This window comes from Panthera onca, chromosome E2 (genome assembly GCF_046562875.1).
Source record: "Panthera onca isolate mPanOnc1 chromosome E2, mPanOnc1 haplotype 2, whole genome shotgun sequence".
Taxonomy (NCBI): domain Eukaryota; kingdom Metazoa; phylum Chordata; class Mammalia; order Carnivora; family Felidae; genus Panthera; species Panthera onca.
The window spans coordinates 16,747,156-16,869,051 of record NC_138353.1 but is presented as its reverse complement, the minus strand read 5'-3'; the positions used below and the strand labels follow the sequence as shown (position 1 = coordinate 16,869,051).

General features: G+C 38.3%; 2 protein-coding genes, 1 long non-coding RNA gene and 2 pseudogenes across 7 annotated transcripts; 2 read left to right on the top strand and 3 right to left on the bottom strand.

Moving 5' to 3' along the window:
* Positions 1-1,815: 1,815 nt before the first annotated feature.
* On the bottom strand, positions 1,816-91,473 carry LOC132690955 (uncharacterized). The gene is made up of 12 exons (XM_081791435.1): positions 91,366-91,473; positions 87,266-87,446; positions 84,793-84,851; positions 59,332-59,458; positions 58,987-59,082; positions 52,921-54,503; positions 29,898-29,998; positions 29,261-29,429; positions 28,406-28,456; positions 15,523-15,646; positions 15,102-15,197; positions 1,816-9,914 (listed from the first exon to the last, which is right to left on the bottom strand). The coding sequence occupies exons 1-12, from the start codon at positions 91,468-91,470 to the stop codon at positions 8,473-8,475; spliced, it is 4,134 nt and encodes a 1,377-aa protein (XP_081647561.1). The 5' UTR covers positions 91,471-91,473; the 3' UTR covers positions 1,816-8,472.
* LOC132691044 (uncharacterized) lies at positions 31,777-33,575 on the bottom strand. The gene is made up of 3 exons (XR_009615569.3): positions 33,207-33,575; positions 32,658-32,803; positions 31,777-32,146 (listed from the first exon to the last, which is right to left on the bottom strand). It is a non-coding gene; the product is annotated as an uncharacterized LOC132691044 (long non-coding RNA).
* LOC132691023 (3-oxo-5-alpha-steroid 4-dehydrogenase 1 pseudogene) lies at positions 33,582-34,163 on the bottom strand (annotated as a pseudogene).
* Positions 70,644-71,675, top strand: LOC132691014 (14-3-3 protein theta pseudogene; annotated as a pseudogene).
* A 47-nt stretch (positions 91,474-91,520) lies between the features above and the next one.
* Positions 91,521-120,110, top strand: ZNF829 (zinc finger protein 829). 5 transcript variants are annotated; one of them, XM_060652161.3, is made up of 5 exons: positions 91,521-91,839; positions 92,517-92,585; positions 102,347-102,473; positions 102,772-102,867; positions 115,017-120,110. In XM_060652161.3, exons 2-5 carry the CDS (start codon positions 92,553-92,555, stop codon positions 115,994-115,996), a joined length of 1,236 nt encoding a protein of 411 aa, XP_060508144.1. In that variant the 5' UTR covers positions 91,521-91,839; positions 92,517-92,552; the 3' UTR covers positions 115,997-120,110. The 5 variants fall into 5 exon arrangements, with proteins under 5 accessions (XP_060508144.1, XP_060508146.1, XP_060508143.1 ...); XM_060652163.3 differs by having other exon boundaries at positions 91,521-91,933; positions 92,533-92,585; XM_060652160.3 differs by having other exon boundaries at positions 91,521-91,933.
* Positions 120,111-121,896: the final 1,786 nt, after the last annotated feature.

The window sequence follows — 121,896 nt, the reverse complement described above, 5'->3', positions numbered from 1 at the left end:
CAGACAAAAAATATTTCCTCTTTGGATTTCCTTCCTTACAGGAGACTATGCCTGAAAGCAAAGAGTCAATTCCACAATAGAATGTTGTTGCAATTGTATTAATATACAATAATAGGGGGTGACTGTGTGGCTTGGTTGGTTGAATGTCTGACATCAGTTCAGGTCATGTTCTCACAGTCTGAGTGTGAGTCCCCCTACCCCCTACCCCAGGCTTGCTGCTGTCAGTGCAAAGCCCACTTTAGATCTTCTGTTCCCCCCTCTTTCTCTGTCTCTCCCTAGCTCCCACCCATGCTCTCACTCTCAAAAATAAAGATTAAAAAATTTTTTTGAAGAAAAAAAATTACAAGAATGGAAAATTCATGACTCTAGATGAAAGTAGTAATAAAAACAGCAGCTTTTTTTTTTTTTTTTTTTTTTTTTTTTTTTTTACATAAGAGTATGTGTATTACCATCCTCATCAACAGTTTACAGGTCATTCAGGATCTATGCTGAACATTTTATACATATTAATTTATCAAATTGATGATTATTTGCACAACATTTTGAAGTAGTCCTATGAGGGGGGCACCTGGATGGTTCAGTCAGTTAAGTATCCGACTTTTGAGTTTTGGCTCAGGTCATGATCTTATGGTTTGTGAATTTGAGCCCTGAGTCAGGCTCTGTACTGACAGCATGGAGCCTACTTGGGATTCTCTGTCTATTCTTCCCCTGCTCACTCTCTCTCTCTCAAAAATAAACTTTAAAGAAAAAGCAGCCTCACGAGTAGTTTGTTGATGGGTAGGCATTAAAAACTTTTTTTTTTTTCATTTTATTTTAGAGAGAGAGCATGAACAGGGAGGAGGGGCAGAGGAAGAGAGAGAGAATCAGTAAGCTCCATGCTGAGCAAGATCCCATGACCCTGGGTTCATGACCTGAGCTGAAATCAAGTCAGATGCTCAATGGACCGAGCCAGATGGGTGGGCATTTTTCAAACACACATAAGTTTTATATAAATTGAGAATATGCTGAGCCATGAAACACATTCCAAAAGGACTAGAATCATATAGGGTATGACCATCATAGTAACAATTGATTCAATGAAAAATCATCAATGGATTTAAAAAGAAATTTTATTTATTTTGAAAGAGCATGCAAGCACATGAGGACAGGAGGGGCAGAGAGGGAATCCCCAGCAGGCTCTGTGCTGACAATATGGGGCTGGATCCCATAAACCACGAGATCATGGCCTGAGCTGAAATCAAGAGTTGGATGCTCAACCGAGCCACCCAGGTGCCCCTCATCAATGGATTTTAAACATATAATGGAGAATGGGATAGCTATCTTAATTTAAAAGCACCTTCCTGCATACTACTTACTACAAAGAAAAAAATATTCTTTCCAGTGGAGAAACCTGGAAAGCACAATCTTAGGTAGTTGAAGTTACCATCACTAATAAGACAGTCACATCATATACTCCCTGACATAATGCCTGGAAGAGATGCAGTATTTGTCGAAAATTCATAAATGCAGATATACATATTCTGAACCTAATCATGAGGAAACATTTAACTCAAATTGATGTAATTCATCACAATAAGAAAATCTTTTTTAAAGATAAGTTAAAAAAAAGAATACTAGGGGCGCCTGGGTGGCTCAGTCGGTTAAGCGTCCGACTTCGGCTCAGGTCACGATCTCGCGGTCCGTGGGTTCGAGACCCGCGTCGGGCTCTGGGCTGATGGCTCGGAGCCTGGAGCCTGCTTCCGATTCTGTGTCTCCCTCTCTCTCTGCCCCTCCCCCGTTCATGCTCTGTCTCTGTCTCAAAAATAAATAAACGTTAAAAAAAATTAAAAAAAAAGAATACTAAAGTAGAACAAATCAGAAAAGGAGTGTGAGATTGTTGAACAGATCATCTCTTTTATATATCAAGGGGTTCCAAAGAAATTTACAAAAGTACTCCAGCAGAGAACAGCCAAGGGTGGAGAGCAGTGTGACAGGATCATTATGACTTATGCAAGGAGGATCTAGACCTCTTTCTAATACTCAAGTTCCATCCAAGCAATCAGAAACTAGGGACAGCAAGTTGGGAGATGAGAAAGAGGACCAGAAAGGCAGAAGCCATGTCTTCTTTCCTCATCTGGCATCTCACCCACCCTGCAACATGCCTGAGCTAAAGGAGGGAAGTCCCCCATCCATAATGCTTACAGTTTTGATTTATATGGTGGACTCAGGGTATGGTCTGTCCATGATTTCATCCAGGGTCAGCAAATGTACTTGTTCCATCAGATTCAGTGGGATGATGGCAGACAAGAATGAATCTGTCATATCATCCCCAATTGTGATTTCTCATTACAATCCACATACTTCACCTGGACTCCACTGCAGGTGGGAGTCAGCATGTAATCTAGGTTCCACCAGGCACTACCTGAACCTTGGAGGTGGAGGAAGTGAGCATAATGGGGTGGTGGTGGCATAGGGATAGGATTCACAGTGGCAGGAGTGACTGGTTCCCCTTAAGCAGCTGTTGAAGTTTCTACCTTCCAGTCCTTAGAACATTAGGTGATGAGCATAAAGTGGCAGTAGCAGATTTTCTTGAACAGTACTACATTCAAGTACTGTTCAAGAAACCATGTATCTGAGCTTTTGTATTTGTGGTATATCTGGGCCTTTATCCTGTTATTTTCTGGATCGTACAGCCCTGAAATCTAATTCCTTGGCCTTCTGAAAATTCTTCAAATTACAAAATATCCTTTATTCAATTCCTTGCTAAAACATATAGAAATGATCTTATCTGCAATTGTTTTCTAGTTCATGAATGGACTTCAATGAATAAACTGTATAAAAACACAACACAGCATATAAAAATTAGGTATTTTTCAAGTTTTAGATCTCACATATTGTCAATAAGAAAAATTACAGAAATACGTATCATTTGTTTCCTAGAAACCCATATTATGTGCCATTTGTGTGTACACCTAAGTATTGGTTTTACAGATAGTACGTGCACCAAGTTATTGCCTCTTCAGACACAGGGAGAAGAGCAGGACTGAAGGGAAAAGAGAAGACTTATTTATGAAATGATTTACTTCTTTTATAAAATTTTAATAAAAAACAATTAGATGTCTAGTTAGTAGGCACCAGTCACACAGGTGCTACTGTTTTTCTGAATTATTTTAGTCAAGAAAATTTAACATAAACAAGAAAGTTTGGAAAAATTAGGAGAATTCTGGAACAATATCAGAAAAGTAGATATCATACATCAAAAAGGATACCTAAATGTGGCCTGTTGCTTGTTGTGTAAAGTTTTATTGGAACACAGCCATGCCCATTTTCTTACATTCAGGATTTCTCAACTTCAGCACTGATATTTTGGACTAGATAATTCTAAAATTTTTTTTTCCAATGTTTATTTATGAGAGAGAGCACAAGTGGGGAAGGAGCAGAGAGAGAGGGAGACACAGAATCTGAAGCAGGCTCCGGGCTCTGAGCTGTCAGCACAGTGCCCGACACGGGGCTTGAACCCACCAACCATGAGATCATGACCTGAGCTGAAGTCAGACGCTTAACCTACTGAGCCACCCAGGCACCCCCAGATCTGTTGTAAGGGACTGTACTATGCATTACAGGATATTCAGAGCATCCCTAGCCGTTACCCACTAGATGCCAGCAGCCCTTCCCCTCAAACTGACAAACAAACATCTCTCTGGACACTGCCCAGTGTCTCCTGGGATTAAGAGTAGGACAGGTAAAAACTACCCCTGGTTAAGAACCACTGGTTTATGTATGTTTTCACACTACAAAGGCAGAGTAGATTCTGTATGACCACAAAGCCTGAAATATTTACTATCTGGTCCTTCACAGAAAAAGTCTGTTGATTTCTTTTGCCATTAAAAAAGGTAAAAAATACATGCTAGACTAAGAAAACCAACTGCAAAGTATGTAACAAAACAAGGTTTCTACAAACTCCTTCAAAAACTACTCCAATTTAAAAAATGGAATACATAAAAACAAGGAATTCACAGCAATATTAGGCATGATGTTTTAGACATGATAAACGCTCAACCTCACCGACAGTTAAGAAAATGCAAATTAAACGCACTTTTTTTTCTTCACTCAATTTAACAAAAGATTCATTCGTCATTGAAGTTGTTGGGAATGGGTATATATTTCTAGATTAATGGCGAATTTCAGAAAATAAGGCATTAACTACTACATTTAAAATACACTATGTTGTAAAGCAAGGAATCCAACTGGTGGGAATCCATCCACTCAACAGAAGCACCAACAGGAAATAATACATGTGTAATAAAATTGTACAATTATTTGTAAAATAACAAATCTGAACTGGTGGAAGATTGGGCTGCATATTATTATGCTTTGTCTTTATGATGTAGGAGTCTAAAAGCTAAAAAGTTACACTTGTAGGCACTGACTGGAAGGAAGCCCAGTCATGGTAAGTTACCAAGTGAGAAAAGGGGATTGCACCTTAATGTGTAAGCATGATCCCGTTTAAACTATGCTACACTACACACACACACCACCACCACCACTACCAAAGCAAACTTCTTCGATGTGGGCATGCTTCTTGAGTATGGCAAAAAGCATGGAAGGCTTTTGTAATGGCAATTAAGAGAACGTGGGGTTTTTGTTTTTAAGATTTATCCATTTTTGAGAGGGCAAGCAGGGGAAAGGCAGAGAGGGAGACCGAGAATCCCAAGCAGGTACCATGCTGAAAGTCACCTGACATGTGGCTTGCTCGAAACTACAAACCATGAGATCATGACCCAAGCCGAAATCAAAAGATGCTCAGATGCTCAACTGAGCTACCCAGGCGCTCCTAGTTTTTTTTTTTTTTTTTTTTTAGGTTGATTTATTTATAATCTCTACATCCAATGTGGGGCTCAAACTCATGACTGCAAGATCAAGAGTCGCATATCCTTCAGACTGAGCCAGCCAGGCACCCTGATAGTTTGTTATATAAAATTAGAATACAATTTTCAAGTGTTGAAAAAAGGAAAATGTATACATGGGCAAAAAAAGAAAGAGAATCGTCTCTTAATATGTCAAAAAATATTAGAAATTATAATGAAACCAGTACCATGATCATGCCTGGTTTTGCCTATCTTTATTAATTCAATTCCTCCTAAGGGCAGAGCTTGTCCTCTTAGAACAGTACGTACAACTTTCAAGAAGAGACTTACGGAATAATTATGCCAGTACAGATAAAATTTAGCAATAACTTCCCCTTTAAAAAATGCTTGGGCGCACCTGGCTGGCTCAGTCAGTGGAGCATGTGACTCTTGATCTTAGGGTCTGGAATTCAAGCCTACATTGGGCATAGAGCATACTCAAAAAAATAAAAAATGCTTGGATTTTTATTATAAATTCTCCTCCAATGGGCTGACATTTAGCTATAATTGATTTACCATATAATACATGTTTGCATTAAACTTATTTGAAGTATTATTTTCTAAAGTGCAAGACGTAAGTGGAATCCACTAGGGATTATTCCAAATGTGTCTACAGCCCATGAGGTCTGATTAAGTGGATAACTGCAGCGACTTCACAGCAGCTGAATATGCATATGCTCTAATAGTTTCTCAGTTACTACTTTGGGAAAAAGTTATTTTAGGGTCTAGTTTTCAACGTGTAAACACTACATTGATACATTACTTAAAAATTAACTGGACAGATCAAGTCATGAATCATATTCTGGACAAAAAAACTCCCCAACAACCCTATTTTCTTTAATAGGCTGCTAGATTTAACTTATTTTAATATTCACATACCATAAGTACAATGGATTTTTTTTTGGGTGATTTGATTTGAATGTTATCCTTTTCCAAAAAAAAATTTTTTTTAATGTTTATTTATTTTTGAGAGACAGAGTGTGATCAGGGGAGGGACAGAGAGAGACACAGAATCTGAAGCAGGTCCCAGGCTCCGAGCTGTCAGCACAGAGCCCAACTCGGGGCTTGAACTCCAAACCATGAGATCATGACCTGACCCGAAGCTGGATGCCTAACCAACTGAGCAACCCAGGCACCCCTCCAAATTTCTTAAAAGCGTTATGCTAGCCTCACAGCTGTGACTCTTTGTACCTTGAACACTTAGAAGATTTTATCTGTTAGATATTCTGATATGAGAGGAATCAGTTTATTGATTCTTTATTCAGGAAAATATCTTTCAGGATTTCAGACATGCTTTAAAAAGATGAACATAAACACACACTATAAAATGCTGAATGTAAAAAAAAAAATTTCCCATGTCTTACTAATTCAAAGTAGAATATATGTATATACATGTCTAAAAAATATTTAAGAAAATAATGCTTTACTACAATTTCAGATATACCATAAAAAGAAGCCGAATATAAACATTTCCCCAATTTACTAAATTAAAGGTGAATAAATATGTGTATATACATACGAAAATATTTTTTTCTAGGACTCTGATAGATCATAAAAAAGTGAGTATAAACTTAAAACTGATATGCATGAAGTTTCTCATTTTACTCAAAGTCCAGGAACAGGGCAGTTCCACATTGTTTCATCAGCTCAACAATGTCAAGGATGCAGGTAATTCCAATCTATCCCCTGTGCCAATCTCGGCCTCTTACTCATGTGGTAGCAAAATGGCCACAGTTCCAGGTATTACACATATAGACATGCATCCTGGGTATAAGAGGACCATTTCCTCCTACTTTGTTAGGAAAGAAAATTTAACATAAAGGCTACGTATAACTTTTGCTCAGATCTTCTATGGCCAGGACTGTTATATATATGTCCAATTATTAAGCAAACTAGGACAGCAAGAGCTAGACTTCAGATGGGCAGTCCTGGCAAAGGGAAAATGGCTAACACCAATGGGTAGGTAACCAACAGTGTCTGCCACAACTGTATTGCCTTATTTCTTTATAATTCCATTTTTGTAGTTACATATCCTCTCATTCATGATGCTTGAGGGTTTTTTACTTTACCATTTCAAAAGTTTTCAAGGTTTTTGGTTTGTTTTGCTTTGCACTTACTTTGTTAGAGCTTTTCTACACACCAGAGATGAATATTTATTCACTCCCTCATTCCTCTGATTTCTACATGTGTTTACAGGGGACCTATTAGAACAGGCAGTGCACCAAGTACTGACAATGAATCCTGGCCATTAATCATCTCCCATTTTCTACCCATATTGAAAGAAGTTATTTTCCTGGGTATAGCTTTGTTTCATCCTACAAATGTTAATGCGTAGTTGTCCCTCTGTCATTCATTTCTTTTTTTTTTTTTATTTTTTTTAACGTTTATTTACTTTTGAGACAGAGAGAGACAGAGCATGAACGGGGGAGGGTCAGAGAGAGAGGGAGACACAGAATCGGAAACAGGCTCCAGGCTCTGAGCTGTCAGCACAGAGCCCGACGCGGGGCTCGAACCCACAGACCGTGAGATCATGACCTGAGCCGAAGTCGGACGCTCAACCGACTGAGCCACCCAGGCGCCCCACTCTGTCATTCATTTCTAATTGTAATTTGCCTTGATTTCCTTTCCCCTAGTGAAGCAAGAAGGCAAGGAGAATGAAAACTTCAGTTTTTAATTTTTCTCCAGAAGGAATTACCTGACATTCAATAAAAAGATGACGTTAGATGTTCCTATATTCACTGCACACATAAGGCCTTCCTCTCATACGATCTCCATCCACAAGTATAAAAATAAAGTAATAAAAGCAGCTCTTATTTAACACACTTTCGATATGAGCCACACAGTATTCTAAGGGATATCATGTAATTATTTAATCTTGACAATGCTAACAAGATGGTGCTAATATTGCTAATTTTTAAGTGAGAAAATTTAGACCTAGTTAAGTCATTTGCCCATAAGAAATGAGTTAAAATGGTGAAGGCAAGTAAAGACTGAGCACTGGTTAAGTCCTGTCCCACTATGATTCAGTTCAGGTTATTTTTAGAGGTTAAGCTTGCAAATATTTAACAAGATTTGAGTGGGATAGAATAACCTGCTGCATTTTTAACATTATTATAGCCTTTCCCAAGCATGAATTACCAGATGAGTAACTTAAGCTAAAGCAAATTTGTCTCCTATATATATGACATTTATATTAAGAATCCTCTGATTTCCCACAGGGTAAAAATGATCCTGATGCTGAGAAATGTCTGTGAGACTGTCACTGACACATTAACTGCCTTCCAAAGCCTTCCCACTTTCCTCACATCCATGAAGTTTTATCACTTTTACATTAATTGAACACTGATGGTCCAATAAATTTTGAAACATAAATAGAACCCTCCCAACCACTAACATTTATCAAATAGCAGTAACATGTCAAATAAATTCTGGCCCTCAAAAAAAGGCCTTGTATCCACAGTATGAACTCTGATATTAAGTTATCCTCAAATGCTTTCCCACATCCCTTAAAATCAGGCGGTAGGTTTGTGTTTAACTAGTAGGACTTTGCAGATATCAATAAAATTTTGAGCCTTCCCACATGTCTTCATTCACTCCTCTGTCCTGTATGAATTCTTTGATGTTTACTAAGGTGTGAGCCACGAATAAAGGCCTTCCCACATTGCTTACATTTGTAAGGTTTCTCACCAGTATGAATTTTCTGGTGTCGATTAAGTTCTGAGCCACGACCAAAGGCCTTCCCGCATTCCTTACACTTATAGGGCTTTTCACCACTATGACTTCTCTCGTGATGAGTAAGTTCTGACTTTCGAATAAAAGCCTTCCCACATTCCTTACATTTATGGGGTCTCTCACCCGTGTGAACTTTCTGATGTCGAATAAGTTCTGTGCTACAAGTAAAGGCCATTTTACATTCCTTACATTTATAAGGTTTCTCACCAGTGTGAGCTCGCTGATGTCGAGTAAGTTCTGAGCCACGACGAAAGGCTTTCCCACACTGCTTACATTTATACGGTTTCTCACCAGTATGAACACTCTGATGTCGAAGAAGATGTGAATCAGAGATAAAAGCTTTCCCACATTCCTTACATTTATGAGGTTTCTCACCAGTATGAATTCTTTGATGTAGACTCAGTTGTGAGGCACAACTATATACCTTCCCACATTCCTTACATTCATAGCGTCTTTCACCAGTATGAGTTATCTGATGAAGACTAAGTTGCGTGTCATAACGAAAAGCTTTCCCACATTCCTTACATTTGTGGGGTTTCTCACCAGTATGGATTCTCTGATGTCGAAGGAGGTGTGAGGGTCGGGTAAAGGCTTTCCCACATTCTTTACATTCATAGTATTTCTCATCTGTATGAATTCTCTGATGTAAATTAAGTTGTGAAGTAGATGGAAAGGCCTTCCTACACTCCTTACATTTATAGGGTTTCTCACCTATGTGGATCTTTTGATGTTTACGAAGTTGTGAGCCAGAATGAAAGGCTTTCCCACATTCTTTACATTTATGAGATTTCTCACCAGTATTAATTCTCTGAGGTTTAGTAACTTCAGAGCCATGGATGTAGGCACATTTCTTACTTTCTTTACTTTTTTTGCTTTCATGAATTCTCTGATGCTTCATTAAGTCTGACCTACTATTAAAGGCTTTTCCACATTCTCCACATTTAGAGTCTTTTTCCTTATTAGGACTTCTTTCATGTTGACTATGGTGTGACTGGCACCTGACAGCTTCCTTACATCCCTTGCCTTCATTGGTTTTTGCTCTAGTATAAATTGTCTGTAGTACTCCATGAACTGTGCACTGAACAGAAGCAGACTCTTCTCCAGAGGTTATTATGGCTTGTCTGAAATGTCCCTCCTGTTGTTTCTCCACGTGGCATTTCATTTCTCTGTCATCTCTGACCCTAGTGCACTCAAGGTGAGAGCTTTCAACTCTTTTTATCTTCAGTTGCAATGATTTAATTTCATAACTGTCTGTCTTTGGAAATAAATTATTGGTTTCTCCTCTGGACTCCCAATCTGTAAGATAACAAGAAAGAAAATAGGATGTATTTTCATGTGGCAGGAGACATGGAAGTTCTAAGGTAGAAATGACAAACTAAAAATAGTGAATAATTTAAATAGTGAAACACAGCAGTGAAACTAAAAAAACAAAACAAAACAAAACACCCCAGATTGGGGGGAGGGGATGAGAATAGAGAAAATGAGGGGAATTTGTGAAGAAGTAGTTCTTCACCCCTGGCGAAAATCAGAATTAGCAACGGATCATTACAAATATGACATTCAGGAATTGCCTAAGACCAACTAAATGAGAAATCTAAAGGCATAGGACATTATATCTAACAGCAAGTCCTCTCATCTCTAGCTTCAAAATATATCCAGGTTTTGACTCCTTCTATCAGCATCTCTACCACCTTGTCCAAAGCCATCTTCTCACCAAAGCTAATACACTTCTCTAAGTGTAGGTCTCCCTACTTCCACTGTTGCTGTCCTATATCCCATACAGTAGCCAAAGTGTTCTTGTTAAGTAAGTTAGATCAGGCCTTTCTTCTGCCTAAAATTCTCCACTGGATTTCCCTGTTGAGCAGAGCAAAAGTCAAAGTTCTTATGAGGTCTACAAAACCTTCCCTGAACCTGTCTTGCACTACCTCTGTCTGACCTCATTGCTGATCTCCTCTCTTTAGCACACTTTGCTCTACTCCCTGACCAACGGGATGGTCTTCAAACCTGTGAAGCACACCCCTCCTTCAGAATCTCTGTCTGCAAATATTTTCCCTAAGATATTAATATGGCTTGTTCAATTACTCCATTTTGACCTCTACTCAAACTTGAGACCACTCTTTACAAATCAGGTCCCTCATCACTCTACTTATTTTTTGCAATGTACTTATCATCACATGCCATTTTATCTATTTCTCCAACATTATCATGAGAACTTTCAAATATAAAGAAAAATTAAAAGAATTGGGACAGTGAACTCCCATATCCCCAAAACTTGGATTCTACAATAAATATCTGGCTCTACTTGCCTTATCACATATCCTTCTATCTCTCCATCCATCCACCTTGCAGACATCAGTATATATACCTCTAAACTCCACAGATATTATACTTTGTTTACTTCTGTACTGTCTGTCTGCCCTTCACTGTATCTGCACAGAGTAAATACTCTTTGATGAATGAAAGACCACTGGCATTTTTATTAATCTCTCTCAGTGATTCAGAGGCAACTCAAAGTGTGTTTGTATACAGTACAGTTTAAATACAGTACACCCCATCTGTGCTTACAATAAAATACAAAATTCCTTACCAGACCCACAGAACTCTGCATTATCTGGACCCTACTTCCCTATTCACTGTCATTTTAAGATGCTCTCCCGTTCACTCACCAGTACCTACTCTACTGGCCTCCACTGGACCCCTATATCATACCAATTACATTCTCATCTTAGACTTTTAGGAAATGCTCATCTCCAATGAATGCTCTGCTCCAGATTTCCTTCATGGCCAGTTTCTTTCATTGTAAATATCTTTATTTTCTGTCAAGTACCCTGTTCTTTGCCTTCATAATCTTTTCCTCAATTCTGGAATTGCACATTAGTTCATCGGTTTATCTACCGGGATAATTTCTCCCAAGGTGGCCTAGAACCAGCATAATACATATTTCACTCACCATTATATAATCAATCCCTAGCACATAGTTCAATTAATGTTAACTAAATACTAAAGGATACTCCAGTGGAAATAAAGGGAAACATGCTGCAGATAATGACATTAGAAGAGTGAGAATGAGAGTAATCACTTCATGTTTTATTTAACAGATGCGGGGAATGTCTTCTGGCCTCTGCTCCTTCCCAGCTTCACTGCCTTCTCTACAGCACTTCCCAAGTACATGGCGGTAAGGCACAAACAAGCCAGCATCATTAGTGTATCTGTACATGTCTTATATCAGTACCCTACAAGACTGATAGCTTTACACAACAATGAAAATCTTTCATGTAATTCTGAAAAAATTCTAATGGAAACTGAGGATACTATGGCAACCATTTATATGAAGTCGTAATGTGTTGTGACAAAGAACACAGAGTCAGACTGCCTGGTTGTGAATGCTAGTCCCACAATTTGCTAGTTGTATGACACTGGACCGTTACTTAGCTACTTGGAAACCAAGGAGGCTGAGACAAAGGGAGATGCTCGGGTAAGTTGTCAGAGCTGTGTACAGGCACCCTGTTGCTTGGGATAGTCCCTTTGCTCTTGCTAAGGTCCAGGGTAGTTGGACCAGCCAAAAGCAAGTTGCAGAAAAGACAAACAGTTGGGAAATCTAGAGAGATAAACCTAGAACAACTGGTAAGAAAAAATTGTTCTGTGATTAATGTATGGTCTATATCTGCAATCGAATGAAAATACCACTTACACTGGGGAATGCTATAAGGCTGTCCTTCAGAGAAGGGCACTAAAACTAAGGTCTATATAGACTGGTAAAATAATGTTGGCATTTTATGCTGTATGGAAAGTTCCAGACATCAGGTGTCAGAAGATGCTGTTATTTTAAATATTTTATAAAAACAATCTGGTAGAAAGGGAAAACTGTAAAAAGCATGGGTTGGAATAAAAAATTTGGACCTTAAAGGAACGTTCAAATCAAAAAGTAATATCCATCAAGGATGCTCCCATTGTTCCTACCCTGCACAATCACTCTTCATACTACAGAATCATTCCCCTACATTGATCTTTAATCTCTCCATTTTCCCTACTCCATGGTCTCATCCTAGCACAATGCAAAATCATCTTGACTTCCCAACAGCCTCCTAGCAAGTTTTACCATTTTTACTCACGAACCCTCTGATTCAATCCCTAAAGGACATCCAGTCCAATCATGTCCCTATCTTGTTTACAACCTCCAATGGCTGCCAAGTGTCCTCAAGGAAAAAACTCTAAACTCCTAGACTTGGTGAGAAAGCCCTGCATGACGTAGACCTCCATTCAGGTCTTCCAGGACACCCACCCAAGGCTTTCTCTCCTTGGTGCCTTCAATGAAGAGATTCCTCTACCTGGTATAGCATTCCCACCACACCTCCTGGATTCTACTACTCATCCTTCCAGCTTCATATCATGTGTCACAATCTGAAAAGTCTTACCAGTCTGATAATATTGCCCCAAATCTTCTCTCACAGCAGTGCCTTACCTATAACCATCTCCCCTAAAAAGACATTCATTTCTCTGGCCATTGCACAGGCCAAGTTTCTAAAAAAGAAAACTTATAGCGTTATCAGTGATTAAGAATTTAAATCAGCCCTTAAGTCCAGGCTCCTGGTAAGACTGGCTCTTCCTTGTCTGAACACTGCCCATTAATTCAAGGTTTATGATTCAAGGAAATGCCCAGAAAGAGCCCCAAGTGTTAAACTATAATCACACTTGGCCCCTCTCTACCAAACACACTATTTCCAGAAGGGGCCTATTAATAAGACAATCCCTTATTTTGCCCTACAAGGTCATTCTCATGCCCTGTGAGAATAATTCCAGCAGGCCTAGCATCCTTCCTAACCCTAGCTACTTCCTAGGTTATTCATTGTTATCTTTTAGTTCCTTCCATTGTTTTCTAGAATCCTTTTTATACAACCGAAATAGCACTGACTCTAAAAGTTAGGTACCACGCTTTTTTCACCTAAACATTATAGCATTGCTTCAAAATGTTTTATAAAAAATATTTAGGGGTGCCTGGGTGGCTCAGTTGGTTGAGCATCTGACTTCAGCCTAGGACATGATCTCTTCGTTCCTGAGTTCGAGCCCCATGTTGGGTTCTGTGCTCACAGCTCAGAGCCTGGAGCCTGTTTCAGATTCTGTGTCTCCCTCTCTCTCTCTGCCCCTCCCCCGCTCATGCTGTCTCTCTCTCTCTCTCTCTCTCAAAAATAAATAAACATTAAAAAATGTTTTTAAAAATATTTAAAATGCTGAGGTTTCTGTATCCCAATTGTGGTAGTGGTTATATAAATATACACATCAAAAAATCACAGTAACCTAAAAGAATAATAAAAATTAAAATTAAAAAATGAGTGTATGTGAACATCAGTGAATTCTGAATTAGGTCTATCTATAGTTTTGTTACTACTATTGTGCCAACATCAATTTCCTGGTTTTGACAGTGTACTAAGATTAGGTAAGATGTTATCATTAGGGAAAGCTGGGTGAAGGGTACAAGGGAACTCTCTGTGGTATTTTTGTAATTCCTTCTGAGTCTTAAATTATTTTGAAATAAAAAGCTAAAAAGAAATGGTAACAGTTATAAGTATGTATGTCTAATAACAGAGGCCCAAAATACATGAAGCAAAAACAGAACTGAAGAAAAAAACAGACAATTCAACAAATTGAGGACTTCAGTGCTCTACTTTCAATAATGGATAGCTCAACTAGCCAGAAGATCAACAAGGAAACAGAAAACACACTTTTAAATAACCAAAGGGTCAAAGAAGAAATCACAAGAGAAATTAGAAAATACTTTCAAGTTGGGTGAAAGGAAAACTTAATATACCAAAACTTATGGGATACAGTTAAAACAGATCCTAAAGGGAAATTTGCAGCTTATATGCCTATATTAAAAAAACAAAAAACAAGAAATATCTCAAATCAGATTTTGGAACTAGACAGAGTCAAGTAAACCCAAAGATACCAGAAGGAAGATAATAATAATGATTAGAATGGAAATGAACAAAACAAAAGAAGAAAAATAGGGAAATCAACATAACTTTAAGCTGGTTCTTTGAAAAAGATCAACAAAACTGGCAAACTTTTAGCTAGAAAAAAAGAAAGACTAATACTGATATCAGGAATAAAAGAGGGATATCACAACCAACCTTACAGAAATAAAGGGTGAGGGCTGGGTGTGGGGATTGATTGCTTATGGGTATGGGGTTTCATTTTGGGGTGATGAAAGGTTCTAAAATTAGACTGTTGTCACAGATGCAAACTCTGAATATACTAAAAAACCACTGAACAGTACACTTTAATCAGAGGCAAATATGAGGAAGGGTAGCAACAGTGATAACTGGAGTGAAAATTTGAGGCTTTGTGCTGAAACATCCTTCCTTCTCCAGATCTCAGGCCTTTTCAGTGAGCTTTCCTACTAATAACTGAGATGTGATGCCTTCTCATAGGCTCCCTAGGTGACCACCTGCCACAGTCTTCCCAATAGGAGTCACTATTACTCACCTGGGCACCATTCTTTTGTTTCCTTACTGTTAACCATCCAGGGCTCCTTCCCCTGCTCCAATAAGGAGATCACATTTGGCTTAGAATCAGAAAGTCCTGCTCAAAAAAAAAAGGTCGGGGCGGGGTGGGGGGACGACAAAGTTATGTTAGGCGTGTACCGGAATTAAAATCAGTCCATGATTTTCAAGGAAGAGTAAATAGGTTAAGAGTCAACAAAAGGGGTATAAGTCACAGGTACAAAAAAGATAAAAGTTGTCCAACGGAGCAGCCAATTTCTAACTTCATATGGGATAATCCTTTCCTTGTGAAGCAAGAAACATCAATTCAGCCAGGCAATGTGAAAAGCACTCATGAGAAATTCTTAAGAGAACATAAAATTCCAGAAGTCCAATTCTGAATTTTAGGGGGCTCAAAAACTTACCCAGTGAGATCAGGTTGTTATAATTCTCCAACATTACATCTCGGTACAAACCCTTCTGAGAAGGGTGCAAGCATTCCCACTCCTTTTGAGAGAAGTAAATGGCCACATCTTTAAACTTGAAGCCCTAAAACCACAGATAAATACACTATTTGTGAAAATAATGGACAAAATATTTACAATGGAATTAAAAAAATGGAAAAAGAAATTTAGTAAGGTGACAACATTAGTAAGGTAACAGGCTGTGCTGGGCTCTTTAATACAGGTGGTTCAGTGTGGAAACAAGAGTGATCAGAGCATACAGCATTCTTGGTGCACACATCATGCTTGACCATGACTGTAACTACATAAGTAACCTCTTGACACTATCTCCTTCCATTATCTCCCCAGGTTTGGGAATAACCAAAGTTCATATGACTGGTGTTTCCCAATTAAACTATATACACGTACAAATACACGGCACACTGTGTTCACCACACGACACTTGTGACTATCTCCTTCCCCAGTATTCTCCTTCTCCCAATAAAGAAATACTTCTTAAAAGTCTGAATCATTCAAAAATATTTTATAAAATTTCTATTTCCTGGAGCACCTGGTTAAGCACTCAATTTAGGTCAGTTAAGTGTCCAACTCTTGATTTTGGCTCAGGTCATGATCTCATGATTCGTGAGTTCCAATCCCACGTGGGGCTCTGCACTGACAGCGTGAAGCCTGCTTGGGATTCTTTCTTTCCCTCTTTCTCTACCCCTCCCCTGCACTCTCTCAAAATAAATAAAATTTTAAAAATGTATATTTCTGAAAGTAGGATTTGAATATAACTTGGTGATTTAATAATTTCTTAAAAACTCACGTTCATAAAAATGCCAGAATATTAAAACCTAATCACTTTTCCATGTCATGAAAAATTCTAAAATAGACATCATTTTTACTGGCTATATGACAACCCATCTTATACATTCAATGTTCTCACTCTGGGGTACTAGGCTGCATAAGTTCTCTAAAGTTCTTTTGCAGTATGAGTCTTTACTTCTCAATAATCTATACATCTGGTTGTACTGTTCCTATACTTTCCTTGTTCCTGATCTGCCAGAACTAATGGAGGAAGATCCAGACTCAGAATGAAACAACCCAAGATAAGCATACGCTACGTAAGTTCAAAATGGACTGACTTATTGGTGTCTACATGGCACAGACTTCTTGGAATATCACGTAACTCCATATACTCAATCTATCATATCTCTATCATAACCCCAGTCTTAAAATTAAATCTCAGAGAGTTACAGATTTGGGAAAATACTGTAACAAATCAACATCAATTACCTTCTTGTCTAATTAGAAAATCGAGTTTGCAACATGGGTTCCTACTTAACCACTTCATGAAAAGCCCACTTTAACAAGGAAGGTATAATATTTTCAGCAAGGATTTCTACTCCATCAGTATTCCTGGTGAAAGGATATGCACATAAGGAATGCTAAGTGGTTTGCTGAATGAATATTGAAACACCTGTAAAACAGAGGAACACTTATGGGACAGCAGCCTTTGGTAGCATCACTCACTGGAATGGATAACAAGTAAGTTCTTTGGAGGGGCTCAGGAAAGCACTAAGTTTCAGGAAAAAGAAATCCACTGCTCAAATCTTTTAAAATGAAAATGCATTCAATGAAGGAGGGGAGAAACAGCAATTCACATAAATAATAGCTTTAGGGTTGTAAAAACAGATCATTTGTTTCTCAGGTTGATCCTACAGAAATGCATAACTTAAGAATGCAACGGAGGAAGAAGCAAAAGCAGTCTTGAGTCACGGGACTGACTTCAGAGTCCTCAAAGACAGAGAATAAATTTTCCTCCCCTCTCCTGTTCTAATCTTCCTGCTAGTGACAGCTCTTCTCTCTTTCTCTCTCTCTCTCACACACACATACAAAGTCTGCCTTTCTTGATTTGAGGAAGAATAACAAAACCTTGCCTTCCAGAACCCCAGAGAATCCAACTGTACATAATGTGTTTAGAGGAAACAGCTTTCCCAGCAGATATGAACTCAGAAGGGCCTGTTCTGACATGCCCCAGGCAGATCTTTGTTCTACAACCTGGAAGACACTGAGCTCCTCAATCATGGGTGCATCCCAAAGACAGGATGGAGCCCCCAGGCCCAGGAGCACTGAATACTTGGACAGTCCCAACCCTGGATAACAGTTTCTGCAACAGAAATCTCCAGCCTCTCCCTGGCCTAACAGGCTCAGTGTATTAGGTACCTCTTTAGCTTTGTTCCCACATCCCAGAACTAGGGCTCTTAGAACCCCAACTGAAACTTCTTTTCACAAAGACCTTGCCCAGAATCACCAATACTGAGTCAGACAACCCACCAGGATCAGCAGGTCCTTAGTAGTCTTGGCAGAGCTCAACCACCTGGATGCAAGTTGCAATGGCTTTACAAGAAACCACAATTCTCAGAATCTTTGTGGCCAACACATTCTGGTTCCCAACCAAGATCACCATGGCGTTCCTGCCTGACATTACCCTTTCTCACTGCTACCCCTAGCCTTATTGCTGATAGTGTTCCCATCATCTCAAGTACAATTACTGCATATTAAGCACTTTAAGTTTATGGTGCTTATATGTATGAATCCTTACGAGAGGCCCACAAATCCTAATTCAAAGGAAACTTTAGCTCAGAGAAGTAAAGTCATTTACTCAAATTTGCAGTTAGTGGTAGCATCGCTGGCTTTTGAATCTAGATTTAGATTTCTCCAACTCTGAAACTGATGGTCTTCCACTTCTGACTGTTACAGATGCAGCCAGGGATTTCTGAAGATCCTTTAAAAAAAATCCTGAACTGGGCTCTCCACTCTGGGGAGCAGAAAATGCTTAGTCTGCTCTGTTTGTCACTACAAAGCACAACACTCTGTGAAGGGAAATCAGAGGTAGAAGGGAAAGGGAGGAAAGCAGCAGTTCTATAAACAAGACTCCATTATCCAAAAATGTCAAAATCCTCCATGACTCTGGCTCAGTGGGGGCACTTGGGGACATGATGATTTAGACCCAGCACCTGCCTTTAAAAAGCTCAGAATCAGGGAGGAAAAACAGAAAAAAGGAGACAATCACAGGACATCAAGCTCTGTGGAAGACTGGTTATCATGATCAAATTACCAGGTGAAAAATAATGTTCTGAATATTGAAAACATTTTGGGATGCAGTGATGATCTGGTAAAGAAGGAAAGTAATCTTCAGAAGCTAAAATCAAGTCAAACTGGGAACCAAGAGGAGTGTGCTGAGCCACTGACACTTATTTTACCAGAGAACCTCTGCTGAGCCCAGATGACCATGAGCTTTGACACTCAAAGAATGGGGGGAGACGAGACCAAGCCTATCGCTGGTCAAGATGGAAGTCTAAAAGGTTCTGCACTGCAAAGTCCTGGGAACTCTAGGACCATGCCCTCAAAATAAGAAAAAGTAGAAGCAACACTCCCATTCTTGAGTACTGCAAAGAAAATGGCCTGACTTGGATCCTGACCTAGAAAAGAAAGGAAAAGAAAGAAAAGAAAAGAAAAGAAAAGAAAAGAAAAGAAAAGAAAAGAAAAGAAAACAGAAGAAAAGGAAAGGAAAGGAAAGGAAAGAAAAGAAAAGAAGAGAAAAGAAAAGAAAAAACATTTTCCCGAGGAACTATAACCACAAGTCAGCCTTCCCACAGCTGTGTGGCTCACATGCACATTACTAAGGTGACTCTATAAAACATACCATCTATAAACCTACTTTAAGGTGGCTTTGGTTTGGCAGTGCTCTTGGCAGAAGCAAACACAGACCTGGCCTAGAGAACAATCTTCAACCAGGCCTTCAGAATCCCTAAGTAGAATTCCAAGGAAAATGACCCAAATGTCAAAAATAATAAAACAGCATAACACTGTGAATACACTAAGTACCACTAAACTGTATACTATAAAATGGATAATTGTATGTTATGTGAATTTCACCTAAATACAAAACTAAATAAAAAGAAAACATGTAAAGAGGGCTATTTCCAGGATCAGAGAGTCAGGAAAATCAGTCATGCAATTGTTGTAAATTTCCATTACAAACATAAAAATGTTAGGGGGAAAATATCACACCTGCAAAGATTCATATATTACATAGATGACAGGTATATTACAGAAAGGAGGTAAGATAGTGAGAAACAAAACCACAAAATGACAGGTAGATTTAAAAGGAAAAAGTACTTCTGGAACAAAAAAAAAACCCTAATATTTAAAATTAAGTCATATTATGGCTAGAATAAATATCTCTGAAAAGAAAATTACTGGACTAAAAGATATGAAAAGAGATTGTGGAGAATGCTATCAAGAAAGACAACGTGGGAAAGTATAAGATATGCCAAGAAGGTGAGTGAGAGGTTTAATAGGTATCTAACCAGAGTTGTAGAAGGAAAAAGTAGAAAGTACTGAGAAAAGGCAGTAATTGAAGACCTAAAGGGGGCACCTGGGTGGCTTAGTTGGTAGAGAATGCAACCCTTGATCTCGGGGTTGTAAATTCAAGCCTCACGTTGGGCATAGAGCTTACTTAAAACAACAACAACAAATTTCTTAAGGCTAAGAAATTTTCAAAACTGGCAAGCATTATTCAGAAGCCCAAAGAGTCTCAAGGAGAATAAAAAGAAACCCCAGACAATTATATCAAAACTGCAGAGCATTAAAAACAAAGAGAATATGTAAGAAACAATTTGAGATAAAAGATTATCTACCAAGAACAGCAGTCTTATTACCAAATGATTATTCAATAGCAACAATATAAACCAGAAGACAGCAGACTATCTCACCTGAAAGAAAATTATCTTTCACAATGGGAGCAAATCAAAACATTTTCAAAAAACCAAAAACCAAACCTTCCAGAAATTCATTAAAATATGTACTTCCATCTGAAGGAAAGTGATTCCAAGGTAGAAGTTTTAAGACATAAAAACAGTGAACAAACAAAGTGGCAAACATGTGGACAACCTAAACTAACATTCAAATATAGAAAATAAGAAAAACGTTGTAGGGGTTAAACAAAGGGTAGGGGTGCCTGGGTGGTTCAGTCGGTTGAGCATTTGACTCTTGATTTCGGCTCAGGTCATGATCCCAGCATCATGGGATCAAGCCCTATGTCTGGCTCCACACTGAGCTGCTTAGGATTCTTTCTCTCTCCCTCTGCCTCCCTCTACCCTTCTCCCTTGCATGCTTGCTCACTCAAAAAAAATAAAAAATTTAAAAAAGGGGGGATAGAATTAAAACATTTGACAATATAAATAATTTAATCAGTTGAAAGAGCCTAGTTCCTTATACTATTCAGCATCTTTATGTCAGATGCTTAACCAACTAAGCCACCCAAGCACCCCAATATGTTAAAATTTCTATGGTAATCACTAAAGAAAACTAGGGGCGCCTGGGTGACTCAGTAGGTTAAGATCCCGACTTCAGCTCAGGTCATGATCTCACAGCTCGTGGGTTGCAGCCCCGAGTCGGGCTCTGTGCTGACAGCTCAGAGCCTGGAGCCTGCTTTGGATTCTGTGTCTCCCTCTCTCTCTGCCCCTCCCCCGCTTGTTCTCTGTCTCTCTCAAATGAACATTAAAAAAATTTTTTTAATAAAAAAATAAAAAAGAAATTAAAAAATAATAAATTTTAACATATCTTAACTTACCAGTGTCTAAAGAACATCTTGTGGTACCTGACTGGCTTAGTTGGTAGAGCTTGTTGACTCTTGATCTCAGGGCCCTGAGTTCAAGACCCATGTTGGGTGTGGGCCTACTTAAAATTTAAAAAATAAGGGGCATCTGAGTGGCTCAGTTGCATAAGTGTCCAATTCTTAATCTGCAGCTCAGGCCATGATCTCACAATTTGTGAGATTGAGCCCTGCTTGGGATTCTCTGCCTCTTTCTCTGCCCCTCGCCCACATACTCATGCTCGTTCTCTAAATAAAAAACTTTAGGGAAAAAGTTAAAAAAAAAAAAAAAAAAAACAACTAAAGAACATCTTTATGTCAGATGATTTCCTAAGTCACCCAGGCACCCCAATATGTGCCCAAAATTCCTAAGTTAACCACTAAACAAAACTAGGGGCATTTGGGTGGCTCAGTCAGTTAAGCTTCCAACTTCAGCTCAGGTCATGATCTCATAGCTCGTGGGTTCCAGCCCTGTGTCGGGCTCTGTGCTGTCAGCTCAAAGCCTGGAGCCTGCTTTGGATTCTGTATCTCCCTCTCTCTCTCTGGCCCTCCGCCACTCACACTGTTTCTCTCTTTCTCCCTCAAAACAAAAACATTAAAAAAAGTTAAACAGCAATCTTCCCCAAACTGATCAGAGTCAATGCAGTACAAATTGATATCCCAACTGGAATTTTTTTTTTAGGTTTATTTATTTATTTTGAGTGAGAGGGGTGGGGCAGAGAGAGAAGGAGAGAGAGAATCCCAAACAGGCTCTGTACTGGCAGTACGGAGCCCAATGCAGGGCTCGAACTCATGAACTGTGAGATCATGACCTGAGCCAAAACCAAGAGTCGGACACTTAACCAACTGAGTTATCAAGGTACCCCTATCACAACTGGATTTCTATAAAACTTAATCAGCCAATTCTAAAATTTATATGAAGAAGCCAAAGGCCAAAAAATCGCTTAGACTCCCAGCAAACAAAACTACTGTAGAGGAACATGACTTAATAAATATCAAACATTACTATAAAGCTGTCTTAATTAAGACAATATGGTTTTGGTGCAGAGAAAGAAAACACTAGGGAAAGACAAACAGAGCAGTGGGCCAGAAAGGACAGAACAGCCAATTCATATACATGGAAACTCAATTTTGACAGAACTGCCAATGAAGTACAGAGGGGAAAGGATGACTATAGTAAATTTGGCCTCCAGGGGCACCCGAGTAGTTCAGTCAGTTAAGCAGCATGTGACCCTTGATTTTGGCTCAGGTCATGATCTCCTCATGATCAGTGGTTAGATGTGGTCCCCTATCAGCTCTACACTCCCTTTCTCTCTGCCTTTCCCCCACTTGTGCATGAGTTCTCTCTCAAATAAATAAATAAATAAATAAATAAATAAATAAATAAAATTTAAAAAGAAAGAAAGAAATTTGGCCTCCAAAGAGAGGTGTTTCCTTTGGCTCATGGGATATAACTTCTAAACACTTGGAATTTGCCAAGTGACAAGGGTGTCTTTGTTATTTATGGTGGGCCCCTTAGACCACAGTGTAAGATTATGCTGATGAGATGGCTCAGGGTGGGGCTGGCCATGCCTTAAAGACCAACCATGTATTCAGAGCTTGGGCCATGTGGTATTAGCTCAATCTCTAGGCAAATAAAAACTCTGGATACTGAAGCTTGGGTGAACTTTCCTGGTTGGCCATACTCTGCATATTGCCACATACTGATACTGGGAAGGTAAACTTCAAGTCTGGAACCCTCCCAGATTCTACCCTATTCATCTTATCCCTTGGGCTGATTTTAACGTATTCTTTCCCTGTAATAAATGTGCCTATGAATATGGTAACTTTCAGGGAGTTCTAGGAATCTTTCTAGTGAATTATTGAACCTGAGGATGGTTGTGAGAAACCCTGAATTTACAGCCAGCTGGTCTGAAATGAGGGTGGTCCTAGGGACTCTCAACCTTAGAGCTAAGGTCTGAAGTGAGGGCAACCTTGTAGGGCCTGTTCCCTGAGACTGTGCAGTTTGCCTAATCCTCTGTGATGGCCTTTCAAATAAATGATGTTGGGATGTTAGTTATCCAAATGGAAAAAGTGAAACTGGACCCCTACCATATACCATATCCTAAAATCAATCCCAATTGAATTAAAGACTGAAACACAAAAGGCAAAACAATATCATTCATAGAAAACATGGGAGAGTACCTTTACTCACAGAAGAAAAGAGATTTCTTTCTTTTTTTGTTAATTTTTTAATGTTTATTTTTGAAAGAGAGACAAGAGAGCAAGTGGCAGAGGGACAGAGAGAGAGGGAGACACAGAATCTGAAACTGGCTCCAGGCTCTGAGATGTCAACACAGAGCCCTATGTGGGGCTCAAACTCATGAACCGTGAGATCATGACCTTAGCTGAAGTCGGACGCTTAACCAACTGAGCCACCCAGGCGCCCCAAGGAAAAGAGATTTCATAAACAAGACATAAATAAGTAAACGAAAGGAAAACAGTGTTAAATATGATGGCATTACAATTGAGAATTTCTACTGCCACTTAATGTTAGAAGCCACATATTGAAAGTATGTATAGCACACATAACTGACAAAGGATGACAATGTCAATCTACAATATTTAAGAAATAACCTACAATGCACCAAAAGGAACAAAAAACTGGAAACACAAAACTGAATGGAAGCATTAGAAAACGACGCAAAATAAAACTTCAGAAAAGAGAAACCATAAAAGGGCCGGGGGCAAGGGGGAGGGGGTTCAACCTTATTTAGTGCCCAAATATGCAAGTTTAAAATCAGAATAATGTATCAATTCATACCCACCAAATAGGTAAAAACTTAAAAGCCTAACAATATCAAGTAGTGGTGAGAATATGAGGTAACAGGGTTTAAAAACAGGTATAAACACTGAAAAACAATTGAGAAGGGTCTACTAAGAGTTCTACTCTTAGTTATATGCCCAGAGAAATTCTTGCACATGACACAAGAGACAAGTTCAAAAACGTTCACAGGAGTAATGTTTGTAATATAAAAGAAAAAAATGTATTTATACAATGGATGGCTACACAGTAAATTCACAACATAAATGAATCTCCTGAATATACACTAAGAGACAGGTAATGAAATCACATAAGATTCCAAACTGTATAATTTTATTTATATCAAATTTAAAATAAAAACAAACACATATGTTTAATTGTAAAGAAAAGTAAGGGAATGAAAAACAAAATTCAGAAGTTACCTATAGAGACTGGACTGGGATGACTCATGGGGGTTTTTAATAATTAACATTCTACTTTTTAAATATGGGTGTTCAGATATTTGTCATACATTATACAATTTCTACACTCAATATTTAATAAAATCAGTTTTAAAATGTCAATTACAATACAGTATGGAAAGAACTACAACAGACGCAGCATAGGGGAATGTCAGCACAGTCACTCAGTTACCAAGCATAATCAAGAGACTGAAGCAGGCTTCACAGAATCCAGAGAAAGTGGTGATATGGGATATGTCCCCTCTTGTGTTTCTTGTGCCATAGAGGCAAGAGATAGCACTGTGCATTATGGGAATAGCTAGAGTCGAGTGACAAAGGGAACAGACTAACGAAGTTAAGAAGGATCAGATCATGAGACATTTTGACTTGTTCTCATAGCTGAGGGGGTTCTAAGCAGGATAAATTACATCTAATTACAAGTAGATGAATCTTGCTATGGAAAATGAAATAGTGACTTACTTAGGTTAAAGGGTATGTGAAAGTTTCATGTAACATATAGAAGATTAATTGGGGCCCGGGGCGGGGCGGGGGTGGTGGTGGAAACAGAGGATTCCAACAAGCAAAAACAAACTGAACAGCATTCCTTTTCTTTTCTTTTTTTCTCGGGGAGAGAGCAAGAGAAAGAGTGAACAAGTGAGCAGGGGAGGTGGGGGTAGGGAGAATCTTAAGCATCTTAAGCAGGCTCCACTCCCAGCTGCAGAGCCCAAAGTGCAGCTTGAGCTCATGACTGTGAGATATGACTGGAGCCAAAATCAAGAGTTGGACACTTAACAACTGAGTCACCCAGGCACCCCTGAACAGCATTCCAAGTAGAGTGAACAGGGTAAGCTGTAGAGAAAGGAATATAGCCTGTATGTCTGAAGAGAAGACAGTTCACTGGGATAACTGGTGAGGTATTCTGGGAAAGGGGTAGACAGAAGTGATACTGGAGAAATCCAAAGGGCCCACGACAGAAAGGTCTTAGATGACAGATCATCCCTGCCAAGATTAAACCGCCTTCTCCAATACTAGGATTGGTGCTCCAATAAACATAGAATGTGCTTTACAGTAAATGTGTAATGAAATGTATAAAAGTATAGCTTTGTCCTGAAAGCAATAGGGATTTACTGAATAAAGGAAATGACATGCCTGGACTATTTTATTGGCAAGGAGTAAAAGTAGAGCCACGTGGTCCAATTAGGAGGACAATGCACTATTCCCCCTACACAAAAGTCTGATCTGGGATGCAGACAGTGGTGTGAGGTTATAAGGCATGACAACAAGAAACAGGAAACAGAAGCAATGGGATTTGGGACCAGGAGGTAGGAGTTGGGAGAACTCCAGGTTGCCAGTTTCAGTGCAAATTCAGTTGAATTTCCATTACTATCACATTCTCCAAACCTTATATAATGACCACTTTATATACAGGATGTTATGAGGAAGCCCATGGTCACAAAGCTAGTAAAGTGCAAAAACAGGATAAGACTCTACTCTTTTTAACAGTGCATAGCTTCTCATTAATACAGAGAAAGGACAATCTACCACTCTGAGGAGGAAATGAAGGGAGAAATGGACAGATGTCCAGGGTTGTAACGCAAGGGGAGCTGGAGTTCCTTCCTTACCAAAATGTGCTAAGAATGGATAGGGAGGATGTAGTTTCTCCTCTGAGAATCTGAGGAGGGTTCTGGCCAGGATGAAAAGGGGAAGACAAACTCACCAAATTCTCACAGAATTCAGAAGAAAAGTCAGAGAAAGGAAGAAACAGATTAATCCAGAAGAGAAAGAGTATTTAAGGGCACCTGGATGGCTCAGTGAGTTAAGTGTCGGACTCTTAATATCAGCTCAGGTCATGATCTCAGGGTTCGTGGGATTAAGCCCCATGTCGGGCTCTCGCTGGCAGTGCAGAGCCTGCTTGGGATTCTTTCTCTCCCTCTCTCTGCCGCTCCCCCACTTACACGGTCTCTCTCTAAATAATATTTAAAAACATTAAAAAAAAAAAAAAGCGTATCTTATTAGTCTCTCAAGAGAAAGGAATCCTTGAGAACTGATTGGCCAGAATGAAAAGCCACACTCAGACACATCCAAAGAAAAAACCTGAATATACTACAAATACTGCCATTCTTTAAAACTGACTACTCCAAAGCCACAGAAAGAGAGGAATTAGGTTATTAGGTTATTTCTAGACAAAATTTAAATAAACACTCCATATTAGAAATTTTACAACCAACATTTGCTGGTCATATCTCACACCAGATGCTTATACATTAAATAGTTTGGGGGGTGGTGGTGCCTGGATGGTCAGTCAGTTAAGTGTCCAACTCCTGATTTTGGCTCAGGTCATGATCTCACAATTTGTGAGTTTGAGCCCTCCGTTGGGCTCTGTGCTAACAGCACAGAGCCTACTTGGGATTCCCTCTCCCTCTCTCTCTCTCTCTGCCCCTCCCCTGCTCAAGCTCTCAAAATAAATAAATAAACTTAAAAAAAAAGATTAAATTGGGCAAAAGACGAAGTACTTTAGAAAAATATGAATGACTTTTCTATATTTGTATTAGGGAAGGCCATGACATAAAAGAAGAAAACATTTTTTGAAAACTCTGAATCTAAAACACATACAGAATAGATTAACTATGAAAAAACTTCTAAAACAACTTATAAATGACAGAGAATATACTCAACATATATTCAACATAAACCAAAGAAGATAATTACCTTTGACAAGTGGGTAAAAGTAGAGGGATCCCAGTTGAATAATTTATTAAATGTGTAATTTGAAGTGACTTAATAGAATCTATTTCCTCATCTGTCAACTTAGAGTAATTCCATATTTCATCAATTCTGAGATGCCACTGGTTGTAAAGCCACCATTATTTTATACACCAGGAAAGAAAAAAAATTCCACCAGTGAAACTATGACTGGCCAGGAATTGTGAAACCAGTCCAAATTCAGAGAATTTAAAATGTGAAGGGGGAAAAAAAATGCATTACAGAATATCTCATGGAGTTGTTAATGTGGATTCAACAAGACAACACATGTAAAAAACTTCAAACTATAAATGGCTTAACAATCAGTTAAGTTAGTTGCTTTTGTCACTAGCATGATCCCATTCTGAAAACAAAATTACAAACCTACACTTTTGTACAGACAAAATTTGAAAATTTAAAAAAAAAATTTTTTTTTTTTAAACGTTTATTTATTTTTGAGACAGAGAGAGACAGAGCATGAATGGGGGAGGGTCAGAGAGAGGGACACACAGAATCTGAAACAGGCTCCAGGCTCTGAGCTGTCAGCACAGAGCCCGACGCGGGGCTTGAACTCACAGACCACGAGATCATGACCTGAGCCGAAGTCGGCCGCTTAACCGACTGAGACACCCAGGCGCCCCCAAAATTTGAAAATATTAATCCTATCTCTACATGGTGGGACCATGGTTGACAAACTTTCTGAAATGTTCTCAAGTTTTGAAATGTTTTTAAGAACCCTATTTTACTTTAATCATTAGAAAGAGAGCAATTAGGTTATTTCTATCTTGGAGAAAAAAGTACATACAGCTGATGCAGGCAGGCAGGACTTCAGGCTGTTAGAAATTTGGAAGCATGTGACCCTGAAGCGGACAACAAAGAAATTAGTGAGACTGAAGTGAGTAACCTCATTCTGTTCTTTAACTTCTCTGCCAAAGCAGAGAGGCACATCTGTCACAACTATTCTGTGAATGGATAAAATCCAGGGAAATGGAAATTCTAGATGGATGAGACAATGTATGCAAAACAGACAGTCCTGGGTTAGACTCTTACCTGGTTTAGGAAAACTGCTCCATAAATTTGGTTTCCTTCTTGCTTACCCTTTTTTTTTTCAAATCACTACTGTAAATCCTGAATAGGATTTTGAATCCTGAAATAGGATATTGTTCTGTAAACCAAGAAGCCCTTTCCAAGAAGAGAGTGCCAAATACAACTTACCTCTGCCATGCCTTGTGATGTACAGTGGCTTTTCTCTCCTCTTCTGGACTCCTAGAAAATGAAAAAGATGGACAGTGGTTAATAAACTATGAGACAACAGACCCTTTCTGGAGCCCAGACGAGGCCAAATCAGAGCAAACCCTGGCCCCACTCCAGGCACGGAGAGTGAGCCCAAAGCCAAAGAAGGCTGTAACCCCATCACCACTCTTATCATCACAGAAAGCAGGCGACCTTAGGGGCCCAGACGGGAGTCCTGGGAGAGAACCCCAGACTGTGGCCTCCTTCCTCCACAGGAGACTGAGCTCTTCCAGACTCCATAGACAGAGTCCGAGAGGCAGCCGGCCCCGTGGGGCTCTCCCACTGGGCCTTAGAAAGCCTCGCTTAATGTACTAACCACTGCTCCACGGGCACTGGTCGCCGAGCAAAGGAGGTCGGGCTCACAAACCACTTCGGGAGAATATCGCACAGACTTTCCGTCCAGGCAGAAGGTCACACAGCAGCGACACCTCTGACCTCGAGAAACCGCCAGCCAGCTTCAGAGCCAGCATGATACCACTCCCACACCCCGTGCCGATGCGCTGCTGATACCTCCCTCCCCCGAGTGAAGACTAGAGGCCTCGACATTCCCCAACCTCCGCTACGTCTTTACTTTTCAAGCGGGAGGACACAGCCTAGAAATGCCCAACGGCCACCCGTTTGTTAGACTCCAGACACACCCTGGCCCCGCCCCGGAGCCCCTCAGCATCCACTTTTCCGGGGTCCTCACATTCCAGTCTGGTAGAATCCGCCCCAAACTGGTGACACAGCCGGCCCGCAACGCCCCGACCCTTTACACCCGAACTCCCGCCAACTCACCACCGGCCAAGCCAACTTCGGCCGGAAGTGGAATATGCCGCGGAGCCCCCAGGAAAATTGTAGTCCAGGAGAGGAAAAATTCAGCTGGAGCCTGGCCGGCACAACAGTCTTCGCCCAGTGTCGCGTCGTGTTCCTAGCCTTCAGTGAAGGCCAGTACTGACAGTCCAGCCTCGCCTAGCATCTTCTAAGGACCTCGGCGCACCGACAGGTCCAAGCAGCAATAAGGTGGCTGCTGTTGGGTGGGGGAAGGGCTGTGGACCGAGGAGGCTTCTGGGAAATGTAGCCCCCCAGCCAGGGGAAGGGTCAGTCCCCAAAGTTAACCCGTCTGCAGCACTCCTCGCTCCAAACTGGGAAATGACCAGAGGTCTCTTAAGAACTGTAGTTAAAAGCCGGGAAGCAGACAGTCCAGAGTACTCTCCACAAGGAGCCGTGCTCTGAGAGCGGGATCCTGAGTGGACGACTCCCCGACACGCCACTAACTAGGAATCCTCCCGGATGTGGGTTCAGCCCGTCCCACGATCCCTCCTGGTAGAGTGCTCAGGTGCGTTTAAGTGCTCAAGTTTCGGCTGAGAATTCATTCCCCCGTCCCGGGCACCACCAGAAAGCGCACTCCTCCCTCCGTCAGTACGGCCGTTACCCAGAAGCCAGGTGTCCGGGCTCTTCAACCCAATTCCGGCGGGGCCTCAGGGGCACCGGGAGCTGCGGATCCTCGGGACGTCTGGGAAATGTAGTCCCGGCCTAACGGGTTTGGGAATGTGGCGGAGGAGACCTTGAATGAAAGGTGGCAGTCTTGAACTCAGGACGGGGCGGGTGGGGGCAGAGAAGGGCCACCAGGAGGTTGAAGGAGGATAAGCGTAAGTCCGGAGTAGAAATCATGGAATACTAGTACTGAACTCTATATGCCATATATTAGTGTTTTCAAACTTGTTATAAGTACATAAATACAGGTAGAAATGCACTTGGGTCCTAAGTCTTTGGAAAGTTACACTAACATTTGTTAACAGTAGTTAATTGTTAGGATGTGTAATTGTAATTTTTTTCTTTTAAAAGTATCCCCTTATGGGGCGCCTGGGTGGCTCAAATGGTGAGGCGTCTGACTTCCGCTCAGGTCATAAGCTCGCTGTTCATGGGTTCCGCCCTGCATCGGGATCTCTGCTGACAGCTGTCAGCACAGAGCCTGGAGCCTGCTTCGGATTCTATGTCTCCCTCTCTCTCTCGCTCGCTCTCAAACAAACATTAAAAGTATTCCCTTATATTTTCGCCATTATCTTGTCCTTATGAAACATTACTTATTCAATTTTGTTAAATATAAAATGAGTAAGTATAGATTCTGAAATTGATGAACTAGAAAACAAAAAAGTTGGTCAGATTTTTAAAATGTAGAGTTTGGTTCTAAAAGATACACGAGACACAATATTGATAAATGATAACAAAATGAAACAAATTAGAAGAAGAACATTAGAAAGGAGAAAGGTTAAACCATAGATATAGAATTTAAAAGAATCTTGAGGCTGTTATGAGCAACTCCATAACCACAGTAGAGGTCATTGTAGATTTTGCAGTGAAATTGAAATTACTAATTTCTGCTAAGAAGTAGAAAGCCTGAACAGAATAGCCATATTAAATGTAAATATGTCTCCAAAACTGTACTGTTAAAAGGTTCCAGATGGCTATAGCTGAGTTTTAACTACTTTTTGAATAATGATTTTTCACTTTATTCAGATGCCAGAAAAAGATCGAATACTCTCTAATTAGTTTTAGAGAATACTCTCTAATTAGACAGGCCAAAAGAAAAGTATTGATTAGTTTCACTTGGGTTAAAAGATAAACTGAGGCACTAAATTTTCAAGAGTTTGAGTGTACGTGAGTTTCCATTAGGCAGCATCAGACTGAAAGTGTTAGGAGTACTCTACCAACAGGAGCTAGTGGAGAGGTCTTTTTATAGAAAAGACACTGAGGAGCGCCTGGGTGGCTCAGTTGGTTAAACGTCCAACTTCGGCTCAGGTCATGATCTCACAGTTCATGGGTTCAAACCCTGAATCGGGCTCTGTGCTAACAGCTCAGAGCCTGGAGCCTGCTTCAGATTCTATGTCTCCCTCTCTCTCTGCTGCTTCCCCACTCATGCTCTGTCTCTCTCTCTCAAAATTAAATAAACATTAAAAAGAAAAAAGAGAAGACACTGAAACACAGCAAGGAAATTATCTGGTTAGACATAGCATAAGCAGTTGCCTTGTTTGGTAAAACTAACGTGGCTGTTTGTTATAGGTTGTTCTTAAATTTTATTTTCTCTGATAGGGGTGCATTGATTTTGGGTTAGGTTTTGATTTGCTTTGGTAAGCTACCAAGGCATTAGAACTATCTCAGTCTGATGGCATCCTTGTTTAATTATTTTAACATTTGTGATCATAGATGCGAAAATTCCAAATAAAAGGCTGATATCTTGGAGCTTGTGTTTTGTATGTCTTTTTTCCTTTTTCAAGCAATTTATATTTATTATATTTTCCAAAAGTCTGGGTTCGTAACAGATTGCAGATTTTATTTTTTGGACTTGAAGTAAATTTATTAATCTCATTATGATTAACACAGTAATTGATGACAATTTGCTAAGTGACAGTTTTTAGGAAATAGAGGGAGGGCAGGGAGACAAGATAGAAGAGGATTTGTTCCTATTAACCGTCCACCCACTGTGGGTGGGTGAAAGCAGTAACCACACATCAAAGCCTGAGTTAACCCAAGCGTTCCTTCATGCAGGCGGTTCATATAAAGGAGTAAAAATCACAGTGAGCTTCTCCAGCTCTCAGACTGGCATCCTTCTCCCAGCTGGGTGCTCTTTCCAGAACACAGCAGCCCAAATCCATCGTGACTTGTTCAGACTTTTGAGTTTTCCTGAGGAGATCCAAAATATTTATTGCTTCGTGTTTTCAAGTAATTGGAAAAGGGTCAGAAAAAGGAATGAAGTTCATTGAATAACAAAATTTCTTTTCAAAAACGTTCTGTTCCCAGTTAAAATGAAGCATAGCTGCATCGGGAGCGTTTGCTGTGCAATTCTGAAACCAAACGAGACTCTACAAATCACTAACAATGAGCACATGGCTTCTACATAAAACCGCGTGAGAGAGGGACACCGTGGCTAGGAAGGTCAGCCAGGAAGGGGCTGCGCAGAGCCCACAGGGAGCCAGGGGCTGCTCGTGCTCTGGACCTACAGGTCAGCAGATCAGAGTGAACAGTCTCCTCCTTTCTTCCCCTGCTCCTGCAGTTTCTGGCTCTGCAGTTGTGGTGGCCACCGAGGCAGTGCTGTCCCTGGCCAGGAGGGGACCTCCACCACGTGTCCCATCAGAGCTTCACAGAGCAGCCCAGAGATTTAACAGCCTTCTAGTTGGAGATTTCTTTTACATACCTGGCAATACGTGGTGAATTTTATTCCTGTGATTTATCTCCGTGGACCTCTCAAGTGCATCTAGAGTAAGACATTCTGTTTCCAGATATTGTTTTGGAATACTGAGGGTACTGAGAAAAAAGTGCCTTACAACTTGCTAGTTCTACCTGGAAGGAAGAAAAATCATCTTAACCACAGACTACTGATGCCTTGTGGTGATCAGCATAAGGGGCTCCCTGCTCCCACCAGGGCCTCCAAGAAGTCCTCTCAGTGGAGGACAGAGCACCTTACCCCTTACATGAAGGCACCCAGCACCCTGCTCTGAGTGGAGTCACCTGGGGAGCCAGGCTGCCACAGGTGCCAGAGGCCTCTTGTCTGGGCCTCAGCTGGGCCCCTTGTGTCTCCTTTCTCCGCCCCCAAGTTCTCCGCTGCACAGCACCCACAGTGAGAGCCTGGGCATTTCCCTGGGGCTGTGACCACCCTGCAGGTGCCCCTGGCCTCATTGACCCAGTGGGGTGAGAGGGACAACGGAGACAGCCCTGCCTTTATCAGGGGAGGGGGCAACATCACCTTTGGCCTTGAACTGATGGTTGGAATGGGTAGTACAAGGGGCGGTGACACGTTTCAGTCCACAGAGGCCATCAGAAATGGCTTGTAATCCTGATCTTGTGCACACTTAGCTGTACACAGCCAAAAGAGGAGACTCCAAAATCAGAGAAATGGTCACCTGTAATGACCCAGAGTTGCAGATTCTCGACCCGGTGTGCAGCCCGTTATTAGCTTGGTATTAGGCAGCTTACATATTTATCAGGAAAACACTCCTAGAGCAAATCTTGAAAAAGATGAAGTAGCAGGAAAATGACAGAAGAGTAATTCATTTATGTAGTCCCTAGAGACACATCACTAAAATGCTTCAAGTCAAAGACCATCCCGCTGACAATAAACTTACAATAAAAATGGGATTATAATTTTCCTGAATTTTGGATAATCTTCAAATTTTCAAGGAACCACTGGTGATACTGCTGTGCTCGGCAGAGTAAAAGGTAAAGAGAGTGCCTCCCCTTGGTATTTTATATTGTCTCCCCTGGTTTCCGGAGATTCCTCAGGATATGGTCTGAATGGATGTTTAACAGCATGCCTATTAACCACAAGCAGAAACCTACTAGAAATCGGGGATCAGTGACCCATTCATCAGCATACACCGCATACTGACTCAAGGATCTGCTTTGCAAATAGCCGTTATAGATACACAACACGAACGCCAGCGTACATGCGTATAGGAGCATCGGCTTTTCTCCTCAGATCGGAAACGGGAAAAAACAAGCACCGTTGCGCGTAGTGGAGGAGTAACGTGGCCAGGAGGCTGCGGTTGGGCGCGTGGCGCAGGCGCTGCGGCAGCTGGTAGGTGGGGCGCGGGGACGCACAGCGCCCGTACGCCCAGCGCATCAGCTGCACCGAGCCCAGCAAGCCCAGCGCGCACTCCAGGTAGGCGAACGCGTCCAGGTGGCACCCCTCGGCCGGCTCCATCGCGGGGGACAGCGGGCGCGCCCATGGCCCAGTGTCCGCGGCGGGCCACTTATAGAGCGGGGCGAGGGGCCGGGGGTGGGGGCTGCGGTTACCTGAGGCCAGTGCAGGCAGCAGACGCCAGGCATCGAGCCCCACCTCCGCCCCTTGCGGTCCGGAGGGCAGGCCAGATTGCAGATTTTAAAAAAGAAAGAAAGAAAAAAACCTTTGTATTTAACCACAATTTGAGAAATACTACTCTAAAAAACAAATGATGTGATGGGATATTTACCTGGTCTTTGAAGAAATAGCTATGTGGCTTTCAGTATTGTAATTAATATGACCAAAGACTCCCAAGAAAATAAGATCGTATTTACATCCTTAATGAAAATTTCAAGGCTGGGGCACCTGGGTGGCTCAGTGGGTTGAACATCCGACTTGGGGTCAGGTCACGTCTCACAGTTTGTGAGTTCAAGCCCCACATCAGGCTCACTGCTGTCAGCATGGACCCTACTTTGGATCCTCTGCCCCCGCCCCCCCCCCCCCCCCCCCCAGTCTCTCAAAATAAATCATTTAAAAAAAATTCGAAGCTGGCTGTAATCTCCCTCCTGTAGCACTTGTTTGTCCCATCTTGGCCATATAGTAAAGATCAGACCAGTGTCTAAGAAACTGCAAAAGATAATATCTTTTATTCAGAGGTGCCCCTCTTCCACCTCTAACATGAGGGCATTAGTCATCCTGTGGGACATGCCTTACTGGCTGCAAACTCCTCTATCATTTGTAACTACCTTCACTTTATCATTTTGATTTAACGATCAGATCAGTTCCAGGGTGCCTGTGTGGCTCAGTGGGTTAAGCACTGGAGTTCAGCTCAGGTCATGATCTTGCGGTTTGTGAATTCAAGTCCCATGTAAGGCTCAGTGCTGACAGCTCAGAGGCTGGAGCCTGCCTCAGATTCTGTGACTCCCTCTCTCTCTGCCCCTCCCCTGCTCATGTTCTGTCTTTTGAAAAATAAATAAATGTAAAAAAAAATTAAATATAAAGATCAGGTCAGTTCCAGTGCCCCACATTTTAGATAACACTTACGGTTTACTCTCTACCCTCTCAATATTTGTCCCTTCAAGCAACTCCCAGACGTAGCAGAGATCACACTTGCACATTAGACCACCACATCTTAGAAAGTTATTATCCAACATGCAACAAGAAAGTAAAATTTCACAATGGTTGAGGCTAATACCACAAATTTGTATGTTACTTAAGCCTCTCTAATACATGCAGAGGGATCATCAATGGTAAGAAACAACTTTGGAGTGGGCACCAGTCATAGCATAGCTCTCTACCAAGCTCATTTAACAGAGACTATATTGGGAGCATTACATAAAATGGTTGCTCATGATGCTTTCAGTTGTTAAATTTAGTTAGAGGAGATATAGCAGCTGGTTATTTGGGAACACTAAAACAGTCATTAGTTATGCTCCAGAAACAGCTGCTGAAGCTTTGCCTTGGCTTTGATGCTGGCACTCTGACCCAAGCAGCTGCCAGTGCAGCTGATGTTAATCTGTATGTGTTGGTATACAAAGTTATCGGTACACATCAGTGGCTAACTTTCCATGGCTTGCCAAGCTAAGAAAAATGAAACTACTGACACTGAATTAACAGTGGCAAAAATTAAGAACTTTCATAAACATATACATTCTATAGGATCCACCCAATCCACTGCTAGGTATGTATCCAAGACAAATGAAAACGTAGATCTATAGAAAGACTTGTATACAAATGTTCATGGCAGCTTTATTTGTAATAGTCCCAAACCTGAAACAACCCAATTATTCATCAACAGGTGATTGGATAAACAAATTATGGTATGCTTACTCAGCAATAAAAAGAAACTGCTGCCACATGGATGGAGTCATGGATGGATTTATCCATGAATTCACAGATTCATGGATGGATTGATCACACAGTTGGTTAAGCAATTAAGTCTGTTAAGTATCTAAGCAAATGAAGCCAGATACCAAAGACAATGTCTAATTCCACTTATATAAAGTTTAGAAATAAGCAAAACTAATCTATGGAAATGGAAGTCAGAAGAATGATTATCTCAGAAGAGGATGGTTATTGTCTGGGAAGAATCCCTGGGAACTTTCTGAGGGGATGGAAATATTCTATTTCTTGATCTGGATAGTAAATACACAATTATATCCATGTGATGTATACTTAAGATTTTTATATTTTACCATATGTAAATTATACTCTAATTTTTAAAAAGGGAAAGAGAGGGGCGCCTGGGTGGCTCAGTCGGTTAAGTGTCCAACTTCAGCACAGGTCATGATCTCACAGTTCGTGGGTTCGAGCCCCGTGTTGGGCTCTGCGTTGACAGCTCAGAGCCTGGAGCCTGCTTCAGGTTCTGTGTCTTCCTCTCTCTCTGCCCCTCCCCCACTCACACTCTGTCTCTCTCAAAAATGAATAAACATTAAAATAAATTAAAAATAAATAAAAATAAAAAAGAGAAAGAAAAAACCCTTCAGTCATTAAATAAATGGGTGGGAAAGTTTTAGAGACATGAGTCAGGGTAGAGAAAAGGGAAAAAGTAATGATGGGCAAACAGCCTGACACCTGTGGACTAATCAAGGGCCTACAAATATTTCAGACCTACGTATAGGCTTTAAGATATGAGAACTACAATAGGAAAATTAACATTTATAATCCAGTGTCTCTAAAATTCAATTTGGCCAGTTTAATTCTCAATAGTGTTTTATGTAGATATATAAAAATAATTTTGATGTAGGCTGCGCTTTTTATTGCATTTGATTTTAAGTGTGCTGAAGGCTTCATAAGTCCTGAAAGTTTATTTTGGTCTTAAAATAGCACTGCCCCTTCCTTCATTTCCTCTCTTCCTTCTGTTTTGTCTTCTTCATTCTCACACGTCTGAACTGGAAATAGTCTTCTACACCAAGGATCTTGGACTCTGCCCTCCACATTTTAACGTGGTTCAGCATACTCAGTCCTCATTTAACTCCTCGTGAAAGGACTTTTCACTAGGCCCAGTGGCAATTTTTAGGAAAGACATGGGATTCTTTCTGATTAGAGATCTGGCCCATTTCCCCTGGTCTACAGGCCTCAAAATAATCAAATTTTCTCACAAGCCAACCAAAATCTAGGTTGCTTTTAGGCAACCTTTGAGACCCAATACATTCGATGCAAAGGGAAAGTTTGATATAACATGATTAAATAAAGCATGTACCCATTCTTCTTACTTTAGCAAAACCCTGCAAACCCTTCCTAGTAATTCTTGGGGTATAGTCCATATAGAAATGGAGACTTCCAATTTATCCTTTGAAAATCATAGGACAACTAACAGTACTCTTGCATCAGAATTTCATCTGAAACTTCTGACTTTACAGATATTATATCTTAATCATAGGCTTAGGAAGTATGTGATTATGCTTTTTTTTTTTTTTTTTTTTCAGAGCTGCTTCTTTTTGAGATCATTACGTCAAGTTTTAGGACATCATTTGGACTTGAGAATTATATGTAATGCAATTCTATTGAAAAGAAATATAGATACCTGATCCATGCCTCCTAACTTTATCTTTGGTTTTGCTGGGTTTTGTTTGATTCTTTTACCTCAGGTGCACATAGGGTTTTGGCTTTTTTTTTTTTTTAAAGATTTTATTTTAAGTAATCTCTGCACCCAACGTGGGGCTTGAACTCACAAAGCCAAGATCAGGAGTTGGATACTCCACTGACTGAGCCAGCCAGGTGCCCCAGAGGTGCATATAAGTTATATAAATAACAGCACTTCTACTTTAGGTTACTTAGCTGGTTAGTGTACTAGATTTTGATATTATAAAATAATATCAAGATTATATTTCCTATCCATTGATATCAGGCATGGCAATGTATAAAAGTGACATAGCCAGTTCAAAGCAGAAGCTTTAAGAGCTGTTGAATGGTTTCACCATCTCTTTTTTCCCTCTGCCACAAGACTTTTATGTTCTATCTAAGTGCTGCTTCTTCAACCTAGGTCCTGGAATAAAGGTGGTATGGAACAGAACAGCTGCCAACTTATAATGGACATGGATATGAGAAATAATTCCTTGTTGTTGTAAGTCCCTAGGCTTTTGGAGTCATTTGTCATAACATCATAATTTGTCCTAAACTGATCAACAAAGTTATTTATTTTAAATAATGTTATAGTACTCATGAACCCACCACCCAGCATATTATCTTTAACTTTGATAATAACCTATACGTTATTATATATAACCTCACCCTTACCCCTTCCTCTCCAAATGGAGCAAATATCATCCTGAATCCTGTGTTCATTAGTCCCTTGCTTTGCTTCTATGTAGTTTTACTGCATTTATATGTTTTGCTAAAAAGTAGATTTTTATCAAATTATTTTTTACTTTATAAAAAGGTCAATTATATGTAATCTTTGGAATCTTTTCTAACATTATCATAAGATTTTCTGTACTGTTGTGTGACATTGCCATTCATTTTGACTGCTATATAATTAATTCCATTGTGAGAACAAAGCACTTTCTCCAGTTGATGGACATCTGGGTTATTTCTGTGTTTTGGCTGTTGAGAGCAGTGCAACAATGTACATTCTTGTATATGTCTCCTGGTGTTCATGTGTAAGAGCTTATCTTGGGTGTATTCCTAGGAATGGAGTTCCTGGGCATGTAAATGTTCAACCACAGAAGATACAACGAAATATTTTACAAGATGGCCTACTCATTCCTACAAGTAATTAACAACTGAACTTGGGAACACGCATCCTCTCTAACACTTGGTATTTGTATTGAATAACTTCTATTTGCCCCTCCCCATCAATTCTGTACCCTTTTCACCCTATTCTATGCCCCAGAGGCTGACCTGTATGGATTTCATCAATGTCAGGTATATATAACAAATATACTTTCCTAATTTGTACCTTGTTTTTTGTAGTTTCTAGTTGCATCCATCTGCCTACCAGGAGATCAGAGAGAGAGAGAGAGAGGAGAGTGAATGAGGCATTTATCTCCCCACCTCCTTTTTGTCCTTGTAGAAGTGTGGTATTGACTATGTCCCTCAGCTAAAAGTCTCAGCTCCTGACAAGCATCCCTTCCACATAGCCCTCTCTATTTTGGGGTTCTGGTAGTCTCTTCCCCTGACTCCTCTCACGCTTAGGGTAATAATGGATCTCTGTCTCAGGATATTGTGGTTTCTCTATTACTGTCCACATTTTTATAAATAGTTCCTTTAATAATCACTACTCAACTTACCCAATTTGAGTGATATCTATTTCTTGAAAGGCCTTGACTGATACATTATTGTTAGACTCTAAATTTCCTAATTGGGAGGATGTAAAATGATATTTTGCTGTGCTTTTGAACTTGCATTTCTCCTATCCTTAATTACATTGAATCTCTCTTCATATATTTATTGATCTCATACTTTCTTTTTTGAAATGCTTGTTTATGTTTCCTGTCAATATTCCTATTGGGTTGTTTTACTTTTAGTACTGATTTTATTTTTATTTATATATTTTTTAAAGTTTATGTATTTATTTTGAAAGAGAGTGCATGTGAGTGGGGAAGGGGCAGAGAGAGAGGGAGAGAGAAAACGCCAAGCAGGCTCTGTGCTATCAGTACAGAGTCTGACGAGGGACTTGATCCCATGAACCATGACATCATGACCTCAGCCAAAATCAAGAGTCAGATGCTCAACTGACTGAGCCACTCAGTGGCTCCTTGCTTTTCTTACTGATTTTAGAAATGTTTGAAATATATATACTCTTTTTTTTTATTTTTAATGTTTATTTTTTGAGAGAGAAAGAGAGTGCAAATGGGGAAGGGGCAGAGAGAGAAGGAAATACAGAATCCGAAGCAGGCTCCAGGCTCCACGCCATCAGCACAGAGCCAGATGCAGGGCCTGAAGTCACAAACCATGAGATCATGACCTGAGCCAAAGTCGGACACCCAACTGACTGAGCCACCCAGGATCCCCCAAAGTATATATATTCTTGATATCAATTCTTTATTAGTTATGTGTATGGCATATGTCTTTTCCTAATTTATAACTTTTTTTTGTTTTAAAATTTCATTTGATGGTGACTGAACACTTACAATGGCCAAATATATAAATTGTTTAATTTTTAATCAACAATTTGTGTTTTATTTTAAGAAATATTTTCTTACCTCAATGTCTAAAAGGTATTCAACTATATATATGTTTTTTTACCAGTGTTTTAAGTTTTAACATTAAAATCCTTCATCTATATGGCTTTATCTTTGAGTATTGTTGAAGGTTAGATCTCATCTTTTTGCCAAATAAAAAAAACAAATTTTCCAGCTCCCGATTAAACTGTTCCTTCTTTCCTCACTGGCCTGTTGTCTCCAAGTGTACTGGAATGAATGGCGGCCTAGATTTACCATATTCATGGATTCTAAGATTTACCATATTCATGGATTCTAAGATTAAGATTCTAAGATTCTAAGATTGTTCAGTTTTCATGTAAATTAATAAATAAATTAAATGTAATCCCCCCAAAAATTTCAGCACAATTTTTTGTGGAAAATGTCAGGCCAATTCCAAAATATATGCAGAAATGCAAAGGATCTGTATCACTAAGGAAATGTGAAGAAGCTGAAGGATTTACATTTCCAGATATCAAGACTTGTGTTAAAGTCACAGTTGGGGAAGTCTGGGTTGCTCAGTCAGTTAAGTGTCCAACTTCGGCTCAGGTCATGATCTCACAGTTTCCTGAAGTTCAAGCCCTGCATCAGGCCCTGTACTGACAGCTTAGAGTCTGGTGCTTGCTTCAGACTCTATGTCTCTCTCTCTCTGCCCCTCCCCTACTCACTCTGTCTCTCTCTGTCTCTCTCAAACATTAAAAAAAATTTTTTTAATAAAAAAATAAATAAATAATATAAAGTCACAGTAAACAAATCTGTAGTTTGGTGCAAAGATAAGTAAGTAGATAATAGGACAGAATAGAAAGTCCGAAAATAGACTAAACATTTTTAGACACCAGGTTTATGACAAAGAAGCCACTGAATTTCAATAGTTAAATAATGGTCTTTTCATTGCATAGTGCTAAGTCAACTGGATATCTATGTGAGGAAAAAAATGAACCTTGATCCTTAGTTCAAATTATACATAATAATTCAAAACCAATAGCAGACCTATATGTACAAGGTAAAACAAAGTTTCTGGAAGAAAACATAGGGAAGTGTCTTTATGATATTGGTACGGCAAGGATTTTTTTTAAATTTAATGTTTATTTATTTTTGAGAGAGACACAGAGAGTGGGGGGAGAGGGGCAGAGAGACAGGGAGACACAGAATCTGAAGCAGGGCCCAGGCTCTGTGCTGACAGCTCATGTGGGGCTGGAACTCACAGACCACAAGATCATGACCTGAGCCAAAGTTGGATGCTCAACCAACTGAGCCACCCAGGTGCCCCGTGGTATGGCAAGGATTTTTAAAATTGATACAAGAAACACTGACCATAAAAGAAAAAAACACTGATAAATTAGCTGTCCCTAAGATTTAAGAAATTCTATTCATTAAGCGATACCTTTAAAAAAGTAAAAAGTCAAGCTAGTGGGAGAAATAATTCATATCTCTGGCAAAGAATATATATCCAGAACATATATCCACAAATTAATAAAGACATACAAGCCGGTAAATATGTGGACAATATACAATAGGCACTTCACAAATGAAGATACCTAAATGGCCTATAATATACAAAAAGATATTCCACATCATTAGTTATCAGAAAAATGCAGTGTTACAACTACATTCCCAGATGTCTTTTTTGCCATTGTTTTCATCAGAAAAGAATCCAAAGAGGGTCCATGCATTGACTGTTGTCTCTGAAGTCTCTCTTAATCTAGAATATTCCTTTGTTTTCACACCATTGCTTTAATTAATCAAACAGGTTAGTTGTCCTGAAGAAAATGCAACTTGCCTGATTGCTTCTGTTTCACATTACTGATCTTTTCCTCTACATTTTATGTGTATTGTTAGTAAATGAAATTAAACATTTGATTAGATTTTTAAAATTATTGGCTCTGTCTTTATGCTGTATAACATCAATTAGCACATAATATTTAGTTGTCCTACTTTGAGGCTGAGATTGACCAGTGATGAAACTGATCTTTCCACTTAAAATTAAAAAAACTTTTTAATGTTTATTTATTTTTGAGAGATACACACACAGTGCGACTGGGGCAGGGGTAGGGAGAGACAGAGACAGAGAATCCAAAGCAGGCTCCAGGCTCTGAGCTGTCAGCACAGAGCCCAGTGTGGGGCTCCAACCCACAACTGGGGGGATCATGACCTAAGCCGAAGTCTGATGCCTAACCAACTGACCCACCCAGGCGCCCCTGATCTTTCCACTTTAAAGTTATATTTTAGGGGTGCCTGGGTGGCTCAGTCGGTTTAGCGGCCAGCTCTTGATTTCAGCTCAGTTCATGATCTCATGGTTTGTGGAATCAAGCCCCACGTCAGGCTCTGCACTGACAGCATGGAGCCTGCTTGTAATTCTCTGTCTCCCTCTCTCTCTGCTCCTCCCCTGCTCATGCTCTTTCTCTCAAAATAAATAAAGTTTAAAAAAATCATCAGGGTGATATTCTAATAACTTAAAAAAAAAATAAAGTTGTATTTTATATAGGGTGACACGTTAGTATCCTAAAACTACCCATTTCTCAATCACCCTTTATTTAGGGTTTTGGTATTCATTGATACTTACCGCTTGAATCAGTTACTTCATTGAGGTTGTAAAATGTTGATTTTTCTAATTCTAGCATTCTTCTTACAATTGTTAACTAGAACTATTCTGTATAGAACTTTTCTTTATAAATTATTTAGCTATTTTATACCTTTACTAGGACTATTTGGTACTATGAAATACAATTCGTATGGAGAAAGCAAAATAAAATTTTAATTCTCTTTAATTATGTTTTTATTTTTATTTTTTTAAGAGAGAGTACAAGCAGGGGAAAGGGGCAGAGGGAGAGAAAGAGAGAATATGGGGCTAGATCTCATGACCCTGGGATCATGACCTGAGCCAAAATCAAGAGTCAGATGCTCCACCAACTGAGCAACCCAGGCGCCCCTAATTATCATGCTTTTCATATAAGAAGTTGGTACTATATATATATAGTGTGTGTATATATATATATATATATATATATATATATATATATATATATAAAGTTGGTACTATATATATATATATAGTGTATATATATATATAAAGGTTTTTTTAATGTTTATTCCTTTTTGAGAGAGCACAGAAGCAGGGGAGGGTCAGCGAGAGGCAGACATAGGATCTGAAGTGGGCTCCACACTGACAAGTGAGCCTGATGTGGGGCTTGAATTAAAAAATGGTGAGATCATGACCCAAGCTGAAGTCAATGCTCAACCAACTGTGCCACCCACGTGCGCCCCCCCAAAAATGAGTTTTGATTTCTTGCAGACAGTTGATCTTATGGATTTTCACAAATTGCTATATTTCAATCATCTGTAGTTGTTAGTCTTTTTCTTGTTAAAATTGTCTTATCTTTGGGGCCCTGGATAGCTCTGTTGGTTAAGGTTGATCTCAGCTCAGGTTATGATCTCATGGTTCATGGGTTCAAGTCCCACATCGGGCTCTGCGCTGACAGTGCAGAGCCTGCATTGGATCCTCTGTCTTCCTCTCTCCCTGTCTCTGTCTCTTCCTCTCTCAAAAACAAGTAAGTATTAAAAAACACTGTCTTATGTTTGGTCAGTAAGAGTCCTTTGAAGATGATTCCTGTGTCTTTTAAAATGACCCCAGTAGTCTTTGATAACTTTCCTGTTTTCTGATCACTGAGAGTACCTATGCATTTTGTAACTGATGTGTGGTTTAACTGCAATGTGATGAGTGCAGTTTAAGATATCATCTACTGGTATTTGGTTGATACTTGCTTTTTTTTTCATTGAAGTCTAATTAACATACAGTGTTACATTAGTTTCAAGTGTGCAATAAGATTCAACAATTCTATACCTTACTCAGTGCTCATCTGTCGCGACCGGCGCGACAAACACCGAGGTCAGAGTCCTGAGGGTAGGGGAATGCAAGAAAAAAAGAGAGAAGAGAGCAAGTTTGGGAACAGGAGGGTCCCCTGGGCTGATGGCCCAAGTGACGGCTTTATTGTTGCTGTACACAATCTTTTATAATATAAGACTCTTATGGATCAGGTCATTCTAAGAATAAACAGGTTTCACATGATCACTGCCAGCCAAAACATTTAGTTCTGTGTACCTTGTGAACTTTCTGAATGGGTCATAAGACCTTGTTGATAGATTGCTAGCAAAACACAGTTCCCATGTTTGTTTCTATCTGACTCGGGGTAGAAAAAGGGAGGTAGCAATACTGCCAACACCTGCAGACCACAGGCTTCAGGAACTTTCTCAGCCTTGACAAGGCTTTCGTATGCCCTTGAAAGTGGGGGAATGGGAGGGGGAACCACCAGGTTGGCTTGAGTCAACAGGGAACATTGCTCGACCCAGTCTCAGCCTGGCACCGGGGCCTGGCCCCCCACACTCATCGCGATAACTGTACTCTTAATCCCCTTTATTTCACCCCCCCTCCCCCTTTCCTCTGGCAACTACCAGTTTGTTCTCTGTATTTAAGAGTCTGGGTTTTTTTTTTTTTTCCTTTGTTTTGTTTCTTAAATTCTGCATCAATGAAATTGATACTTTATTATCAACTTCCATAAATGCTCCAGGTTTGCTTGGAAAGAATGTATATTTTGAAAGTTGCCAGCTGCATGTGCTAGATATGTCCCAGTAGGTAAAATTCATTAACTGTGCTATTCAAACTATCTATAAGCTTAATAACCTGTCTGCTTGATCAGTCACTTAGAACAATTGTAAAATCTCCCATCACTATAGTCATTTTACCTCTGTTTCCTCTCTTCATTCTCAGAATTTTACTTACTGCCACTTAAACTACTTTTGTCAAGGTCACCAATGACTTTAACACTGCTAAATAACTGAATGATCAGTTTCTCAGTCTTCTTTTTATTTGACCAATTAGCAAAATTTGATAAAGTTCATTACTTCCCCCTTTTTAAAACACTTTTTATTCACTTTGCCTCCAGTATATGACCGTTTTTTGGTTTTCTCCTAATTCCCTAGGTCTACTTTCCTGTCACCTATGCTGCTTCCTCTTTGCTTCTCTGATCTCTAAATGCTGGAATTCTGCCACACACCCGCCCCCTCCCCCCCACCCCGAGGTCAGTCCTTAGATCTCTTCTCATCCAGTCCATTGGCTTTAAGTACAATTAATATCCTAACAACTCATGAAAGTATATCTCTAGTCATCCTTATCTTCTAGATTCCGTATCCATATATCTGTCTAGTAGGATTCTGTGCTTGGAAATCTAGGCATATCCCCTTGTTCATCTAGACCCACAAAACAGCTGGTACGACAGATTTTCCATCTCAACAGATGGACATTACATCTTTCAAGTTGATCAGGCCAAAGATCTTGGCAATAGCTTTGATTCTTCTCTTCGTCTAATGAACCACATCAAACCTATCAGCCAAGTCTTTACAGCTCTACCTTGAAAATGTCTCAAGAAATTTACTACTTCTCAATACATCAACCACTATCACACAGATCTAAGTAACTTTTATCTGAAGCCTCTTGATTTGTATCTCTGGTTCCACACTTGCTCCTTTATTATAATTAGGTCCTATAAGACAATTTTTAAGACAATTCTTTTAAAACTTAAGTCAGATTGTGTTAATCTTTTGCTTAAAGCCTTCCAATGGTCTTACAGTTATTACAAAACAAAACCTAAACTCCTTCCTAGACTCATCTTTAAGGTACTACCTAATCTGGCTCTCAATCTCTTTCTAAATTTTATCAATTACTACTCTCTTCTTAATTTACTCTAACCAAAGTCCTATTCCTTATCAATACTTGAATATATCAGGCATGCTCTCACTGAAGGGTCTTTAAAGATTCTGTTCTTTATAGTTAAGTGTTCTTTATCCAAATTTCCCCATGACTTATTCCCTCACTTCCTTCAGTTCTCTACTCAAATGTCATCTTCTATTTCCACTTTTTGTAGTGACAAATGGCCTTATTTCAGATTAATCCATAAAAGATAATAAACTTTGGTAAAAGATCTGTATGCTAAAAACTAAAGAAAGCTTATGAAAGAAATGGAAGAAGTCACAAAGAAATGGAAAATGCTCATGGACTAGAAGAACAAATATTGTTAAAATGTCAATGCTACCCAAAGCAATCTACACATTCAATGCAATCCCAATCAAAATGGCACCAGCATTCTTCACAGAGCTAGTACAAACAATCCTAAAATTTGTATGGAACCACGAAAGACCCCAAATAACCAAAGTAATGTTGAAAAAGAAAACCAAAGCTGGAGGCATCACAATTCTGGATTTTAGCCTGTATTAACAAAGCTGTAATCATCAAGACAGTATGGTATTGGCACAAAAACAAACACAAAGATCAATGAAATAGAATAGAGAACCCAGAAATGGACCCACAAATTTATGGCCAACTAATCTTCAACAAAGCAGGAAAGAGTATCCAATGGAAAAAAGACAGTCTCTTTAGCAAATGGTGCTCAGAGAACTGGACAGCAACATGCAGAAGAATGAAACTTGACCATTTTTTTACACCATACACAAAAATAAATTCAAAATGGATGAAAGACCTAAATGTGAGACAGGAAACCATCAAAATCCTATAGGAGAAAACAGGTACCAACCTCTTTGACCTCAGCTGCAGCAACTTCTTACTTGACATGGCTCCAATGGCAGGAGAAATAAAAGCAAAAATTAAGTATTGGGATCTCATCAAGGTCAAAAGTTTCAGGGGTGCCTGGGCAGCTCAGTTGGTTAAGCGTCCAACTTTAGCTCAGGCCATGAACTCACGGTTCATGACTTCGAGCCCCACATCGGGGTCTATGCTGACAGTTCGGAGCCTGGAGCCTGCTTCAGATTCTGTGTCTCCCTCTCTCTCTGCCCCTCCCCTGCTCACACTCTGTCTCCCAAAAAATAAGCATGAAAAATTAAAAAAAAAAAATCAAAAGCTTCTGCCCAGCAAAGGAAACAATCAACAAAACTAAAAGGCAACTGACAGAATGGGAGAAGATATTTGCAAATGACATATTGGATAAAGGGTTAGTATCAAAAATCTATAAAGAATTTACCAAACTCAACACCTTAAAAACAAATAATCCAGTGGAGAAATGGGCAGAAGACATGAATAGACACTTTTCCAAAGAACACATCCAAATGGCAAACAGACACAGGAAAAGATACTCAACATCACTCATCTTTAGAGAAATACAGATCAAAACCACACTGAGATACCACCTCACACTGGTCAGAGTTAAAATTAGCAGTTAAAAACTGCTAAAATTACTCTCAACAATAGCCAAATTATGGAAAGAGCCTAAATGTCCATCAACTGATGAATGGATAAAGAAATTGTGGTTTATATACACAATGGAATACTACGTGGCAATGAGAAAGAATGAAATATGGCCTTTTGTAGCAACGTGGATGGAACTGGAGAGTGTGATGCTAAGTGAAATAAGCCATACAGAGAAAGACAGATACCATATGGTTTCACTCTTATGTGGATCCTGAGAAACTTAACAGAAACCCATGGGGGAGGGGAAGGAAAAAAAAAAAAAAGAGGTTAGAGTGGGAGAGAGCCAAAGCATAAGAGACTGTTAAAAACTGAGAACAAACTGAGGGTTGATGGGGGGTGGGAGGGAGGGGAGGGTGGGGGATGGGTATTGAGGAGGGCACCTTTTGGGATGAGCACTGGGTGTTGTATGGAAACCAATTTGACAATAAATTTCGTATATTGGAAAAAAAATAAAATAAAAAAATAAAAACTGCTAAAATTAACGACTCAGGAAACAACAGATGTTGGTGAGCATGTGAAGAAAGGGGAACCCTTTTGTACTGTCGGTGGGAATGCAAACTGGTGCAGCCACTCTGGAAAACAATATGGAGGTTCCTCAAAAAATTAAAAATAGAATCACTCTATGACCCAGCAATTGCACTACTAGGAATTTATCCAAAGGATACAGGAGTGCTGATTTGAAGGGGCACATGCACCCCAATGTTTATAGCAGCGCTATCAACAATAGCCAAATTATGGAAAGAGCCCAAATGACCATCAACTGATGAGTGGAGTAAAAAGATGTGGTATATATATATACAAGAGAATAGTACTCGGTGATGAAAAAGAATGAAATCTTGCCATTTGCAACAATGTGGATGAACTGGAGGGTATTATGCTAAGCGAAATAAGTCAGAAAAAGATATCATATGATTTCACTCATATGTGGAATTTCAGAAACTTAACAGATGATCATAGGGAAGGGTAGGAAAACTAAGATAAAAACAGAGAGGGAGGAAAACCATAAATAGGGAGAACAAACTGAGAGTTGATGGGGGTTTGGGGTGGGAGGGTGGGGAAAATGGGTGATGGACATTAAGGAGGGCACTTGTTGGGATGAGCACTGGGTGTTATATGTTAAGTGATGAATCCCTGGAATCAACTCCTGAAGCTAAGAGTACACTGTATGTTAGCCAACTTGAAGATAAAAATAAATACATAAATATTAATTCAAAATAAAATGTTTCATGGATTGCAAAAAAAGAAGATAATCAACTCTGGACTATATATATTTTATACACACACACGCACACACACAATGTGAAAGCATTGGGGAACAACCAAAAACAGGCAAAAAAATTGAAGGGAAGTTGACCTTTGAAAAAAAGAAAAGTGTACTGTGAGACATTAATTTTTAAACAGGTTATCATGTAATGGAACTTTCCAGCCTCTGTGGTATGGGGTAGCTAAACTCAAATAGAGAGCCACAGTATTATTGTCCTGAGAAGTTGGAGGATGAAGTTTCAGGCTGTTTTAAAAACTCTTTAAAAATAAAGTTAAATTCCAGAAAGGAGGAGCTACAGAGAGGATATTCAACATCTACTTATAAATTCTGTCCAAATCTTTGGCTGATGCCTGAACTTCACAAATTTATGTAAACTCCAAAGAGCCTATAGAAATCAATAGCTAGAAGATGTAAAGAATGAAGCAGATATTTCAGCTATTGCTGGATTTTAAATCCAGCCAATGTAGCTGTTTTTAGGACAAAGACAACATTCTCCAGAAAATTATAACAAAATTCATAATCTCTACAACATATTCACAAGGTTCAGTATACAATCAAAATTAGTAGATAAGCAAAAATATACGAAAGGTAAGAAAGAATCAAGAGAAAAAGTTATCAATAGAGAATGACTCTAAAATAGTTCAGATGTTGGCATTAAAAAAATTGGGTATTTCTAAACTTGTGCATGTGCGTGTGTTAAAACATTAATAACATAAAACTTAACATTTTAACAATTTTACCTGTACAATTAAGTGGCATTAAGTATATTCATAGTGTTTTATAATCCTCACTATTTCCAGAATTTTCTCATCTGAAACAGAACCAATGTACCCATTAAACAATAATTCTCCATTTCTTCCTCCTTTATTCCAGTAATCTCTATCATACTTTCTGTATGAATTTACCTATTCTAGTTACCTTATGTACATGGGAATCATACTTTTCCAAGGTTCAGTTATGTCGTAGTATGTATCCAAATTTCTTTTGCATGGCTGCATAATATTCCACTTTTTGTATATCCCACATTTTGTTTATCTGTTCATCTATTGCTGGACACTTGGATTGTTTCCATTTTTTGGCTATTCTGAATATGCCACTATGAACACTAGTGTACAAGGATCAGTTTGAACCCCTGCTTTCAATTCTTCTGGATATATACTTAGGTAGAGAAATGCAGAATCATATGGTAATTTTTTGAGGAACTGCTAAACTGTTTTCCTCAGCAGCTATACCATTTTACATTCCTGTCAAAAATGCACAAGGGTTCTAATTTCTGCACATACTCATCAAACACAGGTTTTGTTATGTAGATAACACATGAACTTTGAAAACTATTTTTTAAAAAACAAGTCTACAAAAATTAGGTATGCTGGCAAAACTGGACTTAGCATAAAACCTACTAAAGAAGAGACTATGGGAGTGCCTGGGTGGCTCAGTCAGTTAAGCTTAACTTAAGTTTAACTTAAGTTTAAGTTAAACTTAGGTTTAACTTCAGCTCAGGTCATGATCTCATGGTTTGTGTGTTCAAGCCCCGCCTCTGTGCTGACAGCTCAGAGCCTGGAGCTGCTTCGGATTCTGTGTCTCCCTCTCTCTCTGCCCCTCCCCTGCTTGTGCTCCGTCTCTCAAAAATAAACACTTAAAAAAAGAAAAAAAAAAAAAAGGAATGAAGAAGAGACTCTGAAATGACAATACTCCTTTAGATACTTAAATTTTGGTAAATTGTTGTTTTCATGAAAATTGGTCCCTGCAATTTACAAATGTAAGTCAGTGTCAATCTTTAAAAGTAGCTAATAAAAGTCAAAAGTGATACGGTCATGTTTGTATATCACTACTTTAGTTTGAGGTTTTCTTTTGTGAAATCACCCTTGAACAAATATAGTTAATATTCAAGCATTCAATGCTAAAGTTCACTTTTAATAGCTCCTATTCTAATCTCCCTTTTAAAAAGGCACCAATGATTTTCTGTATATTAGTTATATTGTGAGATGGCATAACAAAACATTTACCTTAAGGGGTGGTTCATATATTATTATAGATTATAGAGAATGAAATCCTTTTATAGGAACTATGTTTTTACTGTTCAGGGTCTAGACCGCTACCATTTCCAACCAAAATAAGATAGGTCATATAAATCAAGGGTTATGAAAGGAATAAAATAATCTGTAGGTTAAGAGTGAAGCAATGTTACATAATTGTTTATGGCCATCTCAAGAAAATAAAAGGCTTTCTCATTTCAAAATGTTGTAATGATTACCTATGATATTAATGTTTGTCCTGGTTTTATGGAAACCTACAGGGCAAGAAAACTGGTCACAGAGTCAATTCTCAGGAAAATGTTATTTTCTCCATATTGACTCTAAATATATTACTAATTAGTTAGCTATGAATCCAACAAACCTGTTGCCAAATAATGCAAGATATACTGAGAGAAGGAATCATTAGTAGACCATAGTGCCCTAAAATAGTAAATAAAGTCATACTTGATTTATCATACTCCCATCTGATTTTCAAAATTTTAATAAATAATTAAATCTAAAACATAATTGGTAAAAAAATGAATCACAATTTTAGAAATGTTAAAATGTAAAAAAAAAACATAAGATTGATAAAGTATGCTAATTTCATATTGTATAGTAAATAGGACTATCACTTCCAATTACTAATTTTCTGGAAATATTTTTGATAAAATAGCTCAGTGTCTGATAGGGCATATGGATCTATCCTAACATTTTTTTCTATGGGCACAGGCCTCCCCTAAGCCGTAAGGTCTGAGAAATAACTACAAAAACACCATTAAGACAAGCCATCCATATTGCCACTGCAAATCATTAATTTTTAAGATTTATATGCTCTCAATCTTTATTAAGGCATAAAAATTACAAATAAAGCTAAAAGTCCCCTTTGATCAATACCCTGCCAGAGAAAATACTAATAATAATTTGGTATGTACCCTTCTAGTCCATTTTACATACATACATATTTCAATAATAATAAAAACATAGTTCTGTTCTTTATGATTTAATTCCAATTTATATGAATGTCATTACACAATGTTTCATTTGAGGATTTTGATTTTTTTTCCACTCAACATTGTTTTACATAACTATCCATGTTACAAAATACAGATCTAGTCTATTGCTTTTAACTGCTGTATACTATTCCATTATTTGACTATATCACATTTTATTATCCATTACCTCATCCATAATTTAGTATATATATATGTATATATACACACATATATATGTATACATATATATATATACGTATATATATACATATATATATACATATATATATATATATATATATTTACGCATATTTGTTTCTTTATGATGAATATACAGAAATGGAACTGCAGGGTCCTTTTGCCTTTTAAAAAAATGATTCGCTGCCTCAAAACCATAGACAACATTCTGTATTTCCTCCCAAGAATTTCAGTTTGGCTTTTCACATTCCAGTGTTCAAATCCTTTGGAATTCTGTTTTCTTTATATATTGTAAGATTGCATGTAGTTTTATTTTCCCCAATATGGAGAACCAAATACTCCCAACAAATTTTATTGGCTGTCATTTCTCTATTGATTCATGATGTCATTGTTATGTATAATACACACCAGGTTTGCATATATTCATTGACTTATTCCTAGGCATTCTATTCTGTAAAATCTGCTTATGTATTCATGCTCTGATACCACACACTATTTAGTGACCATAACTTTTGTGTAATATATGGTAGAAGATGGGTCCTTGCTGTTCTTATTCAAAATCATCTCAGCAATCCAGGGACTTCCATTTCACATGAATTTTAGAATCATTTTGTAAAGATCCTAGAAAATTCTTGTTAGATGTTTGGTACTATATTAGGTCAATAGATTCATTTTGGAGAACTGACATTTTTATGATATTGAGTTTTTCCACCTCTATACATGGTATTTCTATTTATTCAAGTCTTATGCCCTCCAATAAAGTTTTAAATTTTTCCATAAAGATCTTGGTTGTTTTGAGTTTACACCAATGTATTTCAAAAGTTAAGTAAAGCATGAGTTGAATTTAAGAAAAGGCCTTCCCTCATTTAGTACACTCGGCGTTTCTCACCTGTATGACCTCTCTTATGTATAGAAAGGGATGCTCTTTGAGAGAATGCTTTCCCACATTCATTACATTCAAAGGGTTTCTCACCAGTATGACTTCTCATATGTATAATAAGTAATGAGCATTGAGAGAAGGCTTTTCCACATTTATTACATTCATAAGGTTTCTCTCCTGTATGACTTCTCACATGAAGAGTAAGGGATGAGATTCGAGAGAAGGCTTTACCACATTCATTACATTTAAATGGTTTCTCTCCAGTGTGAATTTTTTCATGTTCGAGGAGATTTTGTCTCTGACTGAAAGCTTTTCCACATTGATTACAATGATAAGGTTTTTCTCCAGTATGAATTTTCTCATGTTCAGTGAGATTTGATTTCTGACTAAAGGCTTTCCCACATACTGCACATGCATAAGGTTTCTCACCAGTATGAATTCTCTGGTGTCTAATGAGGTTTGACATCTGAATAAAAGCTTTCCCACATTCATTACATTCATACGGTTTCTCTCCAGTGTGAATTTTCTGATGTGTAATGAGATTTTCTTTTCTGCTGAAGGCTTTTCCACACTCGTTACATTCATAGGGTTTCTCAGCTGTATGATTTCTCATATGTACAGTAAGGGATGAACTTTGAGAGAATGCTTTCCCACATTCACTACATACATAGGGTTTCTCACCTGTATGACTTCTCATATGTATAATAAACACTGAACATTGAGAGAAGGCTTTTCCACATTTATTACATTTATAGGGTTTTTCCCCTGTGTGACTTCTCATGTGTAGAGTAACAGATGACATTCGAGAAAAGGCTCTACCACATTCATTACATGCATAAGGTTTCTCCCCAGTATGAATTTTCTCGTGTTCAATAAGATTTTGCTTCTGGCTGAAGGATTTTCCGCATTCTTTACATTCATAGGGCTTTTCTCCAGTATGAATTCTCTCATGTTCAATGAGATTTGATTTCTGACTGAAGGCTTTCCAACAATCCTTACATGCATAAGGTTTCTCCCCTGTATGAATTCTCTGGTGTCTAATAAGGTTTGACATCTGAATGAAAGCTTTTCCACATTCATTACATTTATATGGTTTCTCCCCAGTATGAATTTTTTGATGTGTAATAAGATTTTCCTTCCTGCTGAAGGCTTTTCCACATTCCTTACACTCGTAGGGTTTCTCTCCAGCATGAATTCTCTCATGTCTGATGAGGTCAAATCTATGACTGAAGTCTTGTCCACACTGATTACACTTAAAGGGGGTTAGAACATGGGATGAGCAAGAGTAAAATGGCTTCCTGTATTTATTATATTCATAATTTTCCTCTCTTCTACAGTCCTTATCATAACTAAGTAAGTCTAAATTATGTTCCAAATCTTTATCAAATGAGTCACATTCATAGAAGTTTGGTCTTGAAGTAATAATATCTGAGTTCAAAGGAAATATTTTTGTAACTTTTTTACATTCAATGACATTTTCCTTAATCAGAGTTTTCTTGGAGATGGATGTGACTTTCCTCACAAGTGCTTCCTGTTGCTTCTTGATCTGTTGTTCATCAACTTCCCAAACTTCTAAAATGGAGGACCAAAAATTATTACTTTTGAATTTTTCTGCTTTATACTATTAATAACATTTCAGAAATTTGCTACTACAGAGTTGGTCTTTGATATCAACTCTAATCTCCCAATATGAAAGAAATCCAAAGTACAAATGTCCCTAGTTTTTAAGTTTTAAGGGGTTAACTCCGATAGAAAATATTATGGAGAGAAAACTGACACTGATAGGCCTAAGTAGCTTTGATTGATTTTAAAAGTGTGCTTATATAATGCAGAAATCAGTAACATGAACAGAATAATTAAGATGAAAGGGTGAATATATAAATGACTGGATAGAGAGTCAAAATGACCAGAGGATGAAAGTAAAACTTGTGGTTAAACACAGTGGATTGAATATGTATGTTTATTTCTCCCTTCTCCCTAAAAATCTATCAAAATGACAGTAAAAGAATTAAAGGTCAAACCCACAAGGAAAAAAAAAACGAGTATAAAGAAGGTAAACAAGAGATTTCAACAAAAGAATGGAAATGAAAGGCATATAGGGAACTGACAACTAATAGCAAGTACTACTAAGATGTAAAAGTCAGGTAACAAAGTAATTTGGCCACAAAGCACTGGAAAAGAGAACAAATTAAAGGATTCAGGTACTCATAAAGCAGAGATAAGATGCCTGAAGAGGATTAACTTAAAGTCTTAGGGAGCAATTACACTCCCTGAGGCAAGTATTATGGGTTTACTTAAGTAACATCTTTCCAACCTCGTACTATGTTTCTCTGTCCTGCAGAGGGTGAGTTAGAACTACATTTCCTAGAAACACTTGCATATAGGGTTCTGAATATGATTTAAATTAATTATAAATTTAAATTCAGAAATAAATTAAAAGAGTAATGAAAGTGGGCATTTTACCTATGATATTACAACAGAAGTGGTAGGGTTCTGAAGCTCATAGCTGTCAAGGCATTTTCGTTGTTCAATCAGAAGCAATTTCCTTTTCTTTCTTTCTTTCTTTCCTTCCTTCCTTCCTTCCTTCCTTCCTTCCTTCCTTCCTTCCTTCCTTCCTTCCTTCTTTCTTTCTTTCTTTCTTTCTTTCTTTCTTTCTTTCTTTGTCTTCTTTCTTTCTTCTTTTTTTTTTAAAGTAAGCTTTACTCCTAATATGGAGCTCAAACTCACAACTCTGAGATCAAGAGTCACATGCTCCACTGACCGAACCAGCCAGGTGCCCCATGAAAAGCAATTTCTTGATCAAAGTGGGGAAAGGAACTCACTTAACAGCTGACTTCTCTGATAGGACTTTGAGACTCATTCCTAAAAGCTTATTCTGGGGCACCTGGGTGGCTCAGTCAATTAAGCTTCTGACTTCTGCAAAAGTCATGACCTCACTGTTCATGAGTTTGAGCCCTGCAAGGGGCTCTGTGCTGACAGCTCAGAGCCTGAGTCTGCTTTGGATTCTGTGTCTCCCTCTCTTTCTGCCCCTCCCCCGCTTATACTCTGTCTCTCAAAAATAATAAAAACATTAAAAAAAATTGTTTTTTAAAAAAGCCTATCCTATAGTTGGTCCTTTAATCCTCCTTAAGGTTCTCTAGGACATTTAATACCTTCATGTAAATTCCTTCCTTCTTAAATTAGCTACTAATGAGCTCTTTTCTCTGTAACTGAACTGTGACCAATATCCTCCCACCTCCTACCCACCCCACACAGGAAGTGGTCATGTATCCACCACTTGATCAGGAAAAGGAAGGCTTACTTTTCCTAGAGAAAATGAATTATACAGGCTCTAGACTTAGGAACAAGTAAAGCAGATGCAAAGGAAGCCTCATACTAAAAAACTATGAATAATGTAAACTTGCATATGTTGAATGGTAAGATCTCCAATCCTTTTTCTTAAAAAAAAAATATATATATATATATATTACATATACTTATATATTATATATACAAATATATATAATAAAAATATATATAATACCTATATAATATAAATATAACATATAATAAATATATGATTACATATATAAGTATGTCATATATATGCATATATATATATATATAAAATAAAGTTTATTTATTTTTGAGAGAGCACAAGCAGAGCAGGGTCAGAGAAAGAGGGAGACACAGAATCTGAAGCAAGCTCCAGCCTCTGAGCTGTCAGCACAAAGCCTGACATGGGGCTCAAACCCACGAACCATGAGATCATGACCTGAGCTGAAGTCAGACACTTTAATGACTGAGACACCTAGGCGCCCCTCCAATCCTTTTCTGTTGCTTGTCCCTCATGAATGCTGGCATCTACGTCCAGGTAGCAGATGAGAAGATTAAAAATAAAAGACCCACACAACTGGAATTCTATAATTGCCATTTGGAACTCCACAAAAAACTCCTAGGTTCTAATCCCAACAGTCTCCTACTCAAAAAGCATCAAAAATTTGTTAGCTACAAGAATTTTTGGAATTTCCTTTTTATCCTTTGATGCATCAAAATAAGAAAAACTAATGACACTGATTGATTCCCTACTTAAACAAGGATTTGAGAGTCTCATTAAAATATATATATAATATATAGAAAAAATATATATAGAAAATATATAGAAAACAAAGCAAACAGAAAAATTGGGCAAATAGTAACCCTAGGAATGACAGCAATTTATATAAGGATATGTAATTAATAGTCATTTCTTGGCTCAGTAGTAACAATATATCACCTAAAAGAACAAAGTAAGCAGTGAAAATCAAGTTAGCCAAAAATTGTGATATATCTATATCCAGAGAAAAAGGAAAGGGGAAGTGGTAGTGGTGGTGCAAGAGTACTAAACCTCATCTTTCATTAATATCAAGTTGATAATAATTGGAAATTACCAAATAGCAGCATATTCAGAAAAGACTAGATTCCACCCTATCCCTGAAACACTGATTCCTCCCTTGCCTGACAGGTAAGCATTTTTATTAGTTTTGAGGTTATTCCTATATTCTTTTAATTTATACATATACTAAACATATATGTATATACACATACATACATGTAACACATATCTAACACACGTGCCTCCGCCACTCTTTTTTATAAAAAAAGTAGCATATTCTAAATGCTGTTCTGCACATTGATTTCTTTTCACTTATATATCCTGAATAGAAAGAAGCATGACATCTCTGATTTGTTTTATAGCTTTGACACTGGAATCATGTAAATTTTTACATAATTAAAAAAATTAAAGAAAGAGGAAAAAATAACTCTTAAAAATTGAAAACAAATGGAAACAAGTAAACCTACATACAAGTTAGGGCCACTTAGTCCCTTTAAAGTGACTTTTTAAACACAGTAGTTTGACTATATCATAAACGAGAAAAAAATACAACCAAAGAAGTCTTAAACTACATTTAGTAGTCTTTTAATCATTAGTAATAATGGTATTATTGTTAATATATATTGTATATAATATATATTGTATATAATATTATATACAATATATATAATATGTAATATATGTAATATATGTAATATGAAATATATATATTACATATATATACATACATATATACAATATATATAATATGTAATATATGTAATATATGTAATATGAAATATATATATTACATATATGTATACATATATATATATATATATATATATATATATATATATATATATACACATATATGTAATATGTAATATATATACATATTAGATCAGTTTGGGGCCTCAAGAGACATTTGGCAGTATCTGGAAGGTCTGGAGACATTTTTGGCTGTCATGACTGGGGGAGTGGTGAGAAAGGGGATTGGTGCTCCTAGCACCTAATAAGTAGAGGGCCACAGAGGGTGCTAAACATTCTACACCCTACATAAACATCCTACAATGTATAGGATAGTCCCCTACAGCAAAGAATTATCTAGCCAAAATGTCAGCAGTGCCAAGGTTGAGAAATATATATGGATTAAGCAAATAAATATTTTAATGCAATAAGGAGCCAATATTTTCAGTATAAAAGATACAAAAACAAAACAAAAAAGGTAAGTAACAACCCTATACTCCTTAATTCGAATTGGATGTATCAGTATAAACACATACATTTTTTTCTATCTAAAAAGTGTATTTTTCCTGGCTTTGTCCAGCTCTAGAAGCAATGAGCAAGCACTGTGCCCGGATTTTGGTCTCCAAATCATTTCCCACTAAAGGAAGCAGGCATTTCTAGAGAAATTGCTATTTCAACATCTGGAGCAGGAAATGTATAAAATTAGCCAAAGGGGGGCACCTGGGTGGCTCAGTTGGTTAAATGTCTGACTTCAGGTAAGTCATGATCTCATGATTCATGAGTTAGAGCCCTGCATCAAGCTATGCACTGTCAGTGTGGAGCCTGCTTGGGATTCTCTCACCCTCTCTCTCTCCCCCTCAGAATAAATAAACTTAAAGAAAAAAAAAATCTTGGAAAACGTGAAATGGTGTCAACCCCATGAACAATTGTTGTGTGGCTTTCTCATTCAGAGCTGCTTTTTTACTTACTCACCTGGACAGTGCCTCCCAAGCATTTCTTCCTCTACCACCCATGGATCCTCTTCCTGTTCCAACTTGAAGATCACATCTGGTTTGGTGACTTGATAACCTATTACAGGAAATAGCAAAGGACTTGCATGTTAATGCTGGAGACAACTATCCACACCTTGGGCTGAGTCTTAGGGGCTTGAGGGTCTGTGAAGGATAAGGAGAAAGGAATTTCCACAGTGAGACAAAGTAATTAGGCTTCACCCTGCAGATGAATACATACAATCATGTGAAGAAAAGGCAAGTTAAAATCTTCATACATTTCAAAAATGGGAAGGAATTCTATGTAAAATTGCAAAGCTACCCTTACCTACTGTGACTAGGTTGCTGTAGTTCTCTAGCATCACATCCCGGTACAAGTTCCTCTGAGCAGGTTTCAGCTGCTGCCATTCCTCCTGGGTGAGGTCCACAGCCACATCCTTAAACGTCACTGTTTCCTGTAAACGCACAATCCTAATTAATATGAAGTCATCAAAATTAGATGCAGTGGTCAAAATATGTAAGAACTCATGTAGCTAGTATCCAGGGATCAGAGTTCATTACAACTGTATATTAAGGCTTCATATTTACCTAATTTTGTATTACACTGTGAGGGGGAAAAAACCCACAGTAGAAATATCCTGTAAGGTGTTAATTATTGAGTCAGCAAACTTAAGCATTCATTATCTATTATGCATGAAACTGAAGATGGTGGTCACAGATTTGTACTGAATCTGTGACAGAATTGAAAGAATTACACATGACTTACAGGTAACTATCTTAGAACCTGTCCAAGTGATTGTGTGATCTAGTGAGAAAAGGAACATGGAGAAAGTGGGGACAGAAGAGAAATAAGGCAGGAGGAATGAGCAGAGGTATGAAAATTTGAAAGTGCAAAATTTGAAATGTCTATAGAACTTCCAGATGGAAAGGTCTACTATGCAGTTAGAGGTATGACAAAACATGAGAATTAGCCATCAACCTAAAATTGAGAGCTGAATCCATGGCTGAAGGATAGGAATAGTTGTAGAGAACGTAGAGAACATACATAGTGGGTAAAGGGCCAAGGACAGAATCAACAGTTAAGCATCAAAGGGACTCAGGTTTGTGTTTCTTGTTTTATTGTTTTTAAAAAAAGTGTATTTATGTTTAGAGGAAGAGAGAGAGAGCATGTGCATGAGTGGGGAGGGGCAGAGATAGACGGAGAGTGAGGATCCAAAGTGGGTTCTGTGCTGACAGCAGGGAGCCCAATGTGGGGCCTGAACTCATGAACTGTGAGATCATGACCTGAGCCGAAGTCGGATGCTTAACCAACTGACCCACCAAGGCGACCCTGTTTCTTGTTTGTTTTATTTACAATCAGCGGATGAGAATTAAAACCATGACTGTGATGTAAAAGAAGCCAAGAAACAAATGACAAATTTCTGGAAAAGAATGTTACTTGGTTACATATGTCTAACTCTTCCTCCTTACTTAAAAACTTCAAAATTCAAATAAGGAAATAAGGAAAAATAATTTATCTGCAAAGACTCGGAGAACAAAAAGCACATATATCCCACATTTCAGAAAATTTATTCAAGAAATAGTACAAATGATCGATAGACAAAATGGGAAATAGAAAAGAAAATCACCAAAGGCTAGATTGTGATGTTTCTAAGAAACTGTCTCCATGATCTATGATCATTACTACCATCAACATTATCATCGCTGTCAACTATTGAGTAGTTATTATTTGCCAGGTACTATAATAACTTCTTTAGCTATATTAACTTTTAAATTCCCCTTACAAGACTACCATGTAGTGGGTACTATTATTATCCATTTAAAAAATAAGGAGGGGCGCCTGGCTGGCTCAGTCAGTAGAGCATGCAACTCTTGATCTAAGGGTTGTAAATTCAAGCCCCATGTTAGGTGTAGGGATTAATTAAAAATAAAATCTTTAAAAATATAAAAATAAAAACAAAAAGTAAAGAAACCAGGGTTATGAGTAACTCCCAGGGTCATAAAGCTACTTACATGGGAGAGCTGGGATTTCAGGCCAATAAGTGTGACAGCAAAGCCCATGTTCTTACCCATACACTACATTTTTTCTCCAACTCAGTAGGAGACTCAGAAACCCACAAATATTCCTGATTCAAGACAGACAACTGGACACACAAGAACTCATACACTTGAAACCTCTCTTGCTGAGGTTGAAAGCATATGAAATCACTAGTGATGGGAAGCTACAGGACAAATATCATGACTAAAAAAAAAAAAAATCAGGGGTGCCTGGGTGGCTCAGTCGGTTAAGCATCTGACTTTGGCTGTGGCCACAGTTTGTGGGTTTGAGCCCCGTGTCAAGCTCTGTGTTGACAGCTTGGAGCCTGGAGCCTGCTTCAGATTCTATGTCCCCCTCTCTCTGCCCCTACCCTGCTCACGCTGGGTCTCTCTCTCTCAAAAATAAATATTAAAAAACAAAACAAAACAAACGCCAGGGGTGCCTGGATGGCTCAGTCAGTTGAGCATCTGACTTGATTTCGGCTCAGGTCATGATCTCATGGTTTGTGGGCTCTAGCCCCACATCAGGCTCCACAGTGTTAGCATGGAGCCTGCTTGGGATTCTCTTTCTCCTCTTTTTTTTTTTTTTTTAAGTTTATTTTACTTATTTTGAGAGAGAGAGAAAGAGAGAGAGAGAAAGTACAGGAGGGGCAAAGAGAGAGGGAGAGAGAGAGAATCCCAAGCAGGATCCACACAGTCAGCACAGAGACTGATGTGGGGTTCACACTTGTGAACTGTGAGATCATGACCTGAACCAAAATCAAGAGTTGGTCGCTTAACTGACTGAGCTACCCAGGTGACCTGGGATTCTGCCTCTCCTTTCTCTCTGCCCCTCTTCCCACTCACTTACTCTCGCTTTTTTCAAAATAAGTAAACATGAAAAAAAAAATCAAGGCCAGTGATGAGGGGACATCATCCTGATTTGGAGAAGCAGAGAGGAGTCAGATTGAGCAGTAGAAAAGAAGACTGAAGACAAAATCAGACGTAGAAAACTAGCTTCTGGTGCAATGGTTTCACTAATCAATCTATGAACAAAAGCAGACGTAAAATATTTTTACTGCCACTACCCAATATTTATTAGCCAAACTAGCCAAATGAACTTACAAAAACTAGTATTTAAGATTTTAGGTGAAGACTGAGGGAATAATCATTAAAGTACCTTTGGAGTAAATTATTTGGTATGTTGAGTCAGTAAATGTAAAGACAAATTTACACTTAAAAATTATAATATATATATATATATATAATATATATTACACATTACACATATATACAAATCTGTTCCCTTGCCAAAAACAGATACCTTGATCATTTTAATAAATTAGACAAATACTTGTTAAGCCTAAATCAAGAAAAATAATAAAATACAATAATCTAAACTTGGGATACAAAAAGAACATGTAATAAAAGAGTGCCAAGTTTTGAGAGAAATTCTACTTTAGGATAGCAGTATGAGGTACTCTGTGGATGTTTGCCAGTAAAACAAATGTAACTGGTGAAAAGGTTTTTTGTTTTTGTTTCTAGACTTTAAGTCTCTGTAAATTGTCCTAAGGGCATAAAGCAATGAACCATTATTCAAGAAAATCTACTAAAACTTGTTAAAAACTGCGATAGTGTGTGACATTTAAGCCACATATGCTCCTTCCCTCTCCTCACTCCAGCTCAGCTTGACAGAAGTTCCATCTGGTTGGGTATGGCTAAGAAGATAGGGCTGTTTCTCTCCTCAGCTACCAATCTATGGATATGGTATCTCATTGGGAAGGACAGAAGCTCAGCATCCTCACTCCATTCAACTCCAAGTTGAAGAGGCTAAGTCCTGATGTTTCCGGCCAAGAGGTCAGTGGATCCTTTATCTAAGGAGTGGCAGGCCAGAAATACTGGAATATCAATTGTCTATATCCCAGTTTACTTTTAAGACAGAGCAACTCAAGACAGGCAAGTCAAGAAGACCAGAGGCTGCCATCTCACTAAGAGCCCAGAGTGGTGGCTGAAAATTTTATCCAGGGGGAGAGGCAGCTCATAAGCACAAAGAACTTGAAAGCTCTCTCAAAAGCAAATTAATTTATTTGAAATAGTGGGCAAGGTTCAAGATTAAGGTCATACTCCAAAACAGGAGATTTTGGTGGTAAGCAATTACGAGGAGGCAGGTAGCTCCTTTTGATTAAGAAAACAAGGTAATGCATAGGTCATTCACAGAGACAATCAGGAAAAAGACAATTAAAGAAGTCAGAAGAAACCTCAAAGCCTGGCCTCAAAAACTACCCCTGCCTGAATTCATAAGGTGGAGCAATTTATGTTCCAGGCAGTGTCAAAAACAATAAAGCAACCAGTTGTCAGTAGATGTGATACCAAACAAGGCAGATAGTTTAAAAAAAAAAAAAAAAAAAAAAAAAGGAAATGGATAAAGAGAGCCCTGTTAAAACCATCATCATCATCCTAGAGTGACTTTGTACATGCCCAAGGCTATATACCCTCTGAGATGTGATCCCAAAAGTGTCACACTACAGAGGAAACAGACTTCACTAAAATAATATAGGCAAGTCACTAAACAAATAAGTAAACAAAAATCAAAACAACTGTTAGAAAATGAGAGATGGGAATCAGTATCCGGAATTGTTACAATATACGGATTAAATGTTCAGTTTTTAACAAAAAATTACAACAGGAAAAGAAACAGGAGAGGGAAATCCACACACTGAAAACAAGCAAGCAACAGAAACTGCCTGTGAGAGGGCTCAGATGTCAGGTTTAACACACTAAGACTTCAGAGCAGCCATTACAGACACAGTTAAAGGAAATCATGATTAAAGAAAGAATGGTATATATATTTTTTGGATACAAAGGAAGATGGTGGTGGAGTAGGAGGACCCTAGGCTAGCATGGTCCCACGAATACAATTAGATAATATCAAATCATCCTAAAATACTCCAGAAATAGATCTGAAGATTGGCAGAAAAAGCTCCACAACTAAAAGTAAAGAGGCCACATCAAAGAAAAAGTAGGAAATGAGGAGACACAGTATGGGAGAGAAACAGATTATATCCCCTGCAGTGGGGAGGGCACTACAGTAATGGAGAAGGGAGAGAGACAAGACTAGCACACAGGGGAGCACATGGGGAAAATGAATCACCCACAGCAATTGGCTTGGGAAGTTAAAGGGCCCAAATTTCATGAGTTCTTGCAACCAACAGGGCTTGAAGCCTATACTTTTATTTTTTAATGTTTATTTATTTTTGAGAGAGAAAGAGAATGAGAGAGAGAGAGAGAGAGAGAGAGAGAGAGAGAGAGAGAGAGAGAGAATATGAGTGGGGGAGGGGCAGAGAGAGAGGGACACACAGAATCCGAAGCAAGCTCCAGGCTCCCAGCTGTCAGCACAGAGCCCGATGCGGTGCCCAAACACATGAGCCATGAGATTATGACCTGAGCTGAAATCGGACACACAACCAACTGAGCCACCCAGGCGCCCCAAAGCCTAGACTTTTAAAGGTTCGTGAGCTTGGCCCTGCGAGAGCTTGGAGGACATTGGAGCTATTCTTGGAGAAAAGGCAGGGCAAACATCCCACTGACATACGGTGTGGAAATAGTGATTTGAAGAGTGCCTGGGGCACACAGTGGGGAGGTTAGTTGCTCATCTTGGAGTGTGTCACAGAAAGGCAGTGTTCATGGAGAGACCCACGTGGGAACAAAGGAACTAGCTGACACCATCTCCCTCCAGCACCCATCAGCATAAGCACAGGGCCACCTGCAGAAACTGTTAGAGTGCCCACACTCAATACCTAACTTGTGTACACCAAGTTTTCCCTTTGTTGTTCCAGAAGAAATGCCCCTCCCAGTTACACTTGCCTCAGTCCCAGTTTGGGAGGTCTTTCCCCCACAGAAGACCAGCTCAAATCCCTGCCAACACTGTATTTCCTGACCTGGAAATACTATGAGGCCTTGGTTCCCATGGCAGTGGCAACAGGTCTCATTTCACAAACAGACCAGAGCACACCCAGTTAAAATGCACCACATTCAGGCCAGGGCCCAAACGCTGCCCATAACAGGCAAAGAGAGCCTCTGCAGACAACTTGCCTGAAAGATAAAGCAGCTTGGACACAACAGCAGAGCTAAGCAGCACACATTGGAGATACTCCCAGAAGCAACAGGTGTCAGGAAACAGGGGACTCTATATAGCAGGGCACTACAGGACCTCTTCTTCATAAAGCCATTACCCTCAAGAACAAGAGATGTAGTTGACCCTTCTACCACACAGCAACAGGCACAGAGACTTGAGAGAAGAGAAGAGAAGAGAAGAGAAGAGAAGAGAAGAGAAGAGAAGAGAAGACAGAGAAATTTGTCCCAAATGAAAGAACAGGACAAGGCCATGGCTGGAGATCTAAGCAAACAGATATAAGTAACATGCCTGATGGAGAATTTAAAGCAATGATCGTAACAATACTCACTGGATCTGACCAGGAGTGGAGACCATCAGTGAGACTATTAATACAGAGAAAAGGAATAATACAGCAGACATAAAGGGCTCAGAAAACAAAATGGGAAACACACTTGGTGGGATGAACAGCAGGCTGGATAATGCAGAGGAACAAATTGATGACCTAGAAGATAGAATAATGGAAAGTAATCAAGCTGAACAAAAGAGGAAAAAAAGAATTAAGCAAACTGAGAACACATTTAGGGAATGCAGTGACCCCATCAAACTTAGTAACACTTGTATCATACAAGTCCCAGAAGAAGAAGAGAGAGGAAAGGGGGCAGAGAATTTATTTAAAGAAACAATAGGTGAAAACTTTTCTAATGTGGGGAAGGAAACAGAGATCCAGATTCAGGAGGTACAGGGAACCTCCAACAAAATCAACAAAAGCAGATCCACACCAACACACATTGTAATCATATTGGCAAAATATAGTAAGAAAGAAAAAATATTAAAGGCAGCAAGACAAAAGAAGATAGTTAAATAGAAAGGAAACCCCATAAAGCTATCAGTGGATTTTTCAGCAGAAACTTTCCAAGCCAGAAAGGAGTGGCATGACATATTCAAAGTGTTGAATGGATGCAGCCAAGAATACTCTATCCAGAAAAGCTATCATTCAGAATAGGAGAGATAGAGTTTCCCAGACAAACAAAAACTAAAGGAATTCATGACTCCTAAACAAGCCCTGGAAGAAATAAATATTAAAGGGGACTCTGAGTAGAAAGGAAAGACCAAAAATGACAATATGAAGATAGGAAACACAAAAGCAGTAAAAGTGAATGTTTCTATAAAAAATTAGTCAAGGAACTCACAAAATAAAAGTTTGTAAAATATGACTACCATATATCTAAAACATGGGAAGAAGAGGAATAAAGAATGAATTCAAACTTAAATGACCTTCAATGTAATATAGACTGCTACATGCAGAAGAAATTATATACAAATCTAATGGTAACCACAAATCAAAAACCACTAATAAATATGTAAAGAATATGTAAAGAAAAAAGAAAACCTAATGTATCAGTAAAAAACCCCAGCAAACTATGAAAGAAAGACAAGAAAGCACCAGAGAAAATCTTCAGAAACAACCACAAAACAAGGGATAAAATGTCAATACATACATATCTTTCAATAATTACTTTGAATGTAAATGGACTAAATGCTCCAATCAAAAGACACAAGGTGACAGAATGGATTTAAAAAAAAAAACAAAAAAAACAAGACCCATCTATATGCTATCTATAAGAGATTCATTTATTTCTTAATATTTATTTTTGAGAGAGAGAGAGAGAGCACAAGTGGGGAAGGGGCAGAGAGAGAGGGAGACACAGAATCTGAAGCAGGCTCCAGGTTCTGAGCTGTCAGCATAGAGCCTGATGCAGGGCTTGAACCCATGAACTGTGAGATCATGACCTGAGTTGAAATCAGACACTTAATTGACTGAGCCAACCAGATGCCCAGAAACTCATTTTAGACCTAAAGACACTTGCATATTGGAAATAAGGTGATGGAAAAATATTTATCATGCAAATGGATGTCAAAAGAAAACCAGAGTAGTGATACTTATAATGCAAAAACTAGACTTTAAAACAAAGACTGTAATAAAAGACAAAAAAGGATACTATATAACAATAAGGGGGACAATTCAACAAGAAGATATAACAATTGTAAATATTTATGCAGCCAACATGGGAGCACCCAGACATAAAACAGTTAATAACAAATATAAAGGTACTAATTGATAATAATACAATAATAACAGGGGACTCTAACACCCCACTTACATGAATGGACAGATCATCTACACAGAAAATCAACAAGGAAGCAATGGTTCTGCATGACACATTGGACCAGATGGATTTAACAGATATATTCAGAACATTCCTTTCTAAAAACACCAGAATACACATTCTTTTCTTTTTTAAAAAAGGTTTATTTATTTATTTTGAGAGAAAGAGATGTGGGAGGGGCAGAGAGAGGGAGAGAAAGAGAATCCCACGTAGGTTCTGCACTGTCAGTGTAAAGCCTGATGTAGGGCTCAAACTCATGAACCATGAGATCATGACCTAGGCCAAAACCAAGAGTCAAACGCTTAACCAGCTGAGCCACCCAGGCACCCCTACACATTCTTTCCAACTGCATATGAAATACTCTCCAAATAGATCACATATTAGGACACAAAACAATCTTCAAAAAGATTCAAAAAGATCAAAGTCATACCATCCATCTTTTCTGACCACAATGCTATGAAACTAGAAGTCTACCACAAGAAAAAAATCTGGAAAGACCACAGATACATGGAAGTCAAATAACATGCTACTAAACAATGAATGGGTCAACCAGGAAATAAAAGAAAAATTAAAAAGCACATGAAAACAAATGAAAATACAAACACAATGGTTCAAAACTTTTGGGATGCAGCAAAAGTGGCTTCTAAGAAAGAAGTTTATAGCAGTAAAGGCCTACTTCAAGAAGCAAGAAAAATCTGAAACAGTCTAAACTTACACTTAAAGAATCTACCAAAAGAACAACAAATAAAACCTAAACCAGAAGAAGGAAGGAAATTATAAAGATTAGAGCAGAAATAAATGATATAGATACTAAAAAAACCCAGAACGTATCAGTGAACCCAAGAGCTAGTTCTTTGCAAAAAATCAGTAAAATTAATAAACCGCTAGCCAGATTTAACAGAAAAAAAAAAAGAGAAAGGATCCAAATAAGTAAAATCACAAACGAGAGAGGATAAATAACAACAAACACCATAGAAATACAATTATAAGAGAATATTATGAAAAACTATATGCTGACAAATTGAATAACCTAGAAGAGATGGATAAATCCCTAGAAATGTATAACCTACCAAAGCTGAAACAGGAAGAAATAGAAAATTTGAACAGACAAGTTACCATCAATGAAGTTGAATCAGTAATCAAAAAACTACCAACAAACAAAAGTGCAGGACCACATGACTTCAAAGGTGAATTCTAGCAAACATTTAAAGGAGAATTAATACCTATTCTTCTCAAACTATTCTAAAAACTAGAAGAGAAAGGAAAATTTCCAAATTCATTCTATGAGGCCAGCATGACCCTGATATCAAAACCAGATAAAGACACCAGAAAAACTGAGAACTACAAGCCAATATCTTTGATGAACATAGATGCAAAAATCGTCATTAAAAAAATAATTTATCATGATCAAGTGGGATTTATTCCTGGGATGCAACCGTGGTTCAAAATTCTCAAATCAATCAATGTCATACATCACATCAATAAGAGGAAGGATAAGAAACATATGATCATTTCACTAGAGCAGAAAAAACACTTGACAAAGTACAACACCCACTCATGATACAAACCTTCAACAAAGTAGGTTTAGAGGGAACATACCTTAACATAGTAAAGTCCATATACAAAAAATCCACAGCTAATATCATCCTCAATAGGGAAAAATTGAGAACATTTCCCCTAAGGTTAGGAACAAGACAAGGTTATCCACTCTCACCACTTTTATTCAACATGGTACTGGAAGTCCAAGCCACAACAATCAGACAACAAAAGGAAATAAAAGGCATCCAAATCGGTATGGAAAAAGTAAAATTTGCACTATTTGCAGATGATGTGATACTATATAGAAAACCTGAAAGACTGTATAAAAAAAATTGCTAGATCTGATCAATGAATTCAGTAAAGCCACAGGATACAAAATCAATCTATAGAAATCTTGCATTTCTATACGTCAATAATGAAGTAGCAAAAAGATAAATTAAGAAAACAATCCCATTTACAATTGCACAAAAAATAATAAAATACTAGGAATAAATCTAACCAAAAGATAAAAGATCTGCACTCTGAAAACTATAAAATACAAATGAAAGAAAATGAAAATGACAAAAGAAATGCAAAGACATTCCATGCTAATGGACAGGAAGAACAAATACTGTTCAAATGTCTGTGCTACCCAGGCACCTGGCTGGCACAGTCCAAACAGCTTATGACTCTTGATCTTGGGGTCATGAATTCAAGCCCCACGTTGGGTGTAGAGATTGCTAAAAAACAATAAATATAAAACATAAATGTCTATTCTACCCAAAGCATCGTACACATTTAATCCAATCCCTATCAAACTACCAATCAGCATTTTTCACATAACTAGACCAAACAATCCTAAAATTTGTATGGAACCACAGGAGACCCTGAATAGTCAAAAGCAATCTTGAGAAAGAAAAGCAGGGATGCTTACTTGGCTCAGTCAGAAGAGCATGCAACTCTTGATCTTGGGGGCATCGTGGGTCCAAGCCCCACGCTGGGTGTAGAGATTACTTAAATAAAAACTTACAAATGGGCACCTGGGTGGCTCAGTTGAGTATCGGACTTTGGCTCAGGTCATGATCTCATGGTCTGTGGGTTCAAGCCCCACGTCAGGCTTTGAGCTGAGGGTGTGGAGCCTGCTTGGGATTCTCTCTACCCTTCTCTCTCTGCCCCTCCCCCACTTGCACACACGCTCTCTCTAACTGAATACACTTTAAAAAATTTAAAAAAAATTAAAAACAAAGAAAAAAGAGAAGAAAAGCTGGAGGTATTACAATTCCAGCCTTCAAGTTATATTACAAAGCTATAGAAGTCAAAACAATATGCTATGGCACAAAAACAGGCATAGGTCAATAGAACGGAATAGAAAATCTAGAAAAAAACCTACATTTATATGGTCAATTAATCTTGGTGACAAAGCAGGAAAGAATATCCAATGGGAAAAAGATAGTCTCCTCAATGAATGGTGCTGGGAAAACTGGACAGCAACATCAAAAGAACGAAAGTGGAACAGTTTTTTACATTATGTAGAAAAATAAATTCAGAATGGATTAAAGATTGGGCACCTGGGTGGCTCAGTCAGTTAAGTGTCTGGCTTCGGCTCAGGTCACGATCTCACGGTTCGTGAGTTCGAGTCCCACGTCAGGCTCTGTGCTGACAGCTCAGATCCTGGAGCCTGCTTCAGATTCTGTGTCTCCCTCTCTCTGTGCCCCTCCTTAGCTTTCTCTCTCTCTCTCTCTCTCTCTCTCTCTCTCTCTCTCAAAAATAAATAAAACGTTAAAAAAAAAAAAGAATGGATTAAAGATCTAAATGGGAGACCTGAAAACATAAAATCTTAAAAGACAGCACAGGCACTAATTTCTCTGGTTATCAGCTGTAGCAATTTTTTCTCTACAGGTCCCTGAGGCAAAGGAAACAAAAACAAAAATAGACTTGTGCCCCAGTGGTGGAGATATGAAGGCCCTCCCCATACCTCCTGTTGATCTTGTTGGTACTTGCCCTCACTCTCCTCTCCTGGCCCCCATGGAGAAGTTGTAAATCATCCAGAAGGTGAAGCTGGGCTGGGCAGGCCAAACACTACAGTGACATAGCCATCTGCATGAAGGCCATGACTGAGCAGGGTGCTGAACTGTGCAACAAGGAACACAACCTGCTCTCAGTGTCCTACGAGAACATGGTCAGGGCTGCAGGTCCATGTGGAGGGTCATCTGGAGCAATGACCAGAAAACTGACACCTCAGACCAGAAGTTGCAGCTGATTAAGGACTACTGGGAGAAAGTGGAGTCTAAACTGAGGTCCATCTGCACCATGGTGCTAGAATTGTTGGATAACTATTTAACAGCCTATGCTACTAATTATAAAAAGTAAGGTCTTCTATCAGAAAATGAAGGGAGATTACTTCAGGTACCTTGCTGAAGTTGCATATGGTGTTTATTGAAAACAAATGATCGATAATTCCCAAGGAGCTTACCAAGAGGCTTTTGAAATAAGCAAGAAAGAGATGCAGTCTATACCCAATCCACCTCGGGCTGGCTCTTAACTTTTCTGTATTTTACTATGAGATATTTACTAACCCAGACCTTTCCTGCACACTGGCTAAAACTGCTTGAGGACACTGCAGAACTTGATACACTGAATGAAGATTCATACAGAGACAACACCCTCATCATGCAGTTGAGGCATGTTAATAGAGACAACCTAACCTTAAGGACATCAGACAGTGTAGTAGAAGAATGTGATATGGAAGAAGGGGCAGAAAACTAAAAGCATATAAGGTGTCATCCTTCTTCCCTACAAGAAACCTTTTTACTCATCTCCATTCCTTATTCTATTTGGATTTCCTACAGCAAAGAAACCCATTCATGTGTATGGAATCAACTGTTTATCATCTTTTAAAACTGCAGCTTTGGGAAAACTCCATTCCTTGATTGTGTTTGTCTTGGTGTTCTTGCTGTGCAGTTACTGCTGTAGAAAAGTATTAATAGGTTCATTTAATATAAACATTGATAACATTCAAACACTTATGTAGAGGACTAAAAATGTATTTGGTATTTAAGTAATCTGAACCAGTTCTGCAAGTGACTGTGTTTTATATTACTATGAAGATATGAAGATGCTTGGGCACCTGGGTGGCTCAGTCAGTTAAGCATCTGATTCTTGGTTTCCACCCAGGTAATGATCTCATGGATCGTGAATTTGAGCCCTACATCAGGCTCTGAACTGACAGTGCAGAGCCTGCCTGAGGTTCTTTTTCTCCCTCTCTCTGCTCCTCTCCCACTCTTACTGTCTCTGTCTCTCTCAAAAGAAATATACTTAAAAAAAAAAAAAAAAAAGAAAATGTAGTTCATTACATTTTAAAAGTGTTCTACATAACTTCTTAATTTCTACTTTCCCTCCCTTACTCTCCTTCAGGGGTTTCCTTTCAGTAAGCAACTTTTCCACGCTCTTAATGTACTTGTTTTCGGAAGGAATCCAGAAGTATTAGATTAGACAATCCAGAAGTATTAGTATTAGATTAGTATTTGGCATTTCTGTGCTCGGGGTCACAAATTGAAATGCCTCCCTTATCATATATGATGGAGGACTTGTCTAGCTGTGACAACAAGAAGTTTCCTTCAATTTTCATTTGTTGCTGTTTAAGTTGACAACTGCCCAAGAAAAATTCACCTACACCTCCAAAAAAAAAAGTAAAAATAAAAGTATTGGGACTACAGCCACATAAAAAGCTTCTGTACAGCAAAGGAAACTATCAACAGAACTAAAAGGCAACCCATGGAATGTGAAAATATATTTGCAAATGACATATCTGTTAAAGGGTTAGTATATAAAATATATAAAAAACATAAAACTCAATACCCCAAAACCAAATAATCCAATTAAAAAATGGGCAGGAGACTACAATAAAAAGACTACAAAGAAAGATCACCACACACTTGTCAAAATGGCTAAAATCAACAACACAAGAAACCACTGGTGTTGGTGAGGATGTAGAGATAGGAGAACCCTCTTACACTATTAGTGGGAATGCAAACTGGTGTGGCCACTCTGGAAAACAGTATGGAAGTTCCTCAAAAAGTTAAAAATCAAACTGTCCTACAATCCAGCAATTGCACAATTGGGTATTTACCCAAAGAACACAAAAATACTAATTCAAAGGAATACATGCACCTCTGGGGCACCTGAGTGGCTTAGTCAGTTAAGCATTTGAGTCTTGATCTCAGCTCAGGTCTTGATCTCAGGGTCATGAGTTTCAGCCCCGCACTGGTCTCTGCACTGGGTGTGAAGCCTACTTAAAAACAAACAAACAAACAAACAAACAAAACAAAAAACAAAGAGATACATGCACCCCTATGTTTATTGCAGCATTGTTTATGATAGCCAAGACATGGCAGCATGTATACACACACACATACGCATGCATATATACATGTGTGCATATATATATACATATGCATATATATAAATATATATGCATATGTATATATATATGCATATGTATATATATATGCTGGAATGTAATTCAGTTATAAAAAAGAATGAAATCTTGCCATAACATGGATGGTCTAGAAAGTATAATGCTAAGTGAGATAATTCAGTCAGAGAAAGACAAATACCATATGATCTCAGTCATATGTGGAATTTAAGGAATAAAATGAGCAAAGAGAAAAAACAAAGAGAGAGAGTGCAAACCAAGAAATAGACTCTTAACTATAGAGAACAAACTGATGGTTACCAGAGGGAAGGTAGGTAGAGGATGGGTAAAATGGGTGATGGGAATTAAGGAGTGCACTTGTCATGATGAGCACCAGGTGATTAAAACAAAAACTTAAAAAAAAAAAAGGATAGTACAGTGAGAATGTCTCATCAGAAACAGATGAATAAAGAGACAGAGTTATAAAAGGAGCCAAATTCTGAAATTAAAAAGTACAATAACCAAAGTGAGAAATTCACTAGACAAGCTTAGAAGATCTGAATTGGCAAAATGAAGAATTAGCGAACTTGTAGACTAAAACAAGATTACACAATCTGAGGACCAAACAGGAGAAAGTAAGAAGAAAAACAAACAGAACCTCAGAGAAATGTGGGACATCAAGTACACTATCAAATATATACATCAAGTATACCAATATACACATGGTAAAAGTACTAAAAGGACAAGAAAAAGATAAAGGTATTAAAAAACATGCCAAGAAATAGCTGAACACTATCCAAATTTGATGAAAAATAATCTATGAATCCAAGAAACTAAATGAGCTCCAAGTAAAAACATACACATACACACACACATCCAGATAAATCATAGCAAAAATGCTGAAGGCCAGAGACAAAGAGAAAATCTTGAAAGCAAAGTTATACTGGAGTAAGGCAAATGACACCCGTTGGGAACTCCAACCCATATGAACAAATGATGAAAACTAGAATGGGACACCTGGGTGGGATCCAACTCTTGATTTCAGCTCAGGTCATGATCTCACAGTTCATGGTATCGAGTTCTGTGTCAGGCTCTGTGCTGACAGCATGACAGCGTGGACTTGGGATTCTCTCTCTCTCTGCCCCTACCCTGCTCACTCTCTTTCTCTTAAAATAAATAAACATTAAAAAAAAGATATAATATGAAATGCATTGGGTTTGTAACATGGATGTAATACACGTAACAATAATAGTCCAAAAAACAGAAGAGAGAATAGAGCTAGAGTAATGTCTCTATATCTTACTGGAATTTAGCATAAACTTGAAGAACATTCTTGTAAGTTAAAATGTATATGATAGGCCCTAGAACAAGCACAGAGAAAAATATAGTCAAAAATAATTTAAAAAGTTGAAATTTTATAGTAGAAAACATTTACTTAAGGGAAAAAATAAGCAGTAAAGGAGAAACAAAAAAGACACGAACATAGAAAACATAGATCCAACAATTTTAGTGTTAACATTAGTAGTAAATGGATTAAACAATAATAAAAAAAAAAAGGGTAGACACTGTCAGACCTGAGCTAAGATCAAGAGTTGGATGCTTAACCAACTGAGCCACCTAGGCGCCCCGGGAACACAGATGTTTATAGCAGCTTTATTCAGAATTACCAAACTTAAAAGAAACCAAAATGTCCTTTAGTAGGTGAATGGATAAATAAACAGTGGTATATTCAGATAATGGAATATCATTCAGCACTAAAAAGAAATGAGCTATCAAGCCATGAAAAGACAGGGAGGAACCTTATAATGCATATTACTAAGTGAAGGAAGCTGATCTGAAAAGGCTATATACTGTATGATTCTAACTATATGATGTTCTGAAACAGGCAAAACTACTATGGAGACAGTAAAAAGATCATTGATTGCCAGCAGTTGGTGGAGGAGAGAGGAGCAATGAATAGAAAACAGAGGATTTTTAAGTCAGTGAAAATACTCTGTATGATACTATAATGATGAGTACATGCCATTATAAACCTGTCTAATTCCATCAACTGCACAAAATCAAGAGTGAACCCCAATGTAAACTATAGGTTTGGGGAATATAGGTCCACAAATTGTAATAAATGTACCAACCATTCTGGTGGAGAATATTGATAATATTCTGTCATGCAGGTTGTGCATGCATGGGGACAAGGAGTATATGGGAAATCTCTATACTTACAACTTTGCTATGAACCAAAAACTGCTCTTTAAAAACAAATACAGGTGACTGGGTGGCTCAGTCAGTTAAGTGTCCGACTTTGGCTCAGGTCATGATCTCACAGTTCGTGGGTTTGAGCCCTACATCGGGCTTTGTGCTGACAGCTCAAAGCCTGGAGCCTGCTTCGGACTCTCTGTCTCCCTCTCTCTCTGTCCCTTCCTACTCATGCTCTCTCTCTCTCTCAAAAATAAATAAACATAATTTTTTTTAAAAAAACAGACAAAAATATGTAAAAATGATTATGAAGGATTTATTCCAGGAACGTAATATTGGTTTAACACCTGAAAGTCAATTAATGAAATACATGGTATCAACGGAATAAAGAACAAAACCCACATGATCATCTCAACAGATGCAGAAAAAGCACTTAACAAAACCCAAAATTTGGGGGCACTAGGGTGGCTCAGTCCATTGAGCGTCGGACTTCGTCTCAGGTCACTATCTCATAGTTCGTGGGTTTGAGTCCTGCATTGGGCTCTGTGCTGATAGTTCAGAGCCAGGAGTCTGCTTCAGATTCTGTCGCTCTCTCTCTCTCTCTCTCTCTCTCTCTCTCTCTCTCTGCTCCTCCCCTGCTTGTGCTCTCTCTCTCAAAAATAAATAAACATTAAAAAAAAAAAAACAAACCTCCAACATCTTTTCACGATAAAAACACTCAACAAACTAGCAAAAAAGGGAAACTTCCTCAATGCTATATAAAGCATCTACAGAAAATCTACAGTTAACATAATAAATGGTGATAGACTAAATGCTTTCCTGTTAAGGTCAGGAGCAAGACAAGGATGTACACTTTTATTCAACATTGTGATGAATGTTTTATTTATTTATTTAAAAAAAAATTTTTTTTTAACGTTTATTTATTTTTGAGACAGAGAAAGAGCATGAATGGGGGAGGGTCAGAGAGAGAGAGGGAGACACAGAATCTGAAACAGGCTCCAGGCTCTGAGCTGTCAGCACAGAGCCCGACGCAGGGCTTAAACTCACGAACCGCGAGATCATGACCTGAGCCGAAGTTGGACGCTTAACCGACTGAGCCACCCAGGCGCCCCTGTGATGAATGTTTTAGAGTAATCAGGCAAGAAAATGAAATAAAAGGCATCCAGATTAGACAGGAAAAAATAAAACTATTTTCACATGGCATAATTTTGTATATAGAAAATCTAAGGAATCCACTACAATTCTATTAGAACTAATAAACAACCTCAGCAAGTTTGCAGGATATAGGATCAACACAAAAACCTCACCTGTATTTCTAGACACTTGTAGAGAACATCCAAAAATGAAATAAAGGGGCATCTGAGTGGTCCAGTCAATTAAGCGTCTGACTCTTGATCTCGGCTCAGGTTGTGATTTCATGCTTTGTCATTTCGAGTCCCGTACTGGAATTCGTGCTGACAGTGGGGAGCCTGCTTGGGATTCTCCCTCTCTCCCTCTCTTTCCCTCTCTCTCTCTCTCTCTCTCTGCCCCTCCACTGCTCATGTGCTTGCACTCTCTCCCTTTGTCTCAAAATAATAAATAAACAAAAAATAAAATTAAGAAAACAATCCCATTTACAATAGCATCAAAAAGAATAAAATACTTAAGGACAAATTTTACAAATACTTGTCAAACTTACATTCTGAAAATTATAAAATATTATTGAAAGACATTTTAAAGACCTAAAAAAAAGAAAAACACCCCATGTGCACGGATTGTAAAACAATATTAGATGACAATACACCTCAAACTGATCTACAAATTCAATGGAGTACCTATCAAAATACCAGTTGCCTTTTTTTTTTTTTTTTTTTTACAGAAATGGCGAAGGTGATCCTAATAAAATTCTTATAAAAATGCAAGGGACACAGAACAGTCAAAACAATCATGAAAAAGAAAAAAAAAAACAAACCTGGAGGACTCAACACTTCCCAATTTCAAACATAATACAAAGCTACAATAATCAAGACAGTTACGGTACTAGCATAAGTATAGACATATGAGATCAATGTGAATAAAGCAGAGATTTCAGAAATGAACCCTCACATTTTAGTGATTTTAGGCAAAGGTGCCAAGACAATTCACTGGGGAAAAGAATAGTCTTTTCAACACGTGTGCTGGAGCAACCAGATTATCTAAATGCAAAACAGTGAAGTTGAATCCCTACCTCATACCAGGTACAAAAATTAACTCCAAGTGAATCAAAGACCTAAAGCTAAGAGTTAAAACTATACAATTTTTAAAAGAAAACATAGGTGTAGGAGCTTCCAGGTTGGTGAATACATGGAGGTGTGTTTGGAGAGAGGATGGAAGCTCTATGCTGAAGGAGAGATCTGGCTGAAACGTAAAACAGGGATGAGATGAAAAAGGAAATTCCAAGATCAAGGAATGCCAACATAACAGAGATTCAACTACAGAATTAAAATACCCAGGAGAAGAAAAATATTTTTTAATAGATATTGGAGGGTATAAAGGACAGAGCTGTCAATGTGACCATGGACATGAGAACTAAGAAGCTCTCCTAGGATGCAAAGTAAAATAACAAAGAGATGAAAATGTTGAAAGAGGATGACAAATATGGAGGATGGAGAATGGATCTAATCTAAAAACTATACTCAATTTTGTAAGATGATGACAAATATGGAGATGGAGAATGAAGATTTAATCTAAACACTATACTCAATGTATTGTATACATGATACAAAGTAAAACCAAAGGCACAAATGAAAAAGAATTAAAGGAGCTGAAATAAAAATAGAGATATTATGACAATGTTAATGGGTGTTAATTGTAATCTTGAATTAGGCAATGGATTTTTAGATATGACACCAAAAGCATAAGCAACAAAAGGGGGAAAAAATGGACATTAGATAAATATAAAAATTTTGTGCTTTCAAGGCCATCATCAAGAAAGTGAAAAGACAATTCATAGCCTCGACTTGAGCTGTTGGGTAGCCTCAAGTCTGCTCCTCATGTATTCATTCAGGAGAAAGGGCAGCAGTTTCCTGGGGCAAGCTCTTCACTTGACTTCGTTCATGTACTTTAGTGATCTGGCAAGACCAGTTGACCTGCATCCCAAAGCAGAGCCCCAAACCCACACAGTCAACCTACAGATGCCAAGCATGATAACAGAAGCAGAAAAGCAGAATAGATATCTAATTAACACATACCTAACTGGAAAAAATTTTCAAAGTACTAGGCGCTCAAAGTAGAGCTCGATTTAGACATTTTTCCTGGTTAACAGTGAGGCTGTAGAGTCTGACATCAAAATTTACTGGCTTCAAAATTTACTAATTGTGTGACCTCAACAATAGCCAAATTTGAGTCTCAGTTGCCTCATCTGTAAAGTGTCATTTTCCTCAACAGGCTGACGTAAGAACTAAAGGAGACAAAAAATGAGAAGCACTCAGAACTAAGCATGGGACCCAGTAATCATTCAATAAATGTTTTAGGAATATATAATCCCTAAGGAATATAAAGTATAACAAAGATAAGAAAAAACAACAAAAGAGAAAATGCATTTTTCATGAGTTCTAATAAATTAGCATCAAAACATCTTTTCCACTAAATCTAGTAAATGAGCATAAATCTCACAGAGGAAAAAAAACAAATGAAGATCACACTCCTGACAAAACATATAAAACAAGTAACAAAAGACCTTGAAATAAATATGGGTTAATTTCTGACTGTATAAAAAGATGAGTCAGTGCTTTAAAATAGTCTACTTTCCTAAGATGTTAACTCTCTCTACATATATATGTTAAAAATGCCATATTAGTAGCAAGGAACAAAGAGATTGAACCTTAAAAAACATAAATTCAAAGTTTGTGTCATGGGACACCTGGGTGGTTTAGTCTGGTTAAGCGTCTGACTCTTGATTTCGGCTCAGGTCATGATCTCACAGCAGTGAGATAGAGCCCAGTGTGGAGCCTGCTTAAGATTCTCTGTTCCTGTCCCTCTGCCCCTCCCTGACTCTCTCTCTCAGACTCTCTCTCCCTCAAAAAACAAAACAAAAACAAACAAAAAAATCCCACAAAGTTTGTGTCATTAAGTTTTATTCCTTTTCCTGTCAAAAAAAAAAAAAAAAAAAAGATGGGTATCCCCATAGCCCTGGGAACAAGATTTAACATCTCCAAAGTTCTTGCTGGTACCATAGCACTTTCCTCTCCATTTTTAAGATACTTAATAGGGGCGCCTGGGTGGCTTGGTCGGTTAAGCGTCCGACTTCGGCTCAGGTCATGATCTCACGGTCCGTGGGTTCGAGAGCCCCGTGTCGGGCTCTGTGCCGACAGCTCAGAGCCTGGAGCCTGTTTCCGATTCTGTGTCTCCCTCTCTCTCTCTGCCCCTCCCCTGTTCATACTCTGTCTCTCTGTCTCAAAAATAAACGTTAAGATACTTAATAGGACAAATCTTTTTAAAGTTTTTTTTTTTTTTTTTTTTTAATGTTTATTTATTTTTGAGACAGAGAGAGACAGAGCATGAATGGGGGAGGGGCAGAGAGAGAGGGAGACACAGAATCGGAAGCAGGCTCCAGGCTCTTCCAGAGCCCGAGGCGGGGCTCGAACTCACGGACCAGACTGTGAGATCGTGACCTGAGCTGAAGTCGGACGCTTAACTGACTGAGCCACCCAGGCGCCCCGGACAAATCTTTTTAAAAAATGACAAAGTTTACAATAAAGGCATAAAGGCAATTGCATGTCACTTCTGTAGTATATATGATGCTGGCAACTTTTTCTAAAAAATTATTTTTTCCTAAAGTTACACAAATATTAAGGATACCGGGGTGGCTCAGTCAGTCAAGCGTGCGACTCTTGATTTTGGCTCAGGTCATGATCTCGTGGTTTGTGAGTTCAAGTCCCAAGTTGGGCTATGCACTGACAGCATGGATACTTCTTGGGATTCTCTTTCTCTCCCTCTCTCTCTGCTCTCCCCACCTCGTGCTCACTCTCTCTCTCTCTCTCAAAGTAAATAAACTTTAATTAATTGATTAGTTATATTTTTTTAATGCTTATTGTTTTAACGCCCAACCAACTGAGCCATCCAGGTGCCCCAATAAATAAACTTTAAAAAGATTACAGAACAGGGCGCCTGGGTGGCTCAGTTGGTTAAGCATCTGACTTCAACTCAGGTCACGATCTCGCAGTTTGTGGGTTCAAGCCCCGCATCGGGCTCTGTGCTGACAGCTCAGAGCCTGGAGCCTGCTTCGGATTCTGTGTCTCCCTGTCTCTCTCTGCCCCTCCCCTGCTCATGCTCTGCCTCTTTCTGTATCTCAAAAATAAATGTTAAAAAAAAAAAATTTAAAAAAGATTACACAAATATTAAATATTCCGTTAAGAACTTAGAGCATGACACACAACATTTTTTCATATTTCTTCTTGGCTATTTTATATCCTTACTTTTCAAATATATTCTAGATTCAGTTTGAATAGACTTGCCTTATTCTAAGAAAAATATTTAGAATCTTTACTAAGTCTAAAGATTAATTTAAAATTAAATTGGTTTAATACTGATGGATCTTATCCAAAACATATGCTTTAAAAATGTATTGAAATCCTCTTTTAGGCCACATTAATATTTTAAGTTTTTTTCTCCCATATTTTTTTCCTTACGGTTTTTTTTCTTTTACTATCTTCCATTTTATTTATTTTTAGTTTATTTATTTTATTTATTGAGAGAGAGAGAGAGAGAGAGAAAGAGAATCCCAAGCAGGATCCAGGCTGTCAGCATAGAGCCTGATGCAGAGCTCAGACTCACAAACTGTGAGATCATGACCTGAGCTGAAACCAAGTCAGATGCTTAACTGATTGAGCCACCTACGTGCCCCTCTTCCATTTTATTTTTGAGTTGGTTGTGATTTATATATAGAATGCTATTGGTTTTATATAAATTAATTTTGTGTCCATATGAGATTGAGTTCTATTATTTCTCTTCAGCTGCCCACGTCCATAACTGTATCATCCAGATATCATAATTTTGCACACACCTTCCCAATTTGTATCTCACATTTTTTTTCTCTTTTTACATGACTAGGCATATAGAATTATAGTAAATAAATGTGGTAGCATGGGGGTTTATGGGTTTGAGCCGCAGATTGGGCTCTGTGCTGTCAGCATGGAGCCTGCTTCTGGTCCTCTGTCCCGTCTCTGTTCGTCCCCCACTTGCTCTCTCTCTCTTTCAAAAATAAATAAAACATTAAAAAAAAACTTAAAAAAAATAAAAAATAAATAAAATTCAAGTGGAACCACAGGGGTTCCAAAGTAGCTAAGAAATTTCTAAAAGACTATGAACAACATATGTGTGGTGTGTGGTGGGAGATGGGGAAATCCTTGCCTATGTAACAGGGTTATTTTAAAATTATGGTAATTAAAACAATGTAAACACACCCACACACAGAAGTATAGTACTGGTATAGATGTAGACAAATAGAATAAAGAAAGAGAATAAAGAGCCTAGAAACAATTAAGCATGTACACGATAAAGGTGGCATCACAAAGGAAATATCTATTTAACAATGGTGTTGGAACAACTGGTCTACATGCAAAAATGGTCTGTTCTCTTTTGAAAACAGACTATCTCTATAACCTAACATTATGAAAGCTTTCTTAGAATGGGGTGCTTAGGTGGCTCAGTTGGTTGAGCATCCAACTCTTGATTTCATTTCAGGTCATGATCTTACAGTTCATGGGATTGAGCCCCATGTCGGGCTCTGTGCTGACACCACAGAGACTGCTTGGAATTCTCTCTCTCCCTCTTTCTCTCTCTGCCCCTCCCCTGCTTGCATGCACTGTCTCTCAAAATAAATAAACTTAAAAAAAAAAAAAGCTATCTTAGAAAAGACCAACATTGGCAATTCATGAAAGAAAGGACTATTAAATACTGATGCTGTATACTGACTGAATTCTTATTGTATATGGCCCATATTTATAATATGCTAAATGCAACTATCCAAATTTAAAGTGTCTATACAACAAAAGATACAAAACAACATAAAAGTGATAGATTAGGCAAAGGTATCTATATAAATCTTAATGCTAAAACAGGCATTCTTAAAATTCCCTAAAATCAAGTAGAAAAAAGACTAATATAAAATGAACAAATAATATGAACAGTCAATTGCATTCCTTCATTCATGAGTGGGCTTCAATCTGTACAGTATCATGGTGTGGTCCTAGAGTCAGGTTGTATGGTTTGAATTCTGGCTTTAATATACACGTCATACATGAAGTTATGCCAACTTCTTAACCTTTGTGCTTTACTTCCTTCCTTGGTAAAAACTAAAATAATAATATCTACTTTACAAGCTTCTGATAATGATTACATGAAATAAGCTATGTAAAGTCTATAGCATAATACACCTGGCACATAATAAAGCTATTATTGTCATAGAAAAATTTTTCTAGCTGCTTTTCTAGCTGTAGTCTATTCACACATAAATAAAAATTGCCATGGACTAGATTTATATCCGTATTGTAGAATGAATTTGGGACTGCAAGCCCAGGAACGGAGGCAGTATATTTCTATTTGATAGTCCAAAACATTTGGCTTTCATATCTGACAAGAGCTATTATGAATTTTTTGATAGCTACGAGTATCCCACTTGCAGACCACAACGGCTTGATCTCCAGATTTCTACTACATAGACAAAATGAATGTGTGAACTAATTATTTGGAATCTTCTTATAAAAGATGGTCATTACCCACCACTTCAAAATACGCCTAAAAAATGTAACTGCAAATCTGAACAGTCTTTTTCTTTTTGACATTAATATTTTAAAATATTTACTGGCTACCTTCATTTCTTCCAACTGCCTCTTTATATTCTTCATGATATTTTCTGTTTTCTTAATTATTGGTTTTTAAGAATTGTTAGTATATTTATGCGGCATTACAAAAGCTGTTCCCTTTTATAAAGGCAAAAATAAGCTGTTTGCCTTATTACAGTGTTTAAGGGTTTTACCAAAGAGAAGGATTAATTGTATGAACCCAAACCAGGCATATTCTCTTTTATCTCATTGGTTTCATATGTCAAACTAAAAAGGCAATCAATGAATACAGCCAACATATCCCAAGGCCTTTTCAGGTGGGAAGGACTTCTACAGCTAACAATTATTAACAATACTTATCATTTATGGAGCACTTACTATATGCATTGAACCCTCTCAATATTCCTATGGGATAAGTATTATTATAATTCCCATTTATAAACAATTAAAGCCAAAGAGATTAAGAAACCTGCCCATAATATGCACTTAGTAAGTTGCTGGGCCAAGATTTGAACCTAAGTCTCCACAGGCCTAGGGAAGCACTCTGCCAACAGGAAAAATAACTGCATGAACCACATGATCACACATCCAAAAGAAGTGTGTTTGTGTGTCTCAGGATGGAAAGTATAAGCTGAGAAAAAGAGGTAGCGAAGTGGATAATATTTAAACCACAGAGGTGTCAGGGATTCTAGAATTGGAAACAAAAAGAATTAAGAGCAAAGGAGAACAAGTCATTTTGCAAGAAGACAAAGAATACTGCATCCTCTGAGTCAATAATAAAAAAAAAATGTGGAAAGCTATAGATAAGAGAACTAGAAGATTTTTCCATAGAATGTTAGTATGTTTTAGCTCAATTTGTAATAATCTCAACTGAAGAAAATATATATGTAGGATCATTTTAAAGATGTGTTCTATTTACTCTTCCAGATAATTTTAGTTTTTAATCTTTGGTGAGGACAGACTTTGAAAAAATCTAAGCTTAAAAGTATAAGAGGGGCGCCTGGGTGGCTCAGTCGGTTGAGCGTCCGACTTCAGCTCAGGTCACGATCTCACCGTTCATGAGTTCGAGCCCCGCGTCAGGCTCTGGGCTGATGGCTCAGAGCCTGGAGCCTGCTTCCGATTCTGTGTGTCCCTCTCTCTCTGCCCCTCCCCCATTCATGCTCTGTGTCTCTCTGTCTCAAAAATAAATGAACATTAAAAAAAAAAATTAAAAAAAAAAAAAAGTATAAGAATGATGGTGCCAATGAAAAGCTTTCTCTTTCCTTCCTTCCTTAATAGCTTTTTCCTAATAAACAGTGCAAATTATGGAATAAACTTTGTGTCACAGTTTGCTTTTGTTTCTCCCACTCATATTCAAATTGAACTCAACTTTAATAACTTTGTATGGGCCTGTTTCTGTATAGCCATATCCCAAATTTTACCTGGTTCTGATCTTCCATCTGTATTTTTCCTCACCTTAATTTTCATCAATTTAGTTTTTTTCCAATATACTGGTATGTTAAGGTAACCCACTACTACTGCATTGTAAAATAATACAGGAAACAAATAAATGCTTAAAACGTACAAGAGACCTGGTCATATCGTCTTCTTCCTCCAAAAGGTCAGAGTCCTGAGAATGCCAAGCTGAGGGAAGAGAAATAAAGCAAATTTACTTCAGAGCTCCAGACAAAGGACTATAGAAATATTCAGTACCAGGTGGCTATAATATCATCTATAATGATCCTCAAAGCACTGAGAAATGTTAGTGACCACTAGGCTATAGAGATGCTGAAATGTACATGAAAGACTAATGTAATCATACAAGGTCCAATGGGAATTTATGAAAGGCTAAGTACAGGGTGCCCAATGAATTTATTGACAATATAGTTTTTCCCTAGGAACCTGTTATTTTCTTACTAGGAAATTTATTTCAAGTACATACTAATAAATACTACAAAGATTAAAAAATTATATAGTTTATGAAGCACTGCAAAAAACGTGGAAAACTTTCATCAGAGACAAGTTATAGGCATTGTGAAACATTCTTATGATGGAAAAAATAAAATGCCATCATGATTCTAATGATATTTTCAAACAATTTAATTTAAATTTTAATCTAAAAAACTCATAGAAGAGTGCATATTTGCATTTACTTCTGCCCTCTTCCAAACCCAACCATGATGAAAGGAACAAAGGAAGCTGAATTTCACAAGGATAAAGAATACAGAGACTTCAGCAGATAAGAGATATCAACAAAATTTTGGAAGCTAGAGACAGATGACTGTTATCTAATTAACTAGAGAAAGCTGCAGTTTAAGTGAGGGTGGGGGAAGGGTGGGGAAACCATGGCAGAACCCTTGAAAGGCTTAGGAATGGGGCACTAGGTACCAGGAGTATGGGATGGGAACCAAATGCAGGGATGGGAACAGAAGCAATGTAGAGAAAATAAGGGAATTAAAGTGAAAGTTGTAATGTTAAAAGATGAGGTATCCTCCCTCTCCCCTCTCATCACTTCCTACCCTTATTTGCCTTCCCAAAGCATTTCTGGCTTATACTCCTCAAGCAAAATCTAGGACTTCTTGCTGGGAAAACTGACCAGCCCACCCCCCCACCCCAAAATAGATGCATATCCTGGCATCTGGTCAACCTTCAACCTCTAATAACACCATATTAGAAAGAAGGACTAGGAGAAGGTGAGTGGGGGAAGGGTAGGATCAGGAAGACAAGAAAGAGGTTAGGTAGAAAACAGAGATAAATCCCTATCTCCATTGTCAAAAGTCACCAGGAAATATCTAAAACTGAGAAACCAAGCATGAGCTGTATGAGGATGTTATTCAGGAAAGTGGAACTGAACACCAAAATGTTCAAAATGGTTGCTTCTAGGGAGTGGGATCAAGGGATGAGAAAGGATAGAGTAGGAAATTTTGCTTATGGTTATATATTTGACAGCCCTTTACAAAAAAATCTAAATGTAAGAGAGATAGAAATTACATTTAAAATACTTATTTAAAAAAAATCAAGTGAATAAATAAAAAACAAATGTCTACCCTGCACAGTCAATTATCACCAATATGAACTTTCTTGTTAGGAGTACTGAATTTCCTAACTCTTTTTACTCTTTCTGCCCCTCAATGTACAGCCTTTCTCTCCTAAACTCTGCTCATCTCTGAACCACCTCACCTCTCCTTTCCATCATCTGGGTAAAATGCTCCACTGTCACACAGCTACTGCTGATGTCTCAAGGTTGAGAAGTCATTCAGGCTTTGCCCACTCAGGGCAGAAGGGTTAAAATAAGCTGCAGATCCAGCAATTCCAGGGTCCACTCTATCTCAGGACTCTCCAGCCTCCAGGAGAGGTCTCAGGTCAGAAGGTCTCCTTCCATGATGGATACCTGTCCTCCAGGCTTCCTTTTAGTTATATCACAGATCTGTCTTATCTTTGTGGAGGGAGGACCTGTGGGCTTATGATACAAATCCAATTTACTTGTTTTTTCTCACTAGATCCCTATGGTAACCAGCCTCCAAGATGGCTCCTAATGATCACTGCCTTATGGTATTCATGTTTTTTTGTACACCCTTCCCATGCTGAATAGAGTCAATCTGTTTAACCAATAGGATGTTGCAGAAATGACAGTGTGTGACTTCTGAAATTAAGCAATAAAAGACATTGTGGTTTTTATATTGTACATTTTTGAACCATGTGCTTTGAGAGAAGCCAGCCACCATTCCATGAAGACACTCAACCACCGATAGGGAGAGGTTCCTGCCCTCAGCTAACACTAGCTTGCCAGCCACCTAGGAGGCAAATCCTCCACCTCTAATCTAGTCTTCCAAAGACTGCAGCTTTGTCAACATCTTGACTGCGGCTTCATGAAATATCTGAGCCAAAGTATCCAGATAAATTGTTCCTCATTCCCCACAGAAAGTGAGACAATAAATATTTCCTGTTGTTTAAGCCACTAAATTTTAAGGTAACTTGTTACACAATAGTAGATAACTAATACAGCCCCAAACAATTAACTTCCTTGCTTATAATTCACATTCATTGGAATCACTGACCAGAGAGGCTGGATCCAGAGACAGCAGAAATCTGGAGGAAAACCCAAAGACTTAGCAACCTAGGTTGAACCAAGTGCTCAGGAGAAACACCAAGACTATAAATAAACAAGGTAAACACCACAGTGATGTTCACATAGTGTCTGCTCTTCAAATATCTTCTGTGAACATAAAGGTGCAGACCCTGTGCAGAGACAAATACAAAGGTGAGTAAAAAGAGACAGCTTTGCAACAACTCTAGATTTGGAGTAAAAGAGAGTTGCAGCTATTCCATTTCCCATTTATCTTGGCAACTGAGGTAAAAGAGTTGCAATTTAGAATTCCAATACTCTTCATCTGAAATGAGAATTATACTCACATCACAATGATATTGGATGAATAAAATGGCCAAGTTAAGAAATATTATCATCTGCTTTGAGCCTTTAGTAGGTAAAAAGTAAAATAATAAGATGCAAGAGAGAATAATCCTTGCACTGTATAACACAATAAAACAGTAATGTTCAATTACAATAATTTTGAGACACTCCTAATATCCGTCACAGTTTCTATTTTTTCCCCTATAGCAATTATCACTAACAAACTATATAATTTATTTATCATACATATTGTCTGTGTACCCCCTCATATAAACTCCATGAAAACAGGGATTTATTTTATCTGTTTTTGCTATTAATGATAGGTGCTCAAAAAAATATGTTCATTAAAATGGTGTCAGGGCACCTGGGTGGCCCAGTCAGTTAAGCGTCTGACTTCAGCTCAGGTTATGATCTCACGGTTCATGGGTTTGAGCCCCGCATCAGGCTTTGTGCTGACAGCTCAGAGCCTGGAGCCTGCTTTGGTTTCTGTGTCTCCCTCTCCTCTCTTCTCCTCCCCTGCTTGCTCTCTCTCTAAAATAAATTTTAAAAACATTAAAAAAAATTTTAAATGGTGTAGCCACAGGGTGCCTGGGTAGCTCAGTTAGTTGAGCGGCTGACTTCAGCTCGTCATGATCTCACGGTTCATGGGTCCAAGCCCCGTATCAGGCTCTGTGCTGACAGCTCAGAGCCTGGAGCCTGCTTCAGATTCTATGTCTCCCTCTCTCTCTGCCACACTCTGTCTCTCCCCCACCCCCCAAAAAATAAACATTTAAAAAAACTTTTTTAATGGTGTAGCTACTATGGAAAACAGTATGGCAGTCAAAAAATGAAAAATAGAATTACCATATGATCCTAAAATTTCACTTCTGGGGATGTACCCAAAAAACCTGAAAGCAGGGACTTGTACACCCATGTTTACAGCAGCATTATCTGCAATAGTCAAAAGGTGGAAGCAACCAAAGAATGTGCTGACAGATGAATGGATAAACAAAATGTGGTGCATACATACAGTGGAATCTTACCCTTAAGAAGGAAGGAAATTCTGATACATGCTTTAACATGGATGAATCTTGAGGACATTATGCTAAGTTAAACCAGTCACAAAAAGACAAATACTGTATGATCCAAACTATATAAGGTACTAAGTCAAATGCATATAGACAGAAAGTAGAATGGTAGTCGCTCAGACTGGGGAATCCAAGGAATGGGGAATTATTGTTTAATGGGTATAAAGTCTTGCAAGATGAAAAGTTCTATGGATGGATGGATGGATGGTGATGATAGTGTTATAGCAATATGAATGTAATGCCATTGAACTCAACATTTAAAAATGATTAAAATGTTAAATGTTTTTAGCTTTATTGAAGTATAATACACAAAAAATTGCACACATTTAACATATACATCCTGGTGAGTTTGGACAAATGCATATATCCAGTACCAATTCCATAACCAAAGTACTAAACATATCTATTACCTCTAAAAATTTCATGTTCTTTTGTGTTTTGTTTCTATAAGAATAATTAACATGAAATCTATACTTTTAACAAAGTTCATAATACTGCTTTGTTAATATAGGTTCTATGTTGTACTGATCTCTAGAACTTATTCATCTTGCACAACAGAAACTTTATACCCACAGAACAACAATTCTCCATTTCCCTCTACTCCCAAGCTCTGGCAACCATTTTTCTATTCTCATGCTTCTTGAATCTGTTTTGTATATGTCATACAAATGGAATTATGTAGTACTTGTCCTGCTACTGGCTTATTTCACATAGCGTAATTGTTCTCCAGGTTCATCCATGTGGTCACAAATGGCAGGTTTTCCTTCTTTGGATAATATTCCATTGTATATATATGCCACATTTTCTGTACCTGTTTATCTATCGATGAATGTTTCCCTATCTTGGCTATTGTAAATAATGCTGCAATTAAAATGGGGGTACGGATATTAAGATGGTAAATTTTATGTTATGTGCTATGTTATCTCTATTTTATCAAAATTTAAAAATATATATACACATATACACATATATATAAAAACACATATGTACACATTTTTATATATACATACACACACACACACACACACATATATATATATATACACACATAAATATGTATTTAACAAATGAACTCTACTAACTTGGGGCATTTAAAGTCAGAAGAAAGTAATACATTAGACAAGAATAACATAGAAATGAGTGGGTAGTTTGGAGTTCAAGTGTTTGAAAATCTTAAGTTGGGATTTTGCTATGTGTGCATATTAAAAATTCAAGGAAAAGAACAGAAACCAAAGCACTGAAGAGGGAAAGGGGAATAAGGTAAATGTGCACAATAAAAAAGTCGCAATAAGTAAAAAACAAATTTATATCAGCAATCCCAATAAATGCAAATGAATTAAACTCACCTATTAAAACAACATTCACACAGGATAAAAGAGTAAAAACCCCAGCAATATACTCTTTACAAGAGATCTGAAGCATAAAAACATAAAAAGAAGGGGTTGGAAAATGAAATTCCTGGGTAATACAATAACAAAACCTGAAAAGGAATATTATCAGACAAAAGAGAACTTGGACTAAAAGGCATTCACCAGGATAAAGAGACATGTTTTGTAATGTGGTAGATTAGAATCTTGGTCTCAATTCTTCACAACCCCCCCCCCCATATTAACTCTTCATGTAACTTTGCCTTGTGCTCCCATTTTGGGTGTAACTGACATTAAGCTTAGCCATGTGGCTTGCTTTGACTAACGTATTATTAGCATACTTAGGAGCAGAGGTTTTTAAGGGTGTTTGTATGATCTGTCTTGGGCTCTGGTGATTCATGATGAGGAGAACATGTCATGGTAACCACTGTCCTTTTAGCCTGAGCAGCAGAAAGAACACATGTAGAGCAGATCTAAATCCATACTGCAGTCCAGCCAACCCCAGCCTAAGTAAACTCAACACAGAAAACCTGTGAACAGGTGATCATGAGAATAAATGCTTGCTGTAGTACGTCACTGAGTTTAGGGGTAGTTTGTTAGGCAGCATTATTATCATAACAATAGCTAAATTATACATATGATAAGAAGCAAGCCATATGATGTTGAGATAATGAACCTGGAAAAGGTCGACAGGAAAACTGGAAAGCAGCAGAAAAGCGCCAAGAACTTCCAGGGGAAAAAAGACAGCAAAGGAGACTAAGGAGTGGCCAACGGGCAGGGAGGACTGCTTAAAACCAAATACAAAAAAAATTTATACAGATTTTTTTTCCAAGCAGTTACCAACCATGACAAACGCTACACCGAAGTCAACTCAAATAAGACAAGAACCACTACACATCACAAACACCTCACCATCGACCTTCTCCGAGAACCACACAAACACCCTACCGCCACACACAACCACAAACACAACACCACAATCATATATCCCATCACAATTACTCCATTACACTCACACGCAACCACGCCCCCTTACTCTCACACACATCACCACAGTCACACACACACACACACACACACACACACACACACACACACACACACACACACACTGACTCCCACCACAGTTTCTTGTTCCAATAACTCCAACCACCAGACAGGCGCGTACTCCCAACCCCGAGCACTTTGCACCGCTGCCACTCCAGACGCGCAGGGCCTCCTCAGAGGCCCCGCCCCGTGAGCAAAGCAACTGAGCAGCCCAGACACCTCAAACCCCTCCCCCATGCCCCGCTGCGGGGACGCGGTAGCGTCACCTGCTGGAAACGCCCGAATGCGCATCCACAGCGCAGTATGTGGGAGGCTGGGTGAAAGCGACCCACAAGAAAGGTCCGGGCCAGGCGCCGGCAAGGCTGAACCATCCCTTCGCGCCCGCCTCCCAACGGACGTTTCTGAGCACAACAACACCTCCCAGAAGGCTTCGCGGCCCGATTCAACTTCCGGCCAGAACGCAGTCTGCGTTTCCTGTATGAGGGAGGGGCGCGGGCCAGGTGCGCGTTCGAGGGCCGGCTGGAGCCTGCCAAGCTACAGTGCCTCTCAACCCTGAGACTCGGCTAGACGCCGAGAATTGCAGTTACAGTCGTTTCGGGAGGGGCCAGGCAGGGCGCCGAGAGGAATTGGCTGTGGGTCCAGCTTTGGACCACATTTCCCAGAGGGCCGGGTAGCCGGTCGCTCTTCTCGCAGGAACTCGAACGTTTCGTCACGTCTGGCGGGACCGTTAGATCCATGAGGTGAGGGTCCGTGGGTCCCGGGGGAACGGGCTCAGCTATGCAGGTTGCAACCCCGGGAGACCCGAAAGGCCTAAGTTGAGGAGACCGGAGGCAGGTACGGAATTGGGTCCTTCTGTCTGTGCGAGCGGAGCTGCATGAAAAGGGGAGCTTGTGGGATCGTCTGTGAGATTGTGACACTGAGACCTGTGTGCAGATATCAGTTGTCTATCATTGTGGGGTTGCTGCTGCGTGTGTCCCTATGGTGATGTATGACTGCGACCCTGCGACTGTACGAGAGTAACTGTTATGTGTTCAGTGATGGGAATGTGATTATAACTGTGTTACCCTGTGGGCTCTGTGTGTGCGGCTGTGGGCTGCGTATCCCGTTGATTTAAGTATGACCATGCCCAGTGTGTGGCGGCAATGTGTCTGGTTATGGGGCTCCTTCCATGTGTAAGATTGTAACTCCAGAACTCTGTCCCCGGGGAACCTCTGTGAAGTTTAGTCAGATTATAGTCCCTTGACAGCAGTGACCTCAGCTTTTTCCTGACACACCGGGGTTGGGCAGGATGCCTTATTCTCCTCTGATCTCCATTCCCTGTGTGTTGGGTGCTGGGGTTGGGGCTTGGGCTGACCTCTGACCAGACTAGTTTGGGAAACAAGGAAAACCTGGTGTTTTACAATTTTTCCTCTCTCAGTTCTACCCTTATCCAGGTGCAGAAGAGAAGGAAAGAATGCAAAATGAACTTCTTCAAGCAATGTCCAAGGTGTGTTGAGGTTTCCTCTTTGCTTTCTTTCTTTTGAAAGTTAAATGTTTAATAAAGTTATGCCATTTGATTATAAATCGCTGTAATTTCCCTATTAGAGGAAAAGATAGTCCAGCCTGGTATTAAAGCCCAACAGCACCAAATACTTAACATTCACTTATTTGGAAAATGGCTCTACTTGTGTTTGTTGTTTTCTTCTTTATAAATTCAATATTATGATTTTAAAATAAAAGCATGATTACTGTAGAGATTTTGAAAACAACAGAATTACCAAGAAAAAATAAAATGTAATCACTCAAATAACTAGTTAATATTTTGATGAATTTTTATTATTTTTACAAAATCAAATTATACTTCATTTACCATATTATGTCCTACATTTTCACTAAAAAGTGTCATTCTCCTGTGTTGTCAGATTGTCTTTGTGAATACTATTTTTCAAAGATATTTATTTCTTTGTATGAATGAGTTCTGGTCCTTTTTTTTCAGATCAGTTATGTCAGACTTTGAAATCTTTAAATATTTACACATACACACACAGATTTGAAATTGGACTCCCATGATTAATAATGAGATGAAACACTGTTTCATATGTTTATTGGTTATTAGGGTTTCTTCTTTTGTGACCTGCCTGATTAGAATCTTTTACCTATTTTTGCTCTTGGATTATCTCTTGTTGATTCATAGGAGTTCTTCATATAATGTGGATATGGGTCCTTCATGGATTATATTTTACTACTATTTAGATTGTTTTAACACCTCCTTTAAGGTGGTTTTATGAAAAGAAGTCCTAACTTTAACATAGTCAAATTTATCAATTTTTTTCTTTATGGTTGGTGCTTTTTGTATTTTAAGAAATCCTTTCTTGTCCCAAGGTTATGCAAATATTCTTTTATATTTATGCTTAAAGCTATAAGCTTTGCCTTTCTGGGGTGCCTGGCTGGCTTAGTCAGTGGGACGTGTGGCTCTCGATCTTGGGGCTGTGAGTTGGGTGTAAAATCTTTAAAAAAAGGTTTTGCCTCTCCTATTTATACATTTAATGCACCTCTGGCTTTTGTATATGGCATAAAGTGGAGCCTGTGGTTCTTTTCCCCCTTATGAATTCTTCTCTAGCTCTCTCAGTACCACATATTAGTCCATTATGTTCTCATTTCAGATATATCCAAATATATATAAATATCCAGTGTTCTTATGTACGTGGGACATACACTGTTTGTCCTCCTTCTTCTTTTGCTCTATCACAATACCACAGTCTTAATTATTCTAGCTTTTCTCTCCTTTGAAGGTATTTTGGCTTTTCTTCCTCTGGCTGTTTTTAAGACTTTTTCCCAGTTTTTGGTTTTCTGTAATTTTAGTGTAATGTGTCTAAATGTGCCTTTTAAAACTTGTATCTGCTTGGAATTTGTAGCATTTTTTGAATTTGTGAATAGGTGATTTTTATTAGTTTATTAAGAAAATTCTCAGCCACCTTCAAAGATTGCCCCTGCCTTATTATCTCTTTCTTCTCCCTTCTCAGGCTCTAATTAAACTTAGGTTGAAATTTCTTATCATTACCTTTTTTTTGTCTCTTAATCTCTTTCTGGTTTTGAGAGTTGTTACATATAGTTCAAATCAAAGCACTGTTAAGCAAAAAAACCTTGCCTGGTCTCAGGAGGGGTGGAGGGCATGTCAGATAGCTAGAGTTTTAGGATCCTTTCCCCAGCTGGTAGTAAAAATATGTTTATTCTGTTGTATTTTAACACTTCTAATCTTGGGGAACTCTATAAATCATAAGGCTATCCATTCACCTTATGATTCTCTTATGTGAAAATTAGGATGTACTGAAGTAGAGAACTCAGTATGTAGAGTTTTCTTGAAGTATAAATTTGGAACTAGGTGGGTCTACTCTCAATTTTTTAAATATGTGTGTTTGGTACAGAGGCAAAGGAAATCAGGTTAAGAATCCATTGCCCAAAATCTATTCAGTTTAAGACCTTTGTATCTGAGTTTCTTTAGAAGATGGCTGAGTATTTTCAATCCATTCTCCTGTGCCAAAACCCAGAATATCCGGTTACCCTCTCCCATCAGCCTCTAATTATGCTTGCTATTTCTCTAGTGAAGATTGTTGCCCATTATTAATGGGAATAACTCTAGGGTGGTAGAATAATATAGAAAGATAACTTTTTTTTAAGATTTTATTTTTAAGTAATTTCTACACCCAATGTGGGGCTTGAACCTACAACCCCCAGATCAAAAGTTGCATGCTGTACTGACTAAGCCAGACAGGCACCCTTATTTTTTTAACCTAATGTTTAATCAGGAAATATTTTAACTATTCCTAGTAAAATCAGAAAAAAGACAAGGATATACACCATCACCAGTGTTATTTAACGTTGTTCTCTTGTTATTAACCAAAGCACTTTAACAAGAGAAAAAAGTAGGTTAAAAATTAGAAAAGAGGATATAAGATTATCACTATGCAGATGATATGAATGTGTACCTGGAAAACCAAATCAGCTTATAACCATAACTTTGAAATAAGCAGGACTCCGCGGGAAGTAAGCAAAATAATTCTTTTTTCATAATTTCTACTCTCAACTGTCTCAGTGTGCTAATTTTTGTTGTTGTTGTTGCCCTGGTCAAAAACTTGTGCAGTCCCTATAATTGATTTGATCACTCCTTGGTATCCTTTACCAAGTTGTTTTCAGTGACAAGGTCAGTCTCACTTTGCTAATTACAATCTCCAGTTGAATGTAATAATATGTAAGTTTCATTTAAAGCCTTTTCTTTGAGTTCAGCCTTGCTGTAAGCTAGAAGCTTGCAGTGTGAAAAAGGGCATATGCTAAACTTCTTCGTTTCTTTAACCTAAATTTCTTTTCTCCCACCCAGTAGGCAGTTTCTGGCTCCTATGAGGTTGCAATGGGTAGGGAATAGGAGGTAAGGAGAAAAGTCTTACTTTAGTGGTGCTATTGTTTTGATCTTGGTGTCTCTTCCTTTTATGGATGTTTAGCACTGACTCATTTTCTATGGGGTACTTTTGTGGGATTTTGGGAGAAATTCCTGCTGGAAATCTCTAATTGTACTTCCCTGTGATGTGGGCAACACATCTCCTTGAAATGGCTGCTTAATAATACCTGTCTTATACTTGGGCAGTCTGTGATCTACAGCTTTGTTGGGGGACACATTGTCCCTCCATTGGGTCTACATCTGGTCCAAAACAGTCTTTGCCCTCTAAACTCTAGAAAACACAACAAAAATTCTTCTAAACAGTCTCATCATTCCATTTTGGATCCTGGAGTCTAAAGGACCCCCCTTGGTTGGTCTAAGATGAAGGAGAAGTAACCTAAATTCTCCTATGGGATGGAAATGTGTATCATTTTCCAATAACCGCCAGTTTTTGGACACCAACTGAGTGTCCTACAATTTAATTGAATTCTGACACTAATTACCCAGAGTTAACACAGAACCCCACAGGTTTAGAGGCTCAGTCTTACAAGACTGCCCTATTTGAGATAGCAGCTCCAAGTCTTGGGTATCCCCAAGGCACTGCACTTCTGCCCAGCAGACCACAAATTGAGACATTCCCATGATCCTCACTCAGGTACAGTAATTGATTAGAATGATTCATAGAAGTCAGCAAAGTATTATATTTATGACCACAGTTTTATTATAAAGAATATAGTCTAGTAGGAGGCATCACAATCCCAGACTTCAAGCTGTATTACAAAGCTGTAATCCTCAAGACAGTATGGTACTGGCACAAAACAGACACTCAGATCAATGGAACAGAATAGAGAACCCAGAAATGGACCCACAAACATATGGCCAACTAATCTTTGACAAAGCAGGAAAGAATATCCAATGGAATAAAGACTGTCTCTTCAGCAAATGGTGCTGGGAAAACGGGACAGCGACATGCAGAAAAATGAACCTGGACCACTTTCTTACACCATACACAAAAGTAAACTCAAAATAGGTGAAAGACCTAAACCTAAGACAGGAAGCCATCAACATCCTCGAGGAGAAAGCAGGCAAAAACCTCTTTGACCTCGGTCACAGCAGCTTCTTACTCAACATGTCTCCGGAGGCAAGGGAAACAAAAGCAAAAATGAACTACTGGGACCTCATCAAAATAAAAACCTTCTTCACAGCGAAGGAAACAACCAGCAAAACTAAAAGGCAACTGACAGAATGGGAGAAGATATTTGCAAACGACATATCAGATAAAAGGTTAACATCCAATATCTGTAGAGAGCTTATCAAACTTAACACCCAAAAAACAAATAATCCAGTGAAGAAATGGGCACAAGACATGAATAGACACTTCTCCAAAGAAGACATCCAGATGGCCAACTGACACATGAAAAAATGCTCAACATCACTCATCACCCAGGAAATACAAATCAAAACCACAATGAGATACCACCTCACACCTGTCAGAATGGCTCACATTAACAACTCAGGCAAAAACAGATGTTGGCGAGGATGCAGAGAAAGAGGATCTCTTTTGCACTGCTGGTGGGAATGCAAGCTGGTGCAGCCACTCTGGAAAACAGTATGGAGGTTCCTCAAAAAATTAAAATAGAACTACCCTATGACCCAGTGATTGCACTGCTAGGTATTTATCCAAGGGATACAGGTATGCTGTTTCGAAGGGGCACCCAATGTTTATAGCAGCACTATCAGCAATAGCCAAAGTATGGAAAGAGCCCAAATGTCCATCGATGGATGAATGGATAAAGATGTGTGTGTGTATATATATATATATATATATATATATATAATATAGCGTGTATATATATGTAGTGTGTATACATATCTAGTGTGTGTGTATGTATATATATATAGTGTATATATACATATATATATATATATATATATATATATGTATATATACACACAATGGAGTATTACTCGGCAGTCAAAAAAGAATGAAATCCAGGGGCGCCTGGGTGGCTCATTTGGTTGAGCATCTGGCATCGGCTCGGGTCACGATCTCACGGTTTGTGGGTTTGAGCCCCACATTGAACTCTGCTGAACGCTTGCTCAGAGCCTGGAGCCTGCTTCAGATTCTGTGTCTCATTCTCTCTCTGCCCCTCCCCCACTCATGCTCTGTCCCTCTCTGTGTCTACAAATAAATAAATGTAAAAAAAAACAATGAAATCTTGCCTCTTGCAACTACATGGATGGAACTAGAGGGTATTATGCTAAGTGAAACTAGTCAGAGAAGGACAAATATCATGACTTCACTCATATGAGGACTTTAAGATACAAAACAGATGAACATAAGGGAAGGGAAGCAAAAATAATATAAAAACAGGAAAGGGGACAAAATATAAAAGACTGTTAAATATAGAGAACAAACAGCGTTGCTGGAGGGGTTGTGGGCGGGGGGATGAGCTAAATGGGTAAGGAGCATTAAAGAATCTACCCTGAAATCATTGTTGCAATATATGCTAACTAACTTGGATGTAAATTATAAAAAATAAATAAATTATAGAAAAAGATTTAAAAAATAAAGAAAAACTGTGATACAACTCTTTTGCAGGACCAGGAAACAAGGAATGTGATATGGGAAAGTCAATCCACAATTACCTCAAGAAAGTCCCCAGAAAACATCTATTAAAAACAGGAACGCAGGAATATTAATTAGAAATATAGAAAAAACCAAGAGAAACAAAAAAAATTGAGGGTCCCACCTGAGGAGAATGAGATTGGGTACTGGGACAAAGCCCAGCCATTTTTCACTGTCTTAAAATTTCTTGAATTTTGGGGTGCCTGGGTGGGTCAGGTTGTGTCCAACTTCAGCTCAGGTCATGATCTCACAGTTCATGGGTCTGAGCCCCACATCGTGTTCTCTGCTGTCAGCACAGAGCCCATTTGAACCCTCTGTCCTCCCTCTCTCTCTGCCCCTCCCCTGCTCACACTCTCTCAAAAATTGTAATAAACATTAAAAAAATTCTTGAATTTTTAAAACGCAAAATTGGTTAAATGTTAATTTAAAATATCACTATCTTAGGGCACCTGGGTGGCTCAGTCAGTTAAATGTCCAACTTCAGCTCAGGTCAGGATCTCAAGGTTTATGAGTTTGAGCCCCAAGTTGGGCTCTTTGCTGTCAGCATGAAGCCTGCTTCAGATCCTCTATCTCCCTCTCTTTCTGCCCCTCCCCTGCTTGCTCTCTCTCAAAAATATATAAACATAGTAAAAATTAATAAGGTATCACTATCTTAGAGAAGAGTATAACTTAAACTTCTTGAAAATTACAGTTCTCTTATGACTGTTAAATGACTCCCTATTGGGGTGCCTGGATGGCTCAGTCAGTTGAGTGTCTGACTCTTGATTTCAGCTCAGGTCATGATCTTGCGGTTCGTGGTACCTAGCACCAAGTTGGGTTCTGTGCTAGCAGACCAGAGCCTGTTTGGGATTCTTTCTCCCCCCACACCACTGCATGCATGTGCTCTCTCTCAAAATAAATACTAAAAAAAAAGTTATTCCCTACTAACATATATTCTTTAATTTTTATAATTTTACTGGTGGCAAAATTTATGGCAATATTAATATTACTGAAAAACTTTTCATTTCAGCCATTTGGTTAAGCAAATCCTTAAGATCCTCTCCAGATATGGCCCTCCCTCCCATACCTTGCCCTATGCCTCTCTACCATTTTGCTGTTTCTGAATTGTATTCTTTTTAAATTTACATCCAAGTTGTTTAGCATATAGTGCAACGATGATTTCAGGAGTAGATTCTTTAATGCCCCTTAGCCATTTAGCCTGTCCCCCCTCCCACAATCCCTCCAGTAACCCTCTGTTTGTTCTCCATATTTAAGAGTCTCTTATGTTTTGTTCCCCTTCCTGTTTTTATATTATTTTTGCTTCCCTTCCCTTTTGTTCCTCTGTGTCTTTAAGTCCTCATATGAGTGAAGTAATGATATTTGTCTTTCTCTGACTAATTTTGCCTAACATAATACCCTCTAGTTCCATCCACGTAGTTGCAAATGGCAAGATTTCATTCTTTTTGATTGCCGAGTAATACTCCATTGTGTGTGTGTGTGTGTGTATACACACACACACTATATATATATATATATATATATATATATATATATATACACACTATACACACACACACACACACACACACACACACACACACACACACACATATATACACACACCACATCTTTATCCATTCATCCATCGATGGACATTTGGGCTCTTTCCATACTTTGGCTATTGCTGATAGTGCTGCTATAAACATTGGGTGCCCCTTCGAAACAGCATACCTGTATCCCTTGGATAAATACCTAGCAGTGCAATCACTGGGTCATAGGGTAGTTCTATTTTAATTTTTTGAGGAACCTCCATACTGTTTTCCAGAGTGGCTGCACCAGCTTGCATTCCCACCAGCAGTGCAAAAGAGATCCTCTTTCTCTGCATCCTCGCCAACATCTGTTTTTGCCTGAGTTGTTAATGTGAGCCATTCTGACAGGTGTGAGGTGGTATCTCATTGTGGTTTTGATTTGTATTTCCTGGGTGATGAGTGATGTTGAGCATTTTTTCATGTGTCAGTTGGCCATCTGGATGTCTTCTTTGGAGAAGTGTCTATTCATGTCTTGTGCCCATTTCTTCACTGGATTATTTGTTTTTTGGGTGTTAAGTTTGATAAGCTCTCTACAGATATTGGATGTTAACCTTTTATCTGATATGTCGTTTGCAAATATCTTCTCCCATTCTGTCAGTTGCCTTTTAGTTTTGCTGGTTGTTTCCTTCGCTGTGAAGAAGGTTTTTATTTTGATGAGGTCCCAGTAGTTCATTTTTGCTTTTGTTTCCCTTGCCTCCGGAGACATGTTGAGTAAGAAGCTGCTGTGACCGAGGTCAAAGAGGTTTTTGCCTGCTTTCTCCTCGAGGATGTTGATGGCTTCCTGTCTTAGGTTTAGGTCTTTCACCTATTTTGAGTTTACTTTTGTGTATGGTGTAAGAAAGTGGTCCAGGTTCATTTTTCTGCATGTCGCTGTCCCGTTTTCCCAGCACCATTTGCTGAAGAGACAGTCTTTATTCCATTGGATATTCTTTCCTGCTTTGTCAAAGATTAGTTGGCCATATGTTTGTGGGTCCATTTCTGGGTTCTCTATTCTGTTCCATTGATCTGAGTGTTTTTGTGCCACACATTTTTTCTTTAAATCATTGATATTCATGTTATCAGCACCTCACAGATATTATTAATCTGAGCCAAGTAGTATACTAGAGGCTAGATTCTTTTTAGTACAACTTTTACAGTTTTCTTAGGGTAAATTGCTTTGTTCCTTTATTTGTCTCATTCCATATGTGTGTTGCTATTTTTCCCCCAAATCTACCAACATTGCTTTCAGTTGCCTATCAAAAATATTTTTCATGTGATCTAATATTAGTTCTTTAGTTTTCTTTGGAGACATGTTTCCCATAGTCCTCTATCCTCCTGTTCCTAGATGTTGCTCTCTAGTTCTGCTGCCAGATATTGTCCTATGACTTGCCTTTCACAGTTATACTTGGGACTTTGTCATGTATTTTCATGTTCTGTAATTTCTGAATATAGTATTTTTCTTTTTCTTAATTTACTCTGCAGTTCTGATGGAGCACATAGGCCAGCAGCTTCTTTTAAAAAGCTGCATAGGAGAGGGGCATCTGGGTAGCTCAGTCGGTTAAGTGTCTGAGTGTTGATTTCAGCTCAGGTCATGATCTCATGGTTTGTGAGATCGAGCTCTGCATCAGGCCCTATGATGACAGCATGGAGCCTGCTTGGGATTCTTCCTGTCTCCTCTTTCTGTCCCCCCTCCCCCCCCCCCATTCTCTCTCAAAAATAAATAAATAAACATTTTTAAAGTTCTAAAATGAAAAGCTACATAGGAGATAATTTTGTCTTTTCCTGCCAATCTATAATTGTGTTGACTTAATCTTCACACTAGCTTGGTTTTTAATCTTGCTTGGTATATAATCTTCACTTTAGCTTTGACTGGGTATAGAATTCAAGGCCAGAATTCATTTTCCTTTGTAATATTAAAGGAGTCACTTTTTTTTCTTACTTCAAGTGGTGCTTTTTAAAAGTCCACTCTGGGGCACCTGAGTGGCTCAGTCGGTTAAGCGTCCGACTTCGGCTCAGGTCACAATCTCATGGCTCGTGAGTTCGAGCCCCGCGTCGGGCTCTGTGCTGACAGCTTGGAGCCTGGAGCCCACTTTGGATTCTGTGTCTCTCTCTGTCTGCCCTTCTGCTGCTTGTACTCTGCCTCTTGCATTGTCTCAAAAATAAATAAACATTAAAAATTTTTTTTTAAAGTCCACTGTGATTTTGATTCCTCAAAATTTTTTTTATAATCCATATTTTCTTCCTGGAAGTTTTGGAAAATTCTGGTTTTTTTTCTTCCTGGAAATTTTAGAAAGTTCTTTTTTTCCCTGATTCTGAAACTTTAAAGTGTTTTAAAATTCATCACACAGTTCCTTATTTGAGGTCTTAAAAGGAAAATATGGAAAGAGAAGGAATTCACATTTACGTACATTTCACTATAGCCAGGCATCAAGCATTGAGCTGTATTTTTGCTATTTCATGTCATTGGAAAATTTTACTTGTACGTTCCTAGATATATCCCTCTGTATACAAGACATATGTTTTCTACTGATCTAATAGAGTTCTGGCCCCTTCAATTTGATTAACAATCTCTGTTCCTTTTTGTAGAGCCCTCTACCACCATCCCTACTACCATCTTTTTCTTATCTTCTTCTACTGTGAAAGCGTGTTTGTTGTTTCAGGGATCAATGATGTTCAGGGATGTTTCTATAAACTTCTCTCAGGAGGAATGGGAATGCCTGGACTCTGGTCAGATGAATTTATACAAAGAAGTGATGTTGGAGAATTTCAGCAACCTGGTTTCAGTGGGTAAGGATAACTATCCCCCAAAATTCAGAGTCTGTCCTCAGGAATGTCTCCTTTCTCCATTGTGAATTATTTGTTTCAAGTAGCCAGCTAAATTTCTGCTCCCTGTTCCTTAAGGAATGGTTTGAGTTGGAATGGAATAGAAGAATTGGAAATGAGCAGCTCCAGTGGGCTGAAGCTTCACCTTCATCTTTTTTCGGTCCTTCCTACAGTGGCATCTCTTTCTTCTCACCAAGGGACTGGATCTGATTTCTGGGACACCCACAGCATAACCATGTCCCATGTCTTTTCTTGTGATCAGGACTTTCCAATTCTAAGCCAGCTGTGATTTCCTTATTGGAACAAGGAAAAGAGCCCTGGATGGTTGAAAGAGAGCTGACGAGAGGCCTTTGTTCAGGTGAATGAGATGTAGGGTAATGATTTTATCCATGTTTTAATTGGGTTGTTTGCCTTTTTATTATTGAGTTTTCTGTTAATTATATATTCTAAATACAGGTCTCTTAACAGTATATGATTTGTGACTATTTTCCCCCATTTAGTGAGTGTGTTTTCACCCTCTTGATTTTGTCCTTTGAAGCACAAAAGTTTTTAATTTTGACAAAATGCAGTTTATTTTATTTTTTTTCTTTGGTTGCATATGGTCTTGGTGTGAACTCCTTTAAGAGCCTTCACAGTTAAGTTTATTAATACCTTCTGGAAATAGGAAAGTATTTAAAACTTATTTTTTTTGTCAGGTAAAAGTTTTTATGTCAGTTATATCTCAAAAAATGTTATAGGAAAAAACAACAAAAAAGTTATAGATACGACTTTAGTTTTACAACTTAGCCACAAGATACATTAATGAAGAACTAAAGAACTCACAAATCGGGGTTTTTTTAAATTTTTTAAAGTTTATTTATTTATTTTGAGAGAAAGATAGTGAGCCGGGGAGAGGCAGAGAAAGAGGGAGAGAGAGAAAATCCTAAGCAGGCTCTGCACCGTCAGCACAGAGTCTGATGTAGGACTTGATCTTACAAAGTGTGAGATCATGACCTGAACTGAAACCAAGAGTCGAACGTTTAACTGACTGAGCCACCCAGCCACCACCCCCCCCCCCAAGATTTTTTTTCCTTTCTAGGAGGCACAAGATATTACAAACAGACTCAAAGGGAAGATAACAATCCAGATCTTCTGTCATCTCAACAGAGAATGAAGGGATCCCCAGATAACTGAAACAGATGTCCATTATCCATATAGATACCACCATAATATCAGATTCCTAATCACTATAATGTACCAGCTTCACACAAACCAGAACCAAACTGGATTTGGCCCCAAAACAAGCCCAGGACACACTAAGGAGGGTGTAGTGGAGAGAAAGTGAATGAAAGTAGAATTTTATTGCTGCTTGGGATTTACTGAGACAGCCAAGAAAGGAAGACTGCTGGGACTTAACCTATGAGGAATACTTCTCAAGTCACATGTTTTATTGCATCCTGCGGTTAAGTCCATTTGGACATCTCAGTGGGATCTTCAAAATTTTAAGAGAATAACATTTTCTTTTTTATTTTTATGTTTATTTATTTATTTTGAGAGAGAACACACACCTGCATGAGCAGAGAAAGGGCAGAAAGAGAGAGAGAATGAACCCAAGCAGGCTCTACACTGTCAGCATGGAGCCTGACCCAAGGTTCAACTCCACAGACTGTGAGATCATGACCTGAGCCAATACCAAGAGTCAGACTCTCAACTGAGAACCACCCAGGTGCCTCCAGAGTATAACATTTTCAAAACTTTTCAAAAATATAACTTTTCAGGGCATCTAGGTCACTCAGTCGGTTAAGTATCTGACTTGGTATTGGCTCAGGTCATGATCTCACAGTTGTCAGATTGAGTTCCACATTGGGCTCCAGGCTGAGTGTGGAACCTGCTTGGGATTCTCTCTCTCCCTCTGCCTCTGCCCTTACCCTGCTTACACGTGCGTGTATGCGCTCTCTCCCTCTCCCCGTCTCTCTCTCAAATAAATAAACTGAAAAAAAAAGTTATAACTTTTCAGAAGTTTAATATGACTCTTTCATAAATATATGATAAACACATTTGAAGGATTTATTTAGTTCATTATTTGGGAGAAATGGAGTTCATATTGTCATGGAAAGAAAGAATGCAGGAATAACATCACTAACTGGGATATAAAAACTAGTTATTGTCCTACAGGATAATAAATCTGTAACCTTCAGGCTGTCTTTTAACCAAACACATCATTTGCAATCTGTTGTTCCTAGCAATTTTTTGTTTTTTGTTCAGTTACTTTCTAAATTTTTAAAACACGCTGTATTGCTATTGTGAGCGTGTACAATTTTCTAATTAGTATTGTTGGTGCAGAGAAATACTATTAGTTTTTCTTTAACATGTGAAAATGAATTTAATTTTATTAGTTATCAGGGAAATGCAAATTAAAACTGCAGTAGGATACCATTATGACACCTGCAACATGGACAAACATTTAAGTCTGAAGATGAATAGATGAGAATGTGGAGCAGTATGCAGCCTCAAGCTGCTTGTAGGATATAAATTTTTCAACTGCTTTCCCCACCCCTTTCTTCTTAAATTTTATTGTGATAAGATCACTTAACATGAGATCTACCCTCTTAACAGATTTTTAAGTGTATAGTATAGTATTGTTAACTATAGGCACAGCATTATATAGTAGATCTCTAGAACTTATTTGCCTTGCATCGTTAAAACTTTATATTTGTTGATTAACAACTGCTCATTTCCCTCTCAGCCCAGCCCCTGGCAACCACCATTCTACTCTTTGCTTCTATGAGTTTTGCTCTTTTTAGATACCTCATATAAGTCAAATAATGCAGTATTTGTCCTGTGACTGCCTTATTTCATGTAGCATAGTGTCTTCAGGGTTCATCCATGTTGTCACATATGGCAAGATTTCCTTCTTTTTAAGGCTGAATAATATTCCATTGTACATATATGCCACATTTTCTTTATCCACTCATCTATCTATGGATTTAGGTTGTTTTCATCTTGACTATTATGAGTAGTGCTGCAATGAACACATGAGTGCTAATATCTCTTCAGGATCTTGATTTCAATTCTTTTGGATAAATACCCAGAAGTGGGATTGATGGATCATATGATAGTTCTATTTTTAATTTTTTGAAGAACCTCCATACTGTTTTCCATAGTGGCTACACCATTTTGCATTCCCACCAGTAGTGTACAAGAGTTCCAATTTCTTAGCATCTTCACCAACAGTTACTTGCCCCCCCCTTTTTTTTTTAATGACAGCTGTCCTAACCGTAATAGGTAATGTTTCATCATGGTTTTGATTTATTTTTCTGTAATGATTAGCGATATTGAGCATCTTTCATTCACTTCTTGGCTATTTGTATGGTTTCTTTGGAGAAACTTCTATTCACGTTCTTATTTATTTACTTACTTAATTTTTAAAGTTTATTTATCTTGAGAGAGAGAAAGTGAGCAAGTCAGGGGTGGGCAGAGAGGGAGATAGGGAATCCCAGGCAGGCTCTGCACTGTCAGAGCATAGCCAAATGCACGGCTCGAACTCATGAACCATGAGATCATGACCTGAGCTGAAATTGGATGCTTAGCCAACTGAGCCACCCAGGCACCCTACTAATTTTTTAAATTAGGTTATTAGGTTTTATTCCTACCTATTTTAGACATTAACCCCTTATCATATATATGGTTGGCAAATGTTTTCTCCCATTCCATAGATTGTCTTTTCATTCTGTTGATTCTTTGCTATGTGTAAGATTTTAAATTTGATGTAGTCCTAGTCCTGTATGTCTATTTTTGCTTTTGTTACCTGTGCTTTTGATGCCATATTCGGAAATCATCACTAAGACCGGTGTCATGAAACTTTTCCCCTATGTGTTCTTGTAGAAGTTTTACAATGTCAGGTCTTATATTTAAGTCTTTAATACATTTTGAGTTGATTTTTCTGTATGATATAAGGTAAGAGTCCAATTTCTTTTTTTTGTATGTGGATGTTCCATTTTCCCATCATCATTCTTTTTAAGCTTATTTTGAGAGAGACAGAGTATAAGTGGGAGAGAGGCAGAGAGAGAGGGAGACAGAGAATCCCAAGCAGGCTCCACACTGTCAGCACAGAGCTGGACATGGGGCTCAAACTCATGAAACCTTGAGATCATGACCTGAGCCAAAACCAAGAGTCATATGCTTAACTGACTGAGCCAGCAGGTGCTTCTCCCATCATCATTTTTTAAGACTTACCCTTCTCTGTTATGTAGTCTTGCACGTTTGTTATATATTAATTGTGTATACGTGAATTTATTCTGTTCTTTTGGCTATGTGAATGTCTTTGTGCCGGTACCGTACTGTTTTAACTGCTGCAGCTTTATAATCTATTTTGGAATCAGGAAATGTGTTGCCTCCAGCTTTGTTGTACTGTCTAAAGATTATTTTGGCTCATTGAATTGTTTGTTCTATTACTATAGAAAATGCCATTGGGATTTTTACAGGGATTGCATTGAATCTGTAGATAATTTGGGGAGTATGGACATTTTTACAGTATTTTCCCAATCCATGAACACAGAATATCTTAACATTTATCTTGTGTATCTTTAATTTCTTCCATCAGTGTTTCACAGTTTTCAATGTACAAGTCTCTCACCTCCTTAGTTAAGTGTGTTCCTAAGTATATTAGTCCTTTTAATCCATTATAAATAGTATTGTTTTTCTAATTTCCTTTTCAGAATATTGTTAGTGTAAAGAAACACAGCTCATTTTTCCTGCAACTCATTTCCTGCAACTGCAAACTGAAAACCTAATTTGTTTATTAATTCTAACAGTTTTTATGTGGAGTCTTCATAGAGTTTTCTATATGCCGGATATAGAAGTGGCAAGAGTGGGCATCTTTGCCTTCATGATCTTAGAGGAAAAGCATTCAGTTTTTCATCATTGAATATAATATTAGGTGTGTACTTTTTATATATGGTCTTCATTATGTTGAGGTAATATCCTTCTAGTAGTTTGCTGAGAGTTTTTTAATGAAAGGGTGTTGAATTTTATCAAATTAGTTTTCTGCATCTGTTGAGATGATCATTTGATTTTTATCATTCAGTCTCAGGTATCACATTAATTGATTTTTGTATGTTGGATCATCTTTACATCCCAGGAATAAATTCCACTTGGTCATGGTGTATGATCCTTTTAATGTGCTGTTGAATTCGGTTTACTAGTATTTTCTTGAGAATTTTTGCATCAATATTCATTAGGAATTGGCCTGTCATTTTCTTTTTTTAATGGTTTCTATGTCTGGCTTTGGCATGAGGGTAATGCTGGCTTCATAAAATGAATGTTTTTCTTTTTCCTCTTTATTTAAAAAAATATATTTTTTAATGTTTATTTTTGAGAGAGACAGAGTGCGAGCAGGGGAGGGGCAGAGAGAGAGAGGGAGACACAATCCAAAGCAGGCTCCAGGCTCTGTCAGCACAGAGCCCATTGTGAGGCTCAAATTCGCAAGCTGTGAGATCATGACCTGAGCCAAAGTTGGAGGCTTAACCAACCGAGCCATGCAGGCACCCCCATAAAATGAGTTTTGAGCCTAGTGGCTCACTTGGTTGAGCATCTGACTCTTGATTTCAGGTCAAGTCATGATCTCAGGGTCATGGGAGCGAGCCCCAGAGTGGAGCTTGCTTGGGATTCTGCCTCTCTCCCTCTGCCCCTCCGCTACGTGTGTGCACACGTGCACTTTCCCTTTCTCTCAAAAACAAAAATAGTTTGGAAGTGTTCCCTGCTTTTCAGTTTTTTTGTAGGAGTTTTAGGATTGGTACCTCTCCCCCACTCCCTAGGTTGACATTATTATTATTTAAATGTTTGGTAGACTTCACCAATGAAGCCATCTGGTCCTGGGCTTTTCTTTGTTGAGAGAATTTTTTTTGAGAGAGAGAGGAAAGAGAGAGAGTGTGTGCCCCATGCACGAGCAGGGGAGGGGCAGAGGGAGAGGGAGAAAGAGAATCTCAAGCAGGCTCCAGGCTCAGCATGGATCCCAACTTGGGGCTGGATCTCACCACCGTGAGACATGACCTGAGCTGGAATCAAGAGTTGGACGCTTAACTGACTGAGCCACCCAGGTGCCCTGAAAGTTTTTTTTATTGTGAGCCAATGTTCTTACTAGTTATGGGTATATTCAGACTTGCTGTATCTTCATGATTCAGTCATGGTAGATTATATGTATCTAGGAATTTATCCATTTTTTTCCAGGTTATCCAGTTTCATGGTATATAATTATTCATAGTAGCCTCTTATGGACCCTTTTATTTCTGTAACATTAGTTATAGTGTTTCCTTTTTCATTTCTGATTTTATTTGAGACTCCTCTTTTTTCTTAGTCTAAAAGTTTATCAATTTTATTTATTTATTTCAATAAACCAACTATTTCATTGGTCTTTCTTGTTTTTCTATTCTATTTCATTTATATCCACTAATCTTTATCATTTTCTTCCTTCTGCCAACTTTGGGTTTAGTTTGTTCCTTGAGGCATAAATTAGGTCATATATTTGTGATCTTATTTTTGAATGTAGGACTATACTCTTCCCTCTTCATTACTACTTTTTCTTCATCTTGTTTTTGTCTCTCAAGATATTTTCTAATTTCTCTATTTCTTGTTGACCTATCGCTTGTTCAGAAGTGTTGTTTAATTTCTACATATTTGTGGATTTTCCAGTTTTCATTCTGCTGTTGATTTCTAATTTCATTGACCATAGTCAGAAAAGATACTTGGTGTGATTTTAGTCTTCTTAAATTTCATCCAGGTCCCCCTGCCTTTGAAGTTTTTATTTATTTTAATCTCTACACATAACATGGGACTCCAACTCATGACCCTGAGATCAAGAGTCATACGCTCTTCCAACTGAGCCAGCCAGGTGCCCCTTTTGCCTTTGACTATTTAAAAAAAAATTTTTTTTTTAACGTTTATTTATTTTTGAGACAGAGAGAGACAGAACATGAACGGGGAAGGGGCAGAGAGAGAGGGAGACACAGAATCGGAAGCAGGCTCCAGGCTCTGAGCCATCAGCCCAGAGCCTGACACGGTGCTCGAACTCACGGACCACAAGATCGTGACCTGAGCTGAAGTTGGATGCTTAACCGACTGAGCCACCCAGGCGCCCCTGCCTTTGACTATTGACAAAGACATTATAATGATGTCTCAGTGTGACATAATGTGTCTCAGTATGGATTTCTTTTGGAATACTTTGACTTCCTGAGTCTGCATGTCTGTTTCCTTCCCCAGATTTGGGAAGTTTTCATCCATTACTAATTTGAGTAAGTTTTCTTGTTCTTACTCACTTCTGCCTCTAGAATTCCCATAATGTGTATATTAGACCATTCCTTGGTGTTTCATAAGAACCTTAAGCTTTCTTTACTCTTTTCTATTCTCTTTTCTTTCTGCTCCTTTGATTGGATAATTTCAAAAAAATGTGTCTTTGAGTTCACTGATTCTTCTGCTTGCTCTAGTCTGTTGTTGACTACATCTATTAAAATTTTCAGTTCAGTTTTTACATTCTTCAGCTCCAGGATTTTCTTATTATTTCTCATATTTTGTCTCATTGGAATTCTCACTTTCATCATACATTGTTCTCCTGAGCTCATTGATCATTTTTATGACGTTTATTTAAAATTCCCTGTCAGGTAATTCCTCTACTTATATTTCATTAGGGTAATTTTCTGGAGCTTTGTTTCTTTGTTTGGATTGTGTTTCCCTGTTTCTTCATTTTCCTTGATTCTTTGTGTTGATATCTACATGTTAAAAAAAATGCCACTTGCCGCATTTATTATGTATTAGCCTCACACAAGAGAAGACCTTCACCAGTCAGAGCTTCTGTCAGCCTCTCAAACTTTTATGCTAATCCAAACCACTGTCTTTATTAGCGACCCCCAGGTGTCTAGAGTATGCCAGGTCCCATCAGTGCTCTGAAACAAGCACCAATTCCTCATATAGCATCTAAAGAAATTAGAACATTGGATGTGTGGTCCAGTTTCTTTCCCTCTCCAGAGAAAATGTGGGAGCTGGAATGTTTTGCCTGCTAGCTTTGCTCTGGAATGGGGGGAAGGGCTATGGCAAATGTTTACATACAGGTGTTACATGCAAAGATGGTTCAAATCCCCATCTTTGTTCTCATTGGCTCCCAGGTGTCTAGAATATGCCCGGTTCCATCAGCTCCAAGACAGAAGCCAGGCCCTAAGTAATCCCCCGAAATTTGGAACATTTGAAAACTGGGAGCTTTGTTTTTTCTCCCACTCGCTATGTACTAAACTAGGAGAAGAGCTGTGGTGCTTCCATGCTAGTTCAAATTGCCCCTTTGTTTTCTGTAGTCCCAGGGGCCCACTGTTTGCCAGGTCCCATCTGCACTCTGAGATAGTGCTGAGATAGAGATAGGTGAGATTGAAGTCAGTACCTTGGGTAGCTCCCAGAGAAGTTAGAAAATTGTTGCATTGTCCAGCTCATCTTCAAGGAGATGGTGGGAGCTAAAGTTTTCTATCCATTCGTTCTGCACTAGGCCAGGAGGAGGAGCTATGATAAGTTTGTATACTAGTTCAAACTACCTTCTTAATTCTTGGTGGCTCTCAAACATCTTGAATCTGCTGGGTTCCATCAGCACTCCAAGACTGGTGAGATAGAAGCCAGTACCTTAGTCAAACCCTAGAAAAGTTGGAATGTTTGACACACAGTCCACCTCTTACCTTCCCCAGGGAGAAGCTGAGAGCTGAAGTTTCTCTCCCATTCACTCTGTATTGAGCAGGGAAAGGAGCTGTGGTGAGTGCCTGCATACTAGTTCAAACCAGTGCTTTTGTTCTCTGTAGTCCTCAGGAGTCTAGGGTATAACAGGTCTAATCAAGGCTCCAGAATGGTCAGTTAGGCATCACTTAGAAAAGTTGAGTCATTGACTGCATTCCAACTTTTTTTTGTATTCAGGGAGAAGTTGGAAGCTGGAGGTTTCCTCCCAGTTTTATGGCGCTATGCCAGTACGGGGATCATGGTGAGAGAGGGTTTCTCCAGTTTTCCTACTAGTTTTAATATGTCTGGCTTCACACTTGCCTAGTATGTAGGATTCTCTTAGTTTCTTGATTTCTCACGAAGGGAACTTATCTATGTATTGGTATTGAGTTGATGTGTTTATTATGGGGGTCAGGAGAACCTAGCACTTATTATTCCATCATCTTGCTGATGTTACTCAAAATACTATTGATTTTTATAAGTTGATCTTTAATGTCTGGCAGTTTTTTATTCTCTTGATTTTTCTAGTTACATCATCATCATATTAAGGTTTTTCTAGTTAGATCATCATATTATTAGATTTATCACTTCTAATCCTCATACTTATTATTTCTTTGCTTATAATAATAGCTGGGACTGCCTTAATTGGTAACATTGGTAGTGGTAACATTTCTTTTTCCTGATCTAATGGGACCATATCTGAAGTTTCTTCAGGGGTGCCTGGGTGGCCCAGTTGGTTGAGTGTCCAACTTTGGCTCAGGTCATGATCTCGTGGTTTGTGGGTTTGAGCCCCACATTGGGCTCTGTGCTGACAGCTCAGAGCCTGGAGCCTGCTTCAAGTTCTGTGTCTCCCTCTCTCTTTCATAACTTTTACCAAGTTACAGCTATTACTTTGCAGGGCTGATTTGCTCAGAGTTATCATAAATAGGTCTTGGCCACATCCTATACTTTTTCTGTATCTGTCAAAGATGATCATGGTAGTTTGTAGTCTTATTTCAACAACAGTTGTACCCTCTGTTGTATGGCCATTTTGACCTGTGAGTCCATGTTCCCAAGAGATTATCAATCACCTTGTCTGGCAGTGTGCCTGGGGTAGGGCCAAGAGGTAGACCCAGGTCTGTGTCCCTCTAGGTAGATATAAGAAGTGGGCGGAGATAAGCTCAGGATGATGAGCCCTAAGACCTAAGGGTTCACTGGTGATAACTTTTATTTGCTACTGCTCCTGTAAGTAATTCTTCTTATCAGGGTTTGATCTTTCAACATTTACAAAGCAGCAGCATCTACGGAAGAGTATGTTTTCCCTTTTGTAATCCACCAGCTCTTGGGTTTTTTTCTTTAAGTTTTTTTTTTGTTAACATTTATTCATTATTGAGAGAGAGAGAGAGAGAGAGCACAAGCATGGGAGGGGCAGAGAGAGGGGGAGACACAGAATCTGAAGCAGGCTTCAGGCTCTGAGCTGTCAGCGCAGAGCCCAACACGGGGCTTGAACCCACAAGCAGTGAGACCATGACCTGAGCTGAAGTTGGACTCCCAACTGACTGAGCCACCCAGGTGCCCTGCTCTTGGGGTTTTAATAGCTTAGGAGGTAGAGGAGCATATGCCTGAGAGCAGGTGATCAGCCATATTCTTCTATCCACAGGTTTTTTTCTTTGCCATTAGGTTATCCTACTTATTCAGCAACTTGAGCAGAGTTGCCATCAATTCCTGTGGTAAAGACATAGGCTGCCGTGGTCCCAAGGAAGTTCAGGGAAAGGCTAAATCAGAGTTTAAAGACTTTACTACCAGGCTAGCCTCTCCTTGCCTCCTGTTACCATCTATCTAGGCAAGTAGCTCCATCCTCAAACACACACAAGTTTGTATAAGTCTTCAGTCTCCCTAAGATATTTCATAATTTGCCTCAGTTCCACAAAACCAAATTCTCTGTAATTTCTCCAAGGTCAATTGAGAAAGGAAGCCAGAATTTTGTGCACAGAATTTAGAGAGGAATTTGGGGGTTTTTAAAAATACTTTTTCATGATTATATTTTTGATTTCTAAGAACTTTGTGTGTATATGTTAGTGTTCCTTTGTGTTCCTTTGTTTGGCATCTTATGCCTGTTTAATTCTCTTATCTCTCTGAGGTTATTCATTATATGTTTTGACCTTTTCTTCTGTTCCTTGCATTGATTGTTCCCTCACAGATACTTTGTTCTGTTTTAGGCTCCTTTTCATGTTGAAAAACATTTCTCAAATGTCTTATAAACAATGGCTTACTGCTCATTTTTAAGTATGACATACTGAAAAGATGATTGGAACTTCTGTGTAGTAGGGATTGGGTCTTGTTTACTTTAGGATGATCTGGTTGGGTTAATATACTGAGGACTGCCCACTTTTGGTAATATGGTCTTTTCCCTTGTGCATAATTTTCCCATCAGAAGGGACTTTTACTTTCATTACTAATTGAGGGAGTTATGAGCTTATTATTGGCATTCTGAGAGTGAAATTGGGATGAAATGAACAGGATTATTTCAGTATTGTGGCTTTCACAAATTCTCTGATATCAAATGGCTGTCTTACACTTCAATTAAATTCTGACACTACCTGGAATTAACATCAGATTCCACAGGTTAAAGGGCAAGGTACCCAACAAGATTGCCCTTAGTTCAGACACCAGTTGCAACTGGGATCCCCAGGCTACCCATACTTCTGCCTGGCTGACTGTAAATTTAGAGTTTCATACAACTCCTCAGGTTTGATAATTCACTAGAACAACTCATAAATTCATGAAAAGCACTGTACTTACGATTACCATTTTATATAAAAGAGACAGTGAACAGCCAGCTGAAAAGGTACATAGGGCAAATTCTAGGAGGTACCAAGCATAGGAAATTCTGTGCCCATGTAGTCAAGGTATGCCACCTTCCTTGTACATCATACAGTCTAGGAAGCTTCCCTTAATCCTTGCTCTGAGTTTTTATTGGGGTTTGATTATGTGGTCATGAGTGGTCAAGACTAGTTTCAGTGAATCCCCAATATATCAGGCTCTATCACCTGCCTACCATTCTTGCCTATATCATTTGGCACCTTAGACTTCCTGTAGGCTATACCCTAATGTGAATTTGCAACAGCACACTCTTTGCACAGTCTCTGACTGCACCTCCACCCATTTATACATTTCAACACATTTGTTCCTCAAGTCTTTTTTTTTAATTGTTTATTTTTCAAAGAGAGAGCATGAGTGGGGGAGGGATAGAGAGAGAGGGAGACAGAGGATCCGAAGCAGGCTTGGTGCTGACAGCAGCAAGGCCTGATGTGGGGCTTGAACTCATGAACCGTGAGATCATGACTTGAGCCAAAGTCGGATGCTTAACTGACTGAGCCACCGAGGTGCCCTCCTCAGTAATCTTTTTATTCAGGACAGACAACTGTCCACAAATTACAAGACATATAGTATGATGTTGTGTGTAAGGGATATATGCTTATGAGCATGTATATATGCTTAGAATCACTGTATATAATAGAGGGTGGCCCTGAACAGGGTGTATTTACAGAAGTTTCAAGTGATTCTGATTCACATCAGTATTTCAAGATAGAGATTATTTATTTCCCTAATCACCCTCTTGAATTTCCTGTTGGCTCTCCTCAATGTCCATGCTTTCGTTATCAATTTTAAAAATTGCTTAGCTGTATTTGAGAGTTGTTTAAGCATTTACTTTCCTAGATATTATTTTTACCTTAATCTTTTTTTGAAGTTTTAATCTTTTCCAAGATAGGATAAATGAACATACACATTTTGATTTTCTTTCAGATCTGGAATCCATGTGTGAGACCAAGATATTATCTCTAAAGAAGAGACATTTTAGTCAAGTAATATTTACCCATGAAGACATGCCCACTTTTATTCAGCCCACATTCCTCACTCCACATCAAAAAACTGTTAATGAAGAGAAACCCTGTGAATGTAAGATATGTGGAAAGGCCTTTAATCAGAACTCACAATTTATTCAACATCAGAGAACTCATTCTGCTGAAAAAAACTACAAATGTAAAGAGTGTGGGAAGTCCTTTAGTCGTGGCTCGCTTGTTACTCGACATCAGAGGATTCATACTGGTGAAAAACCCTATGAATGTAAGGAATGTGGCAAGGCTTTTAGTTGTAGTTCATATTTTTCTCAACATCAGAGGATTCACACTGGTGAGAAACCCTATGAATGTAAGGAATGTGGAAAAGCCTTTAATTATTGCTCAAACCTCAACGATCATCAGAGAATTCACACTGGTGAGAAACCTTATGAATGTAAAGTATGTGGAAAAGCCTTTACTAAGAGTTCACAGCTCTTTCCACATCTGAGAATTCATACTGGTGAGAAACCTTATGAATGTAAAGAATGTGGGAAAGCCTTTACTCAACACTCAAGGCTTATTCAACATCAGAGAATACATACTGGTGAGAAACCTTATGAATGTAAGGAATGTGGGAAGGCCTTTAGTAGTGCCTCAACACTTACTAACCATCACAGAATTCATGCAGGCAAGAAACTCTATGAATGTAAGGAATGTGGAAAGGCCTTTATTCAGAGCTCAGAACTTATTCAACATCAGAGAATCCATACAGATGAAAAACCTTATGAATGTAATGAATGTGGGAAGGCCTTTAATAAAGGTTCAAACCTTACTAGACATCAAAGAATTCACACTGGTGAGAAACCCTTTGACTGTAAGGAATGTGGAAAGGCCTTTGGTAGTCGTTCTGACCTTATTCGCCATGAAGGAATTCATACTGGGTGAAAGATAAGCTCTGTTCATAATCTTTGTAATAAGATCTTAAAAATAGGTAATGGAAAAAAAAATAAAGCAGTGTAGTAGTTTTTTGAGCTACTATAACCATATCAAGTACCTCAAAATTGGGTGACTTAAAACAACATAAATGTATTCTCTCACAGTTTTGAAGCTTTGAAATCCAAAATTAAAGTTGTTGCTAAGGTTGGTTCCTTCTGAGAACTTTGAAGAAGAATCTGTTCCATGTCCCTCTCCTGCCTTCTGATAACAACAATCTTTGACATTCCTTGTCGTGTAATGCATCACTCCAGTCTCTGCCTCCATCTTCACATTGCATTCTCCCTATGTATATCGGTCTCTGTCTTGTTTAAGAGGAGACTCATACAGGACATGAGTCCTATTGGATTAGGGCACACCCCGATGACCTTATCTTAACTGATTACATCTGCAAAGACCTTATTTCCATGTAGGATCACATTCACAAGTGCCAGGGGTTAGGGCTTCAACATAGTTTAACCCATAACACTGTTAACATTGTTTTTCTAACATATTTGTAATTTTCTTTTATACATAACTTGTTAAATGTATTCTAAAATGTAAATTCAAGGTTTAAATTATACCTGCCTTCCCTCCAAAAAAGATTCTGTCCCAAACTACTTCTTAAATAATTCTTTCCTCCCCATTGTTTTATTCTGCTTCTTGGTTATACATTGTGTTTATATTGGCTTCATTTTAGAGCCATCTTTTCTATTGCTCTGACCTATAGATCTGGTACTACCAATACTACACTGTAAGTCCTGTTAATAGGCTATCTTTTAATTCCTGGCAAAATTATAACTTTGTTTTTGAAGGCAGCTCTGTTCTTTCTCCCTTTGGTAACACCCATATTTTCATGTTGTAAAAAACACACAAAGGAAATAAATAGATTATCTGTAAGCCTTCCAAACAGAAATTACTACTTTCATATTATTACAACATATCCTTCCAGGCTTTCTTAGTGTAATCTGATGTGCATGCCGTACCATAACCTGCTTCTATCATGCTACTGTTTCAGTAAGTATAAATATTTATTTATCATTATTTTTAATGGTATCATAATCTTTTCTATGGTAGATTATCATTTTGCTAAATACTACTGACATACTTAATGGTGCTCACTGAAATTTTACAGTTATAAAAATTGCCTTTTAAATACAAATTTAGTGCTATCTTATTTTGTTTTGTTTTCTTTAAAAACATTACGTTTCAGTATCAAAATAACTGATCAGTATTTCTCCTTGTAAACCATATCCCTCATTGTAACCACTGATACCAATTTGTCTTTTAATCTTCCAGACCTTTTTTTAAAAACTATATTTGTTTATAAATATGTGCACACACAACCAAATACCTAAATATTTCAATACTTGTAGAAAAGTTAGTGCTGCTTTGTAATTTTATATGTGTGTGAATATACATACACATATACACACACACTAATGTGCGTGTTGGATTGCTGCAAGGATTAAATGAGTTAAGAAATGTAAAATGGGTGGGATTGTTACTAACATATAGTAACTATCTAGCAAATGCTATTTTAATACTAGTATCAATATCTTCACCATTATTATTATCATTTGTAGAAAGGATGTTAACCATGTAATACACCTTAATTGACATCAAAGAATTCATAATGAGAAAGACCAGTGGGTGTAATGTTTGGTGAAAAGCTTCGCACCAACATTTATTCTTTATTCAGCATGAAGTTTAAAAAGGAAAAGGGGTGCCTGGGTGGCTCAGTCAGTTGGGCCTCTGACTCTTCATTTCATCTCAGGTCATGATCCCAGGGTTTTGGGGTCAGGCCCCACATCAAGTCTGAGCTGAGTATGGAGCCTGCTTAGGATTCTTTCTCTCTCTCTCTGCCCCCTCCCCTGCTTGTGCTCGCTCTCTCTCTCTCTCTCTCTCTCTCTCAAACAACAACAACAACAACAACAACAAATAGTGGGGGTGCCTGGGTGGCTCAGTCAGTTAAGCATCTGACTCTTGGTTTAAGCTCAGATCATGAGCTCACAGTTCATGGGATCTATTCTGCGTCTGTGCACTTTCAGCACAGGGCCTGCTTGGGATTCTCTTCCTCTCTACCCCTCCCCTGCAGACTCTCTCTCAAAACAAACAAACAAACAAACAAACAACTATTAAAAAAGGAAAAAAAAATGTATAAAAGTCAAGAAAGAAAAAGAATGATTAAGACTACATTCACACCTATATTTCATGCTGCACAATAATTTTATGCCCATCAAAAACTATTTACATATTGAGAATAACAATTCATTTATCAAAAAAGCAGAGAAAACATGAAATATTTACTCAATCACTTTCCCTCCAAAGTAGAACATATGTAGGTCACATTCTTTTTCAAAATGGGAAAAACTAAAATATGATAGCCAACCATATCTGAATATTGATAATACCCTTCCAAGTAACATGAATCAGAAGTAAATCAATCCCTGAATATATTTAAATGAATGAGAATGAACACATTACATAGAAAAACCTGAAAGCAGCTAAATCTATATTCAAATAATATATAGCCCATAGGCATGCTGATTTTTTTTTCAAGTTTTTATTTAAATTCCAGTTAACATACACTGTAATATTAGTTTCAGGTGTAAAATTTAGTAATTCATTACTCATAACACCCAGTACTCATCACAAGTGCCCTCCTTAGTACCTATCACCCATTTATTTAATCCATCTCTCTGCCCACCTTCCCTCCAGTACCCTTAGTTTGGTTTCTATAGTTAAGAGTCTGTTTTCTGGTTTTAGGCATGCTGATGTTTAAATAGCAAGAGATTATTAATAAATGAACTAAATGTACAAGACTAAAAGCAAGAATAACAGCAAGCTACATTCAAATATAGAAAAGATACTAGTAAAAATAAAAATAATTCAAGGAAAATAAAATTATTTCTTTGACAAAAAATACATATAGACAAAAACATTGGTAATTCTGATGGGGGAAAAGAAGGACAAATGAATACATTAAATATGGACATGATTAGGAGATTATCACATTTACTAATGTCTGGAAATCTGGACAAAGTATGTGGTATTTGTAGGAAAATGTAATTTGTCAGAATTAAGAAGAGATGTAAACCCTTAATAGACTAAAATGATAAATGCAGGGGGAAAAATGTTTTAATGTAGGCAAATAGCTCCACTTAAAGAGATCACCAGGCCAGATAATTTTATTGGCAAAATCTATCAAATATTCAAGGAATTTCTAAATCAAATGAAGTAAGAAGCTTGCCATTTGTTGCTGTGAATCTTCCATATTCCTGATGTCAAAATAATTAGATCACAAAAATATAATTTAGTGTCATATAGTACTAAGAGTGTACAAATTTATTCTAGCAGTCTATTAATACAAATGTTCACCACAGTCTGAACACATTACCTGAACTCAAACCTTAGATAAAACCTTAACTATCACACTGTAAATCGGGATAGCAAATTAATCTAGACCACTGACTGTTTTTGTATGGCCTGTAAGCTAAGAATGGGTTTTACATTTTAAAGTGGTTAAAATTAAAAAAAAAAATACATAACATGAAATTATATGAAATTGAATTTCAGTGTTCATAAATAAAGTCATTAAAACAGAACTATGTACATTCACATATTGTCTGGCTGCTTTCACACTACAAAACAATTGAGTACCTCTGATAAGACCAAGTGGTTTGCAAAGCCTATAATATTTACTATCTGGCCCATTACAGAAAAAGTTTGTCAACTCTTGCTCTAGTCATTTCCTAAAAAAAAGCATTGATTTGGTTAGCATAGTATTCTATGTTATCCAAACCCAGAAAACAAGTAGGTTTTGGGTAGGGAGGGATTCTTGAAATGCAACAAAAGATAATTCTGTGGAAATTCTGGATTTTGTATATCTAAACTCCGTAACAGGAGTGCCTGGGTGTGACTCAGTCAGTTAAGCGTCTGACTTCAGCTCAGGTCATGATCTCACAGTTTGTGAGTTCAAGCCCCACATAGGTCTCACTGCTGTCAGTGCAGAACCCACCTTGGATCCTCTGTCCCCCTCTCTTTGTCTCTCTCCCCTCATGCTTGTGCTCTTTCTCTCTCTCTCTCTCTCTCCAAAATAAACATTAAGAAAACATAACAATTGAGAATTTGACCAAGTCCCAGCATCATCTTTTATAAAATATTTTTATTAAAACAATGTTATATGCTATAATAAAATCAATGTGGATATAATGAGTGACTTTATGAGTTAAAATACCATGTCTGCATTTTAATTATTATAGCCTTATAATCCTACATCTCATAATGCACAGCAGCATATCAAAACAATACACTTAGGGGAAAAAAAGACAAAACTCTCATTTAACTGGCTTATATGAGCATGATCCAAACTAATTTGAACATGAAATCCTATTTGCTCCTAATTGCTGTTATTAGCATCTTTGGGAAGTGTATACACTTGGAAAATGTTTTGGGTTTCTGTTTTTGGCAAAAATCATGAAAGGTGAAAGGGAATTTATTACAGATAAGCTAGGAATTTGGGGATGGAGTATTTTCCATCTCCCGAATATCAGGCACTACAAGATAGCACCTGGAAGCCATTAAAAATACTAAGATACCTGATAAATGTAAATACATGGATAAATATAAAAACAGTATTGTAATTTTTGTTTGCAACTCGTTTTTAAACAAAGTTTAAAGGAAAAATGCATGAAATATAAATCTGTGCTAATGGCTACATGATATATAAAGGTGTAATTTGTGTTATCAGTAATAAAGATACCACCTGTAAAAGGATAGAGTTTTTTGTCTGCAATTGAAGTTGGTATCAATTTAAAATAGGTTGTTATAACTTTAGGATATTATATGTAATCCCCATGGTATCTACAAAGACAATACCTATAAAATACATGAAATGAAAAGGGAATCAAAACATCACTACAAAAAAATTACCAGAGGGGTGCCTGGGTGGCTCAGTCGGTTAAGCGTCCGACTTCGGCTCAGGTCATGATCTCGCGGTCCGTGAGGGCTGTGAGTTCAAGCCCCGTGTCGGGCTCTGTGCTGACAGCTCAGAGCCTGGAGCCTGTTTCGGATTCTGTGTCTCCCTCTTTCTCTGACCCTCCCCTGTTCATGCTCTCTTTCTCTGTCTCAAAAATAAATAAATGTTAAAAAAAATTAAAAAAAAATTACCAGAGCAGAAACACATTAGCAGAAACTGAAAAAACACAGTAGAAAAACATAAACTATAATGGACAAATTGCAAGAGTCTCAGTGTGAACATACCTGAGAATTAAAGATTCCAAGGGGTCCCAGTCATAGGGTAGCCCCACACTTTTATGAGTTTTAACACCAGGAGGCCAACCAAGTTCTTATAGTGAAGATTGGCAAAATCCCCATTGTGCTTTTGGCAGGAGGAAGGGAAAGTCACTATTCTGAAATACACCTAGAGCATTCATAACAAGGCATGCCCCCAATAACCTCGTGGGGTTTTATTAGCATCTAACCATGTTGAAGAGAAATGACCAACTCCAGCCCACTCTAACCATCCTGTCCCACCTACATTGGGGAAGAGGGTCTGAAAACTGGTGATGTTCACAGTCCAGTGGCATAGTTTCACCAAAGACCAAAATTACAAATTTATGTGGAGAGGCAAAATATCCAGAATAGCCAACACAGTATTGAAGGAGAAGAATAGAAGTGTAGGATTGACAATACCGAACTTCAAGACTTACAATAAAACTACAGAAACAAAAATAGTGTATTTATGAAAGAATAGACAAACAGATCAATGGAATGGATTAGAGAGCCCAGAAATAGACCCATTCAAATATACTAATCTTTGATCAAGCAGCAAAGGCAATACAATGGGGAATAGTTTTTTCAACAAATGA

Excerpts from the sequence above, each read along its gene's own strand:
- ZNF829 (XM_060652159.3), top strand. The coding sequence starts at position 92,242 with ATGTGTCTGGTTATGGGGCTCCTTCCATGT. Across the intron at positions 92,586-102,346 it reads TTCTTCAAGCAATGTCCAAG|GGATCAATGATGTTCAGGGA; the intron begins GTGTGTTGAGGT and ends TTGTTGTTTCAG. Across the intron at positions 102,868-115,016 it reads GACGAGAGGCCTTTGTTCAG|ATCTGGAATCCATGTGTGAG; the intron begins GTGAATGAGATG and ends ATTTTCTTTCAG.
- LOC132690955 (XM_081791435.1), bottom strand. The coding sequence starts at position 91,470 with ATGGTTCAGCCTTGCCGGCGCCTGGCCCGGACCTTTCTTGTGGGTCGC. Across the intron at positions 59,459-84,792 it reads ACGATATGACCAGGTCTCTT|GAAACAGTGACGTTTAAGGA; the intron begins GTACGTTTTAAG and ends GTGCGTTTACAG. Across the intron at positions 28,457-29,260 it reads CGAAGTTGGCTTGGCCGGTG|GAGTCCAGAAGAGGAGAGAA; the intron begins GTGAGTTGGCGG and ends TTCATTTTCTAG.